Genomic DNA, 144,179 nt, shown 5'->3' with positions numbered 1-144,179 from the left:
ATGTGCAAAAACCTACTGGCATATCATCAGTAAGACTGTTTATCACATTTTATCTTTACATTGCTTTAGCATGTTGTGATCGCCCACTGATGTACTATCATTTCCTCTTTTTCACAACAAAACTCATTTTTGAATTTTACACCACTTGTAGGATCGTTTTCTGACCTGAACGAGTCAATCAGAAAAGTTAAAGTCAGTTTTAGAGGCGGAAACTAAGAAACTAAGCTCAATTCAGCTAGTATATCACTTTAAACTGTTGTTGCTATTGATTGAATGACGTTTACAATTCTGACAACACTTCGGCAGCACTTCGTTGTAAACCGGAAGGACTAGTTACATGAATCCGCCCCAAGACACCTATTTATAGGGTTTGTGATTTCGCTTGAACTCATTCAAGCGGAATCACCATTTACAATTCAGGCGAAATATGTTTTAACACTCGAGCGGAATCAGACTTTTGGGTGATTTCGCTTGAAACTGACCCAAGGTCATTTCAAGCGGAACCTCCTTAAATCCCATTTTCTCGATTCTCGTGCCCTAACTCTATACATTCTATACAAGACTCGATACAAGACGTAGACGACAGACGGATGCACCAACAGGATGGCAAAAATAATAATAAAAAATTTGAACCCGACCGGTATACCCCAAACCCAAAATATATGGGTTGGGTATACCCAAAATCCGATGTCGGATATGAGATTTAAAAAAAAAAATTGTGGGTATGGGCCATGGGGTATACCCAAAATCTGATGGGTATGGGACCGGATGTAAGATTTAAAAAAATATATTTCGTGAGTATGGGACATGTATGTGATTAGGTAATACCTAACCCGTTTACCCGAAACTATATAACCATTTACCCAAACCATATCCTCTATTTTTTTATATGTTTTTCCCCTTAGAGCATTTACATTGAATTTTGTATCCCAATTTCTATAGTTACACAAAAAAATCACTAATTTTTCTCTCTTCTTTACAATTAAATAATAGTTTTATATTTTTATCATTACATTTTCTTTCTCCTCTACTCACAACCACTTTAAAAAATATTAAAAAATTAATAGGGTAAACAATGTTCTCGTATATTTACAGATGAACAATAACATTTTCTCTCTCATATACTTACAACCACTCACAACCATTCCTTATAACATAAGAAACTCACTCGCTAATATATAAAGTAACTATTGTGAATGTTCTTAACCTTCGTTTAGTAACGTTTATTCTAATAGCTTCGTTACTTTGAAAATGAACCTTTTTAAGATATATCTTAATGATATTATATATAAATGTATGTTACAAACAAAAAATTATCTTATAAAACTTGTATCATCCTAGTATTTACATATTTTAGATATTATAAACTTTATAGTGATATATTAAGATGTAATTAATCATAATTTTAATTAATTGTAGTTATTACTTATTATAATAAAAGTTATGGAGATCTTAACGAGTATATTTTTAAAAAACTAACGAGTATACTCGATATCTGCTGGTATTCTTGATGACCAACATGTATAGTCCGTATAAAACACGATTTTATAATCAGGTATGTCACGACTTTATTTTTATTTACTAGTTAAATCTAAAACTTGATCTTTAAAAAATCATAGTATATAAATAAATATTTCAATGAACAATCACAATAACACCACTCCAAGAATACACCTTTTTGTCCCACACTTGAAACATAAACCTGAACAACACATCATCGTTTTCCCTTACATTCAGCAATCTTTTTACACTTTCCATAAGCAAAGAACAAACAACACATCCCATGGCCCCCACCAACCGCCCTCCACCCCCAATCCTTATAATCTGCACTAAAAACCACATTCTAAACATTAAAGTCTTCAAAAATCAAATCTTTCACCTTCTTCCCACCTTCTTTTCTTGAACATCAAAAAGAAAGAACCTTAAAGGCTTCATCTTTTGGGTTCTTGTCACATACCCACATAAGAAAGATTGCCATTAAACAACATGCAAAAGGGTGTGTGTTTATGGGTGGTGTTGGTTAGTTTTTGCTTCATTTTTGTGGATTCAAGAGGTGAAAATGGGAGGCTTTTGATTGATGGGAAAAGTAGGATTGCAGAGACTGATAATGATTTTGTATGTGCTACAATGGATTGGTGGCCACCAGAGAAGTGTGATTATGGTACTTGTAGCTGGGATCATTCTTCCCTACTCAATGTGGTAACTTTCCTTTATTTTTACTAAGTCGTTTTAAAACAATTTATAACATTCTGATCTTGATAACATTTTTTGTGGTAGACGAGTTTATTTCTGCATTCGAGTGATGTCGTTTTAGCAACGAAAGTGAAAAGTAGAAGTGTTACTGGTTAAATTATCAGTATAGACTATTATCGCCAATAGGTCGTAGTTTATATTACTAATATTCTATTTTTAAATAAAGAAAGTAAAAGATGTGTGATTAGATAGTATTTGTTTAAGTGTTTGGTAATTATTATTATTATTATTATTATTATTATTATTATTATTATTATTATTATTACTATTATTATTATTATTATTATTATTATTATTATGTAAAGATTTATGTGAAGTGATAGTTGGAGAAATTTTATACTTGTATTTAGAAAAATTATGATAGTTGGAGAAATTTTGTACTTATATTTAGAAAAATTGTACATCATGTGGTTTCGAAAGTCGAAGCTTTGTTGTTTTTTAGTGAAAAGGAAAACGATATTTTATTGGTTATTGTGGTTACTGAATGAATATAGAAAGTAGAATCAGGAACGAGGTACAAGTCACGACAAAACTTGAAGGTGACTATCATTTTTGGCCAACTTGTAAAGATCTTTTAAATTTTAAACATATGATTCCTGTCCTTATAAATGAAAATTAAGACTGCCTATTTTCGTAAATTTAAAAGCTCAAGTTGTTTTATAAATTATCTTGATCAACATGGTTAATTTGGTGATTATCCCTTACTATAATTTGATTTTTAATCAGTGTCGAACCAATAAATTTTTCGATGGGTGTGGAACATTTTTAAAAATTTTAGGCCCCTATGTATATAGGTAAAAAAATAGGTTCGCATTGGGGTCGGTTCGGGTCGTGTCGGGTCGGGTCATGTAAAACAAAAGAAATCGCGTCATAACGTCCTTACTCATGGTTCCTATCACAAACAAATTGATCCATAAGTCCATCGCTCCATAACATAATAATTCAGTTTTAATTTTCAATCCTAGAAATCGTGTGTAATCACCCTAAAAATCATCTAAACAACATAATCACCCTAAAAATCATCTAAACAACCAAAAAGAACGTCAAAACACATGAAATTTCAAACCTATTTAAGAATTTTGTTACCCTTTGGTGTCGGACGGCGGTGGTTCGCGGCTGCTGATGACGTGCTATTGTGGTTGCTGTTGTGTTCGATGATCGCTGGCAGGAGACGACCCAAGAGAGGGAGGGCGAGAGTAATTCTAAGGGACTATTGGGCTTATTTTAATTATTATAGTTTGAACTTAGGTTGAGTTTGGTTATTAGGCTAGTAATTAGTGGGCTAATTAGGTTAAATGAAATAGTGAGTTAGGTTATTGGGTATTTGGGTTAAGTTGGGTAGTATAAGTTTATATAATTTAGGTAGCTTTTTTTTTAATTAGAGTTTACTAAAAAAATTTAAAATATAAATCGATAACATTTTTCACCTAAGGTGTGTGGACGAAAAAATCCAAGGGGTGCGGATAGGATTTTAAACGGAAAATAGCACTAATTTTTTTTTCCTGGGGGTGCGCCCATCCACCTTGGGCTAGGGGTAAGTCCGCCCCTGTTTTTAATTACAAAATAAAAGTTAAAAATAATCTTTGTATTTATTTGGAATCAATTCCTAGATTTATATGTAGTATTTGAACTTCTAACATTTTTGTTGTAGAGTACATCATTTATCACCATGATGTCCCCTTGGGTTGTTTTTGAAAAAAAAAAAACCCACAAAAATATATTCATGATTGTTATAATGTTCATCTAATACGTTTTTTATTTGAATTGAAATATAATCTCATATGTCCCACTTTCATAATATGCTTGTTTAGTACAAATCAACAACATAAGTAACATATTAGATATTAGATCCAACCCAAGTATGATTCATATTCAGGGGCGTAGCTTTCAAGGGGGCAAGGAGGGCCGATCCCCCGAACTTTTCGCTCAGTAGTGTTATGTATGTACGTTTCGTATAGAATTTTTTAGGTATATACGTTGTTTTCGACCCCCCGGTTTTATAAAAATAAAATTTACTTAGGGGAGGCGGGGTGGGAACAAAAGTTCCCGTGATGTATTTCTTCCACGCATGGAACTTGGCAACATACCACCGCCACCTACAACTTTAACGAGTGATGGAATTTTTCCGTGATATATTTCACGCGCCATGGGCTATTCCGTGATAATTGGATGTGAGGGGGTGTGAGGGTTTATTGTTGGGTGTTGTGAGTGATGACCATTGCCACTAAAAAAGGTTGTGAGTGATGGAATAACAGTTGATGACATGGCGGAACTTGATTGGATGTTGTGAGTGATGGAATTTTTGCAAGTGATAACCACCCCCTCCCCCCTTATATAGAATTTTTAGGTCCGGTAACTTCCGACCTCCCGGTAGAAATTATCAAGCTTCGCCACTGTTGATATTAATTGTCATTAGAAATTTGGTGTTACATTTTGAAATTCTTCCATCAGAAAAATCTATGACTTTATTAAGTATATATTTGTTTCTCTTACCCTGTTGTTATGTACAGGATCTTAAAAACAAAATCTTCAAGAATGCCATCAGCGGTGAACAATTCTTCTTCAATTTTTATAATTATATTCTAAGCAACTTGATCTAATATAAGTTGTATTACTTTAAATATTATGTAGCTTTTTCTCCATTAAAGATCAGATTAGGAGGTACATTGCAAGATAAAGTGATCTACCAAACCAAAAATCACCAAGAACCCTGCAACAACCCCTTCCTCAAAAACACCTCTGAATTATTCGGTTTCACTAAGGGTTGTTTGTCTTTATCCAGATGGGATGATCTCAATAGATTCTTCCAAGATACCAGGTAAACATATCAAACGATTGTTTTTGTTAATAATGTGCTTTTTTTTTTTTTTTTTTTTTTTGTATGTGTGTGTTTTGAGGTCTATAATTGGTTTTTACATATAGGGCTGTGGTTACTTTTGGACTGAATGCTCTCGTTGGAAAAACCGTGCTTGCCGATGGTTCTGCTTTTGGTGCTTGGGACTCGACCAATGCTGAAGCTTTAATGCGTTACACGGTTAAAAAGAACTACACCATCTACGGTTGGGAGCTTGGTAGGTTAACACAAAGTCCAGACACTTCATTCGGACAAATAGACGAGTGTAATTTCACTTTTGCCATGTGACTTGTGTAAGGCCGATGTATACAGTGGCGGATCTAGAAAATCATTAAAGGGGCAACGTTTCAAAAAAGGGTAACGAGGGCTACCCCTATTATAAAGCTAGGTCCGCCCCTGGATGTATAGGCTTGGTAGATTAGGTTTTCAGGATCAAGCTTATATAGGCTTGTTCAGATGTTGAGCTTCTAGGCTAGGCTAGGTTCGCACACAATACTACGCTAGAGCTTGATCACATAAGCAAATGAGCCAACTTGTGACTCGTGAGCCTATCAGCAGACCATTTTACCCTAGAGGTGTCAAAATTGGGCTAGCAAGATATCAGTCAAAATGGATTCGGGACGAAACTGGTCAAGTTGACCCACAAAGACTTTTTTGGCTACAGAAAAAAAAAATCTACAAGGATTATAGAACTATAGTAATAATTTAAATCAGGGGTCTGACATCCCCTCAAACCGCGCACATAGGAGTCTTGTACACCGGGTTTGCCTAAGAAAATACTGATCAAATATATGAATAAAGCACTCTAGGAGTCCTAGGTTGCATGGGTTGAAAATAATACAGTTTGAGTGACATTTGACCCATTTGACCATTTCTATAGTTTGCCCATTTGATTTCCTCTGTCAAAAGATAGCCAAACTTGATCTATTATGAACAAAATGTGTTGATATCCTCACCTTGCATCTCAATGTACCATCATAACTTGTAATTTAAACCAACAGGGAATGAGTTAAGTGGAAATGGAATTGGAGCGCGTATATCAGCGTCACAGTATGCCCACGACACATTGACCCTCTACAAAATGGTGCACCGTGTTTACAAGGGTATCGAACCTAAGCCATTAATCATTGCACCCGGAGGTTTCTTTAATCCAAAATGGTTCACGAAATTTTTAAACAAAACATCCAGGACCCTCAACGCGGTCTCTCACCACATCTACAGTCTCGGCTCAGGTAACTTTTCTTTAAAGCAACTCAAACTTCAAGCGTGTTCAATAATCAGTTTTTACTGTTTGGCTAAACAGATTTTTTAGTTTTTGATTATTAGTACTAGACAATGACAGTTAGTTATGACTTGTCTGTTATATTTGTTAGAATCAAATGAAGGGTTTTTTACCTTCACTTGACCTAATTTCAGTGTTTTTATTCCCATTTCACATTATGTCCCTCATCCTTTTCAAAAAATATTTTTTTTTTGTCATTTATCTATTAATCTTTTAAATAAATCATTTATGCCTAGAAACACAAAAATCTCATTGTCCTAAGTATTACAACTTTATACATTACCATTAATTATTTTGAGTTTACAAAATAGCATATATGTAATCAAGTTGATGGATATCCGAGCATAGAAAATAATTAACGACATCCATGAAAAACATTTTTGGGTCCTCCACTGACGTTATCTATTAGAAAACACGTATCCAAACACCCGCAAGGTGATCAAATTTCTAAAGTTCACATTTTTACACCATTATTCTTGTCAGGGATGGATGGAAATCTAACAGCAAGAATTCTTGATCCATCTTATCTTGATGACGCGGGCAAAATTTTCAAGCAACTTGAATCCACAATTAACGCTTCTTCATCTTCAGCATCGGGTTGGGTTAGTGAGGCTGGCGGGGCTTATAATAGTGGTCAAAATCTTGTTACTAACGCGTTTGTATTCAGTTTCTGGTAAGATTTTGAGTTCCTAGGAATGTTCATATAGTATATAAATAATCTTAACAAAATATATAAAGAAATCAAACAACTAGCAAGTAGCAAAGCACGTGGTACAACTATCAATGCATAGGGTACAACTATCAAATCATCCTATCTTTTTGTGATTTGTCATATAAGATTTTCAATCACGGTTAAAAAGATCAATTTCCCCTCCAACACTACAAACATCCTTGCAAAATCTTTACATTTCCACATTATCACCACTTTATACATTTATTTTCATAATCAAATTGTTATTCTAATAAATCAAATTATTTTAAAAATTATTTACGTATTAATTGTGTAGAAATTATATACATTAATGTCATGAAAATTAAAACATTACATATTTTTTTATTCTATTAAACTACTATATTTAAAATAAAAAAATGAATATATGCATTTGCATAGGTGACTTGGCGCAGATGGTACAAGTCACAAAAAAATTAAAAAAATATGCAAAAAAACGAAAGGACCCCACCTAGCAATGCCCAACCACACCCTTGCAAGGGCGGCCGTCTCCAAGTCAGCAAAGGGCGCCCAAAGGGCTTGCCGCTGCGGATGGTCTTGGTGCATAGTGATTAGTACTGTATAACCATCAAGGCATAGGGTGCAATAAATGGTCATATACATAAAAAAATATACCAAACCCAGAAAGTACTATAAGTGACAACCATCAATGTATAAGGTTAAAACTTACACTACTGCAGGTACTTGGATCAGCTAGGGATGTCATCTATTTACGACACAAAAACATACTGCAGACAATCTTTGATAGGAGGAAACTATGGCTTACTAAATACTACTACCTTTGAGCCGAATCCAGACTACTACAGGTTCATAAATCATAACTAAACTTTGACTATTCAGGTCAAACCAATTAATTATAATAACCCAAATGGGATTTTGTTCATTTATGACCAGCGCGCTTCTTTGGCACCGGTTAATGGGAAAAAAAGTTCTGTCAACAAGATTTTTAGGCACCAAGAAAATACGCGCTTATGTACATTGTGCCAAAGAATCGGTAAGTTTGCCACAAAATAGAGGTGACAATTTCGACCATTTATTTAATAAGAGGTTGGTTTGGGTTGTGTTTTATATCAAACGGATCGAATGGCCAAATAATAATGACAAATGGCCGAATTGTGACTCTTTGATCTGATATTGCAGAAGGGAGTAACGATATTACTGATGAATCTAGGCAATAGCACCACCGTAAATGTAAAATTGTCGGTTAACAGCATTTGGAGGCTACACAAACACAGGCCTCATACACACCATCAGCATAAGACAATGCATTCTGATTCAGAGTCGAAACATACAAAGATGGGCGTAATAAGAAAACGAACACGAGCAGAATATCATTTGACAGCAAAAGATGGAAACCTGCATAGTAAAGTGATGATGTTGAATGGTAAAGAATTGAGAGTAAATTCATATGGTGAGATACCATCATTGAGGCCTCTATATGTGAATTCTTTGAAGCCCATAAGTGTACATCCTCATTCTATTGTATTTGCACATATCCCACATTTTGCATTGTATGCTTGCAATAGTTAGGTAGGAGAGAAGATGGGGCCTATAATTTGTTCTGAATTGTTTATAGAATTTTTTATAGAAGAATTATCATGCACAAAAAAAATGTAAAGACACATATATGTTCATAGCAAAAGAAATATTGATGAAGTTTTCAAAACAAGAATCATGGAATGTTCATAGCAAAGTTCTCATTAAAGAGATCTTTTAGGATAAGAATCATGAAAGAAGTTTATATGTAAAATTCTCATAAACGAAATATATTATCTTATGCTCTTGAGAGTGAAGTGAGGATCTACATGAGGCATCAGCCAAGCGACTCGTGAGTTATGCGCAATAGGCTCGCTAAAAGCTCGAATGGAGCCGAGCTTAAGTTTAAAAGAGATAAAACACAACCAATTAAGCCCTTCCGACACCTGGTAAAATTTAAAACAAATCAAAGAACACAAAACTTTAGACACTAGCCCAACCCGGGACATACCTTACCACTAGACTAACCCCGGGAAGAAACTCTATCTTTCGGCCTAACAAACAGATGAAACTCTCTATGTGACAATAATTGTCGACTTTGAAACCATCAACCTTAATTTGTTAATAGATTTTTTATATATAATTTTGGCCTTTCCTTTACATGGTAACACTTTTCCTTGCACTTAGTAGACATGATTTGGAATTTATGAAATCTCTTAGGAAGTATCATCACCACTTCTTGTTGTTGGTTCAGGCCCCACTATACACACACAATCACACTCAAATTCACGATTGTAGTAATATATGTGTGTAAGATTAAATATTTTATTTATATATTTAATCTAGTAGTCATCATTATCATTTATATAATATGGATCAAAATATATTAAAACCTATAATAAATTAGTTGGTAATTGTTGATGGGCCAGATTACCCTAATTAACTAATTGGGTTTCCCCTTGGGTGTATATAAGGAGATTACTAGAGAGGGATTAGGGTTAGACATTCATAACATCACACTCAATATCGCCCCTCCTCTCTCTCCATTACTACGAGTTCTTCAACCCTAAAGAACTCGGTACTACCATCAAGAAGATACATCCTAAAGGGGAACCAGACCAATCTGACGAACATGACGTCTACTTCCCTCTCTGGTGTGGTGACTGCTAATCAGGTACACACCTCTTATCTTATTTTATTGTTCATGATTGAATTTACATCATTAGGGTTTATGTTTTACCCTTGTTCTTATGATATAATCAACAACGTGAAGATATATAATGTGCAGAGAATGAAAAAACTTGCTGTGATATATTTGATATTCAAGAAAGAAAGGGCACAAATAAAATAAAATAACTACTCTTATTTATAACAAATATAAAACAAACTGCACTATGTGAGATAAGCCCACGTACTCCTCCAACAAACTCGGTACTCCATGCACATATTCTCCCAACAATCTCGGTCAAACGTGACTACTTCTTCTCCAATAAACCTGGTATTTTGACCCATAACCCGGTTAAACACCTAACCCGTTCGACCCGTTGAACCATGACCCGATAACGCACCGACCCGTGACCTGTAAACAAACCCGAATAATCCAACACTTGTTTCACCAGCCAGAAATTTTCTTCCAATAACCTTCATCAACATTTTGGCATTTGTGAGATAGATTTTGTCTCCTATACTTCATGATGCACTGTCATCAAACAATATAGGGAAAAGGGTATGTTTTTCATAGCTAAATAGAGCAACATTTTTGATCAAAGATCATGCGGGACAAGGTGATTATGAGGGTTGCTGAGGATCACCAAGAAATGTGCTGTCAATGCAGTAAATCATCGATATAGGTGATCTAAAAGTGTTCACATACGATGAACTATAATGCGCTACCATGGGCTTTGGTTATAAAACACACCTGGGTGATTGGAGTTTCGGGAAGATTTACAAAGGTTGGGTTGATGAGATCACTTATTCCCCCGCAGAGCATGGTACAGGATTAGCCGTTGTCATTAAGACATTCCCATTCGAGCACAATCATTAAAAAAATTTACCTTTATTATTCACTGCTCAATACCATCATTGGTGATTTATGAATATACTTTTGGTGTAGCGGTATCAAAAGTGGCCCATCAACCAAAACGATGTGGGTTCACATATGATATATCCAAAAAGACAAGTAAATAAACAGACAAACGACCTAGTAATATCCCACTTATAAAGTAGGATCTAAGAGAGGGTGAAATGAGGCCAAGCTTTTATCTATCCCAGGAGATAGAGAGGTTGCTCCCAATGGGTCAAAATACGCACACACATTTGTCTTTTTGGATTTAGAATTATACAACTTTATCCAATTAAGATGTTTATTACTTGAATCTTAATAACCTGCTAATGCAGTTGGATTTAGTGTTGAAAAAGTTGAGTCATCCGAACCTTGTTAAGTTCATAGGGTACTGCTTCCAAGGCGATTTGTTCTTTCTAGTAGATGAATTCTGTTATGGAAACTTTGAAGATTGCCTTCGTTACGGTAAGCATCAAAAGCATCCAGATGGTGAACTAAATTTGATTGTAATGAAGAGATTGTGACAACACTACATTTTTCTTTATTATTTATGTTTACAGTTTCCATGGTGCTGTAACCGACAATAAAGCGATTTGAAATGCTCATTTTATTTATCATTTTTGTCCTTTTTTTAAGTTGAAACATATCTATCTATACAACCTAATAAAAGCCTTAATTAGGGGACACATGTCCCCCTCCTAGGGCCTCTAAACCTCATTTTCCCGCCAAAAATGCTTTCTCTTCATTTTACTTGAGTGAAACCCGAACGCGGGATCCAAATACCTAATTCGGGTCATTATCGTTCATTCCATATATAAAGCAAATAGGGTTTCATCTTCTTCGACACACTTCTCATCTCCATCTCAAACGGCTGATTTTCCTAAGAAACCCTACCTGCGGCGCTGATTCACGTCGGTTTCTCATCTCCATCTCAAACAGCTTTCTCCCCGTCGTTCTTTTCTGATCCCACCACACAAACCCTAATTTCCTTCAATCAACTTCCTCCCTGTCGTTCTTCTCTACCTATCCATTACGTTTGGGAGTTAATTAGTGGTAAGGGTACCTATTCGTCGTGATGTTGGTCATCGTTGGTTTGTATTGCTTTGCGTAGCAGGTTTAGGGCTCCATAGCGTGTGTGATTTTATATATTTCTTTGTGAATTCTAATTTGTGACAAACAATGTCTATCTTAATTACTTGAAGGAGGACTTGCAAATCGTGAATGAGATCTGCCTCTAAACGAAGGGCATTGGAATTACATCAATATCAAGGCTAATAAAACCCTTGGATTTTATGGATTTTGATCTCATTTTTTGCCATTGTCAAGCAAAACAAAGGTGAGATTAGCAATATTGAGTGTTCCACATTTGATTTAGCAGATTTGATTTTTGCCAATGTATTAAACCGTTTGTGTTCTTCTAATTTGTCTCTTGCCCTAATTGTTTATTTGTTTTTTATTTTCTTCAGGTCCAGTGCGAGTTAGGTATGTGAAAATTTACTCATAAAATTAAGCATCAATTTGTTATTAGAGAAGGTATGTGTTTCGTTTTCAATTCCTCTGTAGTCTTGACTTTTTTATCGGTTTCTTAAGGTTCTTTTTGTGTAATTTTTTAGGCTTGCATTTTGCTTTATTTCATTTATGGAAACAAGCTTTGTGATGACAAAGTTCCTGATCGAATTCACCGTACATATACTATTTGGTAATTTCAACCCATTTTGATATGTTATATGTCCAGACTATCACTTCTGATCTTAGACTAAATATATATCAAACCGGTTGAAACAATGTGTTGAACCGGCAAGAAAGGAATCAAGGTTTTTCCTTTTAACTAATTGATTTTGGGCTTTATGTGTTCTTCAAACCAGGTATTTTAATATGTACCTTTTATCCCATATGTTTACATTTGCTTTTAAACTGATTATTATTGAGACTTTAAGAATCATAAATTGATAGCTGGGTGTTTAATGGAACAAAGCAGGTGACAAAAAATGAAGAAAGAAAGTAGGGTCACTTTGAAAATGGAAAAGTCAACATGAAATTCAAGTTCAACTATGGACCATGGTATGATATATTAATTTAAAATCCAAGTTCAGTCATGTTATATTAATTTAAAATCTGTTGAATCATTTTCTTCAAGTCTTGGTATGGATCCATGGAAATTCAAAAGTGAATTGAATTTTGGAAATAAAAAAATAAAGATGGGAGAGACTAAAGAAAGAGATATCAGTTGTATGAAAAAAAATGAGGTATTGGTTTGTATTTATAAATAAAAGTGGTGGCGGTTTGGTATAGGCTGGCACCTAAGAATCGGTATCCGGCTGCGTGAAAGTGTTGCATTAGTGCATTGGCTGGCGAAACCGGCAAATTTGGCGGAGTTGGGGAGGAAGGTTGAATTGCAATGATGGTAAACTACTTGTGGTTTGATCAAGATCTACCTACAGATGCTCAGTTTTCTACAAATAATGTTATTATCAAACACTAGAATTCAAAGGCAACAAGTTAAAGATTCTGTGTTTTTACTTGCAACTCCAGCTGCGCGAGTTGATAAACAAATCCTAACAACAGTTCATTTAAACTATTGTTAACGATTCCAATGGCGTTGTTTTACTAGATATACCCATCGCAAACTCAGTATCATTTCCCACATCCGGCGCTTGATCAACATTTTTTGGTCTATTATATGCCGACTAGGCAGTCGGCCCAAGGTTATAACTTACCATTGCAGGCTGATGCCTCCTATGCTGTTTCTGCCCCTCCTAATCATCAAGTCCCACTGCCTTATTGTTTGATCGCTGCACCGCAGGCTGTCCAATCCACCACAAACACTGAAGCATCAGCAGGCGTGTATAGATCTTAAGAAATTATGTTTTTAGATTTACATTTCGAGTTTTACAGATGACGATACGAGGAACTCTGCTCTTGCTGAGGAAATGGCTGCTCATTCTTAATGTTTTTGTTATGGGCGAAGAGGTAAAAATATACCTATCAAAGGGTGCTGGGAGCTCTTTTTTTCTTATTTCTAATTGATGCTTAATGTTACATAATGGGTGCTGGGAGCTTTCTTTTTTTCTTATTTCTAATTGATGCTTAATTTTATATAATGTGCAGGTAGGAGAATACCAATGTGCATAAAAGGTAAGATTTTTATGCTTCTAAGTTCTCTTAGATTCTACACATCAAATAACTAAATGTGGCAAAACGGGCAGGTCAACGAGTTTGGTAACACTGTAGCGGGTCGACATTAGTAATTTGTTGCTCGTTAAAATGAGTTGGGTCGACCCAAAACGATCTCTCATTTTTTTAGGTCTTTAACTTATTTATTCAGTGTCTTAAATATGACTATAAGAAGTATGTTATTTCAATAGATTTCTCATTTCTATATTCTTGATATAATGATTGGGGAGGTTTTATGCAATAAAAATACATGATGGCGACTTCGAATCGGTTATACATATTCAACATGTTTTCCTTTTATTGCTTTTGTTTTTAGTTTGAGTTGTTAGAGAAAAAGATAACCCAAATCGCCCTCTTTCATAAAGCATAGCCAAATCAACCTATTTATAAGTAAACGGGTCGAAGTTTTGACCTCTTTAAGTTTTTATGCACATTACATCTAGATTGGCACCGTAGGAACAACCAAGTGTATCATTTGTAAGCCAATTTATGAGTTTCGTTTCTTCTTGATTTAAATTTCATGAATTCTATCATGAAAGGTTTGACATTTGTAAAAGTTTGATACTTTTGTTGCAGCAAAAATGTCCACTTGTAACACCCCGTGTTTTCGAATGTCAAAGTCAAAGTCAAAGTTTGACTTTTGACTGTAATTAGTCTATTTTTAATTTTTGTATTATGTGGGGTAAGTGTTGTCTAAATCTAAATAATCGAATGTTTAATCGAGCGTGAATCATTAATCGACTTGGAATAGCAGGAAGTAACAATGCGATAAAGTTGATCAATCAATAATCAAGCCAATCAAATCAATCATCGAACTCGAAACTCGAATTATGCGAACTTTGGTATTGTTATACGTGTGTGTGTGCCTTATGTGTTACTTGTGCGTGTTTACTTTATGTTGATTATGTGTGGTGATCAATCGAATCGAATCGAAACTCGAAAAGCAATCAAACTCAATCAAAACCGACATCGAAACATGAATTGTAGATGCTTATGTTAGATATAGTGGTTGGGACTGAAAGTAATTTGATTAGGAAACTCTATCGTATTCGTATCATCGTCCATCGAAATCGAAATATCAAAAATCGTCGCAAAACACTTGAAAGGAGTTGCTGATCGAACAGGAAAGCCCTGATCGAACAGGCCAACCGATCGAACATGCTGTTCTATCGAGCAGGCCATTCGACCAGAAATTCTGACCGATCGGTTGACACTTTCCTCTTTTTGAGCCTATAAATAGGGCTGTCTGTAACACCCCGTGTTTTCGAATGTCAAAGTCAAAGTCAAATGTTGACTTTTATTGTAATTAGTCTATTTTTAATTTTGTATTATGTGGAGTAAGTGTTGTCTGATCAAAATGAATCGAATGTAATCGAATGCGAATCGAAAATCGACCTTGAATAGTAGGAAATAACAATGCGATAAAGTTAATCAATCAATAATCAAGCTAATCGAATCAATCATCGAACTCGAATCTCGAACAATGCGAACTTTGGTACTTTTATACGTGTGTGTGTGCCTTATGTGCTACCTGTGCGTGTTCACTTTATGTTGTTATGTGTGGTGAATCAATCGAATCGAATCGAGACTCGAGAAGCAATCGAACTCAATCGAAATCGAACCGAATTGGGAAATAAGGATGCTTATATGTTAGATATAGTAGTTGGGATTAAAAGTAATTTGATTAGGAACTCTATCATACTCAAATCATCGTCCATCGAAATCGAAATATCAAAAATCGTCGCAAAACACTCAAAAGGTTGTGCCAATCGAACAGGACACCCTAATCGAACAGGCCAACCGATCGAACATGCTGTTCGATCGGCCAGCCCATTCGATCAGTGCAGCCTGACCGATCGGACACACCTTTCCTCTTTTGGAAGCCTATAAGTAGGGCTGTCATTGTCTTCATTTCCACTTTTGGAAAGTTCTGATCGACCAGCTCTTATTCCTCACCATTTCTCAGATTTCTCTTCAATCCGGTAAGTTTTCACTCTAAATCTTGTACGTTCTTGTTCATTACGTGATTCTACACCTTTCTATCTTTCAAAACTTGGATTCTAACCGTGAAATCACCAAGATCTATGTGTTCTTGGGTGATGTCATCATGGTGTTCTTCAAGAACATCAAGTTTTGGCATCATTCAACCATGAATAGCTTAGATCTAGCCGATTTCCACATAAACAAACTAAAATCTGTTATAGATCTAGACATTTCACGGTGTGAAGTGTTGAAAGACGGATTTTCCGACATTATTTCACCTCTTTTACACTCAACACACTAAAAACCGGTAGAAACGAAGCTTGAACCAGCTCACAAATCATTCTAACTATCACATGGTTCAAGGTTCGGATTCTAACCACGAGGTTCACCGATTTCGGGTTAAACGTTAAACTGCCGTTCCGAACAGTTCACTGGCCGGACTTGGGTGATTCCTGTCCGAACCCGTGAAACAAGTAAGAACCCACGTTCTATGGTTCAACTCATCATCAAAATATCTCAAAATCATATCAAGTAACCATAACAGCCAAGTGTTAGACGAAAGGCCGACCAGGTCAGAAATGCTGGCCGAACGGCTAGGCCGTTCGAACGAACAGCTCAGTCAATCGGACCAACCAGCCGATCGACCGGGCCAGCCGATCGGCTGACACATGGCCCCACATCTTTTCAATATTCATGAAGTGTGGTATTGACGAAGTGATGTTCGATCGAACATGCTAATCGATTGTGAACATTACTCTTCGGATCATGATATACTATGCTTCAACACTTAACCATTTTCAACTCGTTTAATGCATTGGAGTGCCACCCAATCGAGCATACCACCCGATCTAGTGACATCTTGCCAAGGGACTACACTGATGTGACTAACCGATCGGTTGGGCTAACCGATCGAACGATCCGTTCGATCAACCGACCTGAAAGGTAAGGATACTTCAATGTGTCCTGATAATGCTGCAAAAACTTCAAAAGTTCAAACCATCGTACACAAACACATCCTTCCTAAAGGAAGAAACAATCCACTCGAAAGGACCAGCCGATCGAGCCTACCGGCCGATCGAACTGGACTGTTCAAACGGACTTTCAAACCGGACGAACTGCCCGTTCGATCGAACCTGTTGTCCGATCGACCCATATCACTTGTTTGTACTTCCGCGTTACTTATCGATATACTATCAAACCATTCAGGCTAACCTACTCTCAGCGCTCCCTTCAATCCATAACCAATCACTTTGAGTATACTCGATCCCTTTTTGCTTTTAGCACTTTTGGGTGTTACATACGTTATCTATCAAATCACAATCAAACACAAACTATTTGAACGCTAACCGATTGTGTGTGCTACTTGACTAAATGAATGCTGTTTATTATGTTTACACGTGGAGTGCTATCTACCTGCCTTAGCAACATAGTACTATAGTTTGGACTCAGCACCCGTTCACACGGGGGTTGTTAAGGACAATTACTTGCATGGATTACGGTGGTAATCGTGTATTGCGAACTGTCTCGGACAATCAACCCGCAGTCGTTGGTACCGATGGTCCCATGTCGATAATTAACATGCATCGTTTTCCTCTGTGTACGTGCCTGGTTATGCGTAAACTATTCAAACTCTATATGCTATTATCAAACTTGTGTGCTCACCTTTACATTTTATGTATTGACTTTATTTTAACGTATGTGACAGGTGTTTAAGGTGTTAACTTGCTAGGAAAGCGAGGCAATAATAAAGCTTTAGAGCCCAGCAATTAGTTGTAGGTAGTGGTCTACCTAGGGGTCTCTAGAAGCAGATAAACAATTGCCATGGAGCTGTTGGAGTTGTCTGATCAAGCATCTATGGCATTAGCTGTCTGTAGATCTTGTCCAGATGAGTCTTAATGACTCTGGGCAGTATTTTATTCATTTGGTTTGTAATAAATTAAATTTGAGTTGTCGAAACAGTATTATTTGTTTAGTTGTTATCTATGATAACTTGTTTATTTATTTGGGATACGGTATGGGACGTATCATTTAACTGAATTTGTAATAATAGTTGTGGTGGAAACTTCTGGACAATATGTTTCGCTCAGTGTCGCGCCCCGATGATTCCGCCATCGGTTGGGGTGTGACAGATTGGTATCAAAGCCATAACTATAGGGAATTAGGTTAGACACGACCTAGTCCGGGTCGCTGTCTTAGAGACCTAGACTATAGCTAGGAACCAGTAGACCAAGTTTATGTGCTTGCTTATGCTATTCTTCGCAATTACTGCACTCAAAATTTTCAATTAAAGTCAAGCGATTTAGTCAGGACCAGGTGTGAAAACCGCAAACTCCTGACCAAAATTTGCCTGGCTTATGGGGATTTTATTCCTTTATCTCGACATTTTTGCCAATAAACAAGGAGAATTATACCAAATCAGGTGTGAAACCCCTATTTTGATGACGATTTTCCTTAAATTTTTTCTTAAAACAAGGAAGAAATTGCTAAGCCAGGGGTGAAACCCTAACCTTGGCAACTTGTTCCGAACTTTATTTCATCTCACCAAGGCAATCGATGGACTCCAACGACCTGAACTCACAAGTATGACCTAGGAAAGGTGTGGAACGCCCAAGAATCGAGGCAGAAACACGACTCCTAGAGCCGAAAGTGACGACAAGTCCACTGTGAATAGTCGAACTGCCTTGGCTAGTCGATGTCTAATAGCCGCAGACAATCTATCTCTCGATTTTATGTGTTCCGATTCTTGGTGACTCGTTGATTTTATGTGATTTTATCTGCCTTATCTGTTTACGTGTTTATATTTTTGGGATATTATTCGATTTTGCTATCAATTCAATCGACACACGACTCGTATTGCTATTCTACCCTCATTTGATCCTTCGGACGATGCAATCTAGACGATAAAATGATATGCTATACGACTAAGTTAGGCTATACTATACTGCGATTAACTCGATATGCTATATGCGATCGCTATATAAACGAAACTCGACTTGGAAGGATAGGTTTCTGTTTTCTAACTGCCTCTGTGCTAAAATGTGTCCTACTTGCTTATGTGCTTCTGTGCCCTGCTTGCTTATGTGCTTCTGTGGTTAAGTGGATTCCGTGATTATGTGAAATGTGTTTCGATGTGTTCCTGAGCTTTGGTAATCTAGACGTGTGAGGTGAGATTCGATTACGTTGTGTTGAGTCCTATGACGATGTCTAATGCAGACCATGTCGTCGTCTGGATCACGTCAACGTCTGACCCGTCAAGAGAAGAGAGACAGGCGTCTCGCTGCTATCATCTCCAAATCCGTAGCGAAAGCTGTGAGTGAGGTGTATGAGAACGCCAACAAGTCATCAGAAGGATCTCATGCTGATACCCCTAAGGATTCCAGCAAGACTGCTTTTAGCTTCAAGCAGTTTAAAGCGTGTGGACCGAAGGAGTTCACTGGTGAGGATGGCCCTACTGCCATGTTTCATTGGTTCGACTCGGTCGAAGTCACCCTCCGACAAAGCGGATGCCCCGAAAATCTCCGCACTCTCAATGCTACTGGCGTCTTCCAGTCACGTGCTTTAGACTGGTGGACTGCTGAACGAAACAAGCGTGGGAATGATGCAACTTACGAGCTGACATAGGAGGAACTGAAGGCAATTATGATCGATGAATTCTGCCCTCCTCATGAACGCCAAAAGCTAGAGGATGAATTTTGGGTCATTAAGCAGAAGGACGGAGACAACGCTGCTCTCACTGCTCGCTTCAAGCAGCTCAGTATCATCTGTCCCGATCAGGTCAAAACCCCGGATCAAACCATCAAGAAGTACATCCGAGCCCTACCCGACTGTGTGGCTGATTTTGTTCAAGCCGCCAAGCCAGCAACAATTGAAGAGACTTACCTACTTGCCGCTGAGATCAACGACAAGCGGGTTAAGTCCGGTTTCTGGGATAAGCAAGCCAAGTCTCTGCACCAAGCCACAACAGCATCCACCGACAACACCACCGCTCAGTCCTCCAAGTCTTCGAGAAGAAGGAAAAAGAACAACATCTCCAGCAACAAGAGCTGTGCTGCCGCAACTACTGCTGCTCCTCTCCAATCTGTACCAGCTCAACAGCAGCAGCACCAGCGCTCAGCTCCAGTGATCAATGCACCGCCAGCAAAGCGTGCATACACAGGCCCTCACCCACTCTGCCCGACCTGATCTTATCATCATCCAGTGGGTTTGGCTTGTCGTTTCTGCGCTCACTGCAACCTCTACGGGCATTTCACTGCGAACTGTCGCTATGGTCCCCGTCAAGCCCCAGTTCAAGCCGTTGCCAACCAAGCTCTACTCCCTGCGCCTCAAGGCCAACCAGCAGCTCAAGCACCCGCAGTCAATGCTCGAGTCTGCTTCGCATGTGGTGATCCCAACCACTTTGCGAACAGGTGCCCGAATAGGGTGGTTAAGCAAGAGCCCCAGCAGCCCCAGCAGCAGCAACAACAGCAGCCTCAGCAACAGCAGCAAGCAGCCCGTGCCAGAACCTTCAACATCAACGCCCGTCAGGCTCAAGCTGACAACAACGTGGTCAATGGTACGTTCCTTGTGAATGGTATATATGCATCATGTTTGTTTGATACTGGAGCCGATAACTGCTTTGTGTCGTTTGAATTTGAGAAGCTTCTTAGTCGTAAGCACTCTTATCTTTCGTCGTCATTCGAAGTCGAGGTCGCTACTGGAAGAACTGTCGCCGTTAATTCTGTACTCCATGATTGTACTCTCGAGCTCAACAATCATATCTTCCCAATCGACCTTATTCCGATGCAACTCGGAAGTTTTGACGTCATAGTAGGCATGGACTTTCTTCGCGAAAACCATGCTGAAGTTGTGTGCTTCGATAAGATGATTTGATTCTCGCTCGCGAATGGTGATCTTCTATGTGTGTATGGTGAAACTGCTTCGAAAGGTCTCAAGCTCATGTCGTGCATTCAAGCCAGCAAGTATCCCCGCAAGGAATACCGAGCCTTCTTGGCCAACATTGTAGTAGCGGAGAAGGAAAAGAAAAAGAAAGTTGAAGTCCAAGATGTTCCAGTGGTCCGTGAATTTCCTCAGGTGTTCCCTGATGATCTTCCTGGACTACCGCCAAGTCGTGATATCGACTTTCGCATCGACCTCATTCCTGGAGCTAACCCCGTTGCCAAAGCCCCTTATCGACTCGCTCCATCCGAAATGCGGGAACTCTCGAACCAACTCCAGGAATTGCTTGAAAAAGGCTTTATTCGCCTGAGCACTTCTCCTTGGGGCGCGCCAGTCCTTTTCGTCAAAAAGAAGGATGGGTCGTTCCGGATGTGCATCGATTATCGGGAATTGAATAAGCTAACCATCAAGAACCGATACCCTCTACCCCAAATCGACGACTTATTTAATCAGCTGCAACGTGCCCAGTGTTTCTCGAAGATCGATCTGCGTTCAGGCTACCATCAATTGTGGATTCAAGAGGAAGATATCCCCAAAACCGCTTTTCGAACCCGATACGGCCACTATGAGTTCGTTGTTATGCCTTTTGGTTTAACTAACGCACCTGCGGTTTTTATGGATCTGATGAATCGCGTGTGTAAGCCCTTCTTAGACCGCTTCGTCATCGTGTTCATCGACGATGTCTTGATCTATTCCAAGTCGAAGACCGAACACGCGCAACATCTACGTTTGGTTCTCAAGTTACTTCAGGGGAATCAACTCTACGCCAAGTTCTCCAAGTGTGAATTCTGGTTAGAGGAGGTTCAGTTTCTGGGTCACATTGTGAATAGCCAGGGTATACACGTCGATCCCGCGAAGATTGAAGCAGTTAAAAGTTGGATTACGCCTAAGAACCCGTCAGAAGTTCGTTCATTTCTCGAACTAGCGGGCTATTACCGACGATTTATCGAAGGATTCTCCAAAATCGTTGTGCCGCTTACCGCTCTTACTCATAAGGACAAGCCTTTTGTGTGGGGAACCGCGCAAGAGACTGCCTTTCAAACCCCCAAGCATATGCTGTGCAATGCACCGATTCTTACACTGCCCGACGAAAGCAACGACTTCGTTGTCTATTGTGATGCTTCGAACCTTGGTCTTGGCTGTGTTCTTATGCAACGAGACAAGGTTATAGCCTACGCATCTCGACAGCTTAAAATCCACGAGAAGAACAATACAACCCATGACCTCGAGCTAGGCGCAGTTGTCTTTGCATTAAAGATTTGGCGACACTACCTGTACGGTACCAAGTGTACGATCTTCACCGATCACAGGAGTTTACAACATATCTTCGATCAGAGGGAATTCAATATGCGTCAGCGCCGATGGGTAGAACTCCTCAACGATTACGACTGTGAGATTCGTTATCACCCTGGCAAGGCGAATGTTGTTGCCGACGCACTCAGTAGAAAGAATTACGTGCTCAGTGTCCGAAATGTTCAAGCCCAACATAACCTCGAAACCCTCATCCGTGAAGCTCAACATGCTTGTTTTAACGAGCGTACATTGAAGAAAGAGAGGATTCATCACGATGGAGCTCAGCTGGTAAGTAAATCCGATGGGATCTTCTACTATCTGGACCGAATTTGGATCCCCAAGAGGACCGAATTGCGAAAGATTATCATGAACGAAGCCCACAAATCATGATACTCATTCATCCCGGTGCTGACAAGATGTACCAGGATCTTCGTTACAAGTACTGGTGGCCGGGAATGAAACGGGATATCGCTCTTTATGTTGGAAGCTGCCTAACCTGTGCAAGACTCAAGGCTGAACATCAAAGACCTTCTGGCTTACTCGAACAACCGCCGATACCTATATGGAAGTGGGAGAGCATAGCTATGGATTTCGTAACTAAGCTCCCGACCACGCCATCAGGTCACGATAGTATTTGGGTTATAGTTGATCGTCTAACCAAATCAGCCCACTTTTTGCCGATACGAGAAGACTATAAGGTGGCCAAGCTAGCCCAAATCTACACCGACGAGATCATTCGTAATCATGGTACGCCTCGCGACATCATCTCTGACCGTGATGCTCGGTTTACTTCGAGATTGTGGGAAACGTTTCAAGCGGCCCTTGGTACGTCGCTAAATCTAAGTACTGCATTCCATCCACAAACCGACGGGCAGACTGAGAGAACGATCCGTACTCTTGAAGACATGCTCCGTGCGTGTGTTATTGATTTTGGAGGTAGCTGGAGCAAACACCTGCCATTGGTCGAATTCTCGTACAATAACAGCTATCATGCCAGCATCCAAATGGCACCATTCGAGGCCTTATATGGCAGGAGATGTCGTTCGACTATTTTGTGGCACGAGATCGGTCATTCTCAATTAACCGGTCCCAAGATTCTACAAGAAACGACTGACAAAATCCACCAGATTCGAGACAACTTGGTGAAAGCTTGGAACAGACAGAAAAGTTACGCCGATAAAAGACGCAAGCCCCTTGAATTTGAAGTTGGTGACTACGTACTCCTAAAGGTATCACCTTGGAAGGGTGTAGTCCGATTCGGCAAGAAAGGGAAACTCGCGCCTCGATATGTTGGACCTTTTAGGATTCTGGAAAGGATCGGAAAAGTCGCCTACAGACTCGATTTACCGAAGGAACTTAGTAACGTCCACCCGACTTTCCATGTGTCAAACCTCCGAAAGTGCTTAGCTGATCATGATTCAATCATACCGCTCGACGATCTTCAGACCGGTTTTGCGACCGTTCGATTGCGTAACGAACGTTTCACGTGCGGAATTCGTGAACGAACGTGACCGAACACACGATAACGTACTACTAATGTGATTCCATTGCTAAACTTGACGTGTACGGTACAAGAATCACAAATACAATACTTTCTCTCTCTACTTTCTCTCTCTAGAAAGTCTTCTCTCTAAGTCTTCTCCTAAACTTCTGTCAAAATCTCTAACTAAAATCATGACATAATTCCCTATTTATATGGTCAAGGCTATTTAATGAAAGTTCACACTAATTACAAGTTTGCCACCTTGCCATTTCTAACTAAATATGACATTATGCGCTTGATTCCTTCCGGCTTTTCACTACGACTCGGATTGACGAAGGCGATAGACAATAAATGCATCAACAATCTCCCCCTTGGATATTGCCGCAGTCAATCTCGTAGTGAAACTCGTAGCGACTTGACTTTCTCTCTCTCTAAAACTCGAACAAAGATGTAGTCGACAGACAACTGCACTAACAAACTCCCCCTTGGATGTTGACGGAATCTTTAGTGAGAGTCTTCAACTACTCTAGCTCAAACAGAATCCCGGTGGATCTGTCTTCAGCTTCCGTTGTTCTCTTTCTTCAGATTCTTCAGGCTCCCCCTTGCGTCAAGCTTCCGTGCTTTTGGGATCGACACCTGGCTTTGCGTATCAACAGATTGAATGTTGACGGAATCTTCAGTGAGAGTCTTCAACATGACATTCTCGGATATAGCTTGGTCTTCTTCAGAAATTCTGCCTGGATCTTTCTTTCTTTGGCTATAACTTTCATCAGACTTCCCCTATCACCCTGCTAGGATAGACATCTGGGATTTGTTACCACCATAGAAATTATCTCCTGACTTCTCTCTGTTCAGCTCATCATCTGCATCATCTGCATATATCTAAAACACTCTATCACAAACAAATAAAGTTGTGATTCAACTTAATGAATCAACAAATCATTTGAGAATTTTTACAAATTAAACACTAATCACAAATTTGAAACATTTCAATTTCTAATTCAAAAAAAAAAATTAATGAATCATTTTAAACATTTCAAATGTCTTAACCAACCTGTATGTTCATCAAGTTTAGCCTTTGAGATTTTGAAAATCAGCTCTTCACCATCAGTTGTCGAAAATCTTTTTGGATTTTTGAAAATATGAAACATAAATGCAAAGACAAAAATTTAAATGCAAAACAAACATATTTTTGTGAGTTTGTGCAAGAGGATCATATCAGTTTTTGAGACATAACACAAGCACCGTTAAGCTTTTAATCGTTTTAAGTTCTAAACGATTCACGTAGATTGACGATATAATTGTCCTCTTAAATTTTCATACAATTTTCAATCTATTCAGGATACTATTTAGGTATTTTATGAACTTAGTTCAATTCATGTGTCCCACCTCTTGAATATACTCCCGTATCCAGAATCCCAATATTCAGTCTTACAGGTATGAACACTACAATGATGTCTGTACATAAATTAGGGGAAAGATGCGAGAACTGAGGGATCTCAGGTCAGAACTTCCATTCAGCAGAGAGATATCAGCTTCGACTTAGCAGTGTGTCCCCTTTAGAGGATCTTTTCAGCTACAACAGATGATTATCAATTTTATTGTCTAATCAACTGAGGGCTTTATGCTATATTTCAAGCATTTTGTGGAAAGTATTAGCCAAGGACTAGGTCAGAACTACCGTTTAGCAGAAGTCCCAGAATAATACCCCAGACATCATAGAGTATAAACACCTAGTATATAAGAATACGAGACCTTTCAAACGAGATTTCAGGGGTTACCTATATATCCAAGTAGTGTTCCCCATGAATTTCATAAGTTTGAAATTTTAGGTTTATATCCCGAATAAATCTACTAAATGTACAAAAACCTATCGTCACATGATCAGTGAGACCGTTTATCACATTTTACATTACATTTCTTTAGCATGCTGTGATAGTCCACTGATTTACAATCATTTCCTCTTTTTCACAACAAAACTCATTTTTAAATTTTTAATGTTTTTGACATTTTCAAATTTTCTAATTTTTTTAAAATTTTTCTCCCCCTAAAATCAAAATATGTTTCAATTTTGATTTTCTGGGAAAATTTGAAATAAACTGTACAAACTTGACAACCTGATGAGAATCACTTCAATTCTCTATCCACCTGGCATAAACAATCAGAACTCCCCCTCACAACAAACTATTTTCCCATTGTGATTTCAAAACACTTAAGTTTGTTTTAATCAAAATGGCTTTTCCGGAAAACTTAGTTTGTTTACCAAACAGTTTAGGTACGGGGTTACTTCATCATCTTGTTTTCTACACAAAAGTAGGAAAATCCAAGTACAAGTTAATGTCCTTGATTTACCATATGAAGTCCAGAATCCTCTATACCACTTGTAAAACATTCACAAACACAACCAAACCTCTTTACCGTTTGCATGATTGACGTTACCGAATAAAATTCAAGAAAGATGCCGATTCATGCTCCACGCTTACCAACCTGGGAGCTCCGGCAATTCCTGCAAAATCTTCAAACACAGATTTAAAAAGATGCCGATTCATGCTCCACTCTTACAAACCTGGGAGCTCCGGCAAGTCAGGTTTTTCATTTAAAAAGATCCACCCAAGCCCGACCAGCCTTGGGTGTTTTCGACACTTTTTCCTTAACCAATGGCTCTTCTGGCTTTGACGAACCAGAATTATTGCCTGAATGTGGCTTGTCTGACTTTGAGAGCCAGATTCATCGCCTGAAGGTGGCTTGTCTGACTTCGGCACGTCAGATTCATCGCCGACCTTTTCCTTCTTCTTCTCCTCTTTTGTCCCCAGATTTGTATCTGATGAATTCTTTTTGCTTGTCTTTACAGCTGAGGGAGTAGATTCATCAGAACTTTTATTCGATCTGTCGGGCGAACCCGAGGACAAAATCTTTTCGAGATATTCTCTCGCTTTCTTTCTCTTTTTCCTCAGTCGGTCTTTCTGCCCCTGAGAAAGTTTCACTTTTGTTTCTTGAACTTTAGATTCTTTGACCTTCTGTTCTTTGACGTTTTGACCCGAAGCTTTCAATTCTTTGGGCTTGACAACGACTGGTATCTTCTTTGCCATTTTCTGAGAATTGGCCCTTAATCTTTCATGCGATTTCCTTGGGCAATCTCGGGCAATGTGACCTTTGATGTTGCAGTTAAAGCACCTCTTGGTCTCATAACTCCAGTATTGGCAGTTAACAGCAATGTGTCCGTGATATCCGCAGCTGTAACACACTCTGTTATCGTACCGTATACCACCTTCACATCAAACGCTCAGATCATAGCATTGTCTGGCTTGGTGATATTCCTTCCTCAAATCTGCTGGATTTGGCTTTGAAGTACTGTGGTCTGTCCTGCAACCAACAATTTTTGAATTTTCATTTTCTACTTTTTGTAATTTTTTCTTTTGATTGGATGATCGTACTGATGAGTTTTTTCCTTCATTTTTAAATTTTTGTTTCTGTTCTACAATCTTCTTCACAGGTTTTTGCTTGGAGCATTCTCCCTTTACAGTCGATTGCAAAACAGTTTTCTGAAATTTTCCTCTTAATTTTGAAATTGTTTTCTTTTTCTTAATTTTAGCATCAGACTCTGTCTCAAACTCATCTGCTGAATAAAATTTCTCATTTTCATCATGAGTTTTCTCATCACAATCTTCAACTTTGACTTTGTCAAAGTTTGTAGCCTTTTCACTTATCGGAACTGAATTGATTGGTTTTGGACAGGGAAAATTCAAACTGTCAGATTTAGTCACAAAACCTATCAATTTCTTTTCAAGTTCTTCAATTTTGTTCCTTGAATTCTCAGCTTCACTTTTAAGTTGAGATATTCTCCCAAAATGAGACTTGATAGTTTTTTCATTATCATTCTTCAAATTTTCAAGAACAGATTTTTCATTCGTCAAAACTTTTATCTGTTCCTGAATTTTGATTCATTCGCTTTCAGATTCTTGTTTTCAAGTTTAATCCAGAAATCTAAGTCTTCTAAAGATTTCTGTTTGCTTTCAAGCTCTTTTACCAACTCTTTGATTTTCTTTTGAGCGCGTTCACCTTCTTTTTCAAGTTCGATAATTTTCTGAAGATGAGAATTTATCATCTTCTGTTTTTCAATGTTGTTTTTACTGAACACATTTCTCCCATCTTCAAGAATTTTCACTTGCCCCTCAAATTCTTGATTTTTCAAAGTCAAACTGTTAAAACCAACCAACAGTTTGTCATTTTCAGCTTTCAACTTCTCACAATTTTCTTTCAGAATAAGAATCTGATTTTCAGCAACGTGCTTCTCGTCTTTCAACTTTTTGACTTCAGATGCCAAACTTGCCATGTCTTTCACGAGTTTGTCATTGTCAGTCTTAAAGTTGTCACACTTAGAGCACACTGTTTCATTCTTCACCGATTCTTCAGCTTTTGGACTTTCTTCTTCCTTTGCTGTGAATGTACCTGCACAGAACATTTTAACGAAATCAAGAGGATTTCCATTATTATCAATATAACAACCTCGTTTGAAATCGTATTTCAGCACATGTTTTGCCCTGATACATTTACCAATCCTTTTGATCATCTCCTCAAACACATCTAAACTCAAATCTAGCACATTACTCTCCAAAACCTTGATTATATCTTTCTTTCTCTTTCTGATTTCAAGTTCATGAGCTTTAAGTTTGCTGATGAATTGATTTAAAGGTAGTTTTGAAAAATTTGAGTCATCCCTTAAATTTTTCAAACATTCACCCCATTCAATTGGTAATGCATCTGCAAATTTCTCCAATTTCTCAACATTTGACGGATATATCTCATGATCTTTCAGATAATTCAGTAAAACACTATATCGGTCTTTAAGATCATCCAACGTTTCGTCTTTCAGACACACGAAATATTTAAACCTTTTTGCCCATCCATCTTTGCTCACTTTTCTATAACCCTCATCTAGAAATCCGTGATGCCAATCATTAAATCTCTCAAAATAATAATTTTCTTCTTCATCAAACATTTTTATCTCACTTTCTTCGCTAAGTGACTTGATTCAAAAATTTGTTTTTCGTTCAAAATTCACACAATTTCAACTTCTTGGAATTTGCCCCTTGTAAAGACACTTCGAATCTCCACTTCAAATAATGGACGGTGATCAAATAATGTGATTGGGCTTCATGGGCTGCACAAACGACAAGTATACCAATACAATAACATCAACTCATAAGTGGGCGGTGCAAAGTTTGAACGATGTTTGGATTTTCAAACTTAGTGGGCGGTGATTTATGTCGATTGGACAAAAAAAATAATGGGACTTTAATGGGGCGGCAACACAACAACGATTGGTTATCTAAAGATAGTGGGGCGGTGACGTTATAACAATAGCCGACAACCTGTAAGACTCAGACAATCACATGAAGACGATGACTAATAAGCGACCCAACACTCAAACCTTATAAGCGAACCACGCTTGACATAAAAGCGGTTCAAGAGTTGACTTATGAGCGATTCACATGTGTCACTATGAGCGATTCATAATATTTTCTTTCAAGCGAGCCAAGAAGTTCACAAAAGCGATCCAACTCAAAACCAAATGAGCGATCCTCAGTTAAGACCAAATAAGCGATCCTGAATAATACCTTTCGAGCGGTCCTACCTGTTTGACGAAAATCGGACCGAAAAATCGCGATATCTCCAAAACGGCTTGGAGTTTCGAGCTGAAACTTGGTAGGGTTGTAGATCGAGTCTAAACGCACATCATATCCAAAAATCAGATGAAACGGACCGTATTTACCTGTTCAATTTGATGAAAAACGATGAAAAACGTGAAAAGTAGGTAGAAGATGAAGATATAAGTGAAATCGGATCAAATTCTGCTGAAATCTTGTACGAAAACGATGTGTTTGATCAAGCAATCGAGCTCCTAGCTCTGATACCAATTGTAGGACCGGTTTTGCGACCGTTCGATTGCGTAACGAACGTTTCACGTGCGGAATTCGTGAACGAACGTGACCGAACACACGATAACGTACTACTAATGTGATTCCATTGCTAAACTTGACGTGTACGGTACAAGAATCACAAATACAATACTTTCTCTCTCTACTTTCTCTCTCTAGAAAGTCTTCTCTCCAAGTCTTCTCCTAAACTTCTATCAAAATCTCTAACTAAAATCATGACATAATTCCCTATTTATATGGTCAAGGCTATTTAATGAAAGTTCACACTAATTACAAGTTTGCCACCTTCCCATTTCTAACTAAATATGACATTATGCGCTTGATTCCTTCCGGCTTTTCACTACGACTCGGATTGACGAAGGAGATAGACAATAAATGCATCAACAATCTCCCCCTTGGATATTGCCGTAGTCAATCTCGTAGTGAAACTCGTAGCGACTTGACTTTCTCTCTCTCTAAAACTCGAACAAAGATGTAGTCGACAGACAACTGCACTAACAAACGAAACGTTACACTTCGTGGAAAAGCCTGTCGAAATCATGGATCGCCAAACCAAGCAACTCAGACGCTCTCGCATCCCGATCGTGAAGGTCCGATGGGAAGGCAAACGAGGCGCAGAGTTCACTTGGGAACTCGAAAGCGACATGAAGGCCAAGTACCCGCAGTTGTTCAGATAGATCTGAAGCATCAAATCGGTAAAATCACGGTGATGTACGGCTTTCAGCTTAATTTCGGGACGAAATTCCCTAAACAAGGGGAGGCTGTAACACCCCGTGTTTTCGAATGTCAAAGTCAAAGTCAAATGTTGACTTTTATTGTAATTAGTCTATTTTTAATTTTGTATTATGTGGAGTATGTGTTGTCTAATCAAAATGAATCGAATGTAATCGAATGCGAATCGAAAATCGACCTTGAATAGTATGAAGTAACAATGCGATAAAGTTAATCAATCAATAATCAAGCTAATCGAATCAATCATCTAACTCGAATCTCGAACAATGCGAACTTTGGTACTTTTATACGTGTGTGTGTGTGCCTTATGTGCTACCTGTGCGTGTTCACTTTATGTTGTTATGTGTGGTGAATCAATCGAATCGAATCGAGACTCGAAAAGCAATCGAACTCAATCGAAATCGAACCGAATTGGGAAATAAGGATGCTTATATGTTAGATATAGTAGTTGGGATTAAAAGTAATTTGATTAGGAACTCTATCATACTCAAATCATCGTCCATCGAAATCGAAATATCAAAAATCGTCGCAAAACACTCAAAAGGTTGTGCCAATCGAACATGACACCCTGATTGAACAGGCCAACCGATCGAACATGTTGTTCGATCGGCAAGCCCATTCGATCAGTGCAGCCTGACTGATCGGACACACCTTTCCTCTTTTGGAAGCCTATAAGTAGGGCTGTCATTGTCTTCATTTCCACTTTTGGAAAGTTCTGACCGACCAGCTCCTATTCCTCACTATTTCTCAGATTTCTCTTCAATCCGGTAAGTTTTCACTCTAAATCTTGTACGTTCTTGTTCATTACGTGATTCTACACCTTTCTATCTTTCAAAACTTGGATTCTAACCGTGAAATCACCAAGATCTAGGTGTTCTTGGGTGATGTCATCATGGTGTTCTTCAAGAACATCAAGTTTTGGCATCATTCAACCATGAATAGCTTAGACCTAGCCGATTTCCACATAAACAAACTAAAATCTGTTATAGATCTAGACATTTCACGGTGTGAAGTGTTGAAAGACGGATTTTCCGACATTCTTTCAACTCTTTTACACTCAACACACTAAAAACCGGTAGAAATGAAGCTTGAACCAGCTCACAAATCATTCTAACTATCACATGGTTCAAGGTTCGGATTCTAACCACGAGGTTCACCGATTTCGGGTTAAACGCTAAACTGCCGTTCCGAACAGTTCACTGGCCGGACTTGGGTGATTCCTGTCTGAACCCGTGAAACAAGTAAGAACCCACGTTCTATGTTTCAACTCGTCATCAAAATATCTCAAAATCATATCAAGTAACCAAAACAGCCAAGTGTTAGACGAAAGGCCGACTAGGTCAGAAATGCTGGCCGAACGGCTAGGCCGTTCGAACGAACAGCTCAGTCAATCGGACCAACCAGCCGATCGACCGGGCCAGCCGATCGGCTGACACATGGCCCCACATCTTTTCAATATTCATGAAGTGTGGTATTGACGAAGTGATGTTCGATCGAACATGCTAATCGATTGTGAACATTACTCTTTGGATCATGATATACTATGCTTTAACACTTAACCATTTTCAACTCGTTTAATGCATTGGAGTGCCACCCGATCGAGCATACCACCCGATCGAGTGACATCTTGCCAAGGGACTACACTGATGTGACTAACCGATCGGTTGGGCTAACCGATCGAACGATCTGTTCGATCGACCGACCCGAAAGGTAAGGATACTTCAATGTGTCCTGATAATGCTGCAAAAACTTCAAAAGTTCAAACCATCATACACAAACACATCCTTCCTAAAGGAAGAAACAATCCACTCGAAAGGACCAGCCGATCGAGCCTACCAGCCGATCGAACTGGACTGTTCAAACGGACTTTCAAACCGGATGAACTGCCCGTTCGATCGAACCTGTTGTCCGATCGACCGGACTGATCGACCCAATATCACTTGTTTGTACTTCCCCGTTACTTATCGATATACTATCAAACCATTCAGGCTAACCTACTCTCAGCGCTCCCTTCAATCCATAACCAATCACTGTGAGTATACTCGATCCCTTTTTGCTTTTAGCACTTTTGGGTGTTACATACGTTATCTATCAAATCACAATCAAACACAAACTATTTGAACGCTAACCGATTGCATGTGCTACTTGACTAAATGAATGCTGTTTATTATGTTTACACGTGGAGTGCTATCTACCTGCCTTAGCAACATAGTACTATAGTTTGGACTCAGCACCCGTTCACACGGGGGTTGTTAAGGACAATTACTTGCATGGATTACGGTGGTAATCGTGTATTGCGAACTGTCTCGGACAGTCAACCCGCAGGCCGTTGGTACCGATGGTCCCATGTCGATAATTAACATGCATCGTTTTCCTCTGTGTACGTGCCTGGTTATGCGTAAACTATTCAAACTCTATATGCTATTATCAAACTTGTGTGCTCACCTTTACATTTTATGTATTGACTTTATTTTAACGTATGTGACAGGTGTTTAAGGTGTTAACTTGCTAGGAAAGCGAGGCAATAATAAAGCTTTAGAGCCCAGCAATTAGTTGTAGGTAGTGGTCTACCTAGGGGTCTCTAGAAGCAGATAAACAATTGCCATGGAGCCGTTGGAGTTGTCTGATCAAGCATCTATGGCATTAGCTGTCTGTAGATCTTGTCCAGATGAGTCTTAATGACTCTGGGCAGTATTTTATTCGTTTGGTTTGTAATAAATTAAATCTGAGTTGTCAAAACAGTATTATTTGTTTAGTTGTTATCTATGATAACTTGTTTATTTATTTGGGATACGGTATGGGACATATCATTTAACTGAATTTGTAATAATAGTTGTTGTGGAAACTTCTGGACAATCTGTTTCGCTCAGTGCCGCGCCCCGATGATTCCGCCATCGGTTGGGGTGTGACACTGTCATTGTCATCTTTACCACTTTTGGAAAGCTCTGACCGAGCAGCTCTTGTTCTTCACCTTTTCTCAGATTTCTCTCAACTCCGGTAAGTTTTCACTCTAAATCTTTTACGTTTTTGATCATTACACGATTCTACACCTTTCTATCTTTCAAATCTTGATTTCTAACCGTGAAATCACCAAGATCTGAGTGTTCTTGGATGATGTCATCATGGTGTTCTTGAAGAACATCATACTTTGGCCTCATTCCACCGTGAATAGTTTAGATCTAACCGATTTCCACATACACAAACTAAAATCTACTATAGATCTAAACATTTCTTGGTGTGAAAGATTGAAAGACAGATTTTCCAACTTTCTTTCAACTCTTTTACACTCAATGCCTTCAAACCGGTAGAAACGGAGCTTGAACCAACTCACTGATCATTCTAACAGTTGGGTGGTTTAAGATTCGGATTCTATTTACGAGGTTCACCCTTTTCGGGTTAAACGACAAACTACAGTTCTAAACCGTTCACCGGCCGGACTTGGGTGATTCCTGTCTGAACCGGGGAAACAGTAAGAACGAAGGTTACATGGTTCAACTCGTTGTCAAAATACTTCGAAATCATGTCAGAATAATCAAAACAGCCAAGTGTTAGACGAAAGGCCGACCAGGTCAGAATGCTGGCCGAACGGCTAGGCCGTTCGAACGAACAGCCCAGCCGAATGGACATACTAGCCGATCGACTGGGCCAGCCGATCGGCTAACACATGGTCCCACACTTCACAAATTTCATAAAGTATAGTATTGACGAGGTGATGTTCGATCAAACTGTGCTTGGTAAACATTACTCTTCGGATCATGAGATACTATGCTTCAACACTTAATCGTTTTTCAACTTGTCAAGCCTTGGGATGCTGTTCGATCGGACATGCTGTCCGATTGGGAGACTATCTACTGAGGCCTTGCAACTAAAGTGACTAACCGATCGGTTAAGCCGACCGATCGAACGACCCGTTCGATCGATCGATCGACCTGAAAGGTAAGAACACTTCAATGATTTCAAATAATGCTGCGAAAACTTCAAAAGTTCAAACCATCATATATAAACACATCGTTCTCAAAGGAATAAACAATCCACTTGAACTGTCCAACCGATCGAGCCTTCCGGCCGATCGAGCAGACCATCCGAACGGTTAGACCAACCGAACGGTTGGGCTGTTCGATCGAACCTGCTGTTCGATCGACCAGACTGTTCGACCCATTTACACTTGTTTGCATTTCCGCGTCACTCATCGTTATCCTATCGAACTATTCAGGCTAACCTACTCTCAACGCTCCCTTCAATCCATCAATCGCTGTGAGTATACTCGATCCCTTTTTGCTTTTAGCACTTTTGGGTGTTACATACGTTACTTATCAAATCACAATTGAACACACTACACAACTATTTGAATGCTAACCGATTGCATGTATTACGTGACTAAATGAATGCTTGTTGTTATGTTTACACGTGGAATGCTGTCTACCTGCCTTAGCAACATAGTACTATAGTTTGGACTCAGCACCCGTTCACACGGGGGTTGTTAAGGACAATTACTTGCATGGATTACGGTGGTAATCGTGTATTGTGAACTGTCTCGGACAGTCAACCCGCAGTCGTTGGTATCGATAGATCCATGTCGATAATTAAAATGCTTCGTTTTCCTCTGTGTACGTGCTGGTTATGCGTAAACTATTCGAACTCTATATGCTATTATCAAACTTGTATGCTCACCTTTACATTATATGTATTGACTTTATTTTAACATATGTGACAGTTGTTTATGATGTATGCTTGCTAGGAAAGCGAGGCTAGGAATAAGCTCTAGAGGTCCCCAACAAATAGTTGTCTGTCAGGATCCAGCGGCTAGTGCATAGTTGTCAGTAGATCTTGTCAGTCTGGGTCTTTAGGGGCATTTAAACAACATTTAGTTTTGTAATATTAAATCTGAGTTGTCGGAACATAATTACTTATTTGGATGTTATCTGTAATAATGCATTTGTTTATTCGGGATACGGTATGGGACATATCTTTAACTGGATTATATAAATAGTTGTTATGGAAACTTCTGGACAATCTGTTTCGCTCAGTGCCATGCCCCGATGATTCCGCCATCGGTTGGGGTGTGACACCACTTCTGCCGAAAAAGGGTCTCCTTCGCCACTAAAACAGGTTGGGTTTCAAGTTCTTAAATTATGCGCTGATTGCATAGGTTTGGTCCAGCGAGTCTGTGTTGTCATTGAACAGACGTTCTTTTGTCCATTTATAAATAACTGTTCTTTTGTCCATTTATAAGTAATTGTAGGTTGAATTCACTACGCACTTCGGGCAACTTCAAACCGTTTGACCCATTTAACCAGTTTTCTTTACCACTTTATTTTTTTTTCTTTTTTAGTTCTACACATAAATTATCTATTTGTTTCACTTCTACCATAAAGTAATTGGTAATTCTATAGGTGCTTGCTATATATAGTCGATAAAGCTATTATTACCATACGTTTATAGTTTATCATATCCTAAAAGTAATGTTTTCATCAATGAACTTCTACTTAGCATCGTGTAAGAAGTTGTCTTGAAAATATTGATGTTTAGATTTTTAAAATAGGTTCCCTCTTCTTTTTGTTGCTTAGAAGCACAAAAATGTATTTGTTATGATTTCAGTATACTTACTAATTGAATGCAAGATTGCATTTTGTTTGTCACAGGTCCATCCCGATTGACTAGCGTAGCCCGAGTACATCACTTCCTATAGTGGAATTGTAGGGAAGCGTCAGATGCAGGTCACATCTGTTGGTAACATCTACACCGAATGAGGTGCGTTTATTTAATTTACAAAATTAATATCTCATATTGAAGACTGTTATTACGTATATTTATGTTTTTTTAACCAGTTGGCTTCAAATTTAGTTACATAGGGTTGTTGATGCTTGCAAGAATGTCCTAAGAGGCTTGCATAGTGAAAAGATGGCAGATCATGAATTGGATTCGGTTCGTTATTTTCTTTTAAAGGGCAAAATGGGTAAAAAGGACGAGTTAATTAGGAAACACTTTAAGGGTTGATTGGGTGAAAGTGGCTCAAACTGTATTTTGAACACAACCTTCTAAATCATTTCTTTCAAAATTATTTGAAATAATATACTATTAGTTTTTGTAACCATGCTCAACACACTATTGGATTGTTGAGGTATAAGTATAACTCTGTTTATTGACATGCCAAACTAGCTCTGCTGATGAAACACGAAACATTAACCATATAAAATGCTGACTAGCTTTGGTTGTAGGCTATTTGTAGGCTGTTTTTATTCATAGGAGGTAACATCAGACTGGACTAAATTGACAATTTTATGAAGTTGTTGAACAGACCATTGTACCCTTTTCGAGTTGAATTAGCATAATAGTTTAGTTTTTCTTGTTTTCTTATTGTTTTTGGCATGTATTTTATATAATATTTTATGCATCAACGATTTGACAAGTTATATGGAGCTGCTACTATTAAGGATGTATACCTGGCATTTGAATAATTGAAAGTTGATGATCTATTATTTTACTATTGCATCTGCATTGCTGATGCTTAGGCATATGATGAAATTCCAGGCTTAAATATGGTTGTTTTTATTCTTTTTATAGCAATTTTTGACAATTTATGACTAAATTTTTGACAACAAATAATTATGGTCATTTATTTATATTTTAATTGATCTGTTTTGACCTGAACCTATTTTAACCCAACCCAAATCTATTTTGTCAAGAACCAAATTTAAATTAGCCCATTCTGACCAGAATCCATTTTGACCCGTTACCCAACTCAACCTGCTGAACTTTTTGCCAAGCATTAAGTTAGATTATTTAAATAACTTTATATTTCTCCTCAAATAAAGAAGTTGATGACTTTCTTAGCAGTAATAGTATACATACTCTACTATGCTTTATTTGTGATAATTTAAGTTTATCAATGTAGTAATCAATTTTCTGTTGTGAACAAGTAATTGAACAAGTTATGAGTCTTATTAGGGTATGAACAAAAATATGATTTATTCTTAAATTCTCTCTAAATATTATCTCAAACTTCTCTATATTTTTTTTTGGACCATTTGATGAACTTCGTATCCTAATCATGTTCACACTATTATAAATAAATATCACTTTGATACTTTATACCCATCCCAAGCGTCAAACTAAGAGAAGTATTAGAGAAATGCAACATTTTTTTATGTCATGGAATGTTTCTTTTATTTCAAAGTTTATGTTAACACTGTTCAATAATATAATTTACTTGAGTAGGGAGAGTTCATGTAGTTTCGGAGAATTTCGTATGCTTATCATAAACGTATAATGTTTTTTGTCAATACATTCTTCTTTTAACAAACTGTGTACAAAGAAATCTTTAACAAACTGTGATTTTTTCGTAAACTTTTCTTTTAGTTTAGTGTAATTTAATATTCAGTATGTGATATGAAAAATAGGCAGTTTTATGTGCTATGAAAAATTGGCCGAACATATTTCGTTTTGTGATGATTGTTTTTTCAATTGGTCAAAAACGAATTCGAGGTTATTGGTTAGAAACTCCAGCAAGTAGAAGTATTAGAGTAATTAGCTTTCAATTTATATTTCCTTCATTTATTTATCTTTTCGGTTTTTAGATCTATAGTATGATGTTTCGTTATATTTTAATCTTAAACTTCAAATTTTCATAATAAGTCCATGCGTACAGTTTATTTATGATTAGTATAAACGTAATTTTTTTCAAAAAAAAAAAAAAAAGAAAATATCATTTCTCAACACCGCGAAATTCGCAGGTATTAGCACTAATAATCTTTCTATACTAATAAACAAAAATCCTTTTTGGACACATGTCATTCTCTGGTAATTTCTTATTCTTTTTTCCTATTTATCTCTTTTATTAAATAATAATAATAATTATAATAATAATAGTAATAATAATAATAATAATAATATTAAACATCAATTTAACTAAATCTTTTTATCTCTTTTGTTTTCATAAAAAATCCTTTTTGGACACATGTCATTCTCTGGTAATTTCTCATTCTTTTTCCTATTTATCTCTTTTATTAAATAATAATAATAATAATAATAATATTAAACATCAATTTAACTAAATCTTTTTATCTAATTTGTTTTCATAATCTAAAATTAATTTCTTTTTTAACTCTAAAGTTTTAATATTTGGCAATTTAAGTCTAAAATTTCAACATTTGGTATTTTAACCCCTTAGATTAATTTGATTTTTCACTTCTAATTTAAAAGTTTTCATCTTTTGCAATTTAACCCCTTTATTTTTTTTACCTTCAACCCAAAGTTTTTCATCTTTTGTAATTTAACCTCAACATTTTTTTTTTACTTTCAACTTTGATCGCTTATATACTTTTCATCTTTCATAAGTTCTCCGTTAACATGTCATTCTAAATTACCGAGTTAACACGTCACAACGTGCGTGTGGGGTTCAACGTTTTTTCATCTCTGTCGCAACGTGCGAGTCAGAGATCGACTTAGTTATTTTTTTCTCGGTTTTACACCCAGACTCTTGCCTTTCATCAAACATGATATATAACTAATGAATCCCCATCGCATTGCGGCGGGCGGTAATTCTAGTTATTATAATATAATAATATTTACAATTATGTAACAAGGTTCTTAAAAGTTATAGACTTTAAGGGACCAAAACTGTCATTTATTAAAATTATAAACATGGCACTAAAAGTTTAAAAGCCATTGTTATTATGTACAAAAGTTAGGGACCAAATGTGTAAATATCAAACGGTAAAAAAAAAACACAATCATCTATCTTCTCTGGCCTCTCACGGGTTTTACGGCGGGTTATCCGGCACTCCAAATTGCGTTGTTTTAGCCTTTTTTTCTTGCAACAAACCTTATCTCCTCAACCTATTAATCTATATCGATTCTGAATGATAACCAACTTCGTTTTAGTGGAGTAGGATCAAATACAAACCAAACCACATTTCGCATACAAACTGTAAGAACCAATTAAAAAGTGTCACGTGACATCCAACAAATTATAGAGAACTGATAAAATAATGTTCTAAATAATATCAATTATATGAATTCCCTATAAATATGCTAATAAACAACTAATTCTTTGTTTGGATTTTTCTTTTGTTTTCTGATTAAGAAAAGTGCTGAGATCATTCAAATATGTGCTAAAATCAATTATGTTGATTAATTTTCATGTGCTAATATAATTCAAAAGTGCTACTTTTATGTATTTTATGTATGTATTGTTTTGGTATGTGCTAATTTAACTTTTCTTAAGTGTTAGGATCTGTTCTTACGGTTTGTAGGATAAATATGGTTTGTATCGGAACCATTCTCTCGTTTTAGTATAAATACATCAAATCTGACCCCGCACGAACTTGCGACACTTCAAATTTCACTCCAATTCTTCTCTGTTCTCTCGCTGCATCTCGCCGGAATATCACAACTCCGATCTCCTTCTCCGAGTTTAGTAGGTAGGTTTTTTTACATGCATTCTGTTCGTTTTACTCTTGGGATCAAAAGCCCTGACATTAATTTCATTGATTTCATCTACGTTTAAACGATTTGGATTGCAAGAAAATAGGGTTCGGATCTATTAATTTGGGAATTTGGCTAAGACGAAACTGGGTTTATATAGATTTAAGGGTGGAGGGTATAGTCAATCACCCTAGGGTGTTTGAGTGAAATCCTACCCAATAATATTATGTCATGTCAACTCCCCATTCCACTCTTTCATTTTGCACTCAATCAGGGGGTATAGTCAATCACCCTAGAGTGTTTGAGTAGTTAAAAAATAAAAAAAATTGTGATTGGTTAAAAGGGGTTGGGACCCACCATTTTCTCAATCACTCTCTCTCACCCATTTTCGGTAAACACTCACCGAATTCCCCACCCTCTCCCCTCTTCGCCGAACACCCACAAACACACGGTATAGTCACCGAATCGGTGATCTCCATTCACCGAAGAGTTTACCGAACCTATACCCTCCACCCTAAGAACACTAGACTAACAGCGATGACTTGTATCCCAGTTGGTAGATAGTCGTGTTTGATTTCATAAAGCCCCGGGTTCCGTCCTTACCTACTTCATTCTTGTATATTATTTTGTTCAAACCCTTTTGTTTGTTTATTTTTGTGAACGCTATCTTAGTTATAAAAAAATGGTAATTATGAAATGCTGGGTAAAGTTATTCAACAAAATCTTCTAAAAATTAAAAGTGTAAGAGTGCATTATATAATTATATAATGACAAAGTGTCCAAAAACGTAAAACTTAAACCCACCGCCACCCCAAACCAACTTGTATATTATTTTGTTCAAACCCTTTAGGTTTTTGGGTGGTGGTTGATGTTTTTTTTTTGTGTGTAATGGGCTTATTTTTAGAAGCCTGTATATTTTTTATTTTTAGAAGTCTTTGTATTTAATCCTAAACCATCAAATGATAAATCTTTTATTTACCCTCTTACACTTAATTTAGATTCAATAAGTAGTATTTTCACTACTAGAAAAATTGAAATTTCTTACAACAGTTTTCGTAGGAAATGCATCATAAAACTGGCTTTTCTACGCATTTATGACAAACACCTGATGTAGGAAAACACCTCGTAGGAAACCCGTTTTCAACGCATTTCCTACGCAACTTCCTACACATTTTCTACGAAACTACTACGTCGCAAATTGCTACGAATCTGTTACAATATATTTAATTATTATTTTTTAGGATTTATTTTTTTTTCTACACATTTTCAACCAAAAAAAATAACAAATTTTAATACCACATTATTTGTTACCCACTTCCGACAAATAAATTAGAAGTGTTGTTACAAATTTATGAGGAAACTAAGTATTTTTTGTGACCCAATTCCAACAAATAAATAAGAAGTGTTGTTACGAATTTCTGAGGAAACTGAGTATTTTTTGTGACACAATTCCGACAAATAAATAAGAAGTGTTGTTACAAATTTCTGAGGATTAATTAGTTTCTATGAGTAATAAATATAAACTAAGAATCAACTTGTTGGTGCATATGTCTGTCAACTTCGTCTTGTATCGAGTTTTGTAATAGGTTTGATAAATTAAGTCACGTAGTTCGAGAAAAATGCAAAACAGTCATGAAATGGCCAGTTCACACGAACTGACCAGTTCATGCGAACTGGGTGTGCCAGTTCGTGCGAAGTGGACAGTGGCAGTTTCGTGGGGACTGGATCTAGTATAAATAGGTGACTTGAGATTTCATTTGTAACTTTGGATTCCGGTAGCGAAGCTCTGCCGAAGTGTCACCAAGCTTGTAAAACGTTGTGATATCAATACAAGTTAGAGTTAAAGTGATTCTAAGTGCATATCATGCTGATTCAACATCAATACGTCTATTTCCGTCTCTCGTATTGATCAAAAACTATTCTGAACGACTCGTTTAGGTCGAATCTCGATCCTACACAACTAAGTGAAAGAATCAGTTTGTGCACTTTTTATTAAAACCAAAGTTTTAAAAAGTTGCTTCATGAAATAAATTATTATAGATTAAATCGGATAAATTCAATCTATATCTTATCTAAGTTCCTAAAACAATTTTTAAATGATCTATAATTCTGTTTTAATTGATTAAATGTAAACAACATAAACTTAGTATATGAACTTTACTAAAAATAAATAATTATACTAAGATAAATTTATAAATTGACTCTGATCACTTTCTTGGTGTTTATGTCCAAATGATGTTGTATGGTATTATACATGATTTACATTATATTGTGTTATATTGTGTCACTCTGATCACTTTCTTGGTATTGGTGGCTTCCTATTTACATTATATTATGTCCAAATGATGTTGTATGTTATTTCTATATTGTTTGACTTGGTGTGTTGGCATGTTGTTCGTTTTGGAGCCGGGATCTCTCTGGAAGCAGCCTCTCTATCCCTAGGGATAGAGGCAAGGTCTGTCTACATCCCACCCTCCCCAGACCCTATAAGTAGCTTTGTTATTTGTGAGATTTACTAGGTATGGTTGTTGCTGTTTAAGATAAATTTATAGTGGGTGTTTGGGATTCCTTCTCAAAAGTGACTTATTAACTTATATAAGTCAAAAATGAGAAGTTAGAAATTCTAACTTCTCAAAAACAGAGCCGGCTATTGGGCTGGGCAGCCCGGGCGAAAGCCAGGGCCCAAAAGCTTTAAGGGGCCCAAAATTTAAAAAACTATTTTAGTATATATGTGGGCCTTGGGGAATGCCGGAGCGCTAAAAGGAAAACACGGAACTAAGCGAACAACAGCAACGAACAGCAGCAATCCCATTCATATCTTCATCTCTGAATCTGATAGTTGAGCGCAAAAAAACATGGCGTCATCTCTGAAATCGACATCAACAACAATCTGAGTGACTAGGGTTTCTATATTCTTTCAATCAATCTAAGAAACAACTCAAAATCTGAGTGACTAGGGTTTCAATATCACATAAAAGGTAAATCAAACTTATTATGTTTCTCAGTTTCTTTTTATTAGCTGGACATATAGTTGATTTTGAGACTTGTTTTGATGTTTTACATCAACAAACGACCCATGCCCCAACTCCAATTCTTAAAGTGTGGTTAAAGTGGATGACCAACAGAACAAACAATTGTGCCTTTTTAATTAATAGAAAGAACTAGTAGTTGAGAAAAATATTAATAATTGATGTGATAATCAAACAAATAGTTTAGTAGGATAATGTTGTTTTATGTTGATGAAGTCTTCTTAGTTAACAGTGCATTCGTTGAAGACTCCGCCTTTATGTTGGAAAAAGTAAAATCACTTCAGCAAAGGTATAAAATATATAGCTATCATTAGCTTCTATGGTTCAGTTAATATAGTTTCAATAACATTGAGTGAAGACTTCAGTTAATATATAGTTTCATAACGAATGCACCGACAACAACTAAGAAGACTCCATCTTTCCAACTTGTATCCTTTAACCAGCAACGAGAGGGGCCTATATAATAAAAAGCCTTTGATGTATAAACTTTTGCAAGTTGATTTGAAACTTACATGTTTGAAACTTTTATTTTGTCTAGAAATTATGCCTCCGGTTCCCAAATACAAATACCTATCTGGTAGTCAAAAACGTAAAAAGAAGAAGCTAGAGGAGGACAAAAGAAAGGCTGACGAAGTAAAACAAAACCGCATAAACAAGTTTTTCACAAAACAACCTCAAAGTTCTAGTTCTAGTGTGGATGCTAATGCGGGTGAAGATGATGTTAATGTTAATAGGGATGAAGTTAATGTGAGTAAAGATGATGATAATGTGGATGAAGCTAATGTGGGTGAAGATGATGTTAATGTTAACGTGGATGAAGCTATAACGTGGGTGATGATGATGTTAATGTTGATGTGGATACGGATGAAGATGATGTAAATGCTAATGTAGATGAAACTAATGTGAGTAAAGATGATGCTAATGTCAATCCGAGTATTTATATTTTTGATCCTAGAACTTGGGATGGGCTTAATCCTAACTTGAAAAATGAATTGGTTATGAAAGGTCCAAAAAGAGATTTGACTATTGATAAGGGTCCTGTGGATAAACTTGGAAGACGATTTTCTAGAGTGATGTATACTAGAATTCTATCAAATAGGGAGAAGCTTGATAGAGAATGGTTAGTGTATTCGAAAGAGCTTGACAAACTTTTTTGTTTCTGTTGTAAACTTTTTTGACAAGGGCATCCAAAAGGAGGGTTGGACAATGAAGGTTATGCGGATTGGAAGCATGCTTCTCAAGGTCTTAAAGAGCATGAAGTTAGCTTTGAACATCTCAAGAATATGAATCAATTGTTTGAAATGCGTCAAAGGTTGGAATGCAATAAAACAATTGACAAAGTAGCATATGAGCAATTTAAAAAAGAAAGAGATTATTGGAAAGAAGTCATCTTTAGGATTATTGCACTTGTGAAATTTCTTGCTAAACATGGTTTAGCATTTCGCGGATCACATGAGAAGTTGTATCAACATGGCAATGGAAACTTTTTAGGATTGATTGAGATGTTGGAAGAGTTTGACCCAATTATGAAAGAGCATGTGCGACGTATCATGAGTGATGAACTCCATGTACATTATCTTGGGCATAATATCCAAAACGAGTTAATACAATAACTAGCTCATCAAGTTAAAACAGAAATCATCAAGAAGATAAAGCAAGCAAAGTATTACTCCATAATACTCGATTGCACCCCCGATGTAAGTCACCAAGAACAAATGTCGATAATTGTGAGGTATGTGAATTTTAGCTCTAATTCTGTGACCGTTAAGGAATCTTTTTTAGGGTTTTTGGTTGTTGACGATACTACTGGTAAAGGACTTTTTGAAGTTACGTCTAAGGAATTAGAGTCTCTAGGTCTTGATATTAATGATATGCGTGGTCAAGGCTATGATAATGGAGCAAACATGAAGGGAAAACATAGTGGAGTTCAAAGGAGATTCTTAGAAAAAAATCCTAGAGCTTTGTACAGTGCTTGTGGTTGTCATAGCATTAATCTTGTTTTATGTGATATGGCTAACACTATTACAAAGTCTAGAGAATTTTTTGGAACAATACAACGGATTTATACTATCTTTGCCAATTCTATTAATAGGTGGCAAATATTGAAAGACAATGTTAAAGGATTGACTCTTAAGTCATTGTCTACCACTCGTTGGGAAAGTCGTGTAGATAGTATTAAGCCTATTAGAACTCAACTTGTAGATGTAAGAAAAGCTGTGAAGGAAGTTAGGGCCTTCGATAAAGATGCTAAAATTCAAAGCGAAGCTAAATCACTTGAAAAGCATGAGGTTGGTGACTATGAATTTTTGGTACAGATCGTCCATGTAAATGTGGTGAGCAAAAAGTTGCAATCAAAGGATGTGGTTCTTGATGTTGCTATTGATGAAGTGGACAAATTGATTAAATACTTTAAAAAATATAGAGAAGAGGGGTTTTCCAAGGCGATTGATGAAGCTGTAAAAATTGCCAATGAATTGGGTGTTGATGCGGGATTCCCTCAAAAATGTGTGATACGTAGGAAAAAACAATTTGATGAGAATTCAAATGTAGAAGAAGTTATATTTTCACTCGATGAGGATTTTAAAGTCAATTACTTTTTATGTATTGTTGATCAAGCTATAAGTTCTCTTGAAACAAGATTCGATCAATACAAAAAATTCGAAAATTTATGGGGTTTTTTGTTTCCTAAAAAGTTGAAGACACTTGATGAAGCCACTCTTAAGTCTTGTTGTTATCGTCTCCAAGATGCATTGAAATATAAAGAAGAATCGGGCATTGATGCTAATGAACTTTATTTGGAGTTGAAGTTGATAGAGACATTTTTACCGATTTACATTGTTAGCCCTTTTGATGCTTTAAACAATATCAAGCGGCTTGGTCATTTCCGTAATGCTATAAATGCATATAAAGTGCTTTTGACAATTCCGGTAACGGTGGCATCGGCGGAAAGAAGCTTTTCAAAATTGAAGTTGTTGAAGACTTATTTACGATCGACGATGTCGCAAGAAAGACTTAACGGATTGTCGATGACATCTATTGAAAACGAAATATTAGAAGGTATGGAATATAAAGACTTGATCGAGAGTTTTGCTTCCAAAAACGCTAGGAGAGCCGCACGATTCACTTAAGTAAATTCGATCATTTTGTTACGTTACTTTTGTTTTGTTTATTTTATAACAATGATCGTCGTATAGTGATTTCGTGATATATAATTGAGGAGTTTATATTATAAATTTGGGCCCAATTTTTTTAGCTTGTCGGGGCCCAAAAGATTTTTATCATTCTCGGGGACGACCCGGCTCAAAAATGACTTCTCAACTCACAAAACACTCCAAAATAAGCTAACCCAAACACTCAAAAAACAACTTATTAACTTTTGTAAGTTAATCCTAAACCATCAAATGATAAATCTTTTATTTACCCTCTTACACTTAATTTAGATTCAATAAGTAGTATTTTTAGCGAATTAATTAGTTTCTATGAGTAATAAATATAAACTAAGAATCAACTTGTTGGTGTATATGTCTGTCGACTTCGTCTTGTATCGAGTTTTGTAATAGGTTTGATAAATCAAGTCACGTAGTTCGAGAAAAACGCAAAACAGTCATGAAATGGCCAGTTCACACGAACTGACCAGTTCATGCGAACTGGGTGTGCCAGTTCGTGCGAAGTGGACAGTGGCAGTTTCGTGGGGACTGGATCTAGTATAAATAGGTGACTTGAGATTTCATTTGTAACTTTGGATTCCGGTAGCGAAGCTCTGCCGAAGTGTCACCAAGCCTGTAAAACATTGTGATATCAATACAAGTGACAGTTAAAGTGATTCTAAGTGCATATCATGCTGATTCAACATCAATACGTCTATTTCCGCCTCTCGTATTGATCAAAAACTCTTCTGAACGACTCGTTTAGGTCGAATCTCGATCCTACACAACTAAATGAAAGAATCAGTTTGTGCACTTTTTATTAAAACCAAAGTTTTAAAAAGTTGTTTCATGGAATTAATTATTATAGATTAAATCGGATAAATTCAATCTATATCTTATCTAAGTTCCTAAAACAATTTTTAAATGATCTATAATTCTGTTTTAATTGATTAAATGTAAACAACATAAACTTAGTATATGAACTTTATTATAAATAAATAATTATACTAAGATAAATTTATAAATTGACTCTGATCACTTTCTTGGTGTTAATGTCCAAATGATATTGTATGGTATTATACATGATTTACATTATATTGTGTCACCTTGATCACTTTCTTGGTATTGGTGGCTTCCTATTTACATTATATTATGTCCAAATGATGTTGTATGTTATTTCTATATTGTTTGACTTGGTGTGTTGGCATGTTGTTCGTTTTAGAGCCGAGGGTCTCTCTGGAAGCAGCCTCTCTATCCCTAGGGATAGAGGCAAGGTCTGTCTACATCCCACCCTCCCCGAACCCTATAAGTAGCTTTGTTATTTGTGAGATTTACTAGGTATGGTTGTTGTTGTTTAAGATAAATATAAACTTCAACTTATTTTTCTTTAAAATAGAAACTTAGTTTTAAACGAGTAATTCTTATAAATAATACCATCTTAACATTGTTCCATTTTTTATCTATAAAATTTATTTAACTAATCTAATTAAATAAATTCTATTTATTTAATTTATTATCTAATTAATTGTCTAAACTTTATAATTCCCAATTTTTATTCAGAATTCTCAAATTTCCCTAGTAGTCCTAAAATACTTAAACATAAACCCAAGTCCATTTATTAATCTGATAACGCATAATTTCAGTAGGATAATCCTTTGGATTTTCTCACATTTCCATCTACAACCCACTTTCGTATGATTTGCCTAGCTTCTAGGTGAGTACATAGTTCCCGCTTTTGCTAGTTTTACATCTATTGGGGTGTTACATGTGTCCATTATCAAAAACAAACTATGTTATACAATTACTTGCACAATTCAGTTCCATGGTTGCTTGCTATCTTATCTGCTATTGTTGTACGTGTTTGCCAAATATTTTATAAACCAATGTACATTCATTAACTCCGATCAAGCTGAATGGTAGTACATGATAGATCTATTGGCCTGACAACCTATTCCCACTCCTTGGGCTTTTTAGGGGGAGATCCTTTTGGGAATAATAGAAACCGAAACTAATAACCAGACATCTAAGGTTTGGATGTACTACTTATTTGTTAACTAAGTTATACAATTGTTATCTGATACATGCTATACCATGAATTGTGAACTTTTATCTATCTATCTATCTATCTATCTATTATACGTACTAACCCTATGTGCTCACCGGCTTTTTAATTGACCTTTATTTTACACATGTTACAGGAAATAATCCATAAAAATGCTTACAAGATACCTGATCACATAGGATGCCAATTTGAATTTGGTTTTATGTGAACAATTTGTCTATTTCTTTTGTATTGGATAATTCAGTTTTAATAAAAAATTTAAACTTTAGTTCCATATGCTTTTGAACTATCTACCAAAGTAATGCCTCGATGCTTCTGCCTTCAGTTGGGGTGTTATAGATTGCTATCAGAGCCATGGTTATAGAGAATTAGGTTATTAGACTTCCTAAAACCTAGACTATATCCCTAGGATTGTCTTCTTTTGTTTAGTGTTCCCAACTACTGTCCTTGTCCTTATCCCTGACCTTACCTTATCTATAGGTTAGTTTCTTATCTCTATATCTGGTTTTCTGTTCTATCCCAATACTTTAGAAAAATTCCTAGGCTTAAAGCCAAAATCTATTTTCAAGAGTAAATTACAAGTTTTTTCCTTTATGTTTACGCCAAATTGCAGGCGTTGTCCTTTTGGCCAAAAGTTTACAGGCTGTGTCCTTAACCTTTTAAAATCTTGCATGTTATGTCCTTTAGTCCAAACCCTGTTAGAATTTTTTGTTAAATCTGGTCATGTGCCTTACACATGAGGGCATTGTTGTCATTTTATCTCTTCAAGGACTATTGTGTAAAAAACTTATGTTTAGGACTAGTTTGTAATAAATTAAAAAATAAAGAAATATAATATCTCTCTCTATATCTCATAACTACTACTGAAAGTCCCTCTCTCTCTCTCTTCTCTCTCTCTAACATAACCTATCACCACTCTCCACCACAGTTAACACATCACCACCACCATAAGCATCTGTTCACCATCACCACCCCCAAATCACCAACCACTGCACCAACAGACCACCGCCATAGCCCCACCATCACCACCCCCAAATCACCAACCATCGACACCCCACGGCCACAGCCCCACCGACACACTAACACCACTTTTCCATCACTCAACTGTCACACCCTGACTTTTGCGGAAGCGTATGCGTGTGACTTAATCGGTTCTCATTGCATTCGATTATAATAAACAACTATATGATCAAAATGATGTTCATCCATTCAAAGGTTTGAAATATTACAACACAAGTCATTTAAGTTTCAACCAAAACCCTCAAGATATGATATAAACAAAAGTAGATGACATCTAAACTTGAAATTTACGTCTTGAAAATAACACCAGCGCCCAAGATCCAACTTGTTTCATGAAATACATGTAAGTTTTGGAAAATCGTCAACATAATGTTGGTGTGAGTTCATGCAGTTTTTTTGTATTGAATGTTTATATACTTGAATGAAAACATGGTATGTAATTTGTAATGACGTATCTGAAACTGAGTTCTGTAATGCAAGGAATACGAGATCGCTAGTGGTTTGCAAGGCCACTAACATGTGTCATGACATAGGAAGCCACCAAACCTAGGCATTTTTGTCGAGTTTGACTGAGACACAGAAGCACTCATTGGTAGAAGTAGGCCAAGAGTGGGGTTGCCTGAAACCCATTAGATCTAACCTTTTGTTCCGCGGTCTAAATGTATATGTTGATTAATGGTGCTTATGGTACCCTATTCGTCACATGATCTATGTGTCATTCCTTAGTTTTGTATTCTACATACCATTTGTAAACGTTCGAAACATTTGTAGCATGTATTTCACCCCCGAAGTTATAAAAACTGAAAACAGTTAAAAGAAAAGGGGGACATGAACTCACAACTTTGCGTATCCTGCACCGTAAACTTCACCGGTTGGTTTTGTAGCGTCGTGACCTATACGTGTTCTATGTATGTTAGTCACTAGAGTTGTATCACACAAGTACAAGTCACCATATTTTGTTTATGTATATGTTCTTTGTATGTTCATTCTTTATGAGGTTGTACCCTTATTTGTCGGGTCTCGCCCGTTTGTCATGCCTTTGCACTTTATGTATGTAATGTATTTTTGTAAATATATATTTTACTTCTCAAATATATATTCATTCATGTAGTCCCTTTTTAAGGTAATAGATGTTAAAAATAATTTATATTTTTAACTTTTCATGTATGTTCTTATATTGTTTTCCCAAAAATAAATATAAGTATTTCGTAAAATAATATCCTCAATATTATTTTGGTACAAGTATTCTTAGGAAAGTATACTTGTATTTTATGTAAATACTTGTATATTTTGTATTTTTCACCAAAAATCAATACTTTGATTTCTATTACTTTCCGAATTAGATTTCTTAAAAATAATATATTTTTAAGACTTGTAAAAAATATATATATTGTCATGCTATAGAATATATATAATCATTCCCGTTATTCACCCGATTTTTGTATACTTGTAAACTTATGTATTCTCATGTAGTTGTATGTGTGTTTTTGTATTCATACTCCTCAGGAGTATTTAGTGTATTTTCAAGTCCTTAATACACTATTACATATAATACACACAATACACACTTAGTACAAAATTCGGTGATCACTAAGTATACATATTTTCCCCAAAAATATACATTCTTAATATTGATTTTAACTTGAAGAAATCACCATTTCTTGACGTGAAATTTACACAAAAAGTTAGGGAAACCTTGGTAATATTTTTAGGTGAATTTTTTTTGGAATAAGTTTCACCAAAAATTATATTTTTCTAAGTGTCAAAATTTTATAAAAATTTTGACATAGATTCCCCTAAAAATTGGAGGTTTCCTATGTTTTCAAAAAATGTGTTTATTTTCTTTTCAACTACAAAACAATTTTCCAACAATAATCATCAACAACAAACACTAATTCTTCCATACGAAACATCATGGTGAACTTGATTCTTGTTAAAAATGTGTAGTCTTTTAGATCTACACTTAACATGTTATGATTTTTTCAAAAATAAGTGTTCTTGAATATTTTAAACAAACTTATGTGAAACTTTATTTTATTAACTTTTATGTTTATTAGAAGGATCATTATTTTTAACATCATGTTTAACCATGGATCTTTCAAGATCCATGCTTAATATTTTTAGATCTTTCATAAACAAGCTTTGTGTTAAACTTTTAACAAACTTTTCATAGATATTAGTTTCAAAAAATAGTTTAACACACACTTTATTACTTCAAGATTACAAGTTTATGTGTAAAAATTCCTATTTCAAGTTCACATTATGCTTCACATGTTCATCTTCAAGTCTAACCATGGATCCTTCAAGATCCATGCATAAACTTGGTAGATTTAAGCTTTAACATACTTGATCTTAATCATAAACTCAAGATATAACATAAACAACTTCATTACATACACTAAAAATTCATGTAATCACTTATTTTCTTTATGAATATGTTAGATGTTTTCATTTTTAACATTAGGAGTTAAGTTGTTTAAATGCTGAAACTTGTACATAACATAAACATGAATTAAATTAGTGATCTAGAAGCTTACTACTAGCTCTAATGGCTAGGGAAGTGGCACAAAAATGAAGATGATGAACAAGGAAGAAAATGAGAGGTTAAAAGCTCCACAAGGTGGTCCTTCAAGTTCCGACACCTCAAGCCTTCTTAAATGGTCTCCATACACCTTGTAGTAAGCTTGGATTGTGAGGTTGAAGCTTGAAAATGGTGGTGGTATGGTGTGTGAAGTGAGCCGAGAATTAGGGAGATTAGGAGGAAGAAGATGAAGTGAAATGGAAGTGTGATTAGTTTAGATTTTATAAAGATCTTCCAAATCTCTTCATGGTATAATTCTAGGAATATTCCTTACACAAAATCTAATATAATCTAATTAAATCTAATGAAATCAAATAAAATCAACTAAAATCTATAGGTGGGACCCTTAAGGGCCGGATTTGGTGGGGGGGGGGGGGTTAAATGTAATATTTTGGAAGTTGAGGGTTTTTTGATGCAAACTAGAAGGTTTAAGTTAGTATAAGTGTGTTTAGGTGTTTTTATGATTTTTAAGGTGTTCTAGCATCAATACTATTTTAATATCCTAAAAACATTACTTCTAGTCAAATTTTGATGTCCCAGTTATTGTCCGGTTGTTCGGTTCGTTACGGTTCGTTAAAGTGCTGAATTGCGCAGTTTCGCTAAGTATAAAGCACTTTTTGTGGCAGTTTTAATTCCCGACACTTTGTAAGTATTTTGGAAAATAAAACATAAATTCTATATGATATTAATGTGCTTAAAAGCTGATTATAGCTGATTTATAGCTGAATTATGCAGATTTTTGCATTTAAAGTGAGTTTCGGGTGCTTTTTAGTGCATAGTTAGGCTTCCGGAAAGTTTATATGTTAACTCGTGTATCCACACTTGGGTTTTAATGTATTTTAGACGTTGGACCTACTCCAAGGCCCCAATTCTATTGTCTGATTGTTTTCTACAAAACTGCTGACACAGTGTGTCTTACCGGTGAGTTTACTAGTCTTTCTGACGCAACGCTAAAGTAATTCATAAAGCAATATTTGAAGTATAAAACGTACATGAATTCATATGTATAGCATGAAATCAGACTATGTTGACATTTAAGCACATAATTGCAGATATTTAATAATAATTAGACTGTACAGAAATTACTGGTTTTGTGCCGGTTGTCACATCAACCGTTTAAAACTCTACAATCACCACCCCCACACACACTCAACCATACATACGAAACTTATAACTATAATCAAACTCCTTCCCTTCAATACTTTTGAGAGTAATGAAATTACCCTTCGTCTCTTCAATCACTGCTAAACCTAAATCAGTCCTTGATATTCGCCGGAGTCCTCCTTCTCCGGTCACCGAAAATTCATCAGAGTTCACCTCTTTCGTTTACGACAGTTTCGAACATGGAATGATTAATAATCAGGTTGACGAATGGGATTCTGATTCTCTCTTGAGAGAATTAGGGCTTTACGATGATTTTAACAATAATTCTAATACTAATTCGAATAGATCTGGCTATCACTAGATCTACCAGATCTTCCATCCTTTTCTTATTCAGATTTCGATCAAAATTTGAACCAAAACCTTTTCGATTTGAATAATTTGATGAGTGAAGAAGATGCGAATCACACGAACGAGTTTGATTATAGAACTGAGTTGATTCGTTTAGCCGAGTGCTTCGAAACACAGTCGTTTCAGCTCGCGCAAGTGATACTCTCGCGGCTGAACCAGTGGCTCCATTCACCAACCTGAAAACCGCTTCAACGAGCTGCGTTTTACTTCAAAGAAGCAATTCAGAATCTGTTCAATGGATCTACGTCTAGTAGAAGCTTACAGAGTTGTACGTCGTATGAGATTTTACAAGTGATTAAAGCGTACCAAATGTTCTCAACCGTTAATCCGATTCCGATGTTCTCTAGCTTTCAGTAGTAGTTGTGACAGACACATAGTTATTATATTTCTTTATTTTTCAATTTATTACAAACTAGTACCTAAACATAAGTTTTTACACAATAGTCCCTGAATAGATGAAATGACAACAATTCCCTCATGTGTAAGGCACATGACCAGATTTAACCAAAAATTCTAACTGGGTTTGGACTAAAGGACATAACGTGCAAGATTTTGAAAGGTTAAGGACACCGGCTGTAAACTTTTGGCCAAAAGGACAACGCCTGCAATTTGGTGTAAACATAAAGGACAAAACTTGTTATTTACTCTATTTTCAAAATCTCATCCAAGTCTTAGGTTTAAATAATGATTAAGAATACGTGCAATCTAGAAGGGTGGATTCCTGTACACTGAGTTTTCTGGCTAGGCAAGCATTTCGTATAAATTCCAACTCGAGGAACAGTTATGCTTACCTGGGAATTCTTGGAGTGAGTGTCCACTTATAGGCTAAAGCATGTCTTCCCAAACATTATTTGAACTTAATTACTTTGATTAGTCAATGTTTTTATTTATTTGTTTTAGTTAATGGATAAATGATTACGAGCCTTCGTGTTACTTGTTTTACATTCCATTATTGCCTTACATTTCGATTTTCTCTTGTTATCCTATCTTCAACTTAATAAATTTCCTTTTCTTTTTCTTACAGAATGCCTCCTCGTCATGAACCTCAGAACAAAAACAACCAAAACCAGGAAGTTGCTGCTCTCATCGCTCAGCAGATGGCTGTTATCCTTCCAAATCTATTTAACCAACTCAATCAAGCTGCCAACGCTAACAATAATTGAAACGTTCCATGCACCTACAAACATTTTAACTCTTACAACCCAGTGAGGTTCACTGGTAGCGAAGGAGCCACTGGACTTTTGGAATGGTTCAAAAGTATGGAGAGCACCTTCGTGAACAGTAATTGTTCTGATAACCTCAAGGTCCAATATGCCACTAGTGTCCTCTTGCAACGGGCACTTACGTGGTGGGACCATGAGAAGCGTACCCGTGGCCCTGAAGCTGCCATAGCTTTAACTTGGAATGAGCTTAAGGAATTGATAAAGAACGAATTTACCCTAGGAATGAACTCAAGAAACTCGAGGATGAGTTCTATCATCTTAAGCAGGATAGCGGAGAAAACCTTGCTTATACTAAGCGATTCCACGAGCTTAGTATACTCATACCTGCTATGGTCACACCTGTGTCTAGAGCCATCGAAAGTACGCTGGCGGGTTGCCTCTCGAGATTCAAAGCAATGTACTGGGAAGCAGACCCGTCACTGTTGAAGAAGTTGTTCGTCTAGTTGCAATTTTAACTGACAATCATGTAAAAGCAAAAAAGTTATTTAGGAAGGGTGAAAGCAAGGATAAAGCTGCTGAGGAGACAACCAACAATGCTAAAGCTGCAACATCTCGCAACAACAAAAAACGTAAACCCAATCAACATTATGTTGTGGTTACATCAGCTACTCATGTTACTCAAGTAACCCCCACAACCCAACCAACACCTGTAGCCCAAGTAGCTCAGAACCCAAACAAAAAGCCTTATGCTGGAAACCAACCCTTTTGCAACCACTACAATCTTCATCATGCAGCTCATATCCAATGTCGATTGTGTAACAATTGCGGGCGTTTGGGGCATTTAGCTCATAATTGTTGTTTTAGGCAAAACCCAGCACCTGCTACTATCCAACCAGCTCAACTACCTGCTCCTGCTTAACCTGCTCAACTTCCCGCACCTGCTCGGCCAGTTGTTCCTGCTCGTCCTAACTACTCTCTTAGCACTTGTTTCGAATGTGGAGATCCAGGTCATTACCGCAATCGGTGCTCAAGGCTCAACAATAACAATCAAGCTAGAGGTCGTGCTTTCAATATCAACACTGCGCAGGCACAAGCTAATAACGAGGTGGTGAATGGTACGTTTCTCATCAATAACCAATATGCCTCTATTTTGTTCGATACTGGTGCTGACAAGAGCTTTGTATCCCTTGACTTTGAACCACTACTTGCCATGCCACATTCTAAGTTAGAGAAAACCATTACAGTAGAAATAGCTAATGGAAACCCCAGTTGTTAATGACTCTGTTATTCATGACTGTGCTCTCGATCTTAACGGCCACACTTTATCTATTGATCCCGCACCTATGAAACAAGGAAGCTTTGATATCATAGTAGGTATGGATTAGCTATCTAAGCACCATGCTGAAGTGGTTTGCCATGAGAAATACGTTCGAATCCCTCTCTTATCTGGCGACACTCTCAAAATCTACGGGGAAGAGCCTTATACTGGGTTTGACCTCACGTCGTGTTATACAGCTCAATGCTATTTATGCAAGAAGTACGTGGCATTCTTAGCCCATGTTGTGGAAAAGAAGGATAAGGGAAAGAAACTTCAAGATATCTCTGTTATACGAGAGTTTCCAGAATTTTTTTTTTTTTTGGAGCCACTCCTGTTGCCAAATCTCATTATCGTCTTGCACCCTCGGAAATGAAAGAATTTGCAAGCCAACTTCAAGAACTCTCAGATAAAGGGTTCATTCGCCTAAGTTCCTCTCCTTGGGGAGCCCACGTTCTTTTCGTGAAGAAGAAAGACGGATCATTCCGTATGTGCATCGACTATCGCAAATTTAACAAGCTTACTATAAAAACCGCTACCCTTTGCTTCGTATTGACGACCTTTTTGACCAACTTCAAGGAGCCAACCATTTCTTAAAAATCGACCTTCGTTTGGGTTATCACCAACTTCGCATCATTGAGGAAAGCATTCCAAAAACATCTTTCCGCACTAGATACGGTCACTATGAATTCATGGTCGTGCCTTTTGGTTTGACCAATGCCCATGCAGTATTCATGGACGTAATGAACCGTGTCTACAAATCCTATGATGATAAATTCGTTATTGTTTTTAATTTTATTGATGATATCCTTATCTATTCCAAATCCAAAACAGAACATGAACAACACCTTCGTTTGATTTTGGAACTCCTAAAGAAAGAACAATTGTATGCCAAATTCTCTAAATGTGAATTTTGGCTTAAGGAAGTTCAATTTTTAAGACACATAATCAATGAAAATGGAATTCATGTAGACCCTGCCAAAATTGTAGCTGTGAAGAACTGGAGTACACCTAAAACCCCTACAGAAATACGTTCCTTCCTTGGTTTAGCAGGCTATTACCGTCGCTTCTTCGCTGACTTCAATTTGATCTTGTGGCACATCTTGCAACCCAAGATCTACCCTACCTCCTCGAGTGAGACGAGGAAAAGTTTTACTGTATTTTTATTTGAATTGTGTTTTTTATTTATTTGTTTAGTTATGTTTAGTTATTTGTTTTTTTATTTTTGTTTGCTTAACTGTGTTTGAATGTTTACTTTATTTTTATTTAAAAATAACAAAAATGTTCTAGAGTAGTTGAAATGAGTGCTGCCAATGATTTTGTGGTGTTAAGGTAATTTAGGGTTAAAATATTGTATCAGTACAAGAAAGCAGTGCACCCTCCACCCTAAGAGAAGGGCGGTCCCATTTAAAACGATGAATTTAAGCTTAAACACCCCCCCTTATCTTCTTTTATCTTATCTTCCTCTCTCTCTCTCCATAAAAATAACTCCAAACTCTAGAACACAATTTTTCTTTACTTCCTTTCAAATCTATTCTCCTCTCTCCTTAAATGAAACTCGGAAATACAACATAAACAAGGGCTTAGATAAGGAGATCCCCTTCCCCATTCTTCTTTATCCTTGCAATGGAAAAGGTAATAACGAAGAAAAAGACTACCTTGGGTACATAATCCTTCCAAGTTAAGGACTAGTGATCTCCCAACTTTGCAATGCAGATGATCTGATATTCTATGGAAGTGGTATATGACAAATGTTAAGAACCTTGCGAGGATCTAAGATGTTTTTTTTTTCTTGCTTCAGGCTTTAAAGTCAAATATAGAAAAAGCAATGTGTTTTGGGTAGGAGTGGGGGACTTGATGGTAGAGCATAGAACGAACCTCCTCAACTACAAAGCTGGAAAACTCCCATTTATGTACTAGGGGACTATGGCGGGAGAAAATATGAAGCTAATGAAGTACTGGATACCGGTGTTCAAGCTTAACTCCAATTAAAGGTAAATTATATGAAGGTAAACACTCCAATTTTTTGTAGTGCGAATTTCTTGTAGTGCCAATGTCGCTCGCGCATTGTATATGCTCTTGCTGCAGGACACATTGTCGAGGTTTGACTACTTAATGGTTGACAATATGTCTCGTGGGGCCATGTTCTAACGTCCGAGCTGCCACAGTGTCCTTTCTTCATCTGGGTTCAGCCTCATAATGTATGGACGACCCACAAGATATTCAACAAGTTCATGATAATGAAGAAGTATATACTATATAGTAAGTTTTGATGGAATATTACGTCTCGTCAAATAATTGACTCGTATACCGAGAAATATTAGACTTAGTCAAATAATACGCATATGTTTCGAGGGATATTATGTCTAGTAAAAACATCACATGAATTGAGGAATCTTAGGTCGAGTCAAATAACTTAAATATTGATTTTTTTTTAATTTACCTTCTATATGACCCGTATACTTGTATACTATCATATAACATCCATACGACCCACATTCTGAAAAAGAATTTAATAAAAGTATACGACATGTATACACCTACATGGGCCGTATATTGACATGTGTATATGCTTGTACAATAAGGGCATGTTTGGCTAAGCTTTTTGACTTATCCTTCTCAGAAGGACTTCTCCTTCTCAAGAAGTCACAATTTGTGACTTCTCCTTTTCTCCTTCTTGAAGACAAAAAAAACCTTGAAAAAAGTCCTTATCCTGCTTGTGTTTGGCTAAGCTTTTCTCATCTTCCAATAATGTTTGGGTAAGGTTCTCCTTCTCAAAAGGACTTTTAGCTCTATATAAGTCAATAAGTCATTTTGAGAAGGAATCCCAAACACCCACTAAGACTGATACAAGTATTAAGTATACAGGGTATCAAAATAATTTTTGGTTGTACAAATAGCAGAATCCTAATCTATTATATATAATAAACATGATAAATAAGGGCTTATGTGGCATGATATGGGGGCTTGCAAAATGATGTGGCATCACCTTAGACAATCTAGAAATTGGTTGTGGCTCCAAAATTTCGGGTCTTTTTTTCTTGATATGGACATACACGGGATCCGGATTTTGACCCGAGTATATATTGTTTCTAAAGTTCTCTTTTCATTCAACAACAGGACATAACTCTTTTCTCTCTATCTTCCCTCTCAAAACCCTAGCGCAGCCATGTCTAAAGTGGAGATTGCTTGAAGTGGATTTTACGGCGGCGGATAAACACGAATCAAATGATTCTTCTTCACTCCGATTTTTTTATATGTTCTTTGACTCTATCCTTTTTTTAGTATGAAAACCCTAACTCGCATCTTTGAACAATCGATGCCATCCATCTTCTTGAAACCTGAATCAGTTACCCTAGGTTTAGATCATTCATTTTGTTGATTTTTCTTGAAATCCTTCTTCCAGATCATCCATTATGGGCCAGATCTGTTTCTTTTTGCTGCTATTGATAATCCTAAACCTCATTTTCCCCCAAAATACAACTTCATCATTTGATCATCGGTATAGTGTAGGAGATAATGCACTTTTATTCAGCAATATTATTGGTCCCTTGAACAATCCCGGGTTAGTAATATGTGTTTTTCTCATTTCTTTCACTTTAATATGTGAAAATGCCATGTGAGAAATCATTTATTTACTGTTAGAATTTTCTGTTTTTTGAAGATGATTTCGTTATTTTGTAGTTTGATAGATTGAATGATAGGATGATATATAGTCGGAGTATCGATTTCTGTCAGATTTGCTTTGTTATGCACTTTGGATGTTTATGTATGGACAACTGATGAGGTGTTTTTGGTTGTGGATTTTGGAAATGATCAAGGGATATTAAGTTGTTAGATGAAGTCAATGGCTGTTTTAAGACGGGCAACAAAAGAAGAAGGGTGAGAGAAGTGTAGCTCTGACTTCTTCAAAGAAAGTGGTGATTGTGGGTTGTAACGGGTCAGGTACACATAGTACTTTTCTTATTAGAACAAAACTATTGATGTTTCTTAATACGTATTTGCTATTAAACAGAAGAGAGATACAGGAGACAAATCGATAGAGAGGGACTGACATTGGGGAACTTCATATCAGGTATAGGTTTGTTTTTTATTGAGTCCCCTATAATAAAGATAGGGGGATTACTAGATTAGGGAGATAGCGAAATCTCGCTTCTTCTTTTCAATCAGAAAATGACTCATCTTACCCCATCATAGTCTGATTCATTTCTATGGTGGGTTTTGGAAACTAATTGGTGGCTATGGTGCTATAGTGAAATGAATCAGACTATGATGGGGTAAGATGAGTCATTTTCTGATTGAAAAGAAGAAGCGAGATTTCGCTATCCAGATGCCGGCAACTTTCGCATTTTCCATCTTTTTTCAGGTAAACCAGTCCACCTCAAATGACACAATTGATCGACCTAAAACCCTAAAAATTCTTACATCCAATTGAAATCTCATGATTACTTTGTTAACTGGTCTGTTTTTATTCCATTGCCAATGTGGTATCCAGTTTATTGTAAATGTATAGCTTTGATGTGTTAACAAAGTAATCCCGATGATTGAAGTTATCATCAATGCGTTTTTGACCATTAATTGATATAGGGATGTTTGAATGGGAGTTCTTAAAGTAATTATTACAACTATAAGAATCAATTTGTCATATTACCATTTAAAGTAAAAGATAGAGATGCAACTGTAGTTTTTCAAAATCTGTTTCTGGTCCAATATTCTATTATTTGACCTTAAAGAATCAAAATCAGAATCATATTTATGAACCTTAATTTTTGGCTGCACATCCAGTTACCCCCTTATTATTTTGCATACCCACTTTGTATTGTAAGTAGTTAAATGCCAGAATTGTGTAATAGGATATATAACGACAGATAAACAATGTGTGACTTTCAGTGGTAAAGGTTCTGATATGGAGTCTCCTGAAGATGAGTTGACTCATTGGTGATGAAGAGAAGCCTAAACATAATTATTATTTATTTATCATTAATAAGAGTATAAAGCGTTATTGTCATGTTCCAGTGCCGTCAATTTCCAAATATTCAGATGTTGAATTGCGGTCTGATGAGCTGGAGATACACTCAAAGGTCAAAGTCCCTTCATTCGAAAAGCTCGGATGGTGTAAGATTACAGGAAATTCAGATATCTGTTCTGCAACATTGCAAAATAAGAGGTACTTAATTACCGAATTTGGCTGTTCTCGCAAAACTGTAACCTTCAAAAACGTTTCTTGCATACTTGAAAAATATTATATTATATTCTCTTCATTCACAACTACATTCTTATAATGATAAGAGATAAAATGTAACACCTCGAAATTTTGTGTCCAATAATGTATTGACACGTGTCATAAGTTTACACGTGGTATTAAACACTAAATAAAGGACCAAAGTTGACAAACATTGAAAGTATGTAACTTCGAGGGTTAAAAATGTCAACGAGGGATAAATATACTGTATAGTAACCCCAAATGATGCTCGTACCTTCAAACGAATAAATCATGGATCGTATGGAACGAATTATGGGAGAAAGTGAGGAATTACAAACTACAGGGGCCAAGTATGTCAACATGTTTAAGTTATACCTCTGAGTGACCTTTGGGCATACCCGAGGGTTTGTAATGGTAAATTATACTCACTAGAATGCGCAATATAAATTTCGCGAAGTTCCAATTCAAAACGAGAAAGTTATGATCAAATTCGTTAAAAAGGGTTAAAAGCGTCAAACTTTGAAAATTAAGACTTTTCTGGTAATAATAAATTAACCAAGGGTTAATAAGTTGGGTAAAAGTTCCGAGGCCCTTATTCGTAAATAAACGAGGCCCAAAACGCAAAGTTACCCCTTCGAAACCGAAAGGCCAGGGCAATGATGGCAAAAGATTTGAAAATCTTGGAAATCAAGTCTCAGGCGGGCCGCGTTAAAGATCTGAGTGATCTTACGCGGGCCGCGAGCCAGGTGCAGATTCGTTTCCTGACATTGGGATTCAGGCGACCCGCGTAAACGATACATGAACTCTTACGCGGGCCGCGTCAAAGCCCCAGTTGCAGAATTTGGGGACAGGTTCACTGTTTGCTATTTTAACCGCCTTAGAATGCCATTATGAGAGCATGGGCGCCCCCTAAACGACCCCTAGCACCCAGGGACACATGTTGATGATCAAGGAGCCCTTGTAGCCTTAGTTGTGATGATCTTGTGCTTCCATTTTCACTATAAAAGGCCATGAGTTGTGCACATTGTAACCACACCTCAAACCTGCTTTCTTGATCACTTCTGGAGCTCAAGAACACTCTCTACTCATCTCTGGTCGTGCATAGGACTTCAGTAAGTATGCCTAACCCTTTGTGGTTTAGTTTTTACATAATTATAGCTTGAAAGTCAATCCGTCGTAACTAACGATTGACTTAACGATAAATCACAAATGGTCCAGTGGTTTGTCGAATCAAAGGTAGTTATATGTTGGTAATCATGTGGGCTTTAAACCCCTAAAAGGGCACCCTCTGATTCTCACTCTAACTAGTCCAAATGTCGAGTCAAACTTGCTTAGAAAAAGTCAACAGAATGCTATTTTGCGATTTTATGCATAATCAGTAATATAGATAGCGTGTAACCTGTTTTAACACTCATATAACATGATAATAAGTATATTAACTAGTCTAAGCTTGTTTGATCCGACCATTTGCTATATAAACCCGGTTCGGAACCAAAAGTCGCAAAACTTTGACTTTTGCGTTGACTCCAGTTCTGACCCGGTTTAGTATGTTTTAGATATGCCTTAGGACTCTCTTAGGACCAGGTTACATGATGGTATGACCCTCTGTGACCGGTTCGTTGTTTGTCCGAGTCTTTAGCGCATTTCCGTTAAATGCTTAAAAGTTGACCGTAACGCCCTTTTTACTTTAAAACGAGAATTTTGGACATGTGAAAGGACAATAACCTTAGTTACTGATTTCTAAGCATGTCCCTAAAATTTCATATCAATCCGAGGTCTAGAATAGGAGTTATGCTAAATAGCGCAATTAAAGAAAACTTTTGTAATTAACGACGCATTTAGCATAAAGCCTATCTAAACCCAAATTTCGACACCAAACCTTTTACACACTGATGTAAAATAATATTTTGGGATTTTTAAAGATTTTTAATTATTTTTAACCTGCTCATAACCTGCGGTTATGGCATCGGTTCGGTAATTACCGAATTTACCTTTTTTGGACATAACTTGAGTTCTATAAGGTATTTTGACCCGATTCCAGTTGCTACTGATTTTATATAATAAATAAAGTATTATGGACTTTATAAACTGTTCGGAAAACTCAGATTTCCTGCAGAACTCAGAAACCTCTTTTATAATCTTTAAAAGTGACCGAAATACCCCTACGGGGCATATAATGGATTTAAACTCGTTACGGGCATTATGGAAGGTATCCTACTGATACCACAACCTCTTTAAAGCATATTGACTTAGGAAACCTGTGTAGGACTCTTACAGTTACCCGTTACACCTTTTTGCGCGCACGGTTCGGGTTATGTAACTAGTTTACATAAACTAGCCGAAGCGGGTCAAACCTTATCGTTTTTACCCCAAAATCCAGAGTGTGGTTATATTACCCATATAAAACAAGTCTTCAAACTTGTTGGGTCCAAACCACATTCCATTCCCGGTTTTCGCCTTTCACGCGACTAAACCGTATATATCCTTTGAAACTGACCGGTCTAAGCTAAGGCTAAATTAAAGACCCGTTAGGATTCTAATAGTTTGTTTAAACCTTCGTTCCAGTATAGGAGACCAGTAAAAGAAACTTGCATTTGTTATTAAGGATATTACTTGCTCAGATAAATACTTTTAACTTATTTTCCGTTATACAGGCTTGGGTTACGGTATATAAAATACCGCTTGGTCGGGCATTAAATCTTCCATCGTATGGTGGTTAATTGAATAATTTAATCGGCCATTTAAAAAAAACGTTTTGTTGGCTTTACGCCTTTGGGAGCTTAATGACCATGTCCCGGATATCCTTGGCATCATTTTATGAAATGGCCATGACCTCGACACGCGGGTGTAGGCGTACACCCGACAATGTGTCTATATTATTAAAGGTATAACCATTGGTTTTCCCGCCATGGCTTTTATGCTTTGTGGCGTGTCTATTAACCTTAAACCCGGCACGACCCGGGCGACCGAACGCATAGTGAACAAGTAATTCTTTTACAAGATTTAATTGATAAATTATCCCAAGTTATAAAGAGTTTGTGCCTTGTGCATTCAAATCAATTTTATTAAACATTTTTCAAAAGTGTCGGTTGAATGTATTTACCAGTGTAAACTGACGTATTTTCCCCAAAAAGATTAATGCAGGTTCTATTCGTAATAGGCTGGCCACTCCTTAGCATCGTTAGAGTCTCGCAAGCTTGGGATGCCAATATCTGTTGAAAAAATATTTTATATTTTATTTTGATCCCCTGTGGATTATATTCCGACGATGGTGATACTTGGATATTACATTCGATAGTTGGAATATATCTATCTTTATGCTTCCGCTGTGCATTTATATATTGTGTGATTGACTATATTGTTGCCAACTACGTCACGGTAATCCCCCACCGGGCCCACCGGTGATACACGTGGAAATCGGGGTGTGACAGGTTGGTATCAGAGCCAACGTTGAGTGAATTAAACACTAGTCCTTTGTGTTTAATCTCAATGACACAATTGCACATACTTGAGTCTAGACAAGAACATAGGACAAATTCGAATTGTTATTCCAGTTTGTCTTTTATCGTTTATTATGATTTAAAGAATTGTTAAGCAGGAAATATGCCACCAGCGATTAGAAGAGGAGGAAGAGGCAAAGGGCCGATGACTACTTATAATGATCATGAGGCCGGACCTTCGAACATGCATGCTCCTTCCAGCACGAGGAGCGAAGAACCTCAGAGACGTAGAAGAAACCTCTTTTAGCCAGCAAGACGGTCTACCTCACACAGCTCGAAACCTTCATACCGTCACTCTTTTGGACCAAATTCAGAGAACGATCCCAGTAACCCTCAACCTTCGTTTATACCTCTCCAGCGTTCTGTTTCGCACCGTTCCTATGGAGATCCTACTCCTTTCTTCCAAGGCCAGTTCAACCCGACTGATTATGTCCAAGAGCCAATAGGTTATAACCCTTTAGGACCTGAAGACCATTTCTCCGAAGATAATGCGGTAGATATGGACGAGGACACGGATCCCATAGAACCTGCGCGCGGTACTCCCACACACCCTATTGAAATCTCTGACGGATCTTCTTTCCACAGAACACCCTATCAAGGTCCAGACAGTTTCCAAGCGCTATTCAACCAGCATGAATGGTATTTTACGCCCTCTCATCAAGCATCGCCTCATCAGCAGTAGCAGCAGGATCCCTCCGAGGATCCGCGTTTCGTGGCTGTCACGCCACCGCCTCCTCCGCCACCAGTTCAGCAAGCACCTCAAGAGCCGCCAAGGTGTAGGAGATCAGGTGCACGTATGTCCACTCGAAGAGGGGAATTTCATTTCAGCACCCCTCGACACTCCAGTGGTAGTCATTATCCGCCACTGCAAGATGAAGGGCCTTCAAGCCCTATCCAAGAGGCGAATTTTGCGCCAGTTGCACCACCTTCGCCACCATTTGGTTATGATAACCCAATACCTGCGTACGCCGGTCCCTCAGCGTACAACCCGTTTGAGCAGCCGTCTCTGTGACAACTCGTATTTCAAGCCCGTTTTTGTATCGTGTGTAACGTATGTGAACTTGGCTGACTGCTTAAATGATTAATGTTATGACATGTGATTATATGAACTTTGTGAATAATGAACGTTATGTGTTATATGTGTTACGTGTATGTATGATAAACAAACCAAACCGCACAACATTAGCTCAACGCACAAGCCCTTTGGGCCGTATAGCTTGCAATCGGACTTCAAGGGGCAGCCCAAGTGAGGGCCGGCCCACTTCTCTTGTACGTACAAACACCCACCTCTAGGGTTGTTCTCCCATTTTGTTACAACACCCACACACACAAAACCCTAGCTCTCCCTCTCCCTCTCAAACCCGACGGCAAGCATTCCCCTTCTCGCGAAGATCGTTCCTTGAATCGGATCACCTTTTGTCAATCGGTTAGTGTTTAATATTGATGTTGTGTTGAATGATGTTACGTGTTCTTGGATTGTTTGCATCTTGGTTTGGATAGTAAGTTTGTAATCGGCTCACACATGTACATCGAGTATATTCATGATAATCGGGTATGCATATTACGAATTTAAAACTCAATGTCTGTTAATCGGTTGATGTGTGTTCTTAAAATCGGTTTGTATGTGTGTATTAGAATAGGTTCATATTAATCGGATGTTATGCCATAGATCTAGATTCATGCATTAAAAACTGATCGGCTATGAAGTTGTTATGTGTAGGGTTGATCCGATTGATTGTTGATGAGTATGTTGTTGTTGTTGAATGTTTTGATTAGGGTTCATGAGAAACCGGTTGATAATTGGCTGTTTGATCGATATTATGTTAACCGAATGAATAGATATTGTGTTGATTGACTGATGTAAAACTGGAAACTGTTAAATAATTGTAACCGATTCGCATAACATCCGGAATGTTTAAACAATCGCACAAGTTCAAATTATACAAAATCAGATCACACAAATCTGATCCGAACGCACAAGAGACCCACGCTCGCACAAGGGTACTGAACCGCACAAGCTATCGGGTTGTTTAAACTGTTGGGCCGGGGGCATGTTGGGTTGGGCTGGTCGGATCGCACAACCCAAGTGGAACGCACAAGGCTAGTCCGATCGCACAAGATGGTTGGGCTCGCACAAGTTCACGGCCCAACCATCCGAGTCGCACAAGCTGAATTGTTATTAGGCTGTTGGACCGAACAAGCCCAAAGTCAGTCGCACAACCCGATCGCACAAGACGAACTGGACCGCACAAGATTGTTGTTTATTTGTTATTTGGGCTGTAGTGTTGTTAGATAATTATTGATTTGTTATTGGACCGAACAGGCCCAAGGCCCACCCGCACAAGGCCTATCAATTGCACCAAAGCTAACCGGACCGCACAAGTTCACTTATGTGTTATATACTTGGGCCGAGTACTATTGGGCTGATAATTATTTGCACAAGTTGAATGGATTGCCTTGATTATAAACTGTTGACATGATCTATACGTGTTTGTAACGTGTTAACTCTGTGTAACCATACGTGCTTTACTTGAACCAAACCTGACTCGTATGATAAACATGCTAGGACGTGGTTGATCACATTGTAGCTTAACTGAACCTTTTCGTGTATCATACCGAGCAACCCCAGGTGAGTTCATTGCATTTTCTCAAGCATGCGTCCCGGTGGTTTGGGACAACTGGTAAACATTTGGAAGGGAAACTTGGGGTAAACAACTGGAACATAGAAACAATCATCTACCGGATTGCCTGTAAGGCAATGGGGTAATTAGTTGATGGCGCTATTAGGTTTGGCACCCTCACACCGGGCCGTAAGGACGGGCGTGAACTAATTAATGGGACAACTTGTGAATACAACGCGGATATAAGACCTCCTACAGCTTGTCAAGGTTGTTTGATACCTTGACTTTGACCAATGCCTGGTTACGGGCATTGGGGTTAGGCATTCCCATCATTGACGCTGCATACGGTACAATAATCAAATCGGTCGTTAAGGGGTACCCACTCCCCGGATACACATGGGCACACTCCCTAGGGTATCTAACATGAGCAACATCGTAACGCAACATTGAATTGCATTAACATACATCTGGTAACTCAACACGTTAACGAAACCTTGAACTCACCAGCGTAGTCTGACACACTTGTTTGCATGCTTGTAGGTCGTTAATCTTGGAACATGGACTTGCTATCTGGGAGTGCTGGAGTGGTCATGGATCGAGACTCTTGGATTCACTTATAAACAATACATTGATTTTGGTTATTATTATGGAGTGATTGCTAAACGATTACATGCTTCCGCTACACAACTTTTGAGAATTGATATCATATTGACATCTTATTTTAGTAATTAATGTCATGACTTATTTAAATATTTATCTTTGGTTCAATGTGATTGGTGGCTCGAACTCTGATGCGTAACACGCCTCGCGGGGTTTCCGCAGGTGGAATTTTGGGGGTGTTACAGTTGGTATCAGAGCCACTGGTTATAGTGAACTAGGTTTTAAAACGTTTTTGTAAAACCAAACTATAACCGAACACCTTCGAAAATCGATCATGACACTCAGCTCCAGATTGCAAGGTTCGTCTTTCGTATACTCATTGTACTACGTAACTAGTGGACACTTACATGTGATATTGCATGCTGGTGCACGTTAAACACGATAGTATGAACTTACGTATCCCATGCACGTGTTATATGACTGATAGGGTGGTAATTCCCTAAACATTCGTGACTTATGTTATGTGATTCTCTCTGTTTGCTATTCGAGTTGGGGGAACCATTCGACATGAGTTAGGAGGAGCTGAGATGAGCATGCAAATCACAATATTATTGTGGGTGCACACATAATAATAATGTGGGGTGCATGCGAGTCCCAGTGAGGCTTAACAAGTGAAGGAGGGGTTTCGCTCTGTTAATTGATCAGTGTGAAACGTAACAAACTAATAGGAGTCATAACAGTGATCGTCTCCTACTCGAATGTGACTTTCTCACCTCTCTCTAAATCCTTTTGAATCGCAATGTTATTGAGTATCACTTGAACGTCCCTTTGAACGCCTAGCGAACTAAGTAGAATGCTAGGTGCTTGTACGAACGTCCCTGAGTGGATGTTGCAGCATCCATGATTGGTTTAAATCCCTTTTCTTTCCCCCTCACTCCTCTTTGTTGTTGGAACTCAATATACTCACATCTCAGACCCTGAAGGGAGGTCACACCTGCGACACTCTGGAAACCTACCGTGTTTTACCCAGTCAACTTGTAAGAACGATGGGCATAAGGGTAAAATATAGTACTCTACTGACTTCAGCATTTGAACGACTCCAATTGTTGACAATGAACATCAACGATTTGACTCCAAACGAATCCTTAATTCCAGTCAGCAACTTATGGGAGCCGACTTTTAGGAGTCAATCGAAACATAAACGATGACAATCGACCAGGATGTGGACTGTGTAACTTCCAACACAACGAGTAGCACCCTGGAACTTAGCACGAAATATGAAGAGATGGACGTCGTTGGTGAAGGATCGTAGAGTCCTGTTTCGAGCAACAACGTTAGAAGCAACAACTATCGTGACATCAAGGTACTTGTAATAGTAGCTTACAATATGGAAATGAAGGTGCCTACGGCATGTAATGGCAATTGATAATTCAAGACGACAACAACCAAGGGAGCGATGACAGTATGGTAGAAATCCGTGTGATTGTAACAATAACACCGGCAGTGGTGCTCGCGAAAGGATATTTAGGGTTGATGTGGGCGACGACAGGACAATAACAACATGGTAGTTTGGATGGATAGCAAATCGCTTCGGCTCGATTCCGTTTAACCCTGATGCTTCTTGAAACCAAATCTGTTATGAAACTGGCTGATGGCAGGTCAGCGGAAACCGCATATGTTAGTTGGGATGCAAACTCGATATTGCGGGGGACAGACATTCGACACCGGTGTTACCTCTGCTATCCTTGGCAGTTTCGGCGCAATAGTTAGTGTTGGTGGGTTATTAGGACATATCGCCCGGACGTACCCTGTGAGAAGAAATTTAGCGTCACTATATGCTCTAAAGTACCAGAGTGGTGAAAAGATTAGCATCATGTCAGTAATGACAGCCTCGAAAGCGCCTATGGAAGGAGGACCTCACTGTATTAGCAACTATATCTAATAGTCAGACTAAGTAAGATAGGATCGAGGACTCACCGATTGTTGTGACTCATCACAAAGTGCAATTGGAGGAGCTTTCAGGTCTACTACCACAACTATTAGTCAGAAACTCGGTGATCTCACGATTAGAGGGAGCTCCGAATACTCATACTCTTACCGCCTTACACCAGGAGGGTTGCAAGAACCGTGTAATCTACTACGAGAATTATTGCACAAGAGTTTGTTGGACCTAATTCTCACCTTGGGAAGCCCCAGTTATATCCGTGAAGATAAGCCTTTTTGTGTGTACGTACCAATTATCAAGCACCCATCGAGACGACAGTTGAGAACCGTTTTCCGCGGCCATGTATCGAAAACCGATCGACTAGTTACAAGAGACGAGCTTTCATTCGAGGATTAAATTACGAGCGCATTATTATCAGATGGAAATCCAAGGGAAGAAGGTTCTTAAAGAAGCTTACTAGACGCAATTCGGCCATACAACTTTGTACTCCATGACCTTTAGAGTGATCATCACACCAGCAGCCTCATGGATCATGCGAACCGACCATGCGATTGGGTGACATTTTGAACCCTTTTCAGGAGAAAAGAACATCATGGACAACTTTGTATCTTATTTGAGAGCTCCTGAGGGAGAAGCCACACCGCGCGAAGTCTTGATAAAAGTAACTTCTGAATGAGAGATGTACCCTTTTTGGGTCATATAACCAACGAAGTAGGAATGCACGTGAATCTCGCTAAGACCCGTTTTCTTTGGAAACTGATCGACACTAAAAGTCCTTCGAGGATACAACGATTTCTTGGTTCCGCTTGATTTATCACAGGAATTTCGAAGGTCGCATAGCTTAGATCCCTTTAGCACAACGGGGTGCCGTGTTCGCGAAAGACAGAACGAGAGGACGTCTCTTCAGCTTTCGAATCCTAATTCAGTAAAGTACTGAGCCTCATTTTTACCCAAGGGCATGGGTAATACAGTGGTATATCATTATGTTTTGAATCAGAGTCCCAGTTACACGTCGACGCAACATGAGAGAGTAACGACTCACGAAGAACTGCACGACACACAACTGGTGGTGGAAACCGTGGTCTTTGGAGTTACACGGAGGCATTACTTGGACGGTACCAAATGCGTTACTTAGACCGATCACGAGGGCCTTCCGTGTACTCTGGTTTCGAAAGAGCTAAATCAGTAAATGGCATCGTTGGATGGCACTTCTGGGTGGATTACGATTGTGGAACCTGAACGTGTATGGACTTTGCAGCTCGCCATCGACTCTAACCCACCTGACCCAACTCGTTCTGTACAAACTAGGGAACTATTGGGAGAGAATTTTCAAGTTGAGTCCATGCGGGGCATGGAAGAGCAACCTTGGTGAAACGAACGATATTCATTAACTCATAGAACGACTATAAATCTCATTTCACAGCAACGGTAGGGAAATTGTGGTTAGCAAAACACACCGGCTTCGAAAATTCTATTCAACTGGATTTTAAAGAAAGATGTTTGGACATGTAAATCTTGTACTGATGATTGGGCATGAAAAACCGTCTAACAATGTATGGGTATGACTGTTGACTTTGGGAAAAGTCAAGGCGAAGTATAAGAAACTGGCAACACCTATGTGGAAGATGGGAGCAGACTGCTATGAATGCTGCCACTAGTCTATTCACAACTCGAAATGGAAACACAAACAGTAACAATCGTTGATCGCTGAATGTGACCAGCACACCTCCTTGCAGTCAAGGGAATTGATGAGTCTTCTCAGCTTGTGAAAATTTCTCTGGAAGAGACGGATTATAGGCATGAGGTGCCAACTCCTATTACCTATTGGACTATACCTAATTTAAGGCGGGCATGGCGCACACTTTTGACTCACGTCTTGACATGAACATTGCTTATTATTGTAGGACAATCGAGCAAAGTGACGAACCATCTGAGCACACGAAGGCATGTTGTAAGTATGTGCATAACTGACTTTAGTAAACGTTTGGGAAGGACACTTATCTTGGGGAGAAACTCTAATGCAGCCCATGCTGAGGCATAACCTGGACAGTAACTCTAATCTCCTTGCTGGGCTAATGTAGTTGACAACGTAATCGCAGGTCCAGGACTTGAGCTCAAAACTCTCGAACATTGCTTAGATCGGAAATTGTTTGATGGCAGCGCATGAGCGCTAGGAAAACTGATTAGCTTAGGAAACACTGGGAGTTTGTTGTAGGCAAACGTGTCATATCGAAAGCATCACCCTGGGGGGGGTGCGGTATGCTATAGAAAACATGGCAAACTTACTTTACGACGCGTGAGACATTCGGATTACTGGAAGAAACGGTGACTTGGCTCACAAACTCAGGCTAATTGATGAAACGGGATAACTATCGTAATGGTATGTATGCCTTAGGTTTAAGGCAGTGGTTGCCCGATGAAACCCTGGTGATACCCTTACCGGAATTTTAGGTCATCAGATCAGTTGTATATATCTGGGAATCTATCGAAAGCATGGGCTAAGAAGTCAAGGTTCGCTAGCATGAGTCATATGACAATCATGAGGGCTTGTTAAAATTCGATACGTGGACAGAAGTTCACATAGGAACGGAAGGATATGTTAAAACTTCAATGTTCTCAATTGTTCAAGGGATTGAACCAACTCTTGATATCACTGGTGAATTTTGGGACGAAATTTCTTTCAAGTTGGGGAGGATGTGACACCCCAGGAAAACCAGCAAACGATATAACTTACTTAGCTTTAACTTATCTAGCTTTCTCAGTGAGTACGTACCAAATTTCGGGACGAAATTTCTTTTTAGTTGGGGATACAGTGACAACTCGTATTTCAAGCCCGTTTTTGTATCGTGTGTAACGTATGTGAACTTGGCTGACTGCTTAAATGATTAATGTTATGACATGTGATTATATGAACTTTGTGAATAATGAACGTTATGTGTTATATGTGTTACGTGTATGTATGATAAACAAACCAAACCGCACAACATTAGCTCAACGCACAAGCCCTTTGGGCCGTATAGCTTGCAATCGGACTTCAAGGGGCAGCCCAAGTGAGGGCCGGCCCACTTCTCTTGTACGTACAAACACCCACCTCTAGGGTTGTTCTCCCATTTTGTTACAACACCCACACACACAAAACCCTAGCTCTCCCTCTCCCTCTCAAACCCGACGGCAAGCATTCCCCTTCTCGCGAAGATCGTTCCTTGAATCAGATCACCTTTTGTCAATCGGTTAGTGTTTAATATTGATGTTGTGTTGAATGATGTTACGTGTTCTTGGATTGTTTGCATCTTGGTTTGGATAGTAAGTTTGTAATCGGCTCACACATGTACATCGAGTATATTCATGATAATCGGATATGCATATTACGAATTTAAAACTCAATGTCTGTTAATCGGTTGATGTGTGTTCTTAAAATCGGTTTGTATGTGTGTATTAGAATAGGTTCATATTAATCGGATGTTATGCCATAGATCTAGATTCATGCATTAAAAACTGATCGGCTATGAAGTTGTTATGTGTAGGGTTGATCCGATTGATTGTTGATGAGTATGTTGTTGTTGTTGTTGAATGTTTTGATTAGGGTTCATGAGAAACCGGTTGATAATTGGCTGTTTGATCGATATTATGTTAACCGAATGAATAGATATTGTGTTGATTGACTGATGTAAAACTGGAAACTGTTAAATAATTGTAACCGATTCGCATAACACCCGGAATGTTTAAACAATCGCACAAGTTCAAATTATACAAAATCAGATCACACAAATCTGATCCGAACGCACAAGAGACCCACGCTCGCACAAGGGTACTGAACCGCACAAGCTATCGGGTTGTTTAAACTGTTGGGCCGGGGGCATGTTGGGTTGGGCTGGTCGGATCGCACAACCCAAGTGGAACGCACAAGGCTAGTCCGATCGCACAAGATGGTTGGGCTCGCACAAGTTCACGGCCCAACCATCCGAGTCGCACAAGCTGAATTGTTATTAGGCTGTTGGGCCGAACAAGCCCAAAGTCAGTCGCACAACCCGATCGCACAAGACGAACTGGACCGCACAAGATTGTTGTTTATTTGTTATTTGGGCTATAGTGTTGTTAGATAATTATTGATTTGTTATTGGACCGAACAGGCCCAAGGCCCACCCGCACAAGGCCTATCAATTGCACCAAAGCTAACCGGACCGCACAAGTTCACTTATGTGTTATATATTTGGGCCGAGTACTATTGGGCTGATAATTATTTGCACAAGTTGAATGGATTGCCTTGATTATAAACTGTTGACATGATCTATACGTGTTTGTAACGTGTTAACTCTGTGTAACCATACGTGTTTTACTTGAACCAAACCTGACTCGTATGATAAACATGCTAGGACGTGGTTGATCACATTGTAGCTTAACTGAACCTTTTCGTGTATCATACCGAGCAACCCCAGGTGAGTTCATTGCATTTTCTCAAGCATGCGTCCCGGTGGTTTGGGACAACTGGTAAACATTTGGAAGGGAAACTTGGGGTAAACAACTGGAACATAGAAACAATCATCTACCGGATTGCCTGTAAGGCAATGGGGTAATTAGTTGATAGCGCTATTAGGTTTGGCACCCTCACACCGGGCCGTAAGGACGGGCGTGAACTAATTACTGGGACAACTTGTGAATACAACGCGGATATAAGACCTCCTACAGCTTGTCAAGGTTGTTTGATACCTTGACTTTGACCAATGCCTGGTTACGGGCATTGGGGTTAGGCATTCCCATCATTGACGCTGCATACGATACAATAATCAAATCGGTCGTTAAGGGGTACCCACTCCCCGGATACACATGGGCACACTCCCTAGGGTATCTAACATGAGCAACATCGTAACGCAACATTGAATCGCATTAACATACATCTTGTAACTCAACACGTTAACGAAACCTTGAACTCACCAGCGTAGTCTGACACACTTGTTTGCATGCTTGTAGGTCGTTAATCTTGGAACATGGACTTGCTATCTGGGAGTGCTGGAGTGGTCATGGATCGAGACTCTTGGATTCACTTATAAACAATACATTGATTTTGGTTATTATTATGGAGTGATTGCTAAACGATTACATGCTTCCGCTACACAACTTTTGAGAATTGATATCATATTGACATCTTATTTTAGTAATTAATGTCATGACTTATTTAAATATTTATCTTTGGTTCAATGTGATTGGTGGCTCGAACTCTGATGCGTAACACGCCTCGCGGGGTTTCCGCAGGTGGAATTTTGGGGGTGTTACAGTCTCGCACTCACTACAACTATAATTATGATGCCGACCCATACGTGGTAGCGGCTAACTACAACGCCCTCCATCCCGACAGACATCATGGGAATCTTTGGGGAGTAGATTACTCAGCTCATGAGTATCCAGCACCTCCTAGACCTCCGGTTCAACAACCGTCGCAGCAGCCACGTTTTTCCCCACCGGAGCAAGAACAAATCCTCCACCGTCTTAACCGAGTGGAACGAGACTTTGAGAAAGAATGTAAAAGTAATCGTGGATTCCTTAAAGGCCTAGCAAACCTACTAAAAGGGAGGAAGAAACGAGATCATTAGTCTCTTTATGTACTATAGTATTTACTATTGCAATCAAGTCCCTGCGAGGACATTTGTTTTTAGTATTTTAGTCCCTGCGTGGACATTTATCGTGTTTAGTCCCTGCGTGGACAATTGCATTTCAGTCCCTGTGTGGACTTATCTTTTAGTCCCTGTAAGGACATCTATCTATGTATTTGGTCCCTGCGTAGACTTGTTTTCTGTAAACCTCTGCGTAGGTATTTGTTTATTGAAAGTCCCGTTTAGGGCAGTATGTAATCATTATTATGATTTATGGAATGTTAAGTTATAAATTTCATCTCCGTCTTTATATGCATAAATATATGAAATAAATAAATCAAAAATCATTCCTTTTAAATAAATCTGCCTGTCAGTTATTAAATAAAGAATCTAAATGGGGAAACCTAGCCTGGTGTCATTATAAGACTCAGCCAAGATGGTAATACCCGATTAAAAGATTCAGATTCCTGTTAACCTCTGTAAACATGTTAACGTTCGTGACAGATGTGATTCGTTAAAATCGCACGCGTCATTCTTATATAAGAATCCTTCTAAGGATTTCAAAGCCCAATTTAATGATTGGTAAATCAAGGGTTAAGTCGTCAATAAAGATGACCGATTATCAAACATCCATTAGTGATGAAGTGCCTACGGGCCATACTTATTGTCAAATAAGACAAAAGACAGTTGTGGTCGATGACTCCCTGTCAGGAAAGGTAAAAGAACTATGGTTCAAACTTTCATGCCTTGATTCTCTGAAATCCTGGCTAATAACATATAAAACGTCCTTGTGACTAGGCTTTTGTGCCACTAACAATAATATTTGTAATTAGGATAAGTTATGTTCAAATCCTAAATAAAAGTGAGTAACAAATTAACCAAATATGGTCTATGTTTACCATGGTTAAATGAATTGCCATAAAAGACAATTCCATAATAAACTCCTAAATGAAATTCTGTCATATTCTTTGTAGCAGATCAAGATCTCGATGGCTGAACCGAATAATAGTCATTCGAAGGAGGATGTCAATGATAACGCCCAAATTCATATAACGGGCGCTGAATTGAAGGCTTTGGTAGACAACGCTGTGAAGACGGCCTTAGATCGTCAATATGAAGAGTACAGCGAGTCTCGAAGCAGGACCTTATCTACACCTCACTCAAAGCCAAAAACCCACTCTAAATCTCACAGCAAACCACCCTCGACTCCGTCTAAGCCTAAGAAGGACGACGATGGACACTTATCCAATGAGAATAGCGTCCACCCTAAGAAGAAAGTAGTCGATGACGCACCTCGCACCAAGGGTTGCACGTATAAGTACTTTGTCTCCTGCAAGCCCAGAGATTTTACTGGGGAGAAGGGCGCGGTGGATTGTATGACCTGGTTAGACGAAATGGACACTGTTGTGGACATCAGTGGTTGCGCTGAGAGAGACGTGGTGAAGTTTGTTTCACAGTCGTTTAAGGGTGAAACCCTAGCATGGTGGAGATCTTTGGTTCAAGCCTTAGGGAAGGCTGTTTTGTATGGGATGTCATGGGAGGAATTTATTGCTCTCATTAAAGAAAACTACTACCCTCAGCACGAGGTTGAGAAAATAGAATCTGATTTCCTATCACTGGTCATGAAGAACCTGGATTGCCAGGCATATCTCACGACTTTCAACACTCTGTCGAGATTGGTTCCGTACCTTGTAACACCGGAACCCAAACGGATCGCACGCTTCATTGGGGGTTAGGCCCCAGAAATAAAAGCTAGTATAAAGGCCTCTAGGCCTGCTACCTTCAGATCTGTGGCAGATATATCTCTATCTCTCACGCTGATGCAGTGAGGCAGAGATCGTTGAGAAACGCTGATAATGAGAAAAGGAAACGTGAAGATGATGATTCACGTAGATCCAGCAAGAAGCATCGGGGCAATCGTGACCACAAGAAGGGGTCAGAGAACAAGAAGAACGATCGGCAGTCGGGCGATAAGCCTTTGTGCAAGGTTTGCCAGAAGCACCACTTCGAAAGGTGCAGATTTGAAAAGAAATCCCAGCTGAAGGCGTGTGGGATATGCAAGTCCTCTGAGCATAGGACTCTTGAGTGCAAGAAACTCAAGGATACAACTTGCTATAGTTGCAACGAGAAAGGGCACATCAAGACTAACTGCCCGAAGATAGTGAAGAAGGCTGATGAAGGGAAAAAGACCAATGCGAGGGTCTTTCAGATGGATGTTAAAGAGGCTATCCAGAACGACAACGTTATAACCGGTACGTTTCTTATCAAAGATGTATTCGCAAGAGTATTATTTGATCCTGGAGCAGATAAATCCTTTGTGGATGATAAGTTCTGCGAGCTGTTAAAATTGCCTGTTAAAACCTTGAATATAAAATATGAAGTAGAACTAGCTGATGGGACTACGGGAACAGTCTCGACTGTTTTAGATGGATGTGTTATATCCATTAAGAATCACTCATTTCCTTTATCCCTGTTACCCTTTAAATTAGCTGGTTTCGACGTAGTATTGGGTATGGATTGGTTATCGCATAACCAAGCACAAATCATGTGCAACCAGAAACAAGTGGTAATCAAGACTCCATCTGGAGAACCGCTCACCATTCAGGGAGATACTCGACATGGATTGCCTTCACATGTATCCATGCTAAAGGCATCCAGATGTTTGAAGAAATGATGTGTCATTTATATGGCACATGTGACTATTGGGGAAGAGAGACCCAAGATTGAAGACATTCCAGTCATCTCTGACTATCCTGAGGTTTTCCCGGAAGAACTGCCTGGTTTACCACCAGATAGGCAAGTGGAATTCAGTATCGACATCATTCAAGGAGCCACACCTATTGCGAGAGCACCTTGTAGATTGGCACCCACGGAAATGAAAGAATTGAGGACGCAGCTAGATGATCTGCTGGCCAAGGGATTTGTTAGACCAAGTTCATCTCCTTGGGGAGCACCAATCCTGTTCGTCAAGAAGAAAGATGGTTCGATGCGGCTATGCATCGATTACCGTGAGCTGAATAAGGTTACAATCAAGAATAGGTATCCTTTGCCTAGGATCGACGATCTGTTCGATCAGTTGCAAGGAGCGAGTTACTTTTCCAAGATTGACCTAAGGTCAGGGTACCATCAATTAAAGGTCCAGGACGAAGATGTACACAAAACTGCATTTAGGACTCGTTATGGTCATTTCCAGTTCCTGGTGATGCCCTTTGGGCTCACCAATGCACCTGCCGCATTCATGGATCTCATGAATCGAGTTTGCAAGCCTTATTTGGATAAATTTGTCATTGTCTTCATCGATGACATCCTCATTTACTCCAAAACTCAAGCTGACCATGAGAAGCATCTCCGATGTATCCTCAAACTACTTCATCAAGAAAAGCTTTATGCCAAGTTCTCTAAATGTGAGTTTTGGCTACGAGAAGTCCAGTTCCTTGGACATGTAGTCAGTGAGCGTGGCATCCAAGTGGATCCCGCCAAGGTTGAAGCCGTCATGAACTGGCAGGAGCCAAAGACACCTACGGAGATTCGCAGTTTCCTAGGTCTAGCAGGATACTACAGACGCTTCATCGAAAACTTTTCAAGAATTGCTGCACCCCTAACTTCCTTGACCAGGAAGAATATAAAGTTCAATTGGGGCCCTAAGCAGCAAGAAGCTTTTGATATCCTCAAACAAAAGCTGAGCAATGCTCCAGTGTTGACATTGCCAGACGGAATGGAAGAATTCGTCGTATATTGTGATGCATCGCACACCAGGATGGGTTGTGTGCTTATGCAGAGGGGCAAGGTGATTGCCTATGCTTCACGACAATTAAAAGTGCATGAAAAGAACTACACCACCCATGACTTGGAGTTGGGTGCCGTTGTATTTGCACTAAAACTTTGGAGGCATTACCTTTATGGCATTAAATTTGTGATCTATTCTGATCACAAAAGCCTTCAACATCTGTTCAATCAGAAAGATTTGAATATGAGGCAGCGACGTTGGATGGAAACTCTGAACGACTATGACTGTGAAATAAGATACCATCCAGGCAAGGCCAACGTAGTCGCAGATGCCTTGAGCAGAAAAGAAAGAGTGAAGCCAATAAGAATCAATGCCAAGAGCATTGAAATCAAGAACAGCCTAAATGAGAGATTGTTAGCTGCACAGAAAGAAGATGTGTTAGAAGCTAACTATCCAAACGAAAAGCTAGGGGTAACCGAGGAGCAGTTATCCTATGGCAAAGACGGAATTCTGAGATTGAATGGAAGGATATGGGTTACTGTTTATGGATGTCTCCGTGACGTTATCCTTCAGGAAGCCCACAGTTCCCGATATTCCGTTCATCCTGGTGCTGATAAAATGTACCAGGACCTAAAGGCAAATTTTTGGTGGATAGGCTTGAAGAAGTCTATAGCCACCTACGTAGCAAAGTGTTTGACTTGTGCGCAAGTAAAAGCTGAACACCACAAGCCGTCAGGCTTGCTACAACAGCCTGAACTTCCCGAGTGGAAATGGGAGATGGTGACAATGGATTTCATCACCAAGTTGCCAAAGACAAAGAAGGGAAACGATACAATATGGGTAATAGTTGATAGACTGACTAAGTCAGCACATTTCCTACCCATAAAGGAGACTCATAGCTCCGATATACTAGCCCAGTTGTTTGTAGATAAGATTGTAGCCCTTCATGGCGTGCCTGTGTCTATCATCTCCGATAGAGATACCAGATACACGTCACACTTTTGGAAGAGTTTCCAACAATCTTTGGGTACACGTTTGAATTTCAGTACGGCTTACCACCCTCAGACAGATGGACAGATTGAGCGTACAATCCAAACGTTGGAAGAAATGCTTCGTGCATGTGCGAACGACTTAGGTGGCAGTTGGGATAACCACCTACCATTGGTCGAATTCTCCTATAACAATAGTTACCATACGAGCATTAAGGCTGCACCTTTTGAAGCTCTATATGGTAGAAAATGTAGAACGCCCGTTTGTTGGGCAGAAGTTGGAGATGTCCAGATGACAGGACCTGATATAATTTTTGAAACAACGGACAAGATTGTCCAAATTCACGATCGATTGAAAGCTGCCCGGGACAGGCAGAAGAGCTACGCAGATTTGAATCGTAAGCCTTTCAATTTCGAAGTAGGCGACAAGGTTTTGCTTAAGGTATCACCCTGGAAGGGGGTGATGCGATTCGGTAAGAAAAGGCAGATTAAGCCCGAGATATATTGGACCTTTCGAGGTAATCGAACGTGTCGGATCGGTTGCCTACAAATTAAACTTACCGGAAGAGCTCAGTGGTATCCACAATGTGTTCCATATCTGTAACCTAAAGAAGTGTTTCGCTGACGAATCACTGGTTATACCGCATACAGATGTACACATCGACGAAAGCTTAATGTTCGTTGAGAAATCTGTGTCGATCGAGGATCGACAGGTTAAGAAACTTCGCAGGAAGTATATACCAATAGTGAAGGTAAAATGGGATGCCCGTAGAGGTCCCGAGTACACGTGGGAGGTAGAGTCCACGATGAAAGAAAAGTACCCTCATTTATTTCAATAAATCTCAAGGTCGAGATTTCTTTTAAGGGGGTGAGGATGTAACACCTCGAAATTTTGTGTCCAATAATGTATTGACATGTGTCATAAGTTTACATGTGGTATTAAACACTAAATAAAGGACCAAAGTCGACAAACATTGAAAGTATGTAAATTTGAGGGTTAAAAATGTCAACGAGGGATAAATATACTATATAGTAACCCCAAATGATGCTCGTACCTTCAAACGAATAAATCATGGATCGTACGGAACGAATTGTGGAAGAAAGTGAGGAATTACAAACTACAGGGGCCAAATATGTCAACATGTTTAAGTTATACCTCTGAGTGACCTTTGGGCATACCCGAGGCTTTGTAATGGTAAATTATACTCACTAGAATGCGCGATATAAATTTCGCGAAGTTCCAATTCAAAACGAGAAAGTTATGATCAAATTCGTTAAAAGGGTTAAAAGCGTCAAACTTTGAAAATTAAGACTTATCGGGTAATAATAAATTAACCAAGGGTTAATAAGTTGGGTAAAAGTTCCGAGGCCCTTATTCGTAAATTAACGAGGCCCAAAATGCAAAGTTACCCCTTCGAAACCGAAAGGCCAGGGCAATGATGGCAAAAGATTTGAAAATCTTGGAAATCAAGTCTCAGCCGGGCCGTGTTAAAGATCTGAGTGATCTTACGTGGGTCGCGAGCCAGGTGCAGATTCGTTTCCTGACATTGGGATTCAGGCGACCCGCGTAAACGATACGTGAACTCTTACGCGGGTCGCGGCAAAGCCCCAGTTGCAGAATTCGGGGACAGGTTCACTGTTTGCTATTTTAACCGCCTTAGAATGCCATTATGAGAGCATGGGCGCCCCCTAAACGACCCCTAGCACCCAGGGACACATGTTGATGATCAAGGAGCCCTTGTAGCCTTAGTTGTGATGATCTTATGCTTCCATTTTCACTATAAAAGGCCATGAGTTGTGCACATTGTAACCACACCTCAAACCTGCTTTCTTGATCACTTCTGGAGCTCAAGAACACTCTCTACTCATCTTTGGTCGTGCATAGGACTTCAGTAAGTATGCCTAACCCTTTGTGGTTTAGTTTTTACATAATGATAGCTTGAAAGTCAATCCGTCGTAACTAACGATTGACTTAACGATAAATCACAAATGGTCCAGTGGTTTGTCGAATCAAAGGTAGTTATATGTTGGTAATCATGTGAGCTTTAAACCCCTAAAAGGGCACCCTCTGATTCCCACTCTAACTAGTCCAAATGTCGAGTCAAACTTGCTTAGAAAAAGTCAACAGAATACTATTTTGCGATTTTATGCATAATCAGTAATATAGATAGCGTGTAACCAGTTTTAACACTCATATAACATGATAATAAGTATATTAACTAGTCTAAGCTTGTTTGATCCGACCATTTGCTATATAAACCTGGTTCGGAACCGAAAGTCACAAAACTTTGACTTTTGCGTTGACTCCAGTTCTAACCCGATTTAGTATGTTTTAGATATGCCTTAGGACTCTCTTAGGACCAGGTTACATGATGGTATGACCCTCTGTGACCGGTTCGTTGTTTGTCCGAGTCTTTAGCGCATTTCCGTTAAATGTTTAAAAGTTGACCGTAACGCCCTTTTTACTTTAAAACGAGAATTTTGGATATGTGAAAGGACAATAACCTTAGTTACTGATTTCTAAGCATGTCCCTAAAATTTCATATCAATCCGAGGTCTAGAATAGGAATTATGCTAAATAGCGCAATTAAAGAAAACTTTTGTAATTAACGACGCATTTAGCATAAAGCCTATCTAAACCCAAATTTCGACACCAAACCTTTCACACACTGATATAAAATAATATTTTGGGATTTTTAAAGATTTTTAACCTGCTCGTAACCTACGGTTATGGCATCGGTTCGGTAATTACCGAATATACCTATTTTTGGACATAACTTGAGTTCTATAAGGTATTTTGACCCGATTCCAGTTGTACTGATTTTAAATAATAAATAAAGTATTTTGGACTTTATAAACTGTTCAGAAAACTCAGATTTCCTGTAGAACTCGGAAACCTCTTTTATAATCTTTAAAAGTGACCGAAATACCCCTACAGGGCATATAATGGATTTAAACTCGTTACGGGCATTATGGAAGGTATCCTACTGATACCACAACCTCTTTAAAGCATATTGACTTAGGAAACCTGTGTAGGACTCTTACGGTTACCCGTTACGCCTTTTTGCGCGCACGGTTCGGGTTATGTAACTAGTTTACATAAACTAGCCGAAGCGGGTCAAACCTTATCGTTTTTACCCCAAAATCCAGATTGTGGTTATATTACCCATATAAAACAAGTCTTCAAACTTGTTGGGTCCAAACCACATTCCATTCCCGGTTTTCGCCTTTCACGCAACTAAACCGTATATATCCTTTGAAACTGACCGGTCTAAGCTAAGGCTAAATTAAAGATCCGTTAGGATTCTAATAGGTTGTTTAAACCTTCGTTCCAGTATAGGAGACCAGTAAAAGAAACTTGCATTTGTTATTAAGGATATTACTTGCTCAGGTAAATACTTTTAACTTATTTTCCGTTATACGGGCTTGGGTTACGGTATATAAAATACCGCTTGGTCGGGCATTAAATCTTCCATCGTATGGTGGTTAATTGAATAATTTAATCGGCCCGTTTAAAAAAAATGTTTTGTTGGCTTTACGCCTTTGGGAGCTTAATGACCATGTCCCGGATATCCTTGGCATCATTTTACGAAATGGCCACGACCTCGACACGCGGGTGTAGGCGTACACCCGACAATGTGTCTATATTATTAAAGGTATAACCGTTGGTTTTCCCGCCACGGCTTTTATGCTATGTGGCGTGTCTTTTAACCTTAAACCCGGCACGACCCGGGCGACCGAACGCATAGTGAACATGTAATTCTTTTACAAGATTTAATTGATAAATTATCCCAAGTTATAAAGAGTTTGTGCCTTGTGCATTCAAATCAATTTTATTAAACATTTTTCAAAAGTGTTGGTTGAAAGTATTTACCAGTGTAAACTGACGTATTTTCCCCAAAAAGATTAATGCAGGTTCTACTCGTAATAGGCTGGCCACTCCTTAGCATCGTTAGAGTCTCGCAAGCTTGGGATGCCAATATCTGTTGAACACATATTTTATATTTTATTTTGATCCCCTGTGGATTATATTCCGACGATTGTGATACTTGGATATTACATTCGATAGTTGGAATATATCTATCTTTATGCTTCCGCTGTGCATTTATATATTGTATGGTTTGACTATATTGTTGCCAACTACGTCACGGTAATCCCCCACCGGGCCCACCGGTGATACATGTGGAAATCGGGGTGTGACATAAAAGGCTTACTTTTTACTTATTTTCTATAAGATGGTAATTATTATGTCGGTATAATTGGACCAACATGAATATTTTTCTTTGCTTGTGCAGTCTAAATGTAATATTTGTTGACGGGACCGATGTTCCACCTGAAGATACAATCATGATTAAGTGTGGAAGTGAGATAATCCCCGGCCCTGTTTCTGATGGTACAGACACTTCACACCGATTTTCCGCACACTATTTTCTTAATTACATTTCTAAAAAGATAGCATCTGACTATAAGTCCATTGATTTCTTCTTGATATTCGAAGGCTATTTGAGTTACAGATTTAAAGTGATGCCGTAGAATGAGTCCTCCAAGAAGGTGTTACAGGTAAAAAAAAAACTAAAAATTATTTGTAAAGAAAATTCATCAGTCATTACACATCGTTCTAGAATATTGCATGGTGATGAAACTATGAAAGTTTGTTTTGTTATGCTAGATTTCTTAAGATTCGGATCATGCAAAGTGCAACATATGTTTAAACATCTCACATATCATATGTTTTCTACTAGATGACTTTATAAATCTCACATATGATATGTTTTCTACTCTGTTATGCTTTATGTTTTTTAAATCCATTAGTATATGTTATGAACATGAAACAAGTCACGCAACGTGCGCCAAAAGGACATAAGTACCCGCGGCAGCGTTCGGACATTCTCACTATTTCTTCTTATGATATATGTCAATATTTAGAGGCCATTGGACTTTGTTTACCGGTTTAAAGCCAAGGGAAGTTATTATTTGCTCTGATCATTTAGGAGGATGGTTTCATCAGGCCCCTACTTTCTTTATGTTACATATACAATGGCATGCACTTGATGAGATAAATGCTGGTGTATGCGACGGTATGACTTATGAAGAAATAAAGAAGAATATGCCTGATGCATCTGAGTATGTTTAATACGAAACTGTCAATTTTTTATTTGTATTTTTTTTACCAAGTATGAGTAGTTTCTATACATTTTCATTTAAACGGTCTTTTGTTTAATTTTATGAAGGCCAAGGAAGAAAGATAAACTTAGGCTTCGATAGCCTTGTGGAGAGTCATCTAATGATGTAATACAAAGGTATTCATTTTTTTGAACACACGAAAAATCTTAGTTGGAAAAAAGAAAATAAATAATTAACTCAGTTTTTGCAAATATTAGTTTGACATTCTAAGCAAAGTCAAAGTATATTTTGTATATATAACAGGTTGGAGCCATTTCTTACAGAGCTTGAACGGCAAAGTGCACCCGTCGTAGTTGTATCTTACCAGGTCAGACCATGTAGCGACATAACTTTACCTCCACAATTGAGTACAAACACCTAAAAAGGAATGGGTCAAACGAGTTTGTAAAGTGTATTTTAATACATATTTTGCTATTAATATAATTTTTGAAATCATTTTTAGGGCTTTAATTATCTTAAAAGCAAACCCCCTACACAAGGCTCTGACATACACGACTGCGCGACGTCGACGCAGGCCAAAGTTAGCCCGACACCCTCTTCATTAACATCTTTAAAGTAATTAGAAATGAGGACTTTTTTGGGGTAGACCTGGTCCGACCCGTGTATATCACTTCATTTGTCTTTCCTTTGACATCAACGCTTTACCCAATTCATCCATTGAAAGATCTGTGCTATGCAAACATGAGTTCTAATGGATTTGTGCATTGCAGGCTATTCTAAAAGCTTTACATGCTTATTTTGCTGATAGGCCATCGAAAGAAGTTCCACACACGGAGGTAACCAACATATTAGATCAATCATTTCAGTTTTGTAACCTTAGAAAACACCATTAATGCATTTTTTTTTTTTGTCAGAATTAGATCAATCATTTCAGTTATCCTCCATTTTTTATTTAAGAAAAAAAAAACATCATAATTAATTGAGCTATAATGTTTGTAACTGTTCTCATGGCTTTACATCATATTTGAGCCTTTGGAAAAAAAATAATGTTAATTCAATTGCCAAAAACTTCAATAAATTGGTATGGAGAGACATTGATTATTATGTTGGAAATGGTACGGAGGAAGGTGAGACTAGAAATCCTCTGGGCATTTAGATTTGAATACTATGAACATGTTTTACTATATCATCTTGCACCTAATTCGCTATTTGAGAGATTTGGTGAACATACTGAAGGCACCTTAGGTAGTCAATATGGCGGCGCAGCTTGTTGCCCGTTTACCAACTATTTCGATGTGTATTTTTCTCCTATTTGAATAAAACCGTATTTATTAATCTTTTTGGCATTTCTAATTTCCTTCTTCTATATGGGTTAATCTTAGACATCTATTAGCAACTCGTGATCAAGAGCTACGAACACTTTTAGTTGAGGTAGTACTCATGTTAATTGGTTTATGTTATTTACTTTTGATCTGTTTGGTCATTTCACCTTTTTTTCTTTAATAGTAAAACATGTAGCCCATTTGGCCCGTTTCCATAAAGTACAATTACAATTTGATCTTTTTCATTATTACATTTAATATGTAATTATTTATTATAAGGAGTTACATATTGTTTATTGCATCATTTTTTAGATGAGCGTTTTGGTTTTTGAAGGCAACAATTGTATCGTGTTTTAAAAGAGTTATATGTATTGTTTGATAACTTTTTTCTCTTGATCTTCTTTAGCCAATCAAATGAGTAAGGATGAAGAACAAGATAAGGGTTATAACTTTTTCTTATATCGTGTATATATTGTTCTAAAAGAGTTATATGTATTGTTTGATAACTTTTTTCTCTTGATCTTCTTTAGCCAATCAAATGAGTAAGGGTGAAGAACAGGGTAAGTGTTATAACTTTTTCTTGGAGTATGCAGCTGACGGGTTAGAAAGAATCAAAACTGAACTTACTACCCGAAGCCATTAGAAAATTTGCGCATGGAACTGGAGAGGACAGTTGGTTGTGGGGTCCGGAGAGCTGGGGAAATTTCTAAGTTAAGATCTTGAAACACCATATTTAACGGCTTTCTTTTACAGATCTGGGCATTGAGTTTGTATGGAACAAGTGGAGTCCGATTAATGTTAATTTTGAAGACGGGAATGTTTAATTAAGATATCTTATTCGTCATGCATTATTCACTTGTATATATACGACTGGCAATTCAAATTCAAAACAATTATAAAACAAAATAAAGTTTAAAAACATGTCTTTTTTTTATTTTATTTAACGGCATAATTTGATTAATATAAAGTGATTTTTCTTACCCGGGAGGCTCCCGGGTTATAACCTATTTATTGATATATTTATATATTTTAATTCTTTTGGCATTTCCTTTCACATAGTGACGCTTTTCCTTACTTAGAATCATGATTTGGATATTATTATATCCCCTAGGAAGTGTCATCACCACTTCTTGTTTCATCCGCCGGTGAATATTTCTTCTCCAATAACTTTCATCAACATTTTGGATACGTACTTCTTTGCGTTAGAAATGATGTCTTGGCATAAAAAAATACAGTAAAAAAGACATGTTTTTTATAGCTAAATAGAGAAAGTCAGTGGACATATATACAAGAAACATGATTTTGATCAAAGATTAGGGGAGACAAGAAAATTATGGGGGATGCTGATGATCACCAAGAAACACGCCAACAGTTATCGACAGAGGATCTAAAAGTGTTCACATATGATGAACTAAAATGCGTCTTTAGTTATAAAACACGCCTGGGTGATTGGAGTTTTGGGAAGGTTTACAAAGGTTGGGTTGATGAAGAGACTTATTCCCCCACAGAACAAGGCACAGGATTAGCCGTTTTCGTTAAGACTTTCCAGCACCATCATTCAGAGTATATTAAGAAGTCCAAGGTATAGCATTTTACCTATTATATTCCTTGCTCAATAGCATGATAGGTGACTTAATGAATAGATTTTTTGGCGCAGCCGTATCAAAAGTGGCCCATGTAACCAAAAGGATGTGGGTTCATACATGAAATATCCAAAAAGACAAGTAAATAAACAAACATACGTACCCAGTAATATATCACTCATAAAATAGGGTCCGGGAAGGGTGAGATGAGGGAAACCTTTCGTCTATTATAGAGATATGGAGGTTGCTTCGGTAAGAGTCCAAAAAGACAAGTGTGTGTGCGTATTTGTGGGTTAATAAACATTGATTGGTACATTAGTTTTAATGGTTGTGTTGATAGATAAAGATTCCATTCCAATGCAATTGATTGTCTCATTGAACCTATCAGGTTTACCAAATTAATACAATTTTATCCTATTAAGCATTTTATTTCATGAATCTTATCAACCGGCAATGCAGTTACATTTGGTGCTGAAAAAATTGAGTCATCCAAACCTTGTTAAGCTCATAGGGTACTGCTTTGAAGGGGATTTGCTCTTTCTTGTAGATGAATTCTATTATGGAAATTTCGAGGATTGCCTGCTTTATGGTAAGCAACAAAATAATCCAGATGGTACATTTTATAGGAAATGAAGAGATGTGCTAGAGATAGGCATTTTTTTTAAATTAGTGAGTTGGTTAGGTAAAACCAAACTTAATTAGTAAAGTAGTTAGAGTAGCCTTTCAATAAATATAAGTTTTGAGCTCATTTGTAATGTGATAAACAAAGAAATAATATACAACAACATATTTCTTATTTATAATGTGAAAATATTTGGAAATATAGAGAATATGTGACAAATGTGTCCTTTGTATATTAGTTCTTTGTTAATCACAAATTAGATCAAAGCTCTACTTGTAGAGCAGCTACACTAACTACCTAACTAAGTTAGGTTTTACTTAACTAACTTACTAATTGAACAACCAACAAAAATACACTTGTCTATTTCTAACAAGATGTGTGCTTGAAGTATTTCTTTGATGGTTGTAGGCGCTATTTCACGACTTCCACTTGATACAAAGGTGAAAATGGCACTAGGAATTGCTAGAGCGATTGTTTTCTTGCACCAGACACATCACACCACTTCAGTCTGCTCATGTGCAGAGCAGAGTTTTTCATTTGAGAGATGTAACATATTGCTAGATGAGGTACATGCCAATCTGCTTTGAGTGATTACATCGAAAATTAGAACACAAAACGTTATAATATTCACAACGTTGTAGCAAACACAACCCGTGCATTTTGATTGAAGAACTTTCAAAACGATTTGAGTTCTTCTACAGACCTTTTTATCCTCCCCACCACATCTATCTACTATACTAAAGCAAAATAAAGGTTGACCATTTGACCATGATGTGGCAGGTCTCTTTGGCCAGATAATTCTGACTTTGGGCGCCATTCTTATTTTCTTCCCTATTCCTTCATTTTCTTCAATTTTCTTCAATGCTAATAAATATCACCGCTCTCTCTCTTCAATTATGTTTCTTACCACCGCCTTCTCTTCAATCGATCCTTTTCAAGTTCATCTTCTTCAATCGATTCCTGATACTTTTCTTTGATCCATATCGAAACTTTGTAAGTGTAGATTGTTTATTTCTTAGTTTAATCCTTTTTTTTTGTCTGAATTTTATTTTGGGTTCTTCAAAAGTGTTATTCTGTACATCAAACCCTAGATCCGGTTGTCATTATAGATTTGTTCTTTATGATTATTTGCTCTTTGTTTTTGTTATGCATTTTTGTGTTTAATCATATCACTAAATCGGTTTAACTCTTATGTTTTTTGTTACTTTTATTGAATAAATTTCATATTGTTATGTGTATGAAACCCAAATTCCGATTCTAAGTCCAGATCTGTTTATAATGTTTATTAACATTATTATTTTGTAATTAGATTTTATGTTTACTCATATTCCAGAACTGTATGTTATTGTTATTGAACTTGATGTTAGATTTGTTAAAATCCCTAAAATGTTTAGCTGATATCCGAGTTTCATAGTAAAAAATTTGTAGTTTATTCCTATTCCATTTATTTATGTTATTGTCATTGAATTTGGTGCTATATTTATTCAAATCCATATAATGATAATCTGATATCACAGTTCTTTGTCAAAAAACGTTTAATTTTGATTGATTCTGTATTGTATGCACCATAAAGTATTTGAATATATTGTTTTTAGACATAAGATCTGTTTGATTTGTTGTTTTTTTTTTAATTTTTTCTATTAATTTTATCCTGTATCTGATTTTCTATCAATATCTGATGCTTTATGATGATTAACATTACTGTTGAATTTCAATATAAAATATGATTATTTATTCGCATTCAAACCTGTTTTTGCAGGTTTATATTATGCCTGTCCCTTCTTCATTAAGGTATATGCAGTTTATATTTTGCCTTTAAACCTTTTATGAAGGATAAGAAATCATGTTGAATGAAAAATCAGTGAAAGTTTTTTGCTTGGAACATTGAGGCGTCGTTGATGTTGCCAAGGAGTCTCAGGAAATGTTAAGCTATATAATTTTCTTACACTCCTCGGCAATGTCAACGACTCCTCAAAATAGTTTCTTGGAATCTCTCTTACTGATTGCTTCGTCGACAGGTTGTTTCTTTTTCTCATCACAGATTTCCTGTATATTCCTTAACCGCCCTAACTTCATTATATATGGAAACTTGCCTTTTTGAATGAATAATCTTTAATTTTTTTAGGTAATTTTGGAACCGTTTCCATTTGTACTCCATATATATACAAAATTGTTTTTAGTATAATGTTGCAATCCTTCACTTGAGAAGCGTTTTCTCTTTTTTGTTCATCGTCATACCTGCAAATACAAGCATCGGTAAGTATATTGCACCTCTGTTTTAACATCTGTATATTTATTATATATAACCACAAATAGTGTTTTTTGTATTATTTATGTTCTATTTAACTGTGTAACTGATATTTCAAATGGTATTGATATCATTAACCCTAATAACTATTTTGTATTTTGCTAAATACATGTCTTATAAAAATTCTGATTCAACTTTTTGAAACGAAAAGTATGTTATGTATGTTTATGAAATTTATATTTAACTATTTTACTATTTATACAATTTATTTATTTTCTTAGTATGCTTATTTTTATGGTATACAACTCATTCTTCAACTTATTCATTAATCCTTTGTTTGTTACTTATTTTTTTTTTTGAAGTATATTAGATTTGATGTCTTTTTTTTATTGTAACCTGTTTTTTTTGCAGTTTTTTACTATGGGCGAACGTTCATCAAGGTATTATGTGGATAGTTTTTTAATTTTCTAACAATCCCTTTGACGTGTTATATTTTATTAACATTGTATTGTGTAATTCGGTTACAGTGGACCCTGGTTCTGTAGGGTAATGAATCGAGCAGACCAACTTATTCTGGTATAGGAAGATACTTTTACTTTACTTATTTGTGTTATCTTCCTTTTTCATATTTTTAAAAACATATAATTATTATTCTATTTTTTAAATCAATTGAAAGTATTTACAATTCATTTTCCCTTAAATTCTATGATTAGTCCATTCCGGATGATGCGGCTTCCAAACTGTGGGGTGTTGACAAATGCCCTACTAATGTTATGATACACAGTGAAGATGGTCGTGACTTTAATGTTTTCTTAAGCGCGTCTAAAGGGAAGTTTTTTTTCTTTCGTGGTTGGTCCAATGTTGTTGAACACTTGGGACTAACTCAGGGATGTTTGGTAGTATTTAATCCTTTAGATCATGCTACGTTTAAGTTAATGACTTACAAAGATGGTGTTAGTCGTGGGTCTTTCTGGACATATATGCAACCTCCATCATGCAATTTTTATGTAAGTTAAATGTGATTTTCTTTTCCTGATATATTCAAATATTATTTATTTATTTATAGATACTAACCTTTTTACTTTTTTTAACATGCTACAGGTCATTCCTAAATGTATTTTCCCCAAAAGTTACGATTTTTCGTCAAATGATGTAATCTCTACGGTTATGATCGACAACCAAATGTTTAACGTTTCCATTTTAACTAATGACGGCAAAGTCGGTTTTTCCGCTGGTATGGATGTAATTATTAGTATGTTTCAGTTGGAGGTTGGTTGTTATTTCTTATTCACCAAAGGATTTGGACATTTTTTCTATATGAAAGTCTTTGGAAAAACCGGGGTTGAAATCACATATCCTAAATTACATGTTGATGAGGTAATTAAATATATGTACTTAATTCTATGTTTTATACATATCAGCCTGAAATTCATCATTTGTATTTTAATTTGCAGATTGAGGTTGCTCCAATAGATGTTGACAATGAAGTTGAAGAACAAGTACATGGTGGTGTTATTCGGTTTGTTCGTACTGCCGGTGATGATTATTTTGTAAGTTTTCATATCATCTTGAAAACTGATAAAACACATAAGTTTGATGCGAATTTAATTTACTTAATGAATATTAATATTTTTTTTCATTTTTACTTAAATACAGAGAATTCCTAATCCTGTTTCACATATGGCTAAGCTTCATGAAGGGTTAAAAGATTTGACCATAAAATTTTTGCATCTGGACCCGCCACAGCAGATTACTAACGGTACCAGACGTGAAAGAAGACCCAATCGTCGTGGTTATCGTTACGCTTTAACCTCTTGGAAGAAGTTCATGAAAGCTGCTCAAATTAAGGCCCGTGACCAGGTTCACTTTTATTTTGATGAAAATGAGCAGGTGTTGACTATTGAGAGGGTTGTACGTTACGTTAACCGTAGTAATTAGATATATGACAATTATGGCAGGTTTTTTTCGTCCTTCGCAGTTTTTTTGGGTTATAACATTGGTTTTTGACTTTTATTTCAAGATTTTATATATCTTTCGATCTATTTTTTTTTAACCACTGTCAGAAAATAGTTAAGAGTATAATCTATTGTTTTACTAATTTGTATTCCCACTGCCACATCTTATCATAGATAAACGTATGGTATTGTTGATTATTGCTGATTATTGTTTTACAACTGAATATATTTAAAGAACAATATATAAACTAACTCTGCATATATTAAAAAGTATTATGAACTTAGTATTATATCTTTAATATATTACACTATGATGTTACATTATAAACATTTTTTTTTAAACATACCATAATAATTTTTTTATTATATATAATAATTGCCGAAAGTCATGTACGACATATTAGTTTGCATATTTATAAATGTTTTCATTTTTTTGAAAATTAATATTAATATTCATTAAGTAAATTAAATTCGCATCAAACTTATGTGTTTTAACAGTTTTCAAGATGATATGAAAACTTACAAAATAAGCATCACCGGCAGTACGAACAAACCGAATAACACCACCATGTAGTATACTTAGTTATTCACATTATATGGATATGTTCATCAATGTTTAATATGTCATAGTTCAATGCTGACTTTAAAACTGCTAAAGTTTTATAATGTTCCTTAATTTCAAATTCAATAAAAGGTTAATAATGAATTTAATATTGACAATGCGTATAATAAGTTAGTTACTTACAATTCTTTTTATAATTTTTAATGACATATTACCATATTTCTGGAAATTTATTTTGATTGACTTTATTTTTAGAAAACACCTCCATATTACATATTTCCATTTTCATCTTATAGTATAATTGATTTTGTTCGATATTGTTTGCATTTATACTACACAATCTTTTCTTAATTTAATTTGTCTACCTATTATAAATATTCTTTAAACATTTCAAATTGTACTCAGTTTTATCTACTCAGCATTTTCTACATCATTTTTCATACTCTTTGGTAAGAATACCAATGAGACTTCTAGACTATATTGCTTTATAATTTATTACAATTACAATTACAATGTGTTATTATATAGTGTTTGTTTACTAATCTTTACTTTGAATTTTTTGCAGAAATGGAAGAAGGTGCAATCACATTGTTGAATAATTTGGACCTCAATGTTGATAACTATACCATAAGAATACGCATTGTTCGTTTGTGGACAAGAGCTGATTTCAATAACGCTAGAAAAGTGTATTGTTATGATATGATATTCATGGACAGTGAGGTAAGTGTTCATATACGTATGTTATATTTTAACTTTATATACTGTTAGTTGTCAAATTACTTATTATTTGTCTAAAATAATGTTGTTGTTTGGCAGGGAACAAAAATGCAAGCTTTTGTTTTGGCTAAAAATGCAGCTGGATATCAACATCTTTTGGAAGAAAAGCGTTGTTTGACTATTAGAAATCCTTCATTGGGTGAGAATCGTCAGAAGGTGAAGTACGCTAACGGTGGTTTGAAGATTAACCTTAATAACAACACCGTTGTTGAGGAATGCCACGAGGCTATTGGTTCTGAATGGGGTTTTGATTTTACTCCCTTTGATTCAGTTGTGGAGGATCCAACAGTTGACAACAAGTTTTTTAAAAGTCCAATTGGTATGGTATACAATTATAACTATTTAACTAAACACAACACATTTTTTACTTTATTGACACTATTTCATTTTTATAAACAGATGTAATCGGTTTTGTGGTCAAAAGTTTTCCCTTCGAGGTAGACACAGAAACTAATAACGGACAAAACCAGAAGAAAGTCACCTTTATGCTTGAAGACCTGAAGTATTTATTTATTTTTTCCTCTATTTTATTGTTTAATATATTATTTTTCTATATTATGTACTCTGAACTGCTATTTTGATTTTATTCATTTCAATAATGTCCAGCAATAAGCAGATTTTCGTGACGCTTTGGGACGGTTATGCGGATCAAATAATGGAGTATGAGAGCAACAATCGAGGTGAAAAAAATGTCGTCGTAATAATTCAGTTTGGGAAGTACAGATTCTGGGGAGGTATCGTATTACTTCAAATATATTGTGTTTCTTTTTTCTTTATGGTTACATTTTGAATAATTCTTTGCATTATTTAAAATAATTGTATATATATGTTCAGGTCATTTGTCTGTTTCAAATTTGTATACTGTCACCCGAGTCTTAATTAACAGTGATATTGATGAGGTTGCTGACTTTAAACAAAGGTTCACTATCCTAATAAGTTATTTTAAATTTCCTATGCATTTATGTGAATCTAAATTTTTAATTTTTATTTTTTTAATAGATTTATCGAGAAACTTTCTCCCGAAATGTCTTCCAGTTATTCTGGCCTAAGTTCTTCTGTTGCGAAGTCTGCCACTGAAGAATTTCTTTCTGACCTCACCTTTTTTCCCATTGGGTCGTTAACCTCAATAGATACGGTAACACGGATAACATATACTTTTTATATGTTTTACACTATCAATTTTTTTAATACATTATATATATCTTAAACACAGACTAGGTTTGTTGTCATTGTTGGCACTATCAAGAGTTTTGCATCCAACAATGAGTGGTTTTACAACGCGTGCACAAACTGCAACAAAAAGGTTTCAACCGTTACTGTTGTTAAAGAAAAGCAGGATGGTACTGATGGTTCTGAAGAGGTTACTGTCTTAGAATGCAAGACTGATATTTGTAATACAAGGACCGTTACATCAATTCCACGGTAAATATTAACCATTTTTTCTTTATTTTGTTGTCAAAATAAGTTAATCTCATTTCTATTTTTTTCAGAATTAGGCTTTATATACGTGTCCAAGATTGCACTGGTATTGTGAGTCTGACATTGTTTGAGCGTGAGGTGACAAAGCTTTTGAAGGTTAATGCTAATCAGCTTTTAGACAACAACATTGAAGTATGTAGTAAATAATTCATTTTATCATATATTTTTTTTTATTTTAAAAATATTAATTATATTTTATTTTTCAACAGTTAGCAAACGAAGGAAGCTTTCCAAATGAGCTAAATTCATTACTCAATATGAAGTTTGCATTCAAGATTGCTGTTTCTTCTTTTAACATCAGCAAGAAGTCTGATGGATATTCAGTCTCCAAGATGACTGATAACCCGGTTGTTTTGTCCGAGCTGGATAAACATTTTGACACTATTCAGGTATAGTTATTCCAATTCACCCTTATAATATTATTACAATCTTCCATCAATGTTTAATTACTGATTAAAATGATATATTGTTTTAACTTAAAATAATTTACAAAAACAGCCTATTGATGAGGAAGCCGTCAATGTCGAACCATCCGATTCAAATCGTAATGATTATTTGCCTGTTAAGGTTTAGTATCGTTTACCTTATTTATTATTCAACTTTAACTCATTATATGTTAATTGTATTTCCAAACTCATACTTAATTATTATTCATTATATTTAACTAGGATTCTATATCCCAAACGGGAGACGATGTAACCCCTTGCTCAAATGTGTTTAAAGTTGGCTTTACAACATCGTTGGATCGGATGGATGCTGAGTTTGATACGAGCAGCGAGCGTGACTTGAAGCGCAATTTGGAAACCGTGTATGACGTGGATGATGTATCTTCTCAGTCTTCTTCGAAGTCGCGTAAAGATGGTGGTGTGGATGCAGTTCTTCTAATTCCAAAGAAAGAAAAGTAGTCACCTATATTTCGAACATTGTTGGATGAAATCGTCTGTTTTTTTCTTAAGTATTTGGATATTTATGTTTGTTTTGACAATGGTTATAACTGTGTGGTTGATTTTTATGAACATGGTTGTTTTATTTCGAACATTATAGATTTGTTCTTTATGATTATTTGCTTTTTGTTTTTGTTATGCATTTTTGTGTTTAATCATATCACTAAATCGGTTTATCTATTATGTTTTTAGTTACTTTTATTTAATAAACTTCATATTGTTATGTGTATGAAACCATAAGTCCGATTCTAAGTCCAGATCTGTTTATAATGTTTAGTAACATTATTATTTTGTAATTAAATTTTATGTTTACTCATATTTAATACTTACGTATGTATAAATTGGTATTTAGAAAAAATAACATAGTAATAAGATAACAACTTTTAACGTTATTTAAATATTTTAAAAAATAATCCCTTCTTTAAATAATGAATCTTACTTAAAATATAGTACCCAATATGAGAATTCGTTGATTTGGCAAACCTAGATATTTTTTTTTATTATATTAAATTTTTATATTATTTTTTATTTTATTTAAATATAACGTAAAATTATATTATTGGTTGATATTTGAATTAAATTTTATTATACATGTAATTTAATGTATTTAAGGAATTTATTTTATAAATTATAAATTTTTTAATATACACTTACCATAAATTATTTTTAATACTTTACTTATTTGTGATATCTTCCTTTTTCATATATTTACAAACATATAATTATTATTCAATTCTATTATGTAATGTAAAAGGTTGTTGTGGTAATTATAGATTAAATCAATTTTATTTTTGTCATAAATCAAACTATAGGGGATCTATATGTAAATTTAAATATGGCGGTTGTAAATAATGAGTTTCTCCTTACCATACTCTACCATCAAATCATCCTTCTTATCACTCTTATCGTCCCTAGGAGAACTCAATATTGTCACCGGATCTTATCATCGGATTATCGCCGGAATCATCATTCATCTACTTTTCCGGCAACCGAAACTAGGGTTTCTAATCTTCAATTAAAGGTAACAACATTTATGTTCCTGTTATTTTCATAAACTTTACTTTTAATATTTTATATCTTTGATTTTATACCACTTCATTGTTGTACTTATAAGGTTGTTTATATATCGGATTATCGCCGGAATCATCAGATATAATGGTTTCCGGCAACCGAAACTAGGGTTTCTAATCTTTACTTAAAGGTAACAACATTTATGTTCCTGTGATCGGTCATAAACTTTAATTTAAATCTTTTCCATCTTTGATTTTATACCACTTCATTGATGTGTTTCTAAAGTTAACCATTAATATTGTTGTTTTTTGTAAGATTGATTCTTTATTTGTTTGAAAATATACTTTTGTACTTTAGTTTTGTTATGCTATCTTCAGCAATTTAACTTTTTATTATAAATGTTTGTTCATGAAGAAGTATGTAATCATTTGCTTAAATTTTGATAGATACTGGTATTAAAAATTTTAATTGCTGATGCACCAAATTTATTTATAATATTGTATCTATATTCATATAAAATTATAATTTGTTAATCATATAAATTTTAGTTTTTAATTATTTTAGTCGTCATTTTTTTTAGTCCAAGCAGTGTTATTTATATATTGTTTTTTGCTTCTATACTGTATATATTATTGTTTGCTAAACTACGAAAATTTCAAAATAAATTATTGTTGCAGGTATCAAAATGTATACTTCATTTGTAAAGTATCTTCTAAACCCATCCTCATTGAGTATAGTAAGTAATCTTTATTTAATCTATAATTCCGCTGCTAGACTAATTTAATTTTTAAGTTATTTTTTAAACTTACAATACTAAATATACTTAATATTAATATTAATATATATACAGGATGTCCCTATTAGATTTGTTAATCAATTCTACGGAGAGGATTGGGGCGATCGGAAGATGCGTATATATCACTCAAGTGGGAAAATTTGGGTCGTAATGTTGAAACGATTAAAACGTATGCCAGTCTTAACTGACGGCTGGGGAGAAGTTGTTTCAGATCTCAAACTTCAGAAAGATTGTCTCCTGTCATTTCGTCCCATGAACCATTTTGGTCTCTATCTTTCATCTTATGTTAATGGCGTATGTGAGCAATCTTATTTCACAATTAATCGTCATCTATGTCACACCCCCAAAATCCACCTGCGGATAACACCCGCTTCGAGGGCGTGACCGACCAGGATCCAGCCACCAATTATACCGAATACTTAAGTTGATAACAAAAGTAATACTTACTATTCATAAGCTTAGTAAATATTAAGTTCAGAGTTTAAAGTTTTAAGTTCCAAAATAGCAACAAGTAGCGGAAGCATAAGTACGGTAGTTTAAAACAAAGTTCATGATTCAAAATAAGGTAACACCCAACACAAGGGTGAACAGACACTACACGTTCCCAAGCTGCAAGCTCCTTCGTCACTGGTTACCTGCAAAGCATGCAGTAAGGGGTCAACAATAATGCTGAGTGAGTCCACTAGTTGCCCAGTTTTAATTACCAAAAACTTTGTTTCACCGGTTAATTTATCCGTTTATACATGCCCTGGGGAGCTACCCCAAAAGTTAGCGACTAAACTGTTTTTCCAATACCGAACACTAGGTAACCGTTGCGTATCCGCAGGATGCCCCGATGTCAATGTTCTATCATCATTGACGGATTTCTGAGTACATTAGTTCACGACCGTCCCAAACCAGGGCACGGTGTGAGGCTGGTAAACACCTAAATAGCGCTATCAACTAATAACCCGTTCGCCTAACCCGGCGACTAATCGGTATTTGTAGTAGGGACTTGAGTGATAGAGTTTCGTTTAGTGCCGTTAGTTGCAATCCGTATAAACAGTAATTAACCAAAAGGTTTCCCAATACCCGGGAAGGAAAAGTAAGTTTTGTTCCCAATAACTAGGGAAGATATGTAAATGGTATCCCCTTTTACCAGGGGATAGGGTTGTTAGTCTCGTGTCCCAAACCACCGGGACGCATGCTTTTAAGTTGTGAACTCACCTTGGGTTGCTCGGTAGGTTTAGGTTACTTGTCAATCACGTTGGTCACCACGTCCTAACATGGTTACCGGTATAGGTCAGGTTCGGTGTACAAGTAATCACGTAAGAACATATACAGGCACGTAACATTCATACAAGTAATAGTCATGGGGTTATTGGGCCGGCCCTAACAGTAACACAGTCAAACAGAACACAGCAACACATAGTCCATTTAACAGATAGCCCAAGTTAACACAGAATGGCCCAATTAACTAAAATGGACAGCCCACTCGCAACCAGCTGGTCTCGAGTCGCAACCAGGAGATTTCGGCTTGTCACGCTGTGGTTGCGAGTCGCAACCGTGGTCTCGAGTTGTCACGTGTTGGTTGCGAGTCGCAACCGTCGTAGTCTCGAGTCGTAATCACGTGGTTTCGACTTGTCATGCGTTGGTTGCGAGTCGCAACGGTGTGGTTTCGAGTCGGAATGCTGTCGTTGCGAGTCGTAATCTGTCACTTTCATATACACGTGATGATGCAGAACCATCAGTCCAAATTGTACATATGAAATCAGACCCAGATTAGGAAACTACCAATAAGGTTTCTACAAACACTTTTCCTCATTTGACCATTAAACCATATAGATCAAACTTTGCTATTTTTAAATCTTCAAACCATCTTTAACTAGTTCATCAAATGTTCATAGTTTCTAGGGTTTTCATGTTAACATAAACACACATTTATGAGCCAAAAATCACATATTTTTAACAAGATCATGATGCACAAACAAGAAAACATACATTTTATAATCTTGAACATAGTTTTGGTTGGCATAATCATTCCTAAATCACTATACTTTAGCCATCTTTAAACATGTTATATGAGGGTTTTCACATATGACCAAACTTCACAAATCCTCCTAAAAATCATGCAAAATACTACTAACCAAACATTTTTCTAGTTCATATACATATCATTCAAGCAAGAATACAAGGCATTTCTAGTTCATAATATTTCACAAATCTTATACACCAAGAAGATAACACTAACCGGTTATGAAAGGAGGGCCGAAAACAAAGAGGAAGAGAACCGAGAAGATGGAGTATACGAGTGATGGTCTTGACCGAGTCCTTGTCCGAAATCCTTGCTTGAACCGAAAGAGGAAGAAGAGTGGTGTTGTTGTTGAAGGTTACTAGTTGAGAGAGAATAGAAGTGTTGTGGGTTTGTGTGTTGTAACAAATGAGGGAAAGTGAGGAGAAGGTGGGATATATATACATGGGGTGTTTCGGGTTGGGCTTGGGGGTTTCGACCCAAACCGGTTACGGCCCAAAGGCCCACTCGCAACCGAGTGACCCACTCGCAACCGAGTGGTTGCGAGTCGTGGTCTCGGGTCGTGGTTTCGGCTCTCATAAATATATCTATACTACATACATACATCACATATCATGCACAAAATCACGTTTCCATTTAATAATATTTATATACACACAAAATATTACAAGGTGATCGTTCGGAAAAACCTCGAGTGTCACATTATCCCCAAGTTTTAAGAACTTTCGTCCCGAAAGTTGAAGCAGCCACTGCCAAGCTAGCGTGTTTCAACGGGGTGTCACATCATCCCCCCGTTAGTTTGGAATTTCGTCCCGAAATTCGGTTGTAGCTTCAGTGCTGAGGTTTTCGTTTGGGAATAACTGGGGATACTTGGACTTCATCTGGTCCTCCCGCTCCCAGGTAAACTCTGGGCCGCGCCGTGAGTTCCAACGAACTCGTACAAGGGGTATCTGGCTACGTTTGAGGGTTTTGATTTCTCGATCCGTGATCTCAATCGGTTCCTCAGTAAAGTGTAGCTGTTCATCAATAGTCAGTTCCTTAAAAGGAATTACAAGTGTTTCATCCGACAAACACTTCTTCAGGTTAGATACGTGAAAAACGTTGTGCACTGCACTCAGCTCTACAGGCAGGTTTAATCTATAAGCAACCTTACCGATTTTCTCGGTAATTTCGAATGGTCCAACATACCGTGGATTCAGCTTGCCCCGTTTACCGAAACGGACCACACCCTTCCAGGGTGAGACTTTAAGTAGAACCCGGTCCCCGACCTGGAATTCTAGTGGTTTCCTACGCTTATCAGCGTAGCTTTTCTGACGGTCACGAGCTGCCGCCATGCGTTGCCTGATCTGGGAAATCTTTTCCGTTGTATCTACTACCAATTCTGGGCCTGTGAGTTGACTATCACCGACTTCCGCCCAGCAGAGAGGTGATCGGCATTTACGACCGTACAATGCCTCAAAAGGTGCCGCCTGAATACTAGTGTGATAGCTGTTGTTGTAGGAGAATTCCACCAGCGGCAGATGCTTCTCCCAGTTCTTGCCAAAATCGATCACACATGCTCTAAGCATGTCTTCCAGGGTTTGGATGGTGCGTTCAGACTGCCCATCCGTTTGCGGGTGATAAGCGGTGCTCATGTCCAAACGTGAGCCAAAGGATTTGTGCATAGCTTGCCACAACTCGGAAGTAAAACGAGCGTCTCGGTCGGAAATAATAGAAGTTGGCACCCCGTGCCTGGAGACTACTTCCTTTAAATAGATTTCTGCCAAGGTAGAAAACTTGTCTGTTTCCTTAATTGCCAGAAAGTGTGCAGACTTAGTCAATCGATCTATTATCACCCAAATAGTATCATTCCCGCGTTGAGATCTAGGTAGCCCTGTAACAAAATCCATGGAAATTTGTTCCCATTTCCATTTCGGGATTTCCGGTTGCTGTAGTAGGCCTGCTGGTTTCTGATACTCGATCTTGACTCTTGCGCAGGTCAAACATTTGCCAACATAGGCTGCTATGTGGGCTTTCATGCCAGGCCACCAGTAGGTGGTCCTTAAGTCGTGGTACATCTTATCTGAACCAGGATGTACTGAGTAACGGGACTTATGGGCTTCGTCCATCACAAGTTCTCGTAGATCTCCGTAAAGTGGGACCCAAATGCGCCCTGCCACATAGTAGGCGCCGTCTTCTTTTTGCTCTAACTGTTGTCTCGATCCTCGCAGGGACTCAGCCCTGATGTTTTCCGGTTTCAAAGCTTCAATCTGAGCATTTCGGATCTGGGTAGGGAGACTAGACTGGATAGTAAGTTGTAATGCTCGCACGCGCCGTGGTATAGTATCCTTTCGGCTGAGGGCGTCTGCCACGACATTGGCCTTGCCCGGATGATACTTGATGGCGCATTCGTAATCATTCAGAAGTTCAACCCATCGACGTTGTCGCATGTTTAACTCCTTCTGCTTAAAGATATGCTCGAGACTCCTGTGATCGGTGTAAATGGTGCACTTGGTACCGTACAGGTAATGTCTCCATATCTTAAGCGCAAATATCACTGCTCCTAGCTCCAAGTCGTGTGTTGTGTAGTTCCTTTCATGTGTCTTAAGTTGTCGAGAGGCGTAAGCAATAACTTTCTCGCGTTGCATCAACACGCAACCGAGCCCATGAATAGACGCATCGCAGTAGACCACAAAGTCGTCAGTGCCTTCAGGTAACGAGAGAATAGGAGCACTGCAGAGGTTATCCTTAAGCCTCTGAAAAGCGGATTCCTGTGCTTCATTCCACTTGTAGGTGACGCCTTTCTGAGTGAGTGTAGTGAGGGGTTGTGCAATCTTTGAGAATCCCTGAATGAATCTGCGGTAGTAACCTGCCAATCCCAAGAATTGGCGGACTTCAGTCGGAGTCTTAGGGGTAGGCCAATTCTTTATAGAGTCGATCTTATCTGGGTCGACGTGGATTCCATCCTTGTTAACCACGTGCCCAAGGAAATGGACTTCTCGAAGCCAGAAGTCGCATTTCGAGAACTTGGCGTACAGTTGCTCATTGCGAAGGAGTTCGAGGATAAGGCGTAGGTGCTGTTCATGCTCTTCCTGACTTTTCGAGTAGATCAAGATGTCGTCTATAAACACGATCACAAATTTGTCGAGGTAGGGTTTGCATACCCGGTTCATGAGATCCATGAATACTGCAGGGGCGTTGGTCATTCCAAAGGGCATAACGAGGAATTCATAATGACCATAACGAGTTCTGAATGCGGTTTTGGAAATATCTTCATTACGGACCCTTAACTGATGGTAGCCTGATCGCAGGTCAATCTTGGAATAGTAGCTCGATCCTTGCAGTTGATCAAACAAATCGTCGATTCGCGGGAGAGGGTAACGATTCTTGATGGTAACCTTGTTCAACTCACGATAGTCTATACACATTCGGAACGTGCCATCCTTCTTCTTAACAAAGAGTACCGGTGCTCCCCAGGGTGACGAACTAGGACGGATAAATCCTTTATCCAAAAGTTCTTGTAGTTGCGTCGAGAGTTCCTTCAATTCTGCGGGGGCTAGTCGATAAGGCGCACGAGCTATAGGCGCTGCTCCGGGAGCTAGCTCGATTTGGAATTCGACCTGACGATGTGGAGGGAGTCCAGGTAATTCCTCAGGAAATACTTCGGGGTAGTCACGCACTACTGGAAAATCTTCAATCCTCTTTTCCTTTTCCTGCGTGTTGGTAACAAGTGCTAAGATAGCGGTGTGCCCTTTTCGTAAACACTTATGGGCCTTCAAGAACGAGATAATGCCGGAGACTTCTCCACTTTTGCCACCTTGTACAATGAGGGGTTTGCCAGAACGGCGAGGAATACGAACTGCTTTCTCTTGACAGAGGATCTCAGCGCGATGCTTGGATAACCAATCCATACCAATAACGACGTCGAAGCTTCCAAGAGTAACAGGGAAAAGATCGATACTAAATGTCTGACCAGACAACTCTAGTTTGCAACCCTTGACAACGTGTGAGGCCTCGATGTTTCTACCATTAGCTAACTCGACGAGGTGAGGAGAACTTAGTAACGAAAGCGGACGCTTAAGCTTCTTACTAATACGTAGAGATACATAACTAGCATCGGCACCGGAATCAAATAACACAGAAACATAACGATCATCGAGTAGGAACTTACCCGTCACAACATTGGGGTCATTCCTTGCTTCTCCAGCTCCAATCACAAAAGCTCTTCCTCTAGCACCATTCCCAGCATTGTTGTTCTGATTGTTGTTCCCAGCTCCCTGATTATTGTTGCGATTCTGGTTCAGCTCAGGACAATCCTTCTTAAAGTGCCCCTCAGCTCCACACTTAAAACATGCCCGGTTGTTTCCCTGCTGCTGTTGCTGTTGGGGTTGTTGCTGATTCTGTCTAGCTGGGAACTGACTTCGACAATCCTTGGCGTCGTGCCCCATCTTGTGGCATCGCTGACACTGGCCCTTGTTACATGCCCCATTGTGGTGCTTGTTACACTTGTTGCACTTAGGGTAGCTTCCCCGGTAGCCACCCTGTTGCTGAGTGCCTTTGTTGCTTTCAGTTTTCCTTTGCTGCGCTGGGGCCTGAGTGGGGTTAGCATCCTTGCTTTGACTTCCTTCCCACTTACGCTTGCTGTCACTAGAAGTTCCGACGGTAGCACTGATCCTTTTGGGCAACCGGCCCTCTTCCACGGCCTGATCAGTGAGTTTGTGAGCAAGTCGAACAATCGGCTGAATGGTAGTGTGGTTGGCTGTAGTGACATGGCTTCGAATCTCTGGAGCCAAACCTTTGATATACAGTTCGATCCTTCGGTACATTGGTCGTGACATGTTCGGGCAGAGAGCAGCATAGTCATTGGACAACTTGGTGTAGGTTTCAATCTCTGACCCAACCATCTTGAGCTCATAGTACTCGTTCTCAAGCTTGTGGATGTCATCCCGGTGACAGTATTCATCCTTAATCATATCCTTGAAATCCTCCCATGCCGTAGCATTTGCAGTCTCCAACCCAAACATCTGAATCTGCGCCTTCCACCAAGAAAGCGCGCTTCCTTCAAGCGTAGCAGTAGCAAATTTCACCCAATTTGCAGGGGGACATTCGCAGACTGCAAAAACAGCTTCGATTTTCTCAATCCAATGCAGAAGACCTATGGCACCCTCAGTGCCGTTGAAAGGGAGAGGCTTGCAATCCATGAAAGTTTTGAAAGTACACACTGGTGGTTGCGCAGGTGCATGCTGACCTATAGGGTGAGCTGCGAAAGCTGCAGCCACTGTGTTGAGCAGGTTAGTGAACTGAGCCTGCGTCATGTTAATGTTTCCTCTTCCGCGTCCACTCATTGTCTTCATAACCAGAAAACACAATATGAGTGTGATGTCGTAGTGTAGCGAGAATGAGATAGAAGAGAGAGGTGTATCTATCTAGTTTAGGCACACTAGTACGTATAGCATAACAGGAAACATAAAGTAAGCAACAAGTAAACACTGGTCCGAGCTATGAGGTCAAAAGTGTTGAGCCTTGCACTTGGAGTGTAGTGTCGTCGCGAGTCACGGGTTATAGTCTGGTTTCCTCCAAAAAGATTTTTCCCTTTTTTTTTAAAACCAAGTTCACTATAACCAATGGCTCTGATACCAATCTGTCACACCCCCAAAATCCACCTGCGGATAACACCCGCTTCGAGGGCGTGACCGACCAGGATCCAGCCACCAATTATACCGAATACTTAAGTTGATAACAAAAGTAATACTTACTATTCATAAGCTTAGTAAATATTAAGTTCAGAGTTTAAAGTTTTAAGTTCCAAAATAGCAACAAGTAGCGGAAGCATAAGTACGGTAGTTTAAAACAAAGTTCATGATTCAAAATAAGGTAACACCCAACACAAGGGTGAACAGACACTACACGTTCCCAAGCTGCAAGCTCCTTCGTCACTGGTTACCTGCAAAGCATGCAGTAAGGGGTCAACAATAATGCTGAGTGAGTCCACTAGTTGCCCAGTTTTAATTACCAAAAACTTTGTTTCACCGGTTAATTTATCCGTTTATACATGCCCTGGGGAGCTACCCCAAAAGTTAGCGACTAAACTGTTTTTCCAATACCGAACACTAGGTAACCGTTGCGTATCCGCAGGATGCCCCGATGTCAATGTTCTATCATCATTGACGGATTTCTGAGTACATTAGTTCACGACCGTCCCAAACCAGGGCACGGTGTGAGGCTGGTAAACACCTAAATAGCGCTATCAACTAATAACCCGTTCGCCTAACCCGGCGACTAATCGGTATTTGTAGTAGGGACTTGAGTGATAGAGTTTCGTTTAGTGCCGTTAGTTGCAATCCGTATAAACAGTAATTAACCAAAAGGTTTCCCAATACCCGGGAAGGAAAAGTAAGTTTTGTTCCCAATAACTAGGGAAGATATGTAAATGGTATCCCCTTTTACCAGGGGATAGGGTTGTTAGTCTCGTGTCCCAAACCACCGGGACGCATGCTTTTAAGTTGTGAACTCACCTTGGGTTGCTCGGTAGGTTTAGGTTACTTGTCAATCACGTTGGTCACCACGTCCTAACATGGTTACCGGTATAGGTCAGGTTCGGTGTACAAGTAATCACGTAAGAACATATACAGGCACGTAACATTCATACAAGTAATAGTCATGGGGTTATTGGGCCGGCCCTAACAGTAACACAGTCAAACAGAACACAGCAACACATAGTCCATTTAACAGATAGCCCAAGTTAACACAGAATGGCCCAATTAACTAAAATGGACAGCCCACTCGCAACCAGCTGGTCTCGAGTCGCAACCAGGAGATTTCGGCTTGTCACGCTGTGGTTGCGAGTCGCAACCGTGGTCTCGAGTTGTCACGTGTTGGTTGCGAGTCGCAACCGTCGTAGTCTCGAGTCGTAATCACGTGGTTTCGACTTGTCATGCGTTGGTTGCGAGTCGCAACGGTGTGGTTTCGAGTCGGAATGCTGTCGTTGCGAGTCGTAATCTGTCACTTTCATATACACGTGATGATGCAGAACCATCAGTCCAAATTGTACATATGAAATCAGACCCAGATTAGGAAACTACCAATAAGGTTTCTACAAACACTTTTCCTCATTTGACCATTAAACCATATAGATCAAACTTTGCTATTTTTAAATCTTCAAACCATCTTTAACTAGTTCATCAAATGTTCATAGTTTCTAGGGTTTTCATGTTAACATAAACACACATTTATGAGCCAAAAATCACATATTTTTAACAAGATCATGATGCACAAACAAGAAAACATACATTTTATAATCTTGAACATAGTTTTGGTTGGCATAATCATTCCTAAATCACTATACTTTAGCCATCTTTAAACATGTTATATGAGGGTTTTCACATATGACCAAACTTCACAAATCCTCCTAAAAATCATGCAAAATACTACTAACCAAACATTTTTCTAGTTCATATACATATCATTCAAGCAAGAATACAAGGCATTTCTAGTTCATAATATTTCACAAATCTTATACACCAAGAAGATAACACTAACCGGTTATGAAAGGAGGGCCGAAAACAAAGAGGAAGAGAACCGAGAAGATGGAGTATACGAGTGATGGTCTTGACCGAGTCCTTGTCCGAAATCCTTGCTTGAACCGAAAGAGGAAGAAGAGTGGTGTTGTTGTTGAAGGTTACTAGTTGAGAGAGAATAGAAGTGTTGTGGGTTTGTGTGTTGTAACAAATGAGGGAAAGTGAGGAGAAGGTGGGATATATATACATGGGGTGTTTCGGGTTGGGCTTGGGGGTTTCGACCCAAACCGGTTACGGCCCAAAGGCCCACTCGCAACCGAGTGACCCACTCGCAACCGAGTGGTTGCGAGTCGTGGTCTCGGGTCGTGGTTTCGGCTCTCATAAATATATCTATACTACATACATACATCACATATCATGCACAAAATCACGTTTCCATTTAATAATATTTATATACACACAAAATATTACAAGGTGATCGTTCGGAAAAACCTCGAGTGTCACAATCTAACATTGGGTTATACGGTACGTAATTTCATTAAGTTTTCCTTAAACTTTATATTTAGCATGTACTTCTTTGTTAATAATATAACCTACATAGTCAACATTCAATTTGTTATGTTTCATATTAAGTAGATGATTGAAGAATCTTTTGTCCAACAATGTTTTGGAGACGATGGAATGGCTGGGTCATATGAGGTTAATTATAAGGGTTCTCCGTGGACGGTGTCAACAAGTAAGGTTAATTCAAACTATGTTTTCTCAGAAGGTTGGACTCAACTTTGCAACGATCTTGGCGTTCAAGAAGATGATTTATTGGTTTTTGAAAAAATTAATGATGTTATGTTTGGTTTAACGGTGTATCGAGACGAGGTTGAGATAAGGTTGAGCAAGAAGGTTGAATCTGATGATGATGATGATGATGATGATGTAATTCAGATATCCAGGGCTGATTACGATAAAGCGCTTTTGGGGGTTCGAATCTATTAGGCATTATACTTTGTATTCATTTATATTCTTCTATTAATTTTTTTTTAATATGATTTTTTCAGGACATAGAGGTAGATGATAACCAGCCCACATCTGTTAAAAGTACACCAGTAACATTCCCGACAAGTACACCGAAGAAGGTTCATGTTAAAGAGACGTTGAAAGTAGGTGATGGCTTACATTTCACGACAACACAAGATGTAAGTTCACATACTCTATTATATTGTTATATTAATTTATTTATGACAATTGCCTATTACAAAACTAATTATTTGAATTCAACCTACAATTAACACATACGAACATTACTACTGATACTAAACCAATGGTTGCATTTATATTATTACTTTTATACTTTGTTTGTTTGTTTCTTTGTACAAATACATAGTTTAAATAACTTACCATGCCAGTAACACCATGGAATAGTTTCAAATAGCATAATAGTTGTATTCGAGTTTTTTGGAACTTCATTGTTTATTTCTTTGGTTTATAAGTCAAATATTTATTAAATAAACATGACAATGTACAATTAATTTAACAACTTTATTACGTCTGAAAAATAACCTCGAACTTTATTAGATCAATTAGAAGGTGTGTCTTGGATGTATATTTTCCTTTTTTTTTTGTTTTAATATTAGTACAGTTTTTACATGTAATTTGATGCTGACAGATTTTGGCTTTAAATTATAAAAACATAAATGAATGAAATAAATTTCATGTTCTCACTATATTATTTCATATCAGGTCAAAGGAAAGGGAAAAGGTAAACTTTCTGTCAACCGATCCGTCAAACTTGATAATTTCAACCAACAATGCAAAGGCCGAAAACGTTATACAACATCTGATCAAACTGTCAAGGTATTAAATAAATAATGTATTTTATATTAACTGTACTAATATCCGTTTGTATTTTACATTATTTTCCTTATAAAAGGCAAAGAAATGTTTAACTGTTGATAAAAATGTGTAGCATCCAAAGAAGGGTTCAACGAAGGCAACCAAAGTTTCCCGTATCGGCATTCATCCAGAATATTTCGACTTTAGCCGTAAAGCTGAATATAGGCTGGTACTTTTTCTTTTATACCTGATCAACCAATAAAACTTTTATTATTGTTTATATTTGCTTATAGTTTTTATTCTTTCAACGCATATAGCGGCTTCCGGTGGAGGTTGTTAATAGAGCCGGCCTGTCTGATAGATTGCAACCTATATCTGTCCAGAACTTGAATGGTGATGTTGAACTTTATGACACAAAGACAGAGTTAAACCGTTGTACGTTACGTTATGCTTTGGATGGATGGAGGAAATTTATGGATGATAACCAGCTGCAGTTTGGACACATGTTGCATTTCACATTTGTAACTTCACAGAGGAAGATTGTGCTGAACGATGTAACTTCAATATAATCAAGACTGCTATAAAGTGTGTTTAAAACAGCCATGGTTTGGTTAGTTGTTTGTTAGTCTTTTGAATGGATTTTTTTTGTTGGTTGTGGTTATGAACATGAAAAATTTCCGTCGTTTCCCATGGTTCACTTTATTTATATCTTTTGTAATGATACTAATATGACTTATTTTGTAGTAGTTTTTAGATTTTGTTAGTGTTTTATATGTCTATTATAGTAATTAATTACAATCTTCATAGTTACACAGTTCATATCTTTTATTTATTTTGAAAGATGTTATAAATCTCAATTTCCTAAACAAAATTTTAATATATATGGCAATCAAATTCATTTATGGAAACATAATCATAACAATTTAAAAACTTCTAAAATTAACGTATTACATGAATATATTTCCATATTTTTATATTCTATCTCTATCCCTATATATTATTAAAGACTTCTTCCAATTTGTGATCAAAAATCCCCCTTTCATTTCGTATTGGATGATTCAATAAGAATTGATCAAAACACTCATTTTATCTTGATTATTTCAACCTCGGTATTCAACATTTCAACTCGGTTAGTTTGTTCAGTTTGTATCTTTGTCTATTGTTATTTAATAATTTAGAATCTTATTTGTATATGTAAGTATTTTTGTTAAATTGTTTATATGAATCTTTATTTACGATTGATTGATTAAATATTACTTAATACGTGTTTCAACATACCAACTATGTAATTTAACAATTCTTTTGCTAAATTCATAGCAATGCCTAAACGACCAAAAATTGTGTCCGTATCCAATGACGTTGATAAAGAAAACACTCAGCATGGTAAGTTATTTAAAGTTTTACAGTTTTTTTACCTTCTTAGTTCTTTGACTATATAGATAGAGATGTATATTTTTTTTATACGCAGTTCCCCGGAATGAAAACACATCCTCCGACATTGTTAACGGTATAGCACTAATTATTTTATTGTCCCTTTTTATTATTTTAGACCTTCTTATTAAGTTCACTATTACGCTATAATTTTTTATTAATTCTTCATTTTTTTTTTGTGTCTCTTAAAAGTTCGACGAGGCAGAAGACCTTTATCAAGCATAACGAATGGTATTATTTTATGTATATATTTTTTTTAACAAAATGAGAATTATTTGTTCCTTATCTACAACTAACTATTTTGATTTGTTATTGTTTGTTCATTATAAGTTTTTCATTTTGTCTACGATTTTATATTAGTTGTCCTCCCAATTGTTACTCGAGACGAGGCATCTCATAGAAGAAAATTAAGAAAATTAATCTTGGATAATAAGAAATCAAATGTGGGAACTACATCGTCATCCCTCAATATTGATTCCACTAATATTAATTCCACATCCACTCCTTGTGTTACATCTGATAACATAGTCAACAAAATTGGTTTTCACAATTTTGAATCCACTCCTGAGGTGACTAATAATGTTAATTCAAGTCTTTCAAGTATTGTAACAAGTAAGTATTTCTTTTTCTTAATCTTTTTATAATTGGGAATATGTTCTTATTGTTTTGCATCGATATTTTTAATATGCTTTTTTGTCAATTGTAGCAGGTAACAATATTTGTAGTACCAGCAATCGTACAACTACAAAAAACGTTATTGGGAATAATATTTCAACTGGCATCACATCAACCACCTGCACATCATCATTGAACCGTAATTTGAAAAGGCTATCATCTGGTAAACGTAAGTTGGTATCCAAACCACGTATTTCGTCTCCTATACCAATGATTGACTTGACCACAGATGAAACCGTAGTACGAGATCCTTATAAAGGTGTTTCTACAGGTTAGGTTTGTTGATAAGTAGTGCTACATATTGTATAACTAATAAGTCTTAAATACGTATATCTTATTATTGTAATGAATGTTGTATATATAACTATAATGTTGTCTGTTTTAACAGATTATTTGGATCACGGTGATCAAGTTATTACTTGTGAAGTTTGTTATGCAAAGTTATGGGACGCAGAGAAAGGAAGCGGAAAAAAAGAGGGTGGCAAAATATGTCATATGTTATGTTGTGGTTATGCCAAAGTTGTCTTACCGGATTACAAAACCGCGACACCTTATTATAAAAGTCTATTCATGTCAAATGACAATGAAAGCAAGCACTTTTTGAAGAACATTCGACGTTACAATTCTATGTTCGCGTTTACCTCAATGGGTGGTAAGGTTGACCATACTGTGAATACTGGTAATGCTCCTTTTTGCTACAGAATAAGTGGTGAAAATTACCATTCTATTGGTAGTCTTGTGCCACCAAACGGAGGGAAGCCTAAATTTAGTCAGGTATACATATACGATACTGAAAATGAGTTGGCAAACAGGCAATCAGTTTTTAGGTACCAGTCATGAACTTATTTTATTAATAACATTTATTTTAAGTGTATATTTACTTAATATATCAATTTGATGAAACAGGTATTCAGACAATGCTTCCTCATCATCCGCTTCAGATGAAACCGATAACAAGCTGATACAACAAATCAAAGCAATGTTTGATGCCGAAAATGTGCTTGTGAAAATTTATAGGATGGTTAGAGATTGCTTCCAACAAAATCCTAATACCACTTTAAAGCTTCGCCTTATTGGCAAAAGAGAACAAGATGGTCGGACTTATAACTTACCTACTTCCTCAGAGGTTGCTGCCCTTATTGTTGGAGATATCGATAACGCACTTGAGAAAAGAGATATCGTTGTCGAGACACAAACAGGTTCATTAAAAAGAATAAGTGAATTGCATCCATCCTATCTTGCACTTCAGTATCCCATTTTGTTCCCATATGGAGACGACGGTTACAGAATTGACATACCACATAGGGGTGTCATTGATGTTACTAACAAGAAACGTCCGAATTGTACAATGAGAGAGTTTTTTGCGTATCGTGTACAAGATCGTAGTAACCAGTTTTCATTGATTCTAAATTCTCGACGGTTATTCCAACAGTTTTTGGTTGATGCTTATACGATGATTGAGAGCGAGCGACTTAACTTTATAAGATTTCAGCAACAAGATCTCAGGTTTGATACATATGAGAATATCCGGAAACTAAGATATAACGGCCAACAAGATTTGTCTAAGGTTGGAAAACGTATTTTCCTTCCATCTTCCTTTACAGGCGGGTCACGATATATGATGCAAAACTATCTTGACGCAATGGCAATTTGTAAATGGTATGGTTATCCAGACTTTTTTATAACCATTACCTGCAATCCCAAATGGCCGGAGGTTCAAAGGTTTCTTAAGGACACAAATCTTAATCCGGAGGATAGGCCTGATATTTTATCTCGAATTTTTAAAATAAAGCTGGATGCAATTTGTAAAGATTTGAAAGACCGTGATTTGTTTGGAAAAGCTTCCGCTGGTATGTTTATAAATTTACTTTTTTAAAATAAACTTAATTACATTTACAACGTTTTTATTTTTTTTTTTGTAGTTGTTTACACTATTGAGTTTCAGAAGCGAGGATTGCCTCATGCACATATGTGCTTATTCATGGAGAATGATTACAAACTTCCAACTGTAGACCATGTTGATCAGTTTATTTCTGCAGAAATCCCTGATTTAAACGAAGACCCTGAACTATATACGCTTGTGAAAGACCATATGATTCACGGTCCATGTGGTAATGCTAGAATGAGCTCTCCATGTATGGTTGATAGAAAATGTTCAAAAGGTTTTCCCAAGAAATTTCAAGATCACTCAACCTTGGATTCTAACGGATTTCCCTTATACAGAAGAAGAGATGACGGTTCCTTCGTTTTAAAAAATAAAATTCAGTTAGACAACAGAAGTGTTGTACCTTATAACAAAAAGCTTTTGAAAAGATATCAGGCGCATATAAACGTTGAATGGTGCAACCAAGCGGCGTCAATAAAGTATTTGTTCAAGTATATTAATAAAGGTCCTGATAGAGCAACAGTTGCTGTGGTTCCGAGCAACAATGAAAACGAACAACCAGAAAATGATGAAATTAAAGAGTATTATGACTGTAGGTATATATCTGCGTGTGAAGCGTCTTGGAGGATTTTTTCTAATGAAGTTAATTATAGGAGTCCTTCTGTTATGCGTCTTCCTTTCCATCTTCCTGGACAACAAACAGTTTGTTTCGGTCCTGATGAAGATATTAATCAAGTGCTTAACAAACCATCTGTGAACTCATCAATGTTTTTAGCTTGGATGCAACGTAATCAAGATCCTAACGACCATGTTGCACGTACACTAACATATGTACAGTTTCCGCGTTTTTATGTTTGGAAGCTTGACAAGCGTATATGGGTTCCGAGAATAAAAGGAAAAACAATTGGAAGAATTCATTCCGTTTCTCCTTCTACCGGTGAAGCGTACTATTTAAGAATTCTTCTTAACAAAGTTAAAGGACCAACATCGTTTGATGATATTAAAACAGTTAATGGTCGAGTGTACGATACTTTTAGAGATTCTTGCTATGCGCTTGGTTTGTTGGATGACGACTCTGAGTATATTGAGGCCATCAAAGAAGCAAATATATCAGGTAGTGCAGGTTATATTCGCAATTTATTTGCCACCATGTTACTGTCAAGCACATTATCTAGACCTGAAGTTGTATGGGAAAGCACATGGAAGTATATGACAGATGATTTTCTGTACAGATTCTCAAAGTATCATCGTGTTTCAGGTAAAATTATAAATTTCATATTATTGTTTTTTGACAGTTACAAAAGAATTTACCATTAAATTGATATGTGGTTTTGATTTTTCACAGGTTTATCAATTCCTGATGAGCAACTAAAGAACTACGTTTTATGCGAAATAGAGAAGTTTTTAACTCGGAATAATTCATCGCTTCGGAGATTTTTATCAATGCCTTACCCGGATACTTCATCTTTAGATAACTTTCGCTGCCGATTGATTAACGAAGAGCTTGCTTATGACAGAACTGAGTTACAAAATGTTTATCAAGGTCAGGTGAATTTGTTAACGGATGAACAACGTGCAGTATATGAAGAAATTATGAACGCATTTCATGGAGACAATGGCGGAGTATTTTTTGTTTACGGTTATGGCGGGACCGGTAAAACGTTTTTATGGAAAACATTATCTGCTGCAATTAGGTCAAAAGGTCAGATTGTATTAAACGTTGCATCTAGCGGAATTGCATCATTGCTGTTGGAGGGAGGAAGAACGGCTCATTCTAGGTTTCATATACCTTTGAATCTTAATGAGGATTCCGTTTGTCATATAAAACCAGACGATGATGTAGCTAAATTACTACAGCAGACCAAACTCATTATATGGGATGAAGCTCCTATGGTTCATAAACATGCATTTGAGGCTTTGGATAGAACTATGCATGACATTTTCAATATATCTAATCCATCCAGGTCTGATGTTTTATTTGGAGGGAAGGTGATTGTATTTGGTGGTGATTTTAGGCAAATACTACCTGTTGTTCCAAACGGTGGACGTCAAGAAATTGTGAATGCGTCATTATGTTCTTCTTATCTGTGGAGTAAGTGTAAGTTGTTGACGTTATCTAGAAACATGAGGTTAACTGTTGGAAGACCATCATCTGAAGTTGAAGAGATTAGTAATTTTGCAAAATGGTTGTTGGACGTTGGCGAGGGAAATGTTGGTGATTCCAATGATGGAGAAGCAATAATTGAAATACCACCTGAGCTTTTAATTGATAGCATATCTGATCCAATTTCTAGCCTGATTGATTTTGTTTATCCGTCAATCTTGGATAATTACAATGATCCTAATTACTTTAGTACAAGAGCTATACTTGCGCCTAAGAATGAGGTTGTTCACGAGATTAACGACAGATTGTTGGCAGTTTTCCCTGGTGAAGAAAAAGAGTATCTTAGTTCTGACAGTCTATGCCCTACTGAAGATGGCAATGTTGATCACCAAAATATATATTCTCCTGACGTGCTCAATGGTCTCAAAGTGTCTGGTTTACCAAATCATAGGTTAGTCCTTAAAGTTGGCGTTCCAGTAATGTTGTTGCGAAATATTGACCAACGAAATGGTTTGTGTAACGGTACAAGGTTAAAGGTCACAAAACTTTACAGCCGTGTTATTGAAGCTGAGATAATTTCTGGTGGTAATATTGGTTCTCGGACATTCATACCTAGAATTAATTTGGTACCTTCGGACCGAAAGATTCCTTTTGCATTTCAAAGGAGGCAATTTCCAATAACTGTATGTTTTGCAATGACGATTAACAAAAGCCAGGGACAGTCGCTATCTAAGGTTGGGTTGTACCTAAGACAACCAGTTTTCACACATGGTCAATTGTACGTAGCTTTATCTAGGGTTACAAGACGAGATGGAATCAAGTTACTAATACTTGACAATGATGGCAGGCCTACAAATAAAACAACCAATGTCGTATATAAAGAGATATTCAATGGATTGTGACTTTTATATTTTTGTCCTTTTTTTTCTTTACGTTATTTGTATCATTTTTTATTATATGCGAAGAAACTTATAACGAAGTATTTACGCATTAAAGTATAGTCACATTCTTATGTAGTATTGAATCAACAGTTATTTATGGTATTAATATTGGTACATGATCTTTTATTCCAAGGATCCATATTTCTCCGTCCGACAAACTAATTACTTTCAAACTATATAATGTAACCGATTCAGATATAAACAACAATAACTTATTATGTTAATATATATACATACACATACTAATCAACTACCTTTTATAGATGATACCAACATTACTTACATTCCAAAATATGGTTTTTTTAAAGATATATAACTAATTGTCTTTAAGGTTAACCACTAGCTGCATGTCCATAATAAAAGTAAACACACCAACATAACCACTCATTACATGTCTAAAACAAAAGTAACCATAACATAAGTAGCAGAATACAGTCCTGAATTCGAGTACTCAAAATACCTTCTTCATTAGCTTAAACATTTACCTTTCAACCTGCATTAACTTGATCCACGTCTGATAAGATCAGCAGATTTCCTGTGCTTATGAATTTGAAATGCATTTTGTCACCCAGACGAAGCCCATTCTCTTTCATGAACATTGGCCAACCTTCGATTGCATACCTCACATCATCTCCGTTCTTTTGGCGCCTAACATTCATATCCACTGTTTTTCCCTTCATGTTCCTCACTTTTAACACGTGCACTTTGTTTTTTAATCCGCCAACTCTTACAACATTAGCAGGCAATCTCTGCATGAATATGATAATTAACAATTAAACCAGCCTTATGAATGTAATAGTATTACCGTTTATCAATTAGTGTTTAAAAAACATACCATTCTGTTACCTCCCTTTTGTGTAAATTCACAGTAACCATCTTTATCAACAGAATTCTTCCTTGCAACACGTTTTGGTGCAACATCTGATATCTCCAATTTACTGCCTGATATCTTTCTAATATCTTTTTCCTAATTATTACAGACACACATAATGTTTATAATAAAAAATGTAAGATATATTTTAATCTCTTTGAGTTCATCATAAAAAAATGTTGTTATACGTACCAACCGACTGCGTGTTCTTTTTCCAACTGTTGAAACGGTTTGCATTTCCACTTCTGTTCCGCATCTCTGCGCCTTACCTTCGTATGCCTTACAATATCCCTCAGTACGTTTTCCTTTGTTCTTTACCTGTTTACACAATTTCTTATTTTAGACATCAGTAACCAAGTAGTAAAAAATAAAATTCTTACATTTTTTGTTGGCAGTTTGTTTATCTCTTCTCTTATCACACTGGACGTTTCCCCCTTCGAGACTTCTTCTCCACCAACGTTCTTACTCCCCTCATCTTTGTAACCACTTTCATTCATCTATTTATCATACAATTATACTTATTAAAATCCCAAAAGCTAATTACAATTTATATTTATCTACATAAATGGATGCTTATTACCTCACACCTAAACAGATCAACTGAATCATCGTCTTCACATAATGTCTGTCATACAATAACATACGTAAGTAAGTCGGATTTTTTACTAAACTCTTATAATTTAGTTTAAAATACTTACAAAGTCAACGTTTTTGTAGTATGTGTCTTTAGGTATCTCCAGCACAGATTCATCAACACTTTCTTCTTTGACGTTCACATCTAACTCAACTCCTCTACGATATATCTTTATATCAAATGTTGCGTTGTCAGTTTTCGTGAACAACAGTAAATCATCCTCTTCTATTCCAAGATCATGAAATAACTTCGGACAACCTTTTGTAAGAACATAGTTATCATTAATTTTTTCCGTCTCAACTTTCCAACTATGACCTGCTGCATTTATGTTGTAACAGTCCTTCACTGGTTCGTACGAGAAACATTTTGTGACATAAGCTTCTGGAAGCACCTGAAAAGTAATTTAACAGTTTATTGATATATATTTATGTAAATCATCTATATTTCAAGTATGACAATATAAAAAATCATTAAGAAATAATAGTATACTTACTATTATCTTTAAAACGTTGTAACGATTGAATGTTACAAAAGATTCACCACTTATGTTTTCAACAAAGCAACTGATTTCCATACTTTTGTCCTCCATTGTCGTTAATCGCAATATCGTCCTCTTTGTCAATTCAAGATCTCTTACTAAATTACTCCATCCGTCTGTTATAACAGATTCCCCACTAACACTTCTTAAGGAAACTGGCCAACTTCCACGACTTTCATGAGTTATGATTATTTTTTTCCTTTGCCAATATACTCCGTATACATGTTTAACGAAATCAATTGGCAGTACCTGCGGATAAAGTTAGACTTTACATAATTCGTAATACAGGTTATATATATTATTTTTTAAGCTTTATACATACAATTTTTAACGAAGATGGCTCTTCTAAGATAGCAATGCATGAGGAACTCATTTTTTTAAACCTGCATTATACCAACATATTGTATAAACATTTAGTGTTGAACTTCAATTGATACATATATGTTCATATCAATAAGAAAATTATATTTTAAACAGATGTTCACAAACATTTTGCCGATTCAATTATTATCTACAATATACATATAAACAAGACTAAACAACTTTTCCTGATCATTACATTTATATAGATTATTATAAATAAATAAATGAGTCAATTATTTTTTACCAAAAAATATCATTTTATAGTGTTCAACATGAGTTAAATATAATCTTACTTTGAATACAATTCAACAAAAAAAATTATGGATCATAAATTTAAGATGATAATCATATCTATTCAATCATCCAAATCACACTATTAACTAACATTTTTTCTTCATAATAATATCACCAAAATCTATCAACCAAATCAAACTATTAACCGAAATTATATACATTCAAACACATGCAATACATATACTCTTTCTTAAACACAGATAACATACAGAACTTTCGAATTAATGAAAACCTAATTCTGATTTCACGTCTAATTCTTCAATAATCGATGGAAATAAACACAATTCTTGAGTTGTTTGTAATACCGTTGTTAATTTTAGTTTCTAAATGAAAGTAACCATGTTATTACAACTGATCGGAGATGAAGTCGGAACATACCTTTACCAATTTTTCGAATCGCCGGTGAAGTTTGTCTTGAACCATGTGAAGAAGGTGAGCTTATTTTCAAGAAGTTGATTTGATATATTTGCAGTGATGATGATGATTGTTTTGTTAAAAGATTTTTTCATATTTTTTTGCCGGAAATATTTATTAAACAAAAAGTAATTGGACGGTAAGTTTGGTAATAATTTTTTACTCTTATATTTTTGACTCAAAAAAAATTAATACCTATTGTTTTGTTTATTTTAGGATATAAAACTCTTATTAGATTATTAGATATTAGATGTTCAATTTTTTTACAACTAATTGTAAATATATTTACAAGTTTAATAATGTACAACTGATTGTTTTTTCAATTGGTCTAAACCGAATTTGAAGTTATTTGTTACAAAACTCCATGAACCATAAGTTTTAGAGTAAAAAATTTTAAATATATACTGACATCTGAGAATCATATTTCTTACATACACATCATCTATCCACTTTTTTTACATTTGTAGTACGATCAATATGTTTTTTTTATATTATAACCTCAAATTTATATGATAACAACATATTCTGTTTTCAAAAAGTAAGAAACATGTCATTGTTCAACACTCCAATATTCGCGGGTATTATCAATCGGCATCATTTATCATAATGTTCTAAGGTAGTAACTTTACATTTATGTAGATTAAAATATATCATAACATTCAAACGAAGCTGTAATAAAGAATTTACGTTTCAAAGTATAATTTATTTGTTCTTTAGCCACCCGTGTATTACACGGGTACTTAGACTAGTAATAGAATATGCACTTGTCGTGCTCTTTTAGGATTTCATGTTTTCTCAAGAGGTAACGATATAAGATTTTTTACCTCAACAATCTTTATTACGAACAATACAAAACTGTAGGCATTGGACCATCCCTCGACATAGCCCACGGACGAACCAACCTTCATTGAAACCTATCTTTAGGCCTCACAATTTTTTCCACAAGGATCCGGCCCAAAGGACCTAAAACCCAAGACAAGCTTAGACAAAGTGGGTTCATTTGTGGCCCATGTGAGATTTATATCCCAAGCAAACCTATCTATACATTTTTTTATTGGAAAAGCAAAACAAAGAACTAACACATGTGGCTTTTGTGTCAATCAGTGTTGTAATCAACTTTCTTTTAACCGCCATTCATGGATCTGGATGCTGGTTTTATGTATTGCTTTTGAGCTAAAAATTTGCAGGATTTTACTCCAAAGCTTTCGGACTACAATGTGTCATCGTTTAGACCTTGGCCTATTGAAGGACTGGATACCGACAACATTAATCACCCTACACATAGTAAGTTACTTTAGTTTCTCATTGTCGTCCCCTACCATAGAAATGCACCAGATCATAGACATACTTCAATCTATACATTATTTCTTAAGTGCCTAAACTATCATGTTGATATTTTTACACATATGTAGAAGTTTATCTAATATAAAAGGATAAGTCCTCAAATGTTATGGATTTGCTATGTGAAAAAATAACTATATTTTATAAATGTTGGAATTAGGGGAGTGGGGGTGGTCCGTGATGGCCACCCCATCTCGCGTTATGTTTTATAGCACTCCGCAGCCACATCACGCGTGAAATAATCAACGTGTTGAAACAATCACACGTTGAAAAATCAAAAAAGGAACGTTGGTTGTGACCGTTTGGGTGGGGGGGGGGGGGGTTGAACGTTGGGGGTATTTTTTTTTTCTTTGAATGTTTATATAAAATCCATCAAACTCAATCCACCGCCACTAAAAAAGGATTGTGAGTGATAGAATAGTGGTTGATGACATGGCGGAACTTGATTGGATGTTTGTGAGTGATGAAATTCTATCACTAGTGACCACCCCCACTCCCCTAAGACAAACATGTATAGTTTGAGACTGTATTAAAACCAAAAAAGCAGTGAAAATTATGTGCATGGATGTGAAGTATGATGTTCTAGTAGTGTTACTTTATTTTACGCATGCTTATAATCCTTCACATGTTTCGGCATTAGAATGTGCCCCAAAAAATGTGTAGAATAAACTGGTTTGTTGTTGTGAACTTTTTTCATTTTTGAATATTAACCCACACTTTGTCAGAACCTCCTCCGTCTATATTTGGATGGAACAATGTCACCAGCTTTACAATGGTATTAGCGGAGATACTAACAGGGGAAACAATTTCTGAAACACATCCTCTGGTGAAGATGAGTGATTTACGGCACAATAAAGAAGTACTAAACGATCCAAAATCGCTGGGTTCTGTTGCAAAAGTCTGTTTCGAAATCTGCAATAATGTGGATTCAGAATCCAAGATGCTAAGGCTCTTAAAGAAGTTTGACAAGGATATCTCAACATGAGAACATGGAAAAAACTTAGGAAACTAGTACAAAATCGATATGAATTCCGAGAACATGATAGCATGCACTTTGCTTAACAGTTGTATCATTCGGACCAAGTCCTTTTCTTTTTTGGTTTTCATCAAGTTGTAAATCATCATGGTAAAGTCGTGTTGTTCAATGTGTATCTTGACCATATCTCATTCACTAAACATTTATCCGGCGGGTGTCAAAAATCTTGCACTACTAAGAAAACTGCTAGTATTCTTATCAAAATTTCCTACGAACGAAAATGTTGACACTTTTCCCACTAAATTAGTGGCAGTTTTCTAGTAGGGTTGGGGAAAGAAGACACACAACTCTAAGACTTGCATATTTTGTATTTTCAATAAATAACTTTGAAAAGTGAATCACACTCATACAAAGTGCTACTTGCCATTTCCCTAATGTGGGTTTTCTTTTTAGTAAGGAAGTAGGTTTAATTCATGGAGTTATCTTCTAGCGTGTTAGTTTTCTTTGAGTCATTAGTCACAGTATAGTGGGTCAAGTAGTGGTGTTAATGCTTGTTTATAAGTTTATTCCTTGTCATTGTACGCCTATATATAAAAATACATCATAGTTTCAATATTAGGGATGAATGGAAGTATGAGTTAATCTCTAAATTACTCAAATATTCTCAGTTATCTTCTATCTACTAATTCCCTGAATTTGCTTCAACCAAAAACAATTATTTTTGTTTCTTTTATTTATTTTTATAGTTTTATTATTTAGTAAGGGGGAGGGGATGTCACGGGTAGGGGGTTGAGGGTTCCAACCCTTGCTAGAACATTGCCGCCACTCCCTTGCGGGTTGGTTCCATGGGTAGAGCAAGCCGTGCGAGTTTGGAGAGAAGGTGTTTGAGGGTGGGGTCCATCTCTTGAATGGTGTGTGTGTGATTGGTGGGTGGGATAAAAGAGTAGGGTCAATGGAAGGGTACTTTGTAGTGCAAGGTTAAGGCGACGCCAATGTTTTGTAGTGTAAGGGTACTTTGTAAAGAATTGCAAGAGTAGCACCCATGGGTTCCTTTATCCCTAATATATAGTTTAGTTTTGTAAACAACCTGTTACATTTATTTATTCGGAAATTAGATTTTAATAATTCCACCTAGACGTGATTGGCCAATATTAGACCCACTTTTGAATGTTATCACCGGCAGTCCCACCTTTTAAATATTTTTTATAACTGCACCTCCGTTAAAAAAATAATTAACTCCGTTTATTTTTAGCCACTCAAATTGATTTTTAAACGACTTGATTTTTTTTAATTGAAAGTTTAAACACCCGAAATAAATCATAATTTTCGTTGTCTGAACCACCGTTTTAAGGTAAGTTTTTTTAATGGAAGTGCAATAAGAAAAAAAAAATACATATATTTAAGGCAAATTGCATTTAAATAATCCCAACTCACTGTTATTGGCCAATAATAATCCCAACTCATTTAATCACCAATAATAATCCGAACTATTCACTTTTGTTTGTAAAATACTCCCAGTTAAAAAAACACTAACTAGGTTAAAAATTTGCTGATGTGGCTTGCCACGTCACCAGCCACATCAGTTGCCACGTCATCAAAAATGCCACATCAACTGCCACATCAGCTGCCACGTCATCAAAAATGCCATGTAGATTGCCACATCAGCTGCCACGTCATCAAAAATGCCACATCAACTGCCACGTCAGATGACACATCAGCTAAAAGGGCCACATCAGCAAATTTTTAACCTAGTTAGTGTTTTTTTAACTGGGAGTATTTTACAAACAAAAGTGAATAGTTCGGATTATTATTGGTGATTAAATGAGTTGGGATTATTATTGGCCAATAACAGTGAGTTTAGGATTATTTAAATCCAATTTGCCTATACTTAAAAGGTAAGACTGTCAGTGATAATATTCAAAAATGGGTATAATATTAGACAACCAACTCTAGGTGAGATTATTAAAATCTAATTTCCTTTATTTATACGATATTTAAAAGCAAATAACTTATTAGGATAAATACAATGGTTATAAAAAGATAACGTAGCAACGGTAATATTTGTGGGATAAATGTATTGCTCGAGAAGAGTTTATATGTTAGATGGCTAGCTAGACAACTTTGTCTACGTTTATCGATTTTTGCGTTGAGGCTTCTAGCATTAGTTGGTAGCTTCAAGAGGTGTAAAATGTGACTATTTTTTTCACTTTCATTCAAAAAAATTATGCATCTTAGGTCCTTATGGTTTAAAATATTGTTATTTTCATTTTCTCTATTAAACAGATATTTTTAGTGTTAAATGAGAGACATTTGTGTCTTTTTATATTACTTAAAAAGAAAATAAAAACCAAAAACTATAAACTAAAATAATATAATATATAGATCGATAATCACGAATCTCCGGACCCGATTTGGGCTGTTTGTTTTATTTGTGTTTATTAGTTAATGGGTCAAAACAAAGTTACTGTTATGTTTTATTATTTGTGTTTTATATTGGGCCAGAGGCCATGTAATTACTAGGTCAAACAGTAAAGTCTAAAGTCCAGTAGGTTATGTTTAGTTGGGCTTGATTGAAAGGGTACGTGTTTGAAAGGGTGCGTGTTTTGAATAATCGTACAAACGATTATCAGGGATAGTTACATCCCTCTGCTGATTGACACAACCATTCACACGCATCTCTTCGTCAAGTATATAAGGGTTGAAAGTTATCAGTTGTAATCGTAGAGTTTGGAATCAAAGTTTCAGCAAATTGAAGTTCTAGTTGGATTCTTTGTTCGGTTAGTTATTTGCTGTTTGTTCAATTCTGTTTTTACGATTCATAATGAAGTGGTGCGATGTTTGCGGTGATTTTACCTATAAGTGTGATCATCGTTTTTCTCGGTCCGATTGGTCCTGGAAACACTTACTAGGAAAAGAACAAGTAGGAACACCTACTTGGAAGTGTTTGAGCAGAACAAGACTGAGAATGGGAGTCCTCTTGTCCAGAGGAAAGCTCCAAGAGAGTTTAGAGTGAAGAGAGTGAAGGTGTGAGTTGAGTGAATGATGAAGGTTGCTATTTTGTAACACCTCGTAAAATCACGTCCAATGAGGTATTGACACGTGTAATAAACCCTGGTGAAGTCAAACAGTGAAATTTAGGGACTAAATTTTTCGAAAAATCGAAAACTTGATTTTGAAAGGACTGGAAGTGTTAGCATACCTAAAATAAGTTTCTAAGTAACCTCTCACGATGGTGATATTCACAAATGTGCCACTTGATGATAAAGTGTAGTCGTTTGCGTAATTAATTGAAAGTTTGCGCAATGAAGGGTTAAAAGCGTCAACATGTTAATTCTTACCTCTGAGTGACCTTTTAACCAACCGGGAGCTTCATGATATTTAATCATACTCTCGGGAATGCCAAGTAATGGCCAACTAAGGTTTTTATGCCTATAAGTAAAGTTACGCGCAACTTTGCAAGTTAGAGGGACTAAAAGCGTCAATATGTTTAATTATACCTCTGAATGGCCTTCTAGCGAACCCGAAGCATCATGATGTTTAATAATACTATTAAGGATGCCTAATATGGATTAGATGAGGCTTCAATGCAATTAAATGATGAGATGCGCAAGTTTGCGCAATAGAGGGGCCTAAAGCGTCAACTTTTGAATCTACGCCATTCGGTGACCATTTAAGTGAACGAGAGCATAGTAATATTTAAGTATATGCTTGGGAATGATTAATATGGGCCATGGAAGGCTTAGATGTCATTAAACGGCATTTCGCGCTACTTTGCGCAATTAAGGGACTAATTGCGTCAAACTGCAAAAGGAGGTCGAATCGTATGGTAACGGACCTTCTGGAATACGTTCATAAGTTAAACATACCATATTTATCCTTTATATAGCTTAGGTATAGGATTAGAGGTGTTTGGTGCGCAAAAATAAACTTTTATGTCTTGCAGGGACTAAAAGTGTCAAAAAGTGCACAAGTTTGCACTTTTGCGCATATCTCGCATTCTGAATATCCCCGGACACCCAAAAATTTATGTAAGCACTAAAATATTTTATTTTAGTGTGTGGCATGATAAAATTCCATTCGTCGCGTAATTTGGTTCATTTTTAGCGTCCGTCCGTGTTTCGTCGTAATTAGCCGAACAACGGAACCGTACGACCAAACGAACCGGCATCCGGCATATTTTTGAGCATGTTTCATGTTCCCTATGCTTAGGCATCATTGAAGAGCCTTAAAAATGGTTTAACGGGTCTTGGATGTGTCGGAAATGGCATTTGGAGGTGCAGGGGCCAAAACTGTCAACTAATGAAAGTGGCCATGTGCAGACCTGGTCCTTACGGAACGTATGCTATGGACCTTACGGTCCGTAAAGCCCCTCCAGATCAGCAGAAAGCTGTTTCCAGCTGTTCCAGCTGTTTGTGAGTGTGCAAATGGTTTTCTAAGCAATCTATGGGCTCCCATGGTATTGTAAATCAGTGGGTAAGAGGTGTACGATCCAGATCAAAGCTCGTTTATCAATGAACGATCCTAACGGTTCTCGAAAACCTATATATACCCCCTTTGTTTTAGAATTCACTTGCACCTTCCTTAAATTCGGAATTCTCTGCTTTCTTTGAGGGTCTTGAGCTTCTTGAGAACCTCTTCCAAGTCCTTTGGACTTTTGTAAGTGATTCCTTTCATGCTTAGTTATTTGTTTAGCGTTTAAACTGAAAAGTCAAGCGTTATCGATAAACGCTTTGACTTTTAAATGGTTAAGCTATGGTTCGCATCGAACATGGCTACGTGACCGTAATTAGGTAGGTAATTAACCCTCAAAAGGGCGCCTCCTAATTACCACGTTTACTTAGTTTAATTGTCGGGTCAAATGAAAGTCAAACGGGTTATTTCTAAATGAAATGCATAACCATTAAATTAAAGTCATAAAATCAGTTTTGCCACTTTAACAACTTGGTAAATATTAGTTGAACATGTCTAAGCATGTTCAATCCGACAATTCTAAGTATAGGCTCGGTTCGGAGACGAAAGTCGCGAAAGTTGACTTTTGCTTTGACTTTCAGTTCCGACCCGAATTAGACTTATTTAGATATGCCTTAGGATTCCTTTAGGATCACGTTATAGGTTAGTGTAACCCTCTGAGGTTATACAACCTGAATCCTTTGTTATCCTATTCATTTGCAAGTATCCGTTATATGCCGAACTGTTGACCGTTATGCCCTTTTGACCTTAAAACAATATTTTTGAAAATGTGAGAGGATATAAACCTTCACTACTGAATTATAAACTTGTCCATAAAATTTGACATCAATTTGAGGTCTAGATTAGGAGTTATGCTCAATAGCGTAATTAGAAGCTTCTTTAGTAATTAAATAACGTAAATTGCATATAGCCTATCTAAACCCAAATTTTTATACAAAACTTTGTACCTACTGTATTAAAATAATATTTTGGGATTTTTAGAAATTTTTATTTAATTTTAGGCTGAGCATAACTTAGTGTTCTAAGCTTAATTCGGCTAATGTCGGTTTTGCCCTTTTGAGTTATAAAATGAGTTTTATAAATCCGATTGACCCCAAACCTTTTTCTACTGATCTAATATGTTAAATAAATTATTTTGAGCCTTCTGGAATTTTCAAAATATCAGCTTTCTATATAAAACCCGGAAATGGCTCCAAATCGCCTTTTTAAGCGTTTTTAACGCATAAGTATGTGCTAGAACCTATTTAAGCATATGAGGTTGAAACCTACTGATGTATTCAGTAAAATTTTATATTTTAAACAGTAGGAGAATATCTTAAGATCAGAATTCTAGTATTGACCTTTTAAGCATTTGTGAAATTACCTAAACGCCCCTACGGAGTCTAGGAGGATTAAGATTGATAAATTTCACATAAGAACTTATACCCTACTGTTATAACTTGGTAAAATGAGTAGGTTTACTGATTTGTTCAGACCTGTAACTCAGAATGTCATTTAAACCCTTTTACACCCTTTAAAGTGACCAAAATGCCTTTATGAGGCATAGTTTGGGTTTAAAACCATTTGGGGCATAATGGAAGGTGTCATTCTGATATCACAACATATTTTTGTCATATTAACCTCGGAAACTTGTATTTGACTCTTATGGTTGCTCGTTACGCACTTTATGCGTTCGGATCGGCGTAGGTAACTAGTTTACCCACTATAGCCGAAACGGGTCAAACCATATCTTTTCGATCTCAAAATCCAGAATGTGATTAAGTTACCCATATTAAACAAGTATGCAAGCTTGTTGGGTTAAAACCACATTCTAAAACGGTCTTCGCCTTATCGTGCGTTTAAACCGTAATCTTCATTTAAGAACTAACCGGTCTAGGCTTAGGCCAAATTAAAGGACCCGTTAGGATTCTTATAGGTTATTAAAAACCTTCGTTCCAGATTTAGGAGCCCAGTAAAAGCTATCTGTACTTGCTTGGTGGTATACGGCTGGGATAAATTGTATAAATTTGCTCAGGTAAATACTTTTAACTTATTTTCCCTTATATGGGCTTGGGGGTACGGTATATAAAATACCGCTTGGTCGGGCAATTGACCCTAACTCATTAGTAGTTGGGTATTATCAATGTGACCCGTTTGAAAACTAGTTTTGTTTGTTTTACGCCTTTGGGAGTTTAATGACCATGTCCCGGATATCCTTGGCATCATTTTAAGAAATGGCTACGACTTTGACACCCGGGTGTAGGCGTACACCCGGTAATGTGTCCATATTTATTAAGGTATAAACGTTGGCTTCCCGCCGCGGATTTATACTGAGTGGTGTGTCAATTAACCTTAAACCCGGCACGACCCGGGGCGACTGAACGCATAACGAACATGTAATTCTTTTACAAGTTTAACTATGATTAATTGTTCCCAAGTTATAAAATGTTTTGTGCCTTGTGCATTCAAATCAATTTTTAAAATGTTTTCAAAATGAGTCAGTTAAATTGTATTTACCAGTGAAAACTGACGTATTTTCCCAAAAAGACTAAGTGCAGGTACTATGCGTAATAGGCTGGTTTCTCCTAGCATCAAATAGAAGTCTCGCAAGCTTAGATGCCTAAAGTCTGTTGAACAATGTTTCATTTATCTTTGATCCGCCTGTGGATCCTTTACTTTCCATTTGTAATACTTTGATATTACTTTATATCGGATTGTAATATATTCATCTTTTGCTTCCGCTGTGCATTTTAAATTGTGTTGTTTGACTATGATGATATCAGCTACGTCACGATACTCCCCACCGGGCCCACCGGTGACACGTGGAAAAATTGGGGTGTGACATATTTATAGCCAAAGGAGAGTTGTGAGGGAGTGCTAAGTGTTTCCAGAGGCCCTAAGCTGATTCCAAGTGCCCTTGGACGTGGAAGGAAGGCAGGAGAGGTGGAAAGATAAGCCATAAGGTGATGTAATTTGACTTGCCCAGCACTCCTTCTTACGAACCGTATTGCAATGTGTCTTACGGTCCGTAAGACCTCCTGGCACACAACAATCCATTATAGTCCGTAAGCCGTGAAGCCTTACGGTCTGCAAGGACTTCAAGAATACATATTTTGCACAATTGACCCTTTGGGTCAACTAGTTATTAATATTTGCAATATTAGTCCCTATCCTTCCTCTCAGTGGGGATTAGTTGGATATCCGGGACGCGTTTTAGTTAACGCACAATAATAGTCTCTCTTCTTCCAGGAGTCGGGATTAGTCAGAGATTCGGGACACGTTTCAATGAGCCTGCAGTGTGAGTCCTTCCTCCCTCCACTTAGTCGGGTTTAGCTGGAGGTTTCTTCCTCCACGTAGTCGGGATTAGTTGGAGAATTGGACACGTGTCGTCATGTAATTGGACGAAATTTTCGGGGTGTTACATCCTCACCCCCTTAAAGGAAATCTGGTCCTAGAGATTTAGTCAAACCGATATGGGTATTTCTGTCTCATTTCGGACTCAACCTCCAAGTGTATTCTATGCCACGACGGGAATCCCATTTCATTTTTATGAGGGAAACCTTTTTCTTATGGAGCTTTTTGACTTCATGGTCCTCAATGGACAAAGGTTTTTCAATAAACCTTAAGCACTCGTCAATTTGGACGTCATGACGAGACATGACAAGTGCTTCATCAGCTTAGCACTTTTTCATAATAGAGATATTGAATACATCATGGATACCACTCAGCTCTTCTGGTAGCTTAAGTCTTTAAGCTACAGAACCGACACATTCTGTTATCTCGAATGGTCCAATATATCTAGGGCTTAACTTGCATTTCTTTCCAAATCTCATTACGCCTTTCCAAGGCGAGACTTTGTGCATTAATTTGTCTCTGGTTTGGAATTTGAGAGGCTTCCGCCTTTTATCAGCATAGTTCTTCTGCCTATCTCGGGCAGCTTTGAGTCTATCTCTGATTTGTATAATTTTATCAGTTGTTTCAAGGACAATCTCAGGTCCAAAGAGTTAGCTTTCACCAACTTCAGCCCAACATACGGTCGTTCTACACTTTCTCCCGTATAAAGCCTCAAAAGATGTGACTTTTATACTAGTGTGATAGCTGTTATTATAGGAGAATTCGATCAGGGGTAGATTTTCATCCCAACTACCACCTAATTCAATCGTGCATGCGCGTAGCATATCTTCCAGAGTTTGGATTGTACGCTCACTTTGCTCATCAGTTTGGGGATGATAAGCTGTACTTAAGTTCAAGCGTGTACCAAGTGCTTGCTGGAAACTTTTCAAGAAGTGAGAAGTGTATCTAGTATCTCTATCTAATACTATGGACAACGGTACTCCATGAAGAGACACAATGTTGTTAACATACAACTTAGCTGACTTATCGGAACTATAAGTTTCCTTAGTTGGCAAGAAGTGTGCCGACTTAGTCAGTCTGTCGACTATGAACCATATCGTGTCATTGCCACGACTGGTCTTATGTAACTTGGTAATCAGATCCATTGTTACCATTTCCCATTTACAATTGGGAATCTCAAATTGTTGTAGCAGACTGGATGGTCTCTGATGTTCAGCCTTAACTTGCGAATATGTTAGGCATTTTGCTACATGGGTGGCTATGGTCTTTTTCATGCCCATCCACCAATAGTTCTTTTTCAGGTCTTGGTACATCTTATCTCCACCGGGATGTCCTAAATATTTCGAGTTATGTAATTCCTCAAGAATCAATTCTCTGAGTCCTCCATAGATGGGAACCCAGATTCTATCATTCAGTCAAAGGAGTGGCAATTCGAGAGAAGTGCTCGATGAACCTTCTATAATAGCCTGCCAATCCTAAGAAACTGCGGATTTCTGAAGGGTTTTGGGTGCTTCCCAATTCATGATAGCTTCAATCTTGGCGGGATCCACTTGGATACCACGCTCACTAATCATGTGTCCTAAAAATTGGACTTCTCAGAGCCAAAACTCGCGTTTGGAGAACTTAGCATTGAGCTTCTCCTATTACAACAGACCGAGTATACATCGAAGATGTTTCTCATGATCATCCTTCCTGCGCGAGTAGATAAGTATGTCGTCTATGAAGACAATGACAAACTTATCTAAGTACGGCTTGCACACTCTATTCATGAGATCCATGAATGTTGCAGGTGCATTCGTGAGCCCAAAAGGGATCACGAGAAATTCATAGTGGCCGTATCTAGTTCGAAACGCAGTCTTTGGAACATCTTCACTTCGTACTTTCAATTGGTGATAACCAGATCTCAAATCAATCTTTAAGAAGTAACTAGCTCCTTTCAACTAATCAAACAGATCATCAATCCTTGGTAAAGGATATCGTTTCTTGATCGTGATCTTGTTTAGTTCGCGGTAGTCGATGCACATGCTCATCGAACCGTCTTTCTTTTTGACAAAGAGAATAAGAGCTCCTCAGGGTGAGGAACTCAGCTAAATAAAGCCTTTCTCTAACAGTTCTTCCAGTTGTGCCTTCATCTCCTTCATCACAGTGGGTGCCAGACGGTACGATGCTCTGGCTACGGGAGCCGATCAAGGCAGGATGTCGATTCTAAACTCGACTTGCCTATCCGGGGGCAGATCGGGTAAATCTTCAGGGAAAACATCAGGGTACTTCGAGATGATAGGAATGTCTTCAATCTTTGGCTTTGGTTCGTCAATGGTCACCTGTGCCATGTAAATGACACATCCTCTTTTCAAGCACTTGGATGCCTTAAGCAGAGATGCTTTCTCGAGCAATCCATAGTGTTGATCTCCACGTATAGTGAGTATATCACTGGATGGGGATTTAATCTCGATAAGTTTCTTATCGCAAGTAATACGGGCTTGGTTATGAGCTAACCAATCCATGCCTAAACCAATATCGAATCCCGCGAGATTCATAGGTAAAAGGTATGTAGGAATAGATTGGTTCTTGATGGATATAACGCATCCGTCAAGAATCGTGGAAGCTACTTCTATACTACCATCGGTCATTTCGACCTCATAAGTAACATCTAAGGTTCTTAAGGGTAGGCTTAGAAGTTTGCTAAATTTATGGTCAACGAAGCTCTTATCGGCTCCAGAATCAAATAAGACTCTACCAAATATATCATTTACGAGAAATGTACCGGTAATGACATTTACATCATTCACTACTTCCTTTGCAGTTAGCTGGAAGGCTCTATCATTGCCCTTCTTAACTTCAGTTGCCTTGTTCTTGGCGCCAGTTGCCCACTTTGGGCAGTGGGTCTTGATATGCCCTTTCTCGCCACACCGATAGCAGGTGGCATTTTTCAGATCTTTACACTCAAGAGATTTGTTGTCTATCTGCTTACAGATACCACAACCTTTGGGTTGATTATGCTGACATTTCCCAACATGTCTTTTCCTGCATGTTTTACACTCGGGCTTTGCCTCAGTTGGCTTGGACTGGTAATAGCTCGAACCAATCTTACCCTTGTTAGAATCCCTGGTAGGAGTATCATCACGCATCCGCTTGTGATCACCATCAGTCTTAGCTGCTCTCACCCGTTTCAAATCCTCGGTGAGGGATAAGGCTTGATCCATAGCAGATCTAAATGTTGCAGGTTTAGAGGATTTAACCATCCCCTTGATCTCTGTAGCAAGTCCTCCAATGAATCGCGTAATGCGCTTAGACTCGAGGGTAATTAGATAAGGTATGAGTCTTGAGAGAGAGTTGTAATTAGATACATAAGATCGACAGTTGAGGTTTTTCATGGCCAGTTTAAGAAAGTCGGATTCAACTTTCTCCACCTCGTGAGGCGGGTAGTAAGTTTCATGGATCAGTTCCACGAATTTGGGCCAGCTTAGGTTGTACAGTGCAACCTTCCCCATGGATTGAATCAGTGCCTTCCACCAAGTTAAAGCATCCTCCTTGAAGGATTGGGACATGTATTTGATAGTGTCCTTAGTTTCACAACCGCTTATGTCAATGATGGTTTCCATCTCATCGAGCCATTTTAAAGCGTCAATGGCGCCTTTCTCACCCGTAAAATCACAGGGTTAACAAGTAACGAAATACTTATACGTGCACCCCTCCTTAGAATTATGCTGCTCAGTTCTAACAACATTTTTGATACTCTGCTCACTCTTGGGGGGGGGGGGTTATTGCACGGACCTCCCGGCCGCTGGAGTGATCCCACTCCACAAGCTAGCAACGTCCCAATGCTGCCTGGCGGTTAATACCCCATCCCGAGCTGAGTCCGTTTCCCTCTGGGCAGAAGGTGGCAGAATACCCCCTGCCTGGACTCGAACCCGGGTCTCTGTGAAGAGTAGAGGTGGGACTGGCCAACTGGGAGTCGAGGAGTAGTGAGACTTTTCAGTTCTGGAGTGGGTTTAGATACAAATTTTTGTTTTGGTACTGCTGGCTCTGGCCCTTTAAATGTAGCTATGAATTCAGCCATAGCTTTACCGACTTCATCGGCAATTAAGGATCGAAGATTATTTTCTTTGTCCAAACGGTCTCAGTGATCGCAGATGTCACTACCGTTTTTCTTAGTTATATTGCCGATATTCAGGCTTGCCATTTGTTCAGTCGGGAGCTATATCACCATTAGTAAGATTTTGGGATATTAGTAGCAGATCGATAAAATAATGGAAAAGAAATCTGAAGTTGAATTTAAATCGAGAGATTACAATACATTGTCCTATAAGGACTTTGGAATTGAAATATAGCATTTATCCATAAGTGGACTTTTGGAAAACAAAAGAAAACCTAATAAAAGAAAAGTGTCTCCAGTCGTCCCCTTTATCATGCTAGTTCTCTTCTTGCTTCACCTTGCTTGGTGTTGGTAAGTTTAGTGACTGGTTAAAGTTTTTTAGGTAAGAATTTATCGTAGAAGCAGAATCCGCGAGTTCCAATGATAGTGAATAGTATGGGTCACAAATTGGAAACTGGTTCGTGTAAGTAAGGTTTGAAATTTTGAAGTTGGGAGGTAGAAAATATGGATTGTCAATGTCCACCAGCGTTGGTTTTGATTTCTAGTTTGAAGGTTTGTTAGTTTGGGGTTCTGTTGGGGAAATAATGTATTGGCCATAGGAGGAGGGTAAAGAGCTCACTCTTACGCCTGGTCGTACTGACATCCTTGGTTTGGTGCAAAGCTTCGTTTGTTGCGGCTTCGTCTGGGAATTTCCGTGAAAGGAAATAGTACGGGATCAACATCAATAATTTCTCTTCCAAGAGGCATCTTCCTGAAAATTCATAAAATGATATCTATATTTATATAATGAGAGGAGTCGCCAAGGTTCAGGTCTAGAACTCAGAATAGTCTTATGGAATCTGCATTTGTGATATTTGAGTTTAGACACAAAAGGCTAGTGTCTAATTCACACAAATTGTAGCTCTGATACCAACCTGTCACACCCTGATTTCCGGCGTGCCCGGATGGGTCGTGATGATTGGATAACAGTATCACAATTTAATACTACAGCGGAAGTATTAGAGTAAAAATATTCATTCATTAAAAGTCTAAATATATAAATAAAAGTTGTACAAGTGTTCAAATACAAGCCCACAGGCAGAATCTAGTAAAATGAGCTTTAGAGACCTTAAGCTAGGAGTTAAATTCCATATCCTTTATTATAGCCGACCCGGATTCCGAGCCTAATATCAAGGTTCGATACCTGCAGTTTAATGTTTTGAAATACGTCAGCTTTCGCTGGTAAATACAATTAACTGACTTATTTTGAAAATAGTTTTTCAAAAATGATTTTTATACATAGACAAAACCCGTAGGTAATCATTTAATATTTCTTGGGATTTTATCTTGTCACCAGATTTACATACTTGTCATACAATGGGAACTAGAGATCAAAGCCGGTCATTTTCAATGCTATAATGATTAAGGTACACACCAAAGTTGAATAATATGTCTTACAGTCAGTATGCCTACCCTGACACGTTATTCCGTATGGCCATAATAGTTTATGAGTTGGGACTCCCGGACACGGTACCAATAACCCCCAATTGTTTCAATTATCAAGTAAAACGGATTAAACCGGGTTCTTACATATATGAGCTATCATATGCAGCTCATTTATATAATAGCCACTCCAAGTGGCGTATTCGCCATACCCCAGGTTTTAAAACAAAATAAGTTAAGAGTATTTACCTTTCTGCTAGCTTCTAACCGATAACGGTTTTAATATAGTAAAAGCTGTAAGTCAAAGTATTAAAACTCAAGTCCGAATATATGGGGGGTTCTATAGTCCGGAGTGAACATAATCAATTATCTGTTAGAATGTATACGGGTCATAGGTTAGTTCCTTAGACATGACCCGTTACTTAAGAATAAGATCAGTTCGCTAGATTAAGTGTAGATTAGATAGATTGTGGTTTATACCTATCCGAGGATAAGGACTCATTGGATAAAGGTTTATTAGACCAACATTCTGATTTTGAAAGGTTTTGAGAGGTTTTGACCCGTCACGCCTAGTTTATGCGAACTAAGTTCGCATAACTAGTGATATGCGTAAATGCGGGTTCGGAAGGTCATATGGGCTTATGACAAGTCTAAGTATTAAAAATATATCCTTAGCTGATATATATTCTGTTCTAAAGTTAGATTATAGCTTGGTTTAGATTAAAACCATTTTATTAGCTATTTTGACCACATAAAGGCATTGTGGTTATTTTTAACAATATTTTCAAGACTTGTCATTTAACCCATCAAAATCAATGACCATGTGGTATAACTTTAGATAGTTATACTCAACAATAATATGGTCTAAAAATAAGTTAAAACAGATCTTAATGTTAACCAAACGGGTCAGAATCAAAAGGCAAAGCAAAAGTCAAACTGCTTGACTTTTGATATAGAATGAGGTTCTAAACTGAATTAAACAAGTTATGCAAGCTAACATCAGTTTATATAAGTTGTATAACTTGTACATATGCCAAAATATCTGAGTTATAAATTAGTAAAACTATTTATACCATTTATAAAGCTTAATCAAATGTTCAACTATTACGTAGCATGCTCGACTTATCAATTCAACTAGTAAACGTGATTATCCGAGGATATGATCATAGAGGGATAACATAGGAAAGTTCGGATTGAACTTTACCTTGACCAATTCGGTCAGAAGCTAAAGTCAAACAGGAAGTCAACTATTTGACTTTAAACTTAAAATAAATAAAATAAATGGAAAAGAACAAGTAGGAACACTTACTTGGAAGTGTTTGAGCAGAACAAGACTGAGAATTGGAGTCATCTTGTCTAGAGGAAAGCTACAAGAGAGTTTAGAGTGAAGAGAGTGAAGGTGTGAGTTGAGTGTATGATGAAGGTTGTTATTTATAGCCAAAGGAGAGTTGTGGGGGGGGGTGTCAAGTGTTTCCAGAGGTCCTAAGCTGATGCCAAGTGCCCTTGGACGTGGAAGGAAGGCAGGAGAGGTGGCAAGATAAGCCACAAGGTGGCAAAACAGCAGCAGCCAGCTGTTTGCTGTCTGCAGGTCCCTTACGGACCGTAAGCCTCAAGCCTTACGGTCCGTAAGGACCTAAGGCGATGTAATTTGACTTCGCCAGCATTCCTTCTTACGGACCGTATGCCAATGTGTCTTATGATCCGTAAGACCTCCTGGCGCGCAACATTTAAATGCCTTACTTCCGTAAGCCGTGAAGCCTTACGGTCCGTAAGGACTTCAAGAATACAAATTTTGCACAATTGACCCCTTGGGTCAACTAGTTATTAATATTTGCAATATTAGTCCCTATCCTTACTCTCAGTGAGGATTAGTTGGATATCCAGGACGCATTTTAGTTAACGCACAATAATAGTCCCTCTCCTTCCTAGAGTCGGGATCAGTCGGAGATTCGGGACACGTTTCAGTGAACGTGCAGTGTGAGTCCTTCCTCCCTCCACATAGTCAGGTTTAGCTGGAAGTTTCTCCCTCCACGTAGTCGGGATTAGTTGGAGAATTGGACACGTGTCATCAATTAATTTGGAGAAATTTTTGAGGTGTTACAACTCATTCCAGAAGCAACCAACACCTACTCACCGAACGCCTAGTTGGGTAATGCCAACAGCTTCTCATACCAAGTCGCGCCTCGAGGTATCCTGAAATCCTTTTTTGGGATCAGCGTAGGGTCAGGAAATTCCATAGCAACGGGAATCACCTCCTCGCGTATGTAGAAAATTTTGCCTTTCCAGTCATGGTAGCTCTTGGGCAGATTGATGAGTATTTTCTTCAAAGAGCGGATGACGAAGGAAAAGATACCCAAATTGCTTTGCAACTGATAGAAGGCCTTAAAATTCTCAACAATAGGTTCTTACCCCTGAGATCGGTAGACGAACTCAAAATGTCTGATCCTAACCATGCCAATAGGGGTCAACTGGGAAACATGGAAACGACAGAAAGAGAGGATCTCGCCGAAGAAATTTGTCGCCGGTAACCGGAAATTACCTCCTCAAAAGAAGTCGGCAAATAGAATGATGTACCCCAGCGGTGCATCGGCAGCGGTTTGTCCCTGGGCAGGATACCTAGCATCCCACTTGGCAGTGAACTGGTGGCCCCAGACCACCTGTTCAAATAGGCCCTCTTCCCACTTCAGCGGTGGCATTCCACCACCGGTTTCTTCAACCATGACAACGTCCTCTATATTCTCCGACCACCTGAAATAAGAGTCTTGAAGGAAACTGGATAACTGGTGAAGATCGGGAAATAAATCTACAAAAGATTCGAAAGAGACAGGAAGGAGACTTGAAGATCTTCAAGAACACGATGGGGTTTTGGAGATTCGAAGTAAAAAATAGGTCAGAATTCGAAGCAAAAGTGATTTTTGTGCCGCCTCTCCATCTATTTATACCCATCGCGTTTAATGCGATGGGTAATCGTGCCAACAACTTGCAGCGCGTGTCCAACCACAGGTTGACATGTCAGGCGGGGAAACCGGAGCGACGGTTACCATGCACGCACGGACCTTACTCTCCTGACACGAGATGAAACGGCGCGCCTGACACAGTGACAGCATGATCGTCACTATGTCAGCAGTCGCTTTTGCCACCAACCTGTCAGAAGATGCTTCTTTTTCAAATTTCAAGAATTTTCCCGCGCAAATAAAGGAGATAACTTCAGAAGTAAGCTAAATAGTTATGATGTGTAAGTCGTTACACAGCACACACGCACCAAATTTTCTAGTGCATATGATGTTTTCCTACATACCAACGCAAAAACTTAATTTTTATTTTTAGTCCAGAGCTCCAACCACTTTGCCTCGCGTATGGAAGCAGCATTGGACTTGGGGATTTGAAGGGGGTATGGTCCTAAATCCTGCGCCAACCATATGAGTCAACCCTAGATCGCGCGCAAGACCATACTTAAGATAAACCAAATTGATAACTTTCCCGACCTTGTGTCGACTACACATATGTTCCCAGGTCGCGCGCAGGGTCAAGACCGAAATAAAATCAATTCTGATACTTAGCTCCTTAGATAAAAAACCTGGCTTCCTTAACCTTGCGCCGACTGCACGAGATATACTCGAGTCACGCGGAGGCAATAAGCGCAGTTAAACATCGGACAAGTACAAAAGGTACAAGTGGCAGAGTAGTGGGCCAATAAGCGTTCAACAGGATGTATCCAATCGTGTTGCACGATGGACAATCGCATAGAAGACAAAAGGTACACAAGGACGTATACGTGGCACCAATCAGTGTGCGCCGACCACTGCTCCATGATCTCCACTTAGCTGCTAATAGTGTGCGCCGACCACTGCTCCATGATCTCCACTTAGCTGCTAATGACAGACCATGCAACAAGAACAATCGTCAGGACACGTGGATCCATTCAGCATGCACTAGCTACCCTCTCGCCTGGAATCATTAACGCTCGTGGCAGAGGGAGCAGAATGGATATTCCTTGTTGTGGTCCTCAGGCCCAAGGCCCATCTACCCATCTCCTTCCCAAACCACCTCAGCTATAATTAGAGAACTTCACCTCCAGGTTTAAGGATCGCTCTCTTGCTCTCTCACTTATTACACACAATATTATCCTCAAAACAGTTACTTTTTCTCACGCCGGAGGGTGTTTATAAGGAGAACCCCCTATTCTCCTCCATGTAACGAGCTTACGGTGTGTTGATTGTTTTGCAGGATCATCATCGATGTTTAGACGACAACAGAAAAAAATTAACCTTATTTGGACGAGACACTAACCATAAGCTAATCACTACTTATTTTGGTGTTTCTTAAAAAAAACTATCAGAATCTGGCCTTATGGCAAACAAAAGCAAAAATAACATAGAAAATAATCTCAACAAATAAAGCTGGCCCTATGGCAACAGGATATTTATATAACATTAAAGACAAAGGTCGGTGCAATAGTGCACCAACCATGTCATGCAAATTACAATAAAGCCCTTCTTCTATTCTCTCTTTCTTTTCATATTATTGCAAGTTTTTTTTCTTTGTGCCTCCTAAAGGAAAATTGAAATATTTAAGTTGGTGCCAAAGTCATAATCTTCACTCATGTCAGATCTAATGAAGAACACACAAAAGCCACATCCATCGCTGAATCAAGAACGGGGTTGTCGTCGTTCGGCTTTGTAGAGGAGATCCATCTTTCGTTGGTTGCCGCGTCTATCTCATCAAAGCTGCCAATGTTTTGGGAAGACATGTGTGGCTTCGGTGTGGTGTGCCGACAGTGGCGATGGTGGCGTGGGTGGCGGAAAAGACACGGAAGCCGTCGCAATTAACTGCCATCATCAAACGCTAGATTTAACGGCAAACATGTTTTTATGCTTCTCATCTTTCTTCTGCGCTAGATCCGGTCGGAAGACGAGATTGTGGTGGTGTAGCGGTTGCGGTGATGGTTGGCGGAGCAAACCTTAGCCGTAGAAGAGACTAAAGATGGTGCTGTGGTTGCGGTGGCGCGATCGGCACTAACAGTATTGGCAGTGGTGGTAGGGAACAGTGGTGATGTAGAATAAAGAGAGAAGAGAGGATCATGGTATTTGATAAAACAACCGGCAAAGACTAAACAAAATGCAAATATTTATTTTGGTTAATAAAATTAGTTGAAGTCCGACTAAGCCAAAAAATTTTTTTTAAAAGTCAAACTAAATCATATAACTAACTGTAGAAGCAAACTAAAAGGACTTTTTTTTTATATCTCAAAGTCAGTTCACCAACATTACCTAATTTTTTTAAAATTCGGTTTTTATACCGTATTGGGATGGACTCAGAAATGGTTGGACGGTTCAATCCGTTCACTTTGAACCGATTTTTAATATATGTAAATATTACCCTCCTCCAACATTTTAATTCTTTTGTTTAAATCACTTTTATGACTTTACACCGCGACATGCGAGACATTATACCCTTCTTTATCTATGTCTAACCACGTTAATGTCATGAACGTAATGCGTGTAACAAAGTAAAAAAAACAAGTCGTGTCACAGGTTAGCATCACACGCTAATTTTATTATCGTAACGCGTGTAACGAAGTTACAGACATGACGTTGCCGCCGCAACGCGCAGCATGGGTAAAAACTAGTGTGTTCTTAAAATCAATCAAAGGTCCAACCAGTATAAGTTGGTAAGTGGGGTTACAGTCAAATTTATGTTCGATACTGCTCTTGGTTTGGTTAGGTACGATACAATATATGATACCAAAAAAATATTTTATTTTACATACAACTTTGTACTTGTTTGGTACGACACAGCTATCGTTTCTTTTCGGTACCATTACTCAGTATTGTTTATAATCCAAAAAAAAATTCTTGCCTTGAAAACAACTTTGCGTTTGGTACAATTTATATCAAAATAATAAAAGAAACTAAACATAAATGTGTACTTAGATTTTTGAGTAAATTACAAATTTCAAACCTATATGTATGTACCTGTTTCATGTTTTAACCTTTATCTTTACTAGCTACACTAGACACACTTTATGAAATTAGTTTGTTGCAAATTAGGATATTTATACTAACAACCATCTATTTAGGCAGTTGAAACCCTACAAAAAGTGTTTATTAGTTTATAACCATTTAAGAAGTTTTTAAAATAAAAAGTGTTTGAATGCATTTATAGTTGGAAAAGTTAATAAGGCAATAAATTATTTTTTGAAAGGTGTTTGACTTAACTTTGACCAAAAAGATATTCGTATATATTTAAAATCATTTACTACTTTTCCGTATAATATTATATACTTACAAGTTTTTGGGAAAAAAAATTGCATTATCGCAATGATAAGCGGTAATAGTGAAATGTCTCTTTCGGTTAAAAAGTGCATTATCTCAATGATCAGTAGTAATAGTTTAATGTCTTTTTCAATTCGTGAGAAGGTGTTAAAAGGCCCAAATATATATATTTGGAGTGTGGAAAGCTAAAATATAAATTATTTGCATTTTACATGTATTTATTTCAAATAATTATATCATTAGAGTTGATATTTAATGAATATAATGTTGTTTAAATAAATATATCAACCTAGCTACAGATTTTTTTGGATTACGATTGTTTTTTTTTTTTTTTGAACGGCAAATTTGGATCACTGACGGTATCATCGTGCTACCAGCGGAATCACCCGATCATATCCATCCCCACTAGGCATAATGCATATACACCAATTCAGGAGGAAACCCAATAAATATGGGAAAACCCTCCTTGTGAAAATCGAACCCAGGACCTATCGGTCCCAAAGTTTTATCCCACCACCAAATTGTCACTAGGCTATAAAGCCATGGGCTACGATTGTTTTTTATTCGGATACATCTATTAATGAGGATTAATATTAGTGAATATTATACATATATTCGTGAGTATTATATATCAACCTTGCTTAAGAATTTTTTGGATTACGATTGTTTTTTTATTCTGAATATGAGGATTATGCCTGTAAATGAACCGAACGAACACGAATATAGGAATGTTCGTGTTCGTTCATTTAATTTTAACCGAACATTAACACGAACACGAACATATAATCGAATATATTTTTTGTTCGTGTTCGTTCTTTAAGAAATCAGGCATGTTCGTGTTCATTTATGTTCGTTCGTTCAAAGCCTAAACGAACAGTTCACGAACATTAACGAACACAAACGAACATAAATAAAAAAAATTAAGTGAACATATTTGAATAAACATAAAACATAAATTAACATGATTGAACAAACAAGTCTAATATATTACAGTTCATCCGAAAACACATCTAAATTAGGGTTCATAGATATACTAATTAGTTATATATATATATATAAGTAGTTAGAAAACCTAGTATTTATATAAATGTAACTATTTTTGTATTTACTAAAAATTAAACGAACATAAACAAACATAAATTAATCAAACGTTCACGAACATAAATGAACTTACCTAAACGAATGTTCATGAACATAAATGAACGAACACAGGGTGTGTTCATGTTCGTTCACTTAATTAAACAAACAAATTTTTTTGTTCGTGTTCGTTCATTTATTAAATAAACGAACATAAACGAACTTCCCGTCGAACAAGTTCATGAACGTTCGGTTCGTTTACAGGCCTACTGAGGATTAATGATGGTTAATATTAGTGAGTATTATCTCTATATAAATTATAAGAAAATAAATAGTAATTTTTTGTCCTTTATGCTATTTCGTCAGTTAGTGTAAACTTTTTTTTGTAATCCATTAATTTAATTATTGTATTTTTTTTCTTCTACTTTAACCAAATTACTTTTCTACCCCTAAATAGTTTTTTAACGAACACGTTAATACGGTTTTAAATGTATTTTTTTAATTTTTCTTTTTCTTTATTATAACAAGTGTGGCGAAGGTTTTTTTTTTAACGAACACGCCGATACTCTTTTAAACATATTTTTTACCTTTTCTTTTTCTTTACTATGACGAACGTATCGAAACCGACCAAGTTTCTATCATTTACCTATTTTTAACTTTGTTATTTACTATATTATTTTGTCTTTTCTTAATATTTGAACGTGTAGAGCTGAGTTACAACATAAATAGGATAACACATTTAGATATCATTTTATTTAGTTTTACAAATTTATTTATCGGTTGTCATGGTGTGCTATACGTTCTGAATTTTAACCGCGTCCTTGCGCAACGCACGGGTAACTACCACCCTAGTTATATTATAAATATAATAATATTATTATTATATTATATATATTATAGAATTTTTATATATTAATACAAACTTGTCATGAATAGAAATTTCCCAATAAGATTTTTTGTTTTTAATATTGTTTTTTTATTAGTTGATAATATTTTTAAGTCAATAAGAAATTTTATCTTTTAATAATGTTTTTCTTTTCTTAATAATATTTTCTTGATTACATAGTTCATAATGATATTCATCTAATATTGCGTTCATTAACTTTTTTTTAAAATCCAAATATGTAGTGATGCATATATTTTATTACTTGACATTCTCGTGTAGATTTTGTGTGAACTAGTACTGTGATTAATCGAATCGATTCTGATCGAACAACATAGGTACCAGTAGTATCATCGGTATTAATGGAAAAGGTACCCATATTCAATTTTATATTTTGAAATCAATTGATGTAAAACATGTGTTGATATCTTTTGAACATATCACACATTTATTTTTTGGCATCTAATATTGCGTTCATTAACTTTTTTTTAAAATCCAAATATGTAGTGATGCATATATTTTATTACTTGACATTCTCATGTAGATTTTGTGTGAACTAGTACTGTGATTAATCGAATCGATTCTGATCGAACAACATAGGTACCAGTAGTATCATCGGTATTAATGGAAAAGGTACCCATATTCAATTTTATATTTTGAAATCAATTGATGTAAAACATGTGTTGATATCTTTTGAACATATCACACATTTATTTTTTGGGTTTTCTCTTTGGATGGCTATAATGAGTGTTGGTACTCTAGCAAACTAAATCGCT

The 144,179-nt window shown here is 37.3% G+C and overlaps 5 protein-coding genes and 3 long non-coding RNA genes across 16 annotated transcripts; 7 read left to right on the top strand and 1 right to left on the bottom strand.

Moving 5' to 3' along the window:
* Positions 1 to 1,805: 1,805 nt before the first annotated feature.
* On the top strand, positions 1,806 to 8,788 carry LOC110877363 (heparanase-like protein 3). Its single transcript, XM_022125508.2, has 9 exons — positions 1,806 to 2,199; positions 4,764 to 4,800; positions 4,885 to 5,071; positions 5,176 to 5,324; positions 6,109 to 6,339; positions 6,873 to 7,062; positions 7,800 to 7,925; positions 8,014 to 8,113; positions 8,260 to 8,788. The coding sequence occupies exons 1-9, from the start codon at positions 1,987 to 1,989 to the stop codon at positions 8,647 to 8,649; spliced, it is 1,623 nt and encodes a 540-aa protein (XP_021981200.1). The 5' UTR covers positions 1,806 to 1,986; the 3' UTR covers positions 8,650 to 8,788.
* A 2,755-nt stretch (positions 8,789 to 11,543) lies between these two features.
* LOC110877364 lies at positions 11,544 to 36,342 on the top strand. Of its 5 annotated transcripts, none has more exons than XR_004866792.1 (5): positions 11,544 to 11,710; positions 11,860 to 11,993; positions 12,124 to 12,190; positions 12,271 to 13,627; positions 13,766 to 14,419. It is a non-coding gene; the product is annotated as an uncharacterized LOC110877364 (long non-coding RNA). The 5 variants fall into 5 exon arrangements; XR_004866791.1 differs by having other exon boundaries at positions 11,544 to 11,716; XR_004866793.1 differs by lacking the exon at positions 11,544 to 11,710 and adding an exon at positions 35,839 to 36,342 and having other exon boundaries at positions 11,815 to 11,993; positions 13,766 to 13,792.
* A 22,236-nt stretch (positions 36,343 to 58,578) lies between these two features.
* On the top strand, positions 58,579 to 60,721 carry LOC110877365. Of its 4 annotated transcripts, none has more exons than XR_004866789.1 (4): positions 58,579 to 59,015; positions 59,135 to 59,395; positions 59,466 to 59,525; positions 60,341 to 60,721. It is a non-coding gene; the product is annotated as an uncharacterized LOC110877365 (long non-coding RNA). The 4 variants fall into 4 exon arrangements; XR_002556983.2 differs by adding an exon at positions 59,704 to 59,816 and having other exon boundaries at positions 58,579 to 59,395; XR_002556980.2 differs by having other exon boundaries at positions 58,579 to 59,395.
* Positions 60,722 to 84,400: 23,679 nt separating this feature from the next.
* On the top strand, positions 84,401 to 86,123 carry LOC118482014. 2 transcript variants are annotated; one of them, XR_004866788.1, is made up of 4 exons: positions 84,401 to 84,701; positions 84,855 to 84,923; positions 85,051 to 85,114; positions 85,518 to 86,123. It is a non-coding gene; the product is annotated as an uncharacterized LOC118482014 (long non-coding RNA). The 2 variants fall into 2 exon arrangements; XR_004866787.1 differs by having other exon boundaries at positions 84,401 to 84,923.
* A 1,210-nt stretch (positions 86,124 to 87,333) lies between these two features.
* On the top strand, positions 87,334 to 90,188 carry LOC110875448 (probable serine/threonine-protein kinase PBL4). Its single transcript, XM_022123645.2, has 4 exons — positions 87,334 to 87,651; positions 88,112 to 88,241; positions 88,683 to 88,840; positions 90,034 to 90,188. Exons 1-4 carry the CDS (start codon positions 87,403 to 87,405, stop codon positions 90,091 to 90,093), a joined length of 597 nt encoding a protein of 198 aa, XP_021979337.1. The 5' UTR covers positions 87,334 to 87,402; the 3' UTR covers positions 90,094 to 90,188.
* Positions 90,189 to 92,246: 2,058 nt separating this feature from the next.
* LOC110875450 (replication protein A 70 kDa DNA-binding subunit B-like) lies at positions 92,247 to 96,333 on the top strand. The gene is made up of 12 exons (XM_035977424.1): positions 92,247 to 92,382; positions 93,605 to 93,759; positions 93,856 to 94,135; positions 94,216 to 94,318; positions 94,423 to 94,550; positions 94,651 to 94,735; positions 94,816 to 94,951; positions 95,030 to 95,238; positions 95,307 to 95,427; positions 95,505 to 95,684; positions 95,794 to 95,862; positions 95,964 to 96,333. Exons 2-12 carry the CDS (start codon positions 93,607 to 93,609, stop codon positions 96,198 to 96,200), a joined length of 1,701 nt encoding a protein of 566 aa, XP_035833317.1. The 5' UTR covers positions 92,247 to 92,382; positions 93,605 to 93,606; the 3' UTR covers positions 96,201 to 96,333.
* An 11,856-nt stretch (positions 96,334 to 108,189) lies between these two features.
* Positions 108,190 to 116,377, top strand: LOC118481687. Its single transcript, XM_035976886.1, has 13 exons — positions 108,190 to 108,528; positions 108,606 to 108,743; positions 109,288 to 109,401; positions 109,514 to 109,609; positions 109,698 to 109,934; positions 110,559 to 110,574; positions 110,698 to 110,763; positions 111,172 to 111,423; positions 111,521 to 111,757; positions 111,875 to 112,298; positions 112,393 to 113,336; positions 113,409 to 114,629; positions 114,717 to 116,377. Exons 1-13 carry the CDS (start codon positions 108,190 to 108,192, stop codon positions 116,375 to 116,377), a joined length of 5,745 nt encoding a protein of 1,914 aa, XP_035832779.1.
* A 15,459-nt stretch (positions 116,378 to 131,836) lies between these two features.
* On the bottom strand, positions 131,837 to 133,252 carry LOC110875451. Its single transcript, XM_022123648.1, has 2 exons — positions 132,415 to 133,252; positions 131,837 to 132,300 (listed from the first exon to the last, which is right to left on the bottom strand). Exons 1-2 carry the CDS (start codon positions 133,250 to 133,252, stop codon positions 131,837 to 131,839), a joined length of 1,302 nt encoding a protein of 433 aa, XP_021979340.1.
* Between the last annotated feature and the right edge of the window lie 10,927 nt (positions 133,253 to 144,179).

Source organism: Helianthus annuus, chromosome 9 (assembly GCF_002127325.2).
Source record: "Helianthus annuus cultivar XRQ/B chromosome 9, HanXRQr2.0-SUNRISE, whole genome shotgun sequence".
NCBI lineage: Eukaryota > Viridiplantae > Streptophyta > Magnoliopsida > Asterales > Asteraceae > Helianthus > Helianthus annuus.
Note: the sequence above shows the minus strand (reverse complement) of the source record. Positions and strands in the feature narration are given on the sequence as shown.

What these genes read in the sequence shown, in the direction of transcription:
- LOC110875451 (XM_022123648.1), bottom strand. Translation starts at nt 133,252, where the DNA reads ATGGAAACCATCATTGACATAAGCGGTTGTGAAACTAAGGACACTATC. An exon ending in TGATGTAAATGTCATTACCG is followed by an intron (nt 132,301 to 132,414) that starts GTACATTTCTCG and finishes TAAGAACCTTAG; the next exon opens with ATGTTACTTATGAGGTCGAA.
- LOC110877363 (XM_022125508.2), top strand. Translation starts at nt 1,987, where the DNA reads ATGCAAAAGGGTGTGTGTTTATGGGTGGTGTTGGTTAGTTTTTGCTTC. An exon ending in CATCTACGGTTGGGAGCTTG is followed by an intron (nt 5,325 to 6,108) that starts GTAGGTTAACAC and finishes TTAAACCAACAG; the next exon opens with GGAATGAGTTAAGTGGAAAT. An exon ending in GCGTTTGTATTCAGTTTCTG is followed by an intron (nt 7,063 to 7,799) that starts GTAAGATTTTGA and finishes ACACTACTGCAG; the next exon opens with GTACTTGGATCAGCTAGGGA.
- LOC118481687 (XM_035976886.1), top strand. Translation starts at nt 108,190, where the DNA reads ATGATTGAAGAATCTTTTGTCCAACAATGTTTTGGAGACGATGGAATG. An exon ending in TTATAAAGGTGTTTCTACAG is followed by an intron (nt 111,758 to 111,874) that starts GTTAGGTTTGTT and finishes CTGTTTTAACAG; the next exon opens with ATTATTTGGATCACGGTGAT. An exon ending in GAAAATGAGTTGGCAAACAG is followed by an intron (nt 112,299 to 112,392) that starts GCAATCAGTTTT and finishes TTGATGAAACAG; the next exon opens with GTATTCAGACAATGCTTCCT.
- LOC110875450 (XM_035977424.1), top strand. Translation starts at nt 93,607, where the DNA reads ATGGAAGAAGGTGCAATCACATTGTTGAATAATTTGGACCTCAATGTT. An exon ending in GTTTTTTAAAAGTCCAATTG is followed by an intron (nt 94,136 to 94,215) that starts GTATGGTATACA and finishes TTTTATAAACAG; the next exon opens with ATGTAATCGGTTTTGTGGTC. An exon ending in AACATTTTGACACTATTCAG is followed by an intron (nt 95,685 to 95,793) that starts GTATAGTTATTC and finishes TTACAAAAACAG; the next exon opens with CCTATTGATGAGGAAGCCGT.
- LOC110875448 (XM_022123645.2), top strand. Translation starts at nt 87,403, where the DNA reads ATGGGGGATGCTGATGATCACCAAGAAACACGCCAACAGTTATCGACA. An exon ending in AGTATATTAAGAAGTCCAAG is followed by an intron (nt 87,652 to 88,111) that starts GTATAGCATTTT and finishes CCGGCAATGCAG; the next exon opens with TTACATTTGGTGCTGAAAAA. An exon ending in GTAACATATTGCTAGATGAG is followed by an intron (nt 88,841 to 90,033) that starts GTACATGCCAAT and finishes CTGTTTTTGCAG; the next exon opens with GTTTATATTATGCCTGTCCC.